The 111,258-nt window shown below is 37.7% G+C and overlaps 3 protein-coding genes across 15 annotated transcripts; 1 reads left to right on the forward strand and 2 right to left on the reverse strand.

The window, feature by feature from the left end:
• Positions 1 to 5,410: 5,410 nt before the first annotated feature.
• LOC18442192 (adenylate-forming reductase 06235) lies at positions 5,411 to 7,670 on the reverse strand. Its single transcript, XM_020672299.2, is given in 3 exon segments — positions 5,411 to 5,994; positions 6,057 to 6,121; positions 6,123 to 7,670. Coding segments are annotated over 3 exon segments (1,593 nt in total). The 5' UTR covers positions 7,449 to 7,670; the 3' UTR covers positions 5,411 to 5,792.
• A 24,287-nt stretch (positions 7,671 to 31,957) lies between these two features.
• Positions 31,958 to 79,080, forward strand: IPT9 (isopentenyltransferase 9). 13 transcript variants are annotated; one of them, XM_088867278.1, is made up of 14 exons: positions 31,958 to 32,290; positions 36,073 to 36,410; positions 37,927 to 37,980; positions 38,429 to 38,600; positions 39,534 to 39,576; positions 53,355 to 53,463; positions 63,154 to 63,393; positions 64,271 to 64,496; positions 67,806 to 67,900; positions 68,169 to 68,263; positions 69,337 to 69,412; positions 78,486 to 78,625; positions 78,692 to 78,754; positions 78,822 to 79,080. In XM_088867278.1, exons 6-14 carry the CDS (start codon positions 53,461 to 53,463, stop codon positions 78,916 to 78,918), a joined length of 1,035 nt encoding a protein of 344 aa, XP_088723404.1. In that variant the 5' UTR covers positions 31,958 to 32,290; positions 36,073 to 36,410; positions 37,927 to 37,980; positions 38,429 to 38,600; positions 39,534 to 39,576; positions 53,355 to 53,460; the 3' UTR covers positions 78,919 to 79,080. The 13 variants fall into 13 exon arrangements, 12 of the variants coding, with proteins under 12 accessions (XP_088723404.1, XP_088723377.1, XP_088723366.1 ...); XM_088867251.1 differs by having other exon boundaries at positions 63,195 to 63,393; XM_088867240.1 differs by lacking the exon at positions 38,429 to 38,600 and having other exon boundaries at positions 63,195 to 63,393.
• A 4,759-nt stretch (positions 79,081 to 83,839) lies between these two features.
• Positions 83,840 to 94,838, reverse strand: LOC18442196 (malate dehydrogenase, mitochondrial). Its single transcript, XM_006852419.4, has 7 exons — positions 94,433 to 94,838; positions 94,083 to 94,256; positions 93,623 to 93,791; positions 93,404 to 93,465; positions 93,098 to 93,222; positions 89,940 to 90,057; positions 83,840 to 84,203 (listed from the first exon to the last, which is right to left on the reverse strand). The coding sequence occupies exons 1-7, from the start codon at positions 94,676 to 94,678 to the stop codon at positions 84,063 to 84,065; spliced, it is 1,035 nt and encodes a 344-aa protein (XP_006852481.1). The 5' UTR covers positions 94,679 to 94,838; the 3' UTR covers positions 83,840 to 84,062.
• Positions 94,839 to 111,258: the final 16,420 nt, after the last annotated feature.

Below are 111,258 nucleotides of genomic sequence, written 5' to 3' on the forward strand. Positions count from 1 at the left end.
TTCCTCCTGAAGTTTCTCTGGATTTATACAATAAAGAAAATGGACAGGGCAACATCTCTCTCTCCTTGAAAAGAAAGGAAAGGTCTGCTTCTCTCTCTTCTGCATAAGAAAGGAAAGGTTGCTTCTCTGTCTCTCTCTCTCTTCTTTGTTAAGAAATAAAGGTCTCTCTCTTGTTTTGGTAAGAGGAAATAGAGGACGAAAATTTCAAAACCCAAATCAGCATTTTTTTTCTTTTTCTTTTGGGAATATTTTGAATGCATGGTAAGATTGGGGAGTCCACCTGAAGAAAGATGGTAAAAAATAAATTAGAGATTAATTCAAAAAACAGAGTTTATTTTGGAGGACGAGAATTCTTTTGAAAAAATAAAGGTGTTAGATTGCAATTTAAAAGTATTCTTTTACCCTCAAATTGCAGATTGACGATTCTTTTAAAAAACATCCAAGAACAAGATTAAAGCAAAAAAGCTTTTTAAAAGTATTATTTTATTCTGAAATTGCAGAACGACGGTCACTATTGATGGGGTCGCTCATCCTTCAAGAAAGAGTATCACGATGAGGGAGAAAAAACCATGAGAGCAAAATAACGAGACTATAGGAACTTTGGTCCCTTCGGTGGGAAAATTTTCATTTAAAATAATAACCAGACTATAGGAACCCTGGCCCCTTCGGTGGGAAAATTTTCATTTAGGAAAATAACTTCTTAAAAAGGGCAGGGGCTACAGGGGCTTTAGGTGGCCCGGTTCCTCGTTGACCTCCTTATGACAAATCCTCACCGTCCAAAATAATAGACGGTGAGAAGGGCTGTAGCATGAATATAAAAAGATAATAAAAATTTTAAAACTATAAATAATAATTCTAATAAAAAAACATTTAGACGGTTAGTTTCAATTGTTTTTAAAAGACACACCTACTTGCATCCATCTTTAAGATGGATGCTTAACCCTTTCTGAACCACATATGTAGAAATGGGGTCCTAACCAAAGACAGCCCAAAGATGACAAATATGTGAGATTGTCGATCCCGACAGGTACCCAGTAATATATCCACCAAAAAACTGCCAGAAAAAACGGCCGCCAAACGGATACATACTGGGGCCCAAATTCAAAGGAAAGCCATTTTTGGTGAGGGAGGATCCTCTACGAATAAAAGCCAAGAGTTTTGGAGTCAATTGTAGTCATCTATCATCAGATGGTCGATAACATGGCATGATCAAAATAGGCAGAAACAAATGCAAATTGGCCCCTAAATTAATCCCACATTAATCTAGGATACCCCCAAAACATTCCCCAAAAACAAGCTCAAAATGACACCGGATGGGTGAGATATAACAAAAATAATTCTTATACTATAGTCCATAGCTTATGGTGCGCAAAAAAGAGAGCAAACTGACAATGGAACCCCCGGATATGAAAATCTGAAGGGTCCAAAGCTTTTAAGAATGGTAGGAAGATGCTAAAAACTCTTAATTTTAAAATTTGGCGTCAATGCGACGTCATGTGGCGTCGGTTTAAAGATCCAAGGGTCTAGTATGGTTTTGAGCTCCTCTGCAACTGTATTTAACTTTAAAGCCAACTATAATTGTTCATGACTGAAAATTCGATGCATGATTAGCCCACATTGAATCTGGGCTTTTAAGCTACCCACAACTTGAAACAAGTTGGTCATCACATCATGTGCACACTTAAAATCTTTTTACCGAAGATGATAAAATCTCAAAAATATTCTTGCGCATAATCAGATAGTACAAATTTTTCATTTTAACACGTTTTTATTTTCTTTTATAAGTCGTAATTTTATTTATGTATTAGTTGGCATAAAAACTAGCCCATTGCTAAAGTGCCTAAGGATAGGCCGCATTTTATGCGATGGCTACTAAATAAGGTCGTGATCATGGTCGTAGCGGTGATAAAGTTACATAAAAGGAAATCAATAATCTAAAAAGGAGAATTGGGGAACTATGACTTGAGAAATTCACTAATAACACCAATAGCCTAATGATGACTCAGACGAAACAACTAAAATCATAGAACAAAATATACCAAATGGAAAAGTATATAATGAGACTATTTGACTTTGGTACAAGATGGTAATAATTAATCTTGACTATTAGATGTGAAATTGAGTGGATGCATTTGTCTTTTTTTTGGTAAATCAGTGAGGGAGAAGGCCCTCAACCCGTTTTTTATTAATAAAAGATAGAAAAAAATGACATTATACTATTGTACAACCCTACAGATAGGGTAGTTGCGCCACATCATAAAGTAAAGGGAGGTTAAGAAATTCTGGAGGCCTAGAGAGCCAAATGGTAGCCTTCGAAAAAATTGTAGCCTTTTTAGCAAGAACAACGACCACCATATAGCGTCACGGTAAATATGGCAAAAGGACCATGAATGATTCTCAAGACTAACTATGCAGTTAACAACTATGGTATGTAGAGCCCATGGAGCTTTAATCTGCGCTGTATGACCTGGACAAGTAAGGAAGAATCACTCTCTATTTGATGGAGGAAGCTTTCCATTTGAATGGCTAAATCAACACCCTTTTGTAAACCTCGGAATTCTGCATAATTATTGGAAGCACTTCCAAGAAGAATAAAAAAAGCAGCAACAAAAGAACCATCATCTTGTCTCAGGATGCCCCCACAACCAACTCGACCTAGATTCTGGATGGAAGATCCATCAACATTTAGCTTAAAATAATGTGAATGTGGAAAAGCCCAAGCTACTGTTATAGGTAACTTGATCCTTTGTTGCCGCCACGTAAGTCGTTTGTTCTCAGTAATTTCTTTTTCTGAGATGTAGTAAGTCAATGCCTTAGCATTTGCCAAATCACGAACATGACAAGTGATCATATGAATCAACTTCTCAAGAATGAGTGTCCTCCTTTGAAACATACGATGATTCCGTTCCTCCCAAATCATCCATAATGTTGTGAAGAAGAGAGAATGCCAAATGTTGATAATACCATCAGACTTGAACCTGAATGCTAACCATTTCCTCAAAGTAGCCACAATAGAACAATCTGTAATAAAGCGTTTACCACATCTCCATGCTATCGACCTCCAAATCTCTTGTGAGAAAACATATTTAGGCAATAGATGACAAATATTGTCATCATTAGAATGACAAGAAGGGCACACCGAAACAAGGGTAATTCCCCTCCGTTGCATGAGAGAAGAGGTGGGAAGACGATGTTGAAAGCTCTTGGATGACACTTAAAAAACCATAGTGCTCTGAAGACCGGTTGAGAAGAACCCTTACAACAGATGAAATTTGATGCCTCTTTAATAGAAAAATATCCATGTGAAGAGTGAATCCATACCAAAAAAATAGGGTGGGGTTTGAGAGGGATTGAAACAACATCCACTTCCTTCCAAATGCTAATCCACTGATTTCAGATTGTAAGCGCAAGGCCTGATGTAGGGGTAAGAAAATACCAAGATTGTGAAGAACCATATAAATAATATGCGACCCTAGGCTTGGCAAGATTTCTCAAGTTCTTTCAAATACTGAAACCATACGATTCCAAAATGGATTTATCCATTAACTAGGGATTTGCCCAAAAGTCAACTATCCTGCCATCCCCAATAATCCATCGAACATTATGATGTAAGAGAGACAACCATGTTTGAATGCCCTTCCATGTATAGGAATAGGCCCTCCTTGGAACTTCCTAGATAGACGAATTCTTGAAGTACATGTGCCTAGAGAAATACACAATAAGAGAAGATGGATTAGCCAGAATCTTCCATGCTAACTTCATCATGATTGTATTATTGAACTCAATAATATCCCAAATTCCAAGTCCCCTCTCTTTTATTGGCATACATACATTCTTCCACTTGACAAGGTGAATCCCCTTTTTATGAGTTATACCAGCTCATATAACATTATGCTAAAGCCTCACTAGCATACTATATGTAATGATATAACCCAGAAGATGGTTGATGAACAACTACCGATCTCAACAATTGTAATCGGTCTGCATAAGAGACTGTGGCAGTTATGATGTTTTAAGTTACCATGAAAAAAAGACAATCTTAAGTATCTCACTGGAAGAGAACCCTCACCAAAGCCCAATTCCTTTAAAATGAAATGGTTTGCATTTATGGAGGCCCCAAAAAAGAAAACCTTACTTATAGTTATACGAGGTAGTTCGAAGGGAGTTGTTTGAGTTTTTTATTACCCTTTTCACATGGTTGAAAATCTTGAAAAAATATCAGCCGGAATGATTCAATTTTGAATTAGGGCAAAATAGGTATAACAAAAGGAAAAACATTTAGAGCAAATTATGTAGAATCTTACTATTTAGGGGTTATTTTTCTAATATTTCGAGCACCCACCTTTTTTTCTGTGGGTTTTTTTTTTTTTTTTTTCTAAATTGTTCTCCTTTCTGACAATAAAAATGCTGGACAGAGTTTTTTTTTCTTAAGTCACTAATGTTGTCTGCAGGTTGTCTGCAGTTTGCATTACTGGATAACGCTTTTTCCCATTTCTCTCTAACACTTTTTCCCATTTCTCTCTAACGAACTCTTTTTTTCCTAAATTCTCTCTTTCTCTCTCTCTCTGAAACATTTACCCACCCATCATAAAAGGAAAGTCGATGGCCGCCTGGCTGTGGTGGACGCCACTAGCGCCACTGTTGTTGTTAGACTTCTGGTGGCGGCGGACAAAGCTGGACATCGGAGAGGTGCTATGGGGAGAGGCCCCTCACCATTTCTTTTTTGAGAGCGGAGAAGAAGCCATGTTTCCTCTGCATTTTTTTCTTTTACCCATTCCCCCTCTCACTACAATGGAGGTGACCACCTAGCTGCCCTAAAGAGAAAAAACCCTGAAAATGGCGTTTTTTTTGGGCTTCCTTCAACCCAACATCTCTCTCTTTCTCTCTCAATGTCTAAATGGTTGCTCCCAGACCTCCACTACAAACTCATTTCTCTAAAACTACTCTCTCTCCTCCAGCCAAATCCACCTCTCTCTCTCTCTCTGAAAGTGCCTATCTCAGACACCAAATACCTTTTCCTCATTCGGTCTTTGAGAAAACAGCCTTTTCTGCAAAACCCACATCTCTCTACTTCACGAGAAAACCGAAACTCTTCTCTCTCTCTTCTCTGTTTCTAATCTACTACTGAGAACCTTACTCGATGCTCAACGCCAAAATATCCTGCACCCTGTAAAGGCGTCCACATTGGGAAAACGATAGAGAGAGAAAAGCGCATGGTTTAGAAAGAAGAATGCTAAAAAAAAAAAAAAATTATATTCCGTGTTTTTGAGAGGGACGCAACTTACACAAAAGAGAAAAGTGGTCCTCGTGGACATATAACCCTCAAAATGGTAATTTAACCCACCAAAATAAGGTTTGTACGTAATTTGCTAAGAAAATTTAAAGACTTCCGCACAAAAATGTTGGACCATTTTTACTTACGAAACTGGGGGAATCTCTATTTCCACACTTATTTTTTTTGTTGAATGCGTAAAAATGAGAGGTCAAGAGGGATCTTGAACCTGTACAATAAGAAGGTATAAATAAAAAAGTAATGTTCCTATAGGACTTTCTTCATATGCGTAGGACCCTAAAAGATCATCATTAAAGTTAGTATGGATTTCTAAAAAAATTATCACATGGATGTGGGAATTGACTTTTCTATAGATCCATATGAAATTTAATGATGATCCTTTGAGGCTTTACATACATGGATGAACGAGGGTCCTATAAGATCATTTCTCAAATAAAAAATAAAGACTAAAAAGAGGTAAGTCTAAATAAAAAATAAAGACTAGAAAGAGATAAGTCTATCAGGAGTCCCATATGGGGCCGAAGGCGGGGAGGCCAGCAGCCTTGCAAGCATTAACCACGTCCCTGCTACCCTCTGGGTTACTGGTGACCACAACTGCCTCCACGCCCCACTTCTTAGCCGCTTTAACACTCAGTTCACCAACATTTGGCCTCCCCATTGTTGCAGTATCATGGAGTATCACCTTCTCTTTTGGGTACCCTCTCACCATTTTCACTATTTCCTCACCAAAATTTTGCTCCACGGCCTTCGCCACCCATACTACATATACCTCGGCCGCACACTGTTGCAACATGTGCGATAGAAACACGCATATCCCGGACCCTGTGGCCACCAGCAGCACCTTCTGGTACATGTTCACCAGGTATGGCAGCCCTGCAAAGTGCAAAGACCGCACCCACAGGTGGCGAGGCGGGTGCGTTACCAGCCCTTTTGTGAAGTCGCCCACTGCCCCTGCTAGCATCATGTGTGTCTTGCCATTATCAGATATGATCCCGAATGCGTGCCACTCAGAAAGCGGTGCCCGGCTTATTCTGCCCAATATTCCTGGCTTTACACCACCATCAAATTTGATCAGGCTGGCGTGCCCTGAGGGTGTTGAAACCTGTACCGGGACCCTCCTCACGGTGAGCCATGGAAGGATTATGAGTATCGTTGTGGCAGCAGTGAACCAGAATTCCTGTTTGTTTACAAGCACTGCGCCGTTCTGTAGGTCGTATGATTTGGATATCGGGTCGAAGGAAGCAGTAAGTAGGACAAAGGCCCAGAGGAGGGCAAGGGCGGCCCATCCAGTAAAGCGATGCGTGCGCTCGAAAACGTTGTGGTGGAGGTGGCGCACCAGGGGGAAGGCTGCAAGTGCAGAGAGGCAGAGGAGAGCCAAGATGGAGGAGGCTACTCCTATGATGGCAGAGGAGGTGTTCTCCCTGTCTTGCAACGTGAGCACAAGCGCGTAAACAAGCCATGCGATAGCCGATACGCCGCAGCCGCTGTGCACCCCACCTAGACACTGGAGGAATGAGGTGGTTGCAGTTTTAAGGTGGAGTGGCACAAAAGGGTGCCCTAGCACCTTCACCGCAAGCCAGAAGACCATGCGAAGGAAGGCCTCGCTGCGGCAGAGCACCGTGACCAAGACATTGCCGATAGCGAAAGCTGTCGCATGGCCTCGGGAATAAGAAAACCTGCCGGTGGCCGCGAGCACAAGTGCCACACAGTTGAGGGTGATGCACAACGCATATAGACGCTTGTACACAGTGAAAAGCCCCTGGTCAAGCAACATTATTGAAATCCTGGAGTAAAACCGCCCCTTATTCTTCTTCTCGCCAGTAGAGACCGGCGTGGCCTCTACAGGAGCAACGGGGGGTGTCTTCTGCAACTGTTTCTCGATGTCCGTCTCTCCATCTTCCTGGTTTTCATCATTGACTTCTTCGTCAACTTCGACATCGCAAAAATGGCTACTAGCACGGCTCACTGAACGCCTGAACGAAGCAGACGCAGAGGGAATTGAGAGCACCTTGGACCTGTTGGCGAGCCATGCCCAGCGGCCTTCGGCCTCAGGCTGGGGTTCTCTAATCGAGAAGGGGCTTGCCCTTGGTGGGCTGATCTCAAAGGCGACACCCCTGCAGCTTGAGAACCTTGGCCTGTTCTCTATGTTTTCCATGTTCCACTCCGAAAACAAAGCAAGCTCTGGCCTGATTGAGCTTCTAAATTTGCAGAAACAAAACACAAGCCTTTTTCTTCAATGTGTGGAATATTTTGTGTTGAAAATGGAAGGTCGATATGATTATTTATAGCTAGCTCTCTCTCTGTACTCACCTTATGTCTTGAGACTTGACCTAGGACAATGGTTGAGAGAATTAAAACATTTCGGCAGCCGGACGAAGTCATGGGACCTCCATGAATGACTTCAATACCAGCCAGAGATGGATAGCTAAATGTTGCAGTAGATATATGTCAGCAAAAATCTCAGTAAAGTTGACCCACAGTAAAGTCAACCCAGTGAAGATCGAAGTAACATGTGGTTTTTTAGGTTGTGAACTTGAGATAAGTCACTCCATAAACTGTTATTAAGCTCAAATAGGGAAAGTATACAAAGATAACATCTACTTGTACCTCACATAATCAAAAGAATTCCAAATCGGATAGTTGAAAAATTTCTCAGGTAGTTGTGGGTGTATATTCAATATTCAAAATTCAAAAAAAAAAAAAATTCTTAAACTTCGTGACACAATTCAAGATATCCAATTTGAAATTGGATAACCATACACACAAATTATGTTCTCCCTAGGCATTCAGGCTGACCATCTATCGCCAAATTTCAAATAAAAATTGAATAATAAAAAAAGCAATTTATGTATGGCCCCTAAAATAAATATTAAAATAAAATTTGTTCCCTTTATACCAGAAAATTATCAATAAGATCGGTCAACCCATGGTATTTTTATTTTTTTTTCCAAATTTTTGCCATTCTCGACCCGCATTTTAATTCCTTTTTCTTGTGTTATTTCTTTAGTAAGGAACTAATGTGAGTTTTAGGGGCAAAGGCCAGGTGGTCCGAGGTTGGAATCCTCAGATCACCCCTTCGACTGAACAAAGGTTATGTTTAAGGTGGTCCAAGGTCTAAAGCCTCGTACCACAACATATTATTTGACAAACTTCGGTTCGAGGTCAGAATCCTCAAACCGCAACTAATTTTTTGAAAAAGTTCGGTCCGAGGTGAAAATCTTCATACCACTATCCTTTTATTCATACCAAATGCGGTCCGAGGTCAGAATCCTCGGACCGCAACTTATTCGTTGAAAAATTTCGGTTCGAGGTCAGAATTGTCAGACCACTATCTTTTTACTCATACCAAATGCGGTCTGAGGTATGTATTCTCATATTGCCTTCTGTTAATTTCAGTAAATATCAACGCGGTCCAAGAATATCATCCTGAGACTACTTTAAGTTTATTTGTGATCTTCAATGCGGTCCGAAAATGCCATCCTAGGACCTACTTAAAGCTCACTAAATAGCACAAAAGGTGGTCTGAGCTTGGGCACTGCCCCTAAAACTTGGGGAAGTGATCTATTAAAGATATAACCAAAAAAAAAAAAAAAAATTAAAATACTATTCGTGGATGGCATCCTCGGACCGAGGTGCAAATTTAGAAAAAAATTACCACGGGTTGACTGACCTTCTTGGTAATTTTTGGGTATAAGGGAAGCAAACCATATTTTAGTATTTATTTTAGGGGCCATATGTAAATCGCTCTAATAAAAAGAAATTTAAGAAAATTTTATAATTTATGCTTGGATGAAATTATATTAACAAAACGTTGAGGAAATCTTCTATCTGTGCTTATATGAGAAACACTTTCCTTCTATTGATCTTCACTTATTGTCTTTACATGCTTATTATAACAATGGATATCTCGATTAAAATTACAAGAGAAAGAGCGCGTATATTATGCTCCTACAAGAGCGAAATATCCATTTATTTCCTTGAGTAAATGACCTACATCGAGGGATCTTTTCTATCATAAGTTTTGGCATCAACTTTAGGACCACCCAGTGAATATTCTAAAAAGTTTCAAAAACAAAAATTAAGATTATGAGTACCTAAAAACCTAGATCGGACCATGCAAAACAGGTGCCATTTGTGTGCAATCTATTAAGATTGAATTTATAATTTGATCCCAATGGTGCATATAATATTCCCAAGAAAGAATATCTTTCCAAATTTGATAATATACACTTCTCTATTGAGAGCGCAATTAATATATGGAAATCTCAAAATGAGGCTTAGGCCTTATGGGGAAAATGTGAAGCCGCACCTCAAACCTAACCAAAATTTGTTGCTCCAGTGTCAAAAAAAGCTTAACTATTATTGATGCGTAGAAATACAACGATTTCAAGCTTTAAAAATAGTATATTCACAGGATCATTATCATTTTTGGACAAATTAATTTTAGAGTTATTTACATATGGTCCTTAAATAAGTTACGAAAATACGAATTGCTCTATTTATACCCGAAAATTATAATCAAGATCAGTCAACACAATCTTTTCTTTTTTTTTACAATATTACTTATCAGCCATCGTCGGACCACTTTTTTATTTTTTTTCAAATCTTAAAATTGCAGTCCAAGAATTTCCTCTCCGGACCACAACTTAAGTTTTGAAAGACAAAAAAATGGTTCGAGAATGCCATCCTCGGACCACAACTTAAGTTTTGACCAAAAAAGGTCTGAGGATGGCATTGTTGGAACACGAGGGTAATTTTGTCAAAAAAAAAAAATCATATTAACCGGCCTCGATTATAATTCTCATATATAAAAAAAACAACTCGTATTTTTCTAACTTATTTAAAGTCTATGCGTAAATAACTCATAATTTTGTAATCAAAGGTAGAAATAGATATTTGAGGCCTTCGTGGTGAGGTTTTGAAGTGAGACTCCACCTCTTTCCCATGAGGCCTACATCTTTATATATTAAGGTATGTTGACGATCAGTTAAAGAGAATTTATCCATATCATCATGTTCATGCTTACACCATCTCCATGTTTTATGCCGTGAGCGTTTTGTTTTATGAAACTCGGCATAAATAAATTTAGCATATTATATGCCTTTATAATAATAATATCGATAGAGGCACGAACACGTTGACCCATGACAAAATTGTAATGCATTTGGAAGACGTTCGTTCTAATCTAGATTGGCATTCGAACCATATAAAAGTTTGACTTCCTGGTCTAATAATTCGATGGTCAGTCCCAAAACACAACGCGTCCAATACCAAGTGGCCATAAAGTCAGAAATTTTTTTTTTTTAATTTCTTCTTTTTTCTAAAACTCGTTGCGTATTGACGCGTTCTTGTGAAGCGCCAAATCTGCACTTTTCAGGAAAGAGTCTAAAAATGTGGGGAAACGTCACTCTTTCTTCCTGCCTTTCAGCAAAGAGTTTAATACATTATAGCGAGGAAAAAGTTTATATAGAGCCAAGGCTTTAAACAATCAAATTGCAACCCGTCACAAAAATTTCATTAAAAGATATTGTTTTGATACCTAAATATCTTCAAATTGATTCCCTCGACATCAAGATGAATGGACATGAGAAAAAAAAATAGATATCAAGTTTTGGAAATAATGTATTTTGTAACGCATTTTTAGACCGTCAAGTTTCAATATTTTAAAGTTTTCACATATATGTGGATCTACACTATTTTTTAATATTTAAAATCTATAAATAAAGATGAAAATATATTTTAAAGCTATCACAAAGATTTTCAATATTGAAACCATATTTCTGGAAACCGTTTGAATGTAGGTTCTAATTTGATTGTTTAGAGCTGGGCCCAATACAAACTGCACGCTAAAACAATAAATAAATAGGTAAAATAAATAAATGCTAAAAAAAAAAAAAATAAATAAATTGATAAAAAAAATAAGAAAGAGATATGCATGGATATATATGCACGGGACAGCGGAGGAGGAGAAGAGAATGATCTTGCGTTACGTCAAAAAAAGGCTTGTGTTTTTTTGCGCCCCGTGCTTATGACTTACGTCAAAAAAGGCTCGTGTCTTTTAGCGCCCCATGCTTCGAACTTATGACAAAAAAAAAGGGCTTGTGTTTTTTTGCGCCCCGTGCTTCGTACTTGTGATAAGATACTTTCCATATTTCTCCTCAGACTTGGTCGATTCGCGCCTGGTGAGCCAAGTTGTTGCCCCAAGTTGCCCTTTACCAGGCTAGATACATTATAAAAGTAGAAAAAAATCCCTAGAAGTAATTTAAAAGGGTGCGGTGTGTATAGAGACGAGGCTCTAAACGATCAAAGTAGAGCGCAACTTCAAATACTGCTGAGAAATGTCTCAATACTGAAAATCTTTGTGATAGCCTTAAAATATATTTTTATCTCTAATTATAAAATTTAAAGCTTCACAAATAGTGTAGATCGAGGAGATTTGTAAAAACTTGAAAATCTTGAAAATCGATGGTCAAAAAATACAGTACAATATGCACTATTATCAAAACTTGAAATACATTTTTTCCTTATGTCCATGCATCTAGATGTCGAGATGATCAAGTTGAAGATATTGAGCATCAAGACAACCTCTTCTAGTGAAAATTTTGAGAAGCACTCTAATTTGATTGTTTAGAACCGATATAAACTTTGTCTTTTAGAAAATGGGGTTACTTTGTGAAATTTTATATGCAATACGGATGTTCTTGGTTGATGAGTTTCTTTTCTTTTGCCACCTGGCATGTTTTTATATATTTTTCCTTTTTTGGATTTTTTTTTTTAATGATTCCAACCATGAATCAATTTTTTAAATCCATATTTTGTATACTTTGTTGAGGTATTTGGAATTTTTTGCTTTTTTTTTTTATTTAAACTTTGCTATTTTATTTCATTTGTTAGTATTTTTATTTTAAAAAATTGTTTCATGCAGCAGGGACCGTATTTCTATATTTGCGGTCCCCGAGGTATAAAGCATCCATCTTAAAGATGGATGCAAATAGGTGGTCCATCTAAAAACAATTGAAACTAACGATCCAAATGTTTTCTTAATAGAATTATTATATTTTTTTAATTTTTTATTTATTTATTTTTTCATATTCATGATCTCCACGTTAGAGATTACATGCCTTTAAAAATTAGGTCAAAAAATCCATCTCAAAAATAGATTTTTAAAAAGTGACTCATTTCTACATGGACTCATAAAAAACTCCTCTTACTACAGGACGCTTACCTAGCCAACATTTAGTTCCGGCTCTACCCAAAATTTTATGGTTCACTCCAGCATTACCCACTTGTCTGATTGTTGATGAGCAGTTTTTGGATATCAAACGAACCTCCCCAGATGGTAATATTAATGTGGCCGATTTAGCCTCTTTTGCAATTAATTTTGCTACAGCACCTGCTACTCTAGCTAATTATCCGCCCTTTCCGAGTATTATTTCTATATTATATATGGTCGTGCCTAAGGGTATATCGATTGAAGTAGATTCACCATGATTTTATAGGGGCTTTTGGGCCCTGCATAGTGCTGAGCAATGGTTTAAAAAGCGGATCGGTGAACCGGATCGGGCACCTTAAAAATCGATTCGGATCGGCGATTCGGATCGAGAATCGGCTGAATTGGTCGGATTAAAGCTTCAAAAAAATCCAAAAAAATTATTAAAATTCATTATAAATGTTGTTTTTTAGGAATCCAATAAGAAATGAGGGTACTAAATTATTAACTTTCATTGTTTTCATCAATTTATGAATATTGAGATATTCTTTCCATATATGAACTTATATTGACCATTAAATTTACATCACACAAAATAAATTATAGAATTATCATGGATTAAGTATATAATCATATATGGACTACAATAAAGAGTCTACTAAATCGATGAAAAATTGGCCACTAAATTCTCGAATAGACGGAAAACCCTAATCCGCTAAAAAAACCCAAATTATTACAACCTAACTAACTATAATATTATATATCAACTATATTTTATAAGTATTTTATTATATAAATAATAACAAATCCAAAATATTTTATAATATCATCTAATTTAAAATGTATTATTGACAATTATAATAAAAATAGTACACTACATGATTTATAATACAAAAATTAATAAATAAAATAAAAGATTTGGCTATCAATGTAAAAATTATTAGAATGCGTACCAATTTTCTTTAATTTTTTAGGTTTTTAGAATAAATTAGAGGAAGAGATTGTTAGTAGAAAGAGAGAGATTTCAAATGGCCTCATTGTATGAATCCTATCTTTAAATTAATATTACGAAATTTATGTTAAAGACCATCATGTTATAAAAATAAAAAATATAATTAGACCATTTATTCCTAGGTTGTATTAAGAAATATCTTCTATTTTTTTGTCAATAAATACTTATTGTGTTGTCTTTTTTTTTTTTTAACAAGAAAAATATGATACTTGTTGATTATCTTTTTCTTTTTTTTGTTGACAAAAGAAGAAGATGTTATACTACATTTTTTTTTGCTTGTTGTATTACTTTTTATTTTTTTTATCCTATGAGCTAGTACTAATTTTTTAATCCTAATTAACTAATTAATTAATTATTACTCATATAATGAAATAATACCATGATATAATGGCTTAATAGAGTTTTTATGTTTTTTTGGTAAGTAAATTTAAATTTTTTTGGTCAAAGATAGGGGTGATGGGCACCTAATTACTTTAATAATTTCTTTCTTTTTTTATCATCAAAGTTCATTGGCACAATCGGACATACAACTTTCTTATTCATGACGGGCGTACACCTTCGTGCGTACACCATCGCGCGTACACCATCTCACTGCAATTTATCCCATGCTAATAATATTTGCAAACGTTTTTTCAACTCACAGATATATCCCACATCGAGGCGATGTGAGAAGACTGAATAATATAAAATGACCCAATGATGTGTTTGTGTTGAAAGTTGTCTTGGTAGCGTACACGTTGAGGCTTTTTAAGCACGAAAAGGGAGGAGTTAAGCTTGCAATCACGTGGGGGGAGTAAGGGGGCTTAAAGGGAGGAGTTAAGCTTGCAATCACGTGGGGGAGTAAGGCCATATAAGGTGGAGTGCCATGATTGACAATCACGTAAAAGGGAGGAGTTAGGCCACGTAAGGTGGAGTACCATGATTGGCATTCACGTGGGGGAAAGGGAGGAGTTAGGCCACGTAAGGTGGAGTACCATGATTGGCAATCACGAAAGGGGGAAAAAGGAGGAGTTCACGTGGGAGAAAAGGGAGGAGTTAGGCCATGTAAGGTGGAGTACCATGATTGACAATCACGAAAGCGGGAAAAGGGAGGAGTTAGGCCACGTAAGGTGGATTACCATGATTAGCAATCACGTGGGGGAAAAGGGAGGAGTTGGAGTTAGGCCATGTAAGGTGGAGTACCATGATTGACAATCACGAAAGGGAGAAAAGGGAGGAGTTAGGCCACGTAAGGTGTATTACCATGATTAGCAATCACGTGGGGGAAAAGGGAGGAGTTAGGCCATGTAAGGTGGAGTACCATGATTGGCAATCACGAAAGGGGGAAAGGGAAGAGTTAGGCCACGTAAGGTAGATTACCATGATTAGCAATCACGAAAGGGGAGAAAAGGGAGGAGTTAGGCCACGTAAGGTGGATTACCATGATTGGCAATCACGAAAGGGGAGAAAAGGGAGGAGTTAGGCCACGTAAGGTGGATTACCATGATTGGCAATCACGTGGGAGAAAAGGGAGGAGTTAGGCCACGTAAAGTGGAGTACCATGATTGACAATTCACGAAAGGGAGGAGTATCATGATTGGCAATCACGAAAGGGAGGAGTTAGGCCACGTAAGGTGGGTGGAGTACCAGAATTGGCAATCACAGTTAGGACCACGTACCAGAATTGGCAATCACGAAAGGGAGGAGTTAGGGCCACGTAAGGTGGTGGAGTTAGACCACGTAAGGTGGAGTACCATGATTGGCAATCACGTGGGGGAAAAGGGAGGAGTTAGACCACGTAAGGTAGGTGGAGTACCATGAGTGGAGTACCATGATTGGCAATCATGTGGGGAAATGGGAGGAGTTAGACCACGTATGGTGGAGTACCATGATTGGCAATCACGTGGGGAAAAGAAGGGGAGTAAGGCCACTTAAAGTGGAATGCCAATTACGTGGAGTACCATGATTAGCAATTACGTGGGGAAAAAAGGGGAGTAAGGCCGCGTAATATGGAGTGCAATCACGTGGGGGAGTATGGCGTGGGAAAAAAGGGAGAAAAGGAGGGAGGAGTACCATGATTGGCAATCACGAAAGGGAGGAGTTAGGCCACGTAAGGTGGGTGGAGTACCAGAATTGGCAATCACGAAAGGGAGGAGTTAGGCCACGTAAGGTGGGTGGAGTACCAGAATTGGCAATCACGAAAGGGAGGAGTTAGGGCCACATAAGGTGGTGGAGTTAGACCACGTAAGGTGGATTACCATGATTGGCAATCACGTGGAGGAAAAGGGAGGAGTTAGACCACGTAAGGTAAGTGGAGTGCCATGATTGGCAATCACGTGGGGAAAGGGGAGGAGTTAGACCACATATGGTGGAGTACCATAATTGGCAATCACGTGGAGAAAAGGGGGGGAGTAAGGCCACTTAAAGTGGAATGCCAATCACGTGGAGTACCATGATTAGCAATCATGTGGGGGAAAAAGGGGAGTAAGGCCACATAAGGTGGAGTGCAATCACGTGGGGGAGTAAGGCGTGGGAAAAAAGGGAGAAAAGGGGGGAGTAAGGCCACGTAAGGTGGAATGCCAATCACGTGGAGTACCATAATTAGCAATCACGTGGGGGAAAAAGGGGAGTAAGGCCACATAAGGTGGAGTGCAATCACGTGGGGGAGTAAGGCGTGGGGAAAAAGGGAGAAAAGGGGGGAGTAAGGCCACGTAAGGTGGAATGCCAATCACGTGGAGTACCATAATTAGCAATCACGTGGGGGAAAAAGGGGAGTAAGGCTACGTAAGGTGGAGTGCAATCACGTGAGGGAGTAAGGCGTGGGGGAAAAAGGGGGAGTTAGGCTACACAAAGTGGAGTATAATGATTGGCAATCACGTGGGGGAAAAGGGAAGAGTTAGGTCACGTAAAGTGGAAGAGTGCCATGATTGGCAATCACGTGGGAGAAAAAGGGGGAGTTAGGCCACATAAAGTGGAGTGCCATGATTGGGAAAAAAGGGGGAGTTAGGCCACGTGGGGGAGTAAGGCGTGGGGAAAAAGGGGGAGTTGGGCCACGTAAAGTAGAGTGTCATGATTGGGAAAAACGGGGGGAGTTAGGCCACGTGGGGGAGTAAGGCGTAGGGAAAAAGGGGGAGTTAGGCCACGTAAAATGGAGTGTCATGATTGGCAATCACGTGGGGAAAAGGGGGAGTTAGGTCACGTAAAGTGGAGTGCCATGATTGGCAATCACGTGGGAGAAAAAAGGGGGAGGTAGGTCACGTAAAGTAGAGTGTCATGATTGACAATCACATGGGGGAAAAGGGGGAGTAAGGCCACGTAATGTGGAGTATCATGATTGGCAATCACGTGGGGGGAAAAGGAAAGAAAACCGGATTGAATAATGAAAAAGTAGGAACCGCCCGGTTTTACCTATACTGCATTTGGATCTGTTATTACCGATACCCGATCTGTTTGCCGTATATGGATCAGACATAGTGGAAGCAAGATAGTAGCCATTTGAAGAATTGAATGAAGGTGCTAGAATAGATGCTTTTACTTGTTGTGTGGCTGGAGATTTTAATCTAAGTTAGTGCACAAGTGAAATACAAGTAATAGGAGACCTTTCTCTATGGAGGTATTTTGAGGCATCCCTCTCGCAAAACATGCACCTTGAATCCTAGTGGTTGAGGTGGAAGCTAAGTGGAGATTTTTGGGTTTTAAGGAATCCAACAGCAGTCCTAGCATCACTCACCTATAGTATACCGATTATACTTTAATCTTTTGTGTTGCAAATGTGAATCAGCTGGGGTACATTAGTATATTTATAAGATATATTGAGATGGCTTTGAGGCTCAAGGTTAATTTTAACAAAACTTTAAGCGTTGGAGTCGCATGTCCTAGAGATTAGGTGCCTTCTTTGGTCGTTGTTCTTGGATGTAAGCTCAATACCTTTCCATAAAGTATCTTGGATTACCTTTATTAGATGTTAGATTATTGAGATCTGCATGAGACCGTGTTCTAAAGAGAATTCAAGTAAAACTAGATCTTTGTAAATCAAAATTCCTATCTTTTGGGGGGGAGGATCACTCTTATCAATCATCATTGGCAAACTTATTTATCAGATGCTTATTCAAGAAATGCTAAGCTCTATTGTGAAGATTGTTGAGTGAATGATGTGTAACGTTTTTTGGGACTTGTTTGATAATGATCATAGATATCACTTGGTTAATTGAAAGAGGGTTTGCACTCCTAAAAAGGATGAGGTCTCCATATAAAAGAAGATTAAGATAGTGAACATATTAATTCTGGCTAAATGGTGGTGGAGGTGTGTTGAAGGAGAAAAACACTTATGGAAACATGTATTGCAGGTCAAGTATGGGATGGAGAGGCATACACACTTCATTGGTCAGGGTAAGGGAGGTTTGTACCAATCACACTTATGGAAAGCCATATGTTCTTGCAAAGTTGTAGTTTAAAGGAATATATGTTGGGTGGTAGGGTGTGGGGACCATATTTCATTCTGATTTCACAAATGGCGCAGTAGGTCATTGAGAGTGTTTTTTTTTACATTATTTGCAAGGGTCACTAATCCTTTGGCTATGGTGTGGTGATAGTGAGTTGGGAGGGATCAAATTGTGTTTAGAATATTGGTTGCTCAAAATGGTTTAAAAAGCGTATCGGTAACTCAGATCGCGCACCTCAAAAACCGATTCGGATCTGTGAATCGGCGATCCGAATCGGGAATCGACAAAGTTGTAGTTCAAAGGAATATATGTTGGGTGGTAGGGTGTGGGGACCATATTTCATTCTGATTTCACAAATGGCGCAGTAGGTCATTGAGAGTGTGTTTTTTTTTACATTATTTGCAAGGGTCACTAATCCTTTGGCTAAGGTGTGGTGATACTGAGTTGGGAGGGATCAAATTGTGTTTAGAACATTGGTTGCTCACAATGGTTTAAAAAGCGGATCGGTAACTCAGATATCGCACCTCAAAAACCGATCCGAATCTATGAATCGGGAATCGACTAAATCGATTGGATTAAAGCTTCAAAAAAATCCGAAAAAATTATTAAAGTTCGTTATAAATGTCGTCTTTTAGGAATCCAATAAGAAACGAAGGTACCACATTATTAACTTTCATTGTTTTCATCAATTTATGAATATTGAGATGTTCTTTCCATATATGAACTTATGTTGACCATTAAATTTACATCACACAAAATAAATCATAGAATTATCATGGATTAAGTATATAATCATATATGGACTACAAGAAAGAGTTGACTAAATCGATGAAAATTGGCCACTAAATTCTCGAATTGGTGGAAAACCCTAATCCGCTAAAAAAACCCAAATTATTACAACCTAACTAACTATAATATTATATACCAACTATATTTTATAATTATTTTATTATATAAATAATAACAAATCCAAAATATTTTATAATATCATCTAATTTAAAATGTATTATTGGCAACTGTAAGAAAAATAGTACACTACATGATTTATAATAAATAAATTAAAAGATTTGGTTATTAATGTAAAAATTATTAGAATGCGTACCAATTTTCTTTAATTTTTTAGGTTTCTAGAATTATTTAGTGGAAGAGATTGTTAGTAGAAAGAGAGAGATTACAAATGGCTTCATTGTATGAGTCCTATCTATAAATTAATATTACTAAATTTATGTTAAAGACCATCGTGTTAGAAAAATAAAAAATATAATTAGACCATTTATTCTTAGGTTGTATTAAGAAATACCTTCTATTTTTTTGACAAGAAATACTTATGGTGTTATCTTTTATTTTTGTTTTAACAAGAAAAATATGATACTTGTTGATTATCTTTTTTTTTTTTTTTAACAAAAGAAGAAGATGTTGTACTACATTTTTTTTTGCTTGTTATATTACTTTTTATTTTATTTTATCCTATGAGCTCGTACTAATTTTTTAATCCTCATTAACTAATTAATTAATTATTACTCATATAATGAAATAATACCATGATATAATAGCTTAATAGAGTTTTTATGTTTTTTTTATAAGTAAATTTAAATTTTTTTGGTGAAAGATAGGGGTGATGGGCACCTAATTATTATTTTTAATAATTTTTTTCTTTTTTTATCATCAAATTTCATTGGCACAATCGGACATACAACTTTCTTATTCATGACGGGCGTACACCGTCGTGCGTACACCATCGCGCGTACACCATCTCACTGCAATTTATCCCAAGCTAATAATATTTGCAAACGTTTTTTCAACTCACAGATATATCCCACATCGAAGCGATGTGAGAATGAAGACTGAATACTATAAAATGACCCAATGATGTGTATGTGTTGAAAGTTGTCTTGACAGCGTATTGCACGTGCAGGCTTTTTAAGCTTGCAATCACATGGGGGGAATAAGGCCACGTAATGTGAAGTGTAATGATTGGCAATCACGTGAGGGAAAAAGGAGTTGCAATCACATGGGGGGAGTTAGGCCACGTAAGGTGGAGTGTCATGATTGGCAATCATGTGAGGAAAAAAGGGGGAGTAAGGCCACATAAGGTGGAGTGTCATGATTGGCAATCACGTGAGGAAAAAAGAGGAGTAAGGCTACATGGGGGAGTAAGGCCACGTAAGGTGGAGTGTCATGATTGGCAATCACGTGGGGGAAAAAGGGGGAGTAAGGCCACATGGGGCGAGTAAGGCCACGTAAAGTGAAGTGTTATGATTGGCAATCACGTGGGGGAAAAAAGGGGAGTAAGGCCACGTAAGGTGGGGGAGTAAGGTCGTGGGGGAAAAAGGGGAGTAAGGCCACATGAGGGGAGTAAAGCCACGTAAGGTGGAGTGTCATGATTGGCAATCACGTGGGGGAAAAAGGGGGAGTAAGGCCACGTAAGGTGGGGGGAGTAAAGCCACGTAAGGTGGGGGGAGTAAAGCCACGTAAGGTGGGGGGAGTAAGGCCACGTAAGGTGGAGGGAGTAAGGCCACGGGGGAGTAAGGCTACGTAAGGTGGGGGAGTAAGGCCACGTAAAGTGAGGGGAGTAAGGCCACGTAAGGTGAGGGGAATATAAGGCCACGTAAGGTGGAGTGTCATGATTGGCAATCACGTGGGGGAAAAAGGGGAGTAAGGCCACGTAAAGTGGGGGGAATAAGGCCAAGTAAGGTGGAGTGTCATAATTGGCAACATGATTGGCAATCACGTGGGGGAAAAAAGGGGAGTAAGGCCACGTAAGGTGGAGTGTCATGATTGGCAATCACGTGGGAAAAAAACGGGAGTAAGGCCACGTAAGGTAGAGTGTCATGATTAGCAATCACATGGGGAAAAAGGGGAGTAAGGCCACGTAACGTAAGGTGGGGGAGTAAGGCCACGTAAGGTGGGGGAGTAAGCCCACGTAAGGTGGAGTGTCATGATTGGCAATCACATGGGGAAAAAAGGGAGTAAGGCCACGTAGGGTGGGGGGAGTAAGGCCACGTAAGGTGGAGTATCATGATTGACAATCACGTGGGGAAAAAGGGGGAGTAAGGTAGAGTAAGGCCACGTAAAGAGTAAAGCTACGTAAGGTGTAATGTCATGATTGGCAATCACGTGGGGAAAAAGGGAGGAGTAAGGCCACGTAAGGAGTAAGGCCACATAAGGAGTAGGGCCACGTAAGGTGGAGTGCCATGATTGGTAATCACGTTGGGGAAAAAGGGATGAGTAAGGCCACGTAAGGAGTAAGGCCACGTAAGGAGTAAGGCCACATAAGGAGTACGGCCATGGGGGAGTAAGGCCACGTAAGGTGGAGTGTCATGATTGGTAATCACGTGGGGGAAAAAAAAGGAGTAAGGCCACGTGTGGGGAAAAAAAGGGGGGAGTAAGGCCACGTAAGGTGGAGTGCGAGTGTCATGATTGGCAATCACGTGGGAGAAAAAGGGGGAAGTAAGGCCACGTAAGGCGGAGTGCCATGATTGGCAATTACGTGGGAAAAAAAAGGGGAAGTACCACATAAGGTGGAGTGCTATGATTGACAATCACGTGGGAAAAAAAATGGGGGAAAAACAGGCCACGTAAGGTGGAGTGCCATGATTGACATTCACGTAGAAAAAAAAAAAGGGGGAGTAAGGCCACGTAAGGTGGAGTGCCATGATTGACAATCACGTGGAAAAAAAAGGGGAGTAAAGCCACGTAATGTGGAGTACCATGATTGGCAATCACGTGGGGGGAAAATAAAAGAAAACCGGATTGAATAATGGAAAAGTAGGAACCGCCCGGTTTTACCCATACTGTATTTGGATCGGTTATCATCGATACCCGATCGGTTTGCAGTATATGGATCAGACACAGTGGAAGCAAGATAGTAACCATTTGAAAAATTGAATGAAGGTGCTAGAATAGATGCTTTTACTTGTTGTGTGGCTGGAGATTTTAATCTAGGTTAGTGCACAAGTGAAATACAAGTAATAGGAGACCTTTCTCTATGGAGGTATTTTGAGGCATCCCTCTCGCAAAACATGCACCTTGAATCTTAGTGGTTGAGGGGGAAGCTGAGTGGAGATTTTTGGGTTTTAAGGAATCCAACAGCAGTCCTAGCATCACTCACCTATAGTATACCGATGATACTTTAATCTTTTGTGATGCAAATGCGAATCAGCTGGGGTACATTAGTATATTTTTAAGATATATTGAGATGGCTTTGAGGCTCAAGGTTAATTTTAACGAAACTTTAAGCGTTGGAGTTGCATGTCCTAGAGATTGGGTGCCTTCTTTGGTAGTTGTTCTTAGATGTAAGCTCAATACCTTTCCATAAAGTATCTTGGATTACTTTTATTAGATGTTAGATTATTGAGATCTGCATGGGACCGTGTTCTAAAGAGAATTCAAGTAAAACTAGATCTTTGTAAATCAAAATTCCTATCTTTTGGGGGGGAGGATCACTCTTATCAATCATCATTGGCAAACTTATTTATCAGATGCTTATTCAAGAAATGCTAAGCTCTATTGTGAAGATTGTTGAGTGAATGATGTGTCACGTTTTTTGGGACTCTTTTGATAATGATCATAAATATCACTTGGTTAATTGGAAGAGGGTTTGCACTCCTAAAAAGGATGAGGTCTCCGTATAAAGACGATTAAGACAGTGAACATTTTACTTCTGGCTAAATGATGGTGGAGGTGTGTTGAAGGAGAAAAACACTTATGGAAACATGTATTGCAGGTCAAGTATGGGATGGAGAGGCATACACACTTCACGTGGGGAAAAAGGGGGAGTAAGGCCATGTAAGGTGGAGTACCATGATTGGCAATCACGTGGGGAAAAAGGGGGGAGTAAGGCCACGTAAGGTGGAGTGCCATGATTGGCAATCACGTGGGGGAAAAGGGGGAGTAAGGCCACGTAAAGAGGGGAATAATGCCACGTAAGGTGGAGTGCCATGATTGGCAATCACGTGGAAGAAAAAAGGGGGAGTAAGGCATGGAAGAAAAAAGGGGGAGTAAGGCATGGAAGAAAAAAGGGGGAGTAAGGTTACGTAAGGTGGAGTGAGAGTAAAGCCACGTAAGGTGGAATGCCATGACTGGCAATCATGTGGGGAAAAAAAAGGAGTAAGGCCACGTAAGGTGGAGTGCCATGATTGGCAATCATGTGAGGGAAAAAAGTTACCAGTTGGCATAAATATGTGCAGTCACGTGGGGGGAGTAAGGACACGTAAGGTGGAGTGCTATAATTGGCAATTACGTGGGGGAAAAGAGTTGTGGGGGAGTAAGGCCACGTAAGGTGAAGTGCCATGATTGGCAATCACATGGGGGAAAAAGGGGGAGTAAGGTTACGTAAGGTAGAGTGCCATGATTGACAATCACGTGGAGGAAAAGGGGGAGTAAGGGCACGTAGAGAGAAGAATAACGCCACGTAAGGTGGAGTGTCATGATTGGCAATCACGTGGAAGAAAAAAGGGGGAATAAGGCATGGAAGAAAAAAGGGGGAGTAAGGTTACGTAAGGTGGAGTGAGAGTAAGGCCACGTAAGGTGGAGTGCCATGATTGGCAATCACGTAGGAAAAAAAAGGGAGTAAGGCCATGTAGGGTGGAGTGCCATGATTGGCAATCATGTGGGGGAAAAAAGTTGTCAGTTGGCATAAATATGTGCAATCACGTGGGGGGAGTAAGGCCACGTAAGGTGGAGTGCTATGATTGGCAATTACGTGGGGGAAAAGAGTTGTGGGGGAGTAAAGCCACGTAAGGTGGAGTGCCATGATTGGCAATTACGTGGGGGAAAACAGTTGCCAGTGCAATCACGTGGGGGAAAAATGGGAGTAAGGCCAAGTAAGGTGAAGTGTCATGATTGACAATCACGTGGGGAAAAAAGGGGGAGTAAGGTCATGTAAGGTGGAGTGTCATGATTGGCAATCACGTGGGGAAAAAGGGGGAGTAAGGCCATGTAAGGTGGAGTGCCATGATTGGCAATCACGTGGGGAAAAAAGGTGGAGTTGCCAATTGGCATAAAAATATACAATCACGTGGGGGAGTAAGGCATGACAATCACGTGGGGGAAAAAAGGTGGAGGGGGAGTAAGGCATGGCAATCACGTGGGGAGAAAAAGGTGGAGTTGCCAGTTGGCATAAAAATACACAATCACGTGGGGGGAGTAAGGCAAGGTCACGTAAGGTGGAGTGCCCTGATTGGCAATCACGTGGGGGAACAGGGGGGAAAAAGGTGGAGTTGCTAGTTAGTATAAAAATATACATTCATCGTGGGGGGAGTAAGGCCACGTAAGTTGGAGTGCCATGATTCGCAATCACGTGGGGGAAAAAGGGGAAAAAAGGGGGAAAAAAGGTGGAGTTGCCAGTTGGCATAAGTGGGAAAAAAAAGGTGGAGTTGCCAATTGGCATAAAAATGTACAATCATGTGGGGGGAGTAAGGCCATGTAAGGTGGATTGCCATGATTGACAATCACGTGGGGGAAAAAGGGGAGAGTAAAGCCACATAAGGTGGAGTGTCATGATTGGCAATCACGTGGGGAAAAAAGGTGAAGTTGTCAGTTGGCATAAAAATGTGTCTTTCACATTTCAAAAAAACTAGGGTGGGTGCGTAAAAAGAAAACCGGATTGAAAAATGAAAAAGTAAGAACCGCTCGGTTTTACCGATACTGCATTTGGATCGGTTATCACCGATACCCGATTCGGATCGCCCGAGTCCTGATCGGATCGACGATTTTGAAACACTGGTTGCTCATATAGAAGGGTACCTCATGTGGTATTTATGCATGTAACTTAGTTGCTTGATTAGTTGGAGACCATTTACTTATCACCTAATACTGAAGATCAGGTAGTGTGGGAAAAGGAGAATGATGGTGTTTTTACTATTAGGTCGGCCTATCGGCCAATGTTTCATGATCACCTTATATGATCTCAACCAGAGCTTAATAAAATTTGGTAGTAGTCAATTCCACACAAGATTCACGCTTTCATTTGGGTGCATATGCAAGGGAAGATTTTAACAGTGGACAACTTGAGAAAGAGGGGGGAAATTACGGTTAATATTTGTTTAGTGAAAAGAGGAGGTGAACCTGTTATAGAGAACTTCATGTTAATAACCTACTCAAGCCCCCCTTCCTTCTCTCTATCTTTACCCTAACCAAGCCCCTCTTCTCTCTTTCGCTATCTCACCTTCCAATCCCGTACTCTTTCTCTCCTTAACATTTACCCCTTTTCTCTCGTTGTTCCCCCTCTCTCCCTGCAACCAGTGTCTTTCATGTTGCTATTGATGTCTTTCTTCAAGCCCTAGCCTACATTTGAAGCCACCAGCTTTTATCCTACCCTTTCAAGCTGCCCTTGAAGATATCTCAGGTGATGTTCATAATCTGGTAATATTTGACAATGGGTAAAAAAATGCACTTTGGATAGCCAGCAAGTGGCAAGAAATGATCAGTGGGAAACCTTTTTATGTTCAGGTTCTCTGATCCATGGAGGGATACTTGTTCCCTGGAAATTTCATTGTTGTGGTTTGCGATGATGTGATTAATGAGAGGGAGAAAAAAATCATTTCTACGGTGATTGTCAGTTTCAAATCAAAGTTTTGAGAGATTGATGCCTTTCAATCTTGGGTCGACAAATCATGGACAAAGTTCACAAGCTTGTGTAGAGCACTTCCGGGTGGAAGAATAGAATGCTTTCTAGGGTCGCAGGATAAGGCAAACAAGGTGATTCGTCAGCTGTTTTGGGGTTTTCAAGTAATGGACTTGGTGGCAGAAAAATGGATCCTAGCTATGGAACATTCTTTAATTAAACTACGTGCTACTTGGTTTTCTAAATTTGATATTTTTCTTAGGGTGTGGTTTCTATAAGGTTGCAACCTTAAATAATCCAATTAAGGCGCACCTCCAAAATTTATCATAATATGTAATTTTGGTAAAAAACAATCTTAGAATTATCTCAAAATCTATTTTCATATCTAATTATAATGTTTTAAACTCAATAAATTGTTAAATTGAGTGGATCTATAAACATATGAAAATCTTGAAAATGGACGGTCTAGATAATGTATTGCAAGATACACTATTTCTAGGACTCAAAATCATTTTCTTTTTTCTATATTCATTCATCTCGATGTCGAAAATGATCAATTAGAGCTTTTTATCAACATTAAAACCACCTTTTCGATGGATTTTTGAGGTGCATCTGTAATTCTACATTTTAATGTTGCAACTTTATATAAACTTTTTCCTTCTTCTTATTATATGGCCTTCAGAGGTTTTTAAGGAAGTTACACATATTTGTGGGACGCTCATTAAAATAGATTGGTCTCGAAGTTCATAGTTCTTTGTCATTTTTTTGTGGAACTTGGATGCCTGGATATTCCTAACTTTAGGATCTTGAAACTTGCAGGTTTTGGCTTTAAAATTATTTTTCAAGAAATATTTGTTGTTGATGGGAGCATGTGTGATGTTCCCAAGGAGAATGTGGAAGTGGGGTGCCAGGATTCAGTACATGTGTCTCAAAAACCACAGATATCAGGGGCAATTCAATCCTAACCGTCCATCTTTTCAGAAGGGAGATCTAAAGGAAAACGGATCATTCAGAAATGGGTGGTACATTATTATGGCAAAAATTCTAAACATTCAAATTCAAATTCTCCCGTCTTGAGATCTGTACCCCCACATCTCCATAATTCCTTTTAGCCCCTTAAAAATTTAACGTTTCTGAACTCTTACACATGTGTGAGTGAGCCATCACATCGCAACACCCTCATGATGGGCAAAGCTGCTACAAGTAACCTTCCCAAGGCCCCCTTTCATGCACGAGGGGTAATCATGCCTTCTTCCACCTTTTCACCGCCTTCATTCACATAGTTGTCTATTGTCCATTGAAAACCTCAAGCAATGACAGAAAGAAGAATTCTCACAAGGAGGGCTGCTAATAGGTCAAAGAATGTCAAGACAAAGGCAGAGCCCAGTGTTTCGCCCCTGAGGGTATATGATCTCGATGAAGAGGAGGAAGCCGTTGATAATAAGTCATTCCTAAGTACTAAGAGTAAATAATTCTGGTTAGAAAACGGCCTAGTTATCCCTTTGGATTAAGACAATAGGGCTAGTGATCACCTTAAAGAACCCGTCGATGTTGTACCACTCGCAATGAGACTTTTAGTGGCTGAGGAGGAGGATGTTTTCAAATAGGGTTTTATATATAATGATAATCCTGGTGATGGAGATGATTTAGCACTAGTTCTCTATCCTATGGAAGTTGGAAACATGTTGGAAGCTATGAACATCAATTATGTTGAGACTTTGGACTCCATTACTAAGACACTGAGGTCGGTCCGTGAGAAAGATATGGTTGAACAGAGTGGAGGTAACAAGGTGAAGAAATCTAAGCGGAAAAGAAGGGTCCAGAGAGAGCTTGATAACATGGTATACAACATTAATTATGATAAGGATGAGGTGCTTTTCTCGTACGCACTCTGAGCTGGTGCCCACTATGTCTGTTGGTTCCTTTGGGATCACTAAGCACAAGAAAAGATATGTTTCAAAATGGAATTTTTTTGTTGGACTGTGTAAAAATGATATTCGGTGTTTTTGTTGTCAAGAAAGTCCAAACATTTTGGTTATTCAAGAGAAAAAAATGGAGGCCCCAAATTTTCAAACAACTTTAGAAGTTTGGGGAAGGGGTATTTGGATTTTGTAGGTTTTGATGTTGTTCGACTTAATGGAGGTACATAGATTTTATGAGAGCTTCCTTTTCTACGGGCTATTGATTTTGTCATCTCTTTAAGATATATGTTTGTTTTGTTTAAAGGACCTTTGGATGATGTTAGATGGTATTTGATTGTCGTTTATGGTCCTAATATATTAGTTGAAAGACCTTTATTTTTCGATGATTTATTTAATGTTTTTCTTAATCTGCCCTTGTATATTGCTGGTGATTTTAACATTATTTGATAGCCCTCTGAACTCTCTTTTATTCCACAAATGTCTTCTTGCATGAGAATATTTAATAATTTCATCCAAAGTTGTGGATATTTCATCGATTGGGGCAAAATTCACTTGATCAAATCACAATTCTGATGAGCATGTTTTAACCATAGATTGGATAGATTTTTGGTTATCCAATATTTTGTAAATCGTTTTCCCAAATTAAGTGTCAAAGCATTACCCAAAATGACTTCTGACCACGTCCCTTTGTTACTCAACATGGATGGTTTTCCACATGAGCATTCGCCTTTTAGATTTGAAATCTCTTGGCTGACTGACAGATCTTTAATTGAATTAGTTGAGAATTTCTAGAAAAATACATAGGTTGATGGGGGAAAGGGTTTTAGTTGTCAAAGAAACTTAACCTTTTGTTTGGAAAAGAGACTCATGGGGTAACCTTCATTCAAAAATAAGTGCAGTCAAAACAGAGAGAGAAGAATTTGATAATATCCAATTTATAAGGGGGGTTCTAACTCATCCGCATACCCTTCAAAGAACTACTTGCATTGCCTCCCTCAAGGATCTCCTTAGACTAGAAGAGATTCATTAGAGACAGAGATCGAGGGTTCAATGGTTAAAGGAGGGAGACAAGAACACTAAGTTCTTTCATGCTATTGCAAATGCAATGATCTATCTAAAATCTTGAAATCCAGGGATTGTGAGAACTCTTTAAAAGTGGAAGTAGTGCTAACTCATCACTTCAAGATGTCCTTTAGCTCTGAAAAAGTCTTGAGTTCATTCGTTGCTAATGTACCTTTTGTTAGACTCCATCTAGAAAATGTTATTTGGTTGGAAATAAAATTTGAATTAGAGGAGATCAACGAGGCAATCTTTGGTGTAGTTAGAGATAAATCCCTAGAACTAGATAGGTTCCCATTAGCCTTTTTCGAAACCTTCTGGAATATTTTCAAAGAGGATTTGTTTAGATTGATGGAGGAGTTCTATTGGAGAGGAAGGATTAATATAGCCACGATCTCTACTTTCGTTACACTGATTCTTAAAAAAAATCAGTTATTCAAACGGTGAAAGATTTTCCGCCAATTAGTTTGTTGGGCATTTTGTATAAAATTATAACTAAGGTTTTGGCTAATAGACTTCATCAGGTCTTACACTTAGTTGTTTAAGGGCCATAATCAGCCTTTTTGAAATAGAGATAAATAATGGATAATATTCTGATGACTCAAGAATTCACTCAAGAATCAAAGATAGAAAGCCGAGCTTAATTTGTACGTTGGATTTTGAAAAAGCATATGATAAAATAGATTGGGAGGTGTTAAATAATATAATGGGTGTTATAGGCTTTAGGTTTCATTGGAGGTTGTGGATTGAAGCCCTGAGTTCCACTCACTTTTCGTTGTAGATAAATGGAAAGGTTTATGGTTTCTTTAAAGTCTCTCAACGGGTCAAACAAGGGGACCCTCAATCGCCATTCCTATACACTTTGATAGCTGAATTTTTCAGTGTCATGTTCAAGGGAGTTACTTCCAAGGGATATATTTTTGGTGTGAAAATTGGAAATATATGTCTTACCGGTGTCCCATTTACAATATGCAGATGATACCCTTATATTTTGTGATCTATGTGAAAGGGAACTTACTAAGCTTTGGTTTTTTCTTAAATGGGTAGAAATAACAACAAGTTTGAAGGTCAATCTAAGCAAGACTAAGCTTATTGGGATATGATGTTAATACAACGGAAGCTTTTGGGTTGTGGTATATAAAAGTTTCCTTATAAGTATTTGGCCATTCCTTTAATAGACGTTAAACCTTCAAAAGCAATTTGGGACTCAATTATAGAAAGATTTCAAAAAAAGTTGGACCTATAGAAAGCTAAGACCCTTTCTTTGGGAGGGAATATACTTTAATCAAGTCTACCTTATCTAATCTTCCAATATACTATATGTCTATATTTTGTATGCCTATGCAAATTGTCAAACATCTTGAGAGGCTAATGAGAAACTTTATATGGGGGGATGTGGACAAAAAAAGAAATTTTATTTGGCAAAATGGGAAATAATTTGCAATCTGGTTAGGGAATGAGGCTTGGGTATCAGAAGATTGAATTTCATGAACTCCAATTTATTGATTAAGTGGTGGTGGAGGATACATTTTCAACTAAATACCTTTTGGGTGGAGGTTTTAAGTGATAAATATGGAGAGGATACCCTCACATGACTCATTAAGAGTCCAAGAAATAAGTCTAACTTTTCCTTCTCATGGAAATGCATGATATTTGAACCATATCAGGAAGGCGGTTGGTGATGGAGATCAAACCCTCTTCTGGTTTGATAAATTGTTGGGTGATGAGCCTTTGAGACTCCAATATCTAGAGGTCTTTACCAAAGTTTTGAACCCCAAGCTACTGTAAAAGTGGCAATTACCAAAGTTTTGAACCCCCTAGCTATTGTAAAGGTGGCAAGTGGGGGTGTTTTTACTAACATTGTTTGGTTGTTACCTTGTAGGTACAAGAGGGTCTTAGATTCTTTCATTGAGGGGTATCAAAACTTGCTAAATAGGCTGAAGGATGTATGTATTTCACCAAATAAAGTAGACGCTACAATTTGGGAATGTACAAAGTCTGGGGATTTCACAGTTAAATCAACCTGTGTTTGTTGTTTGAAAATCATCACAGTGCATTGGATCCTTGGTTGTGAATGATTAGAAAGATTAATGTCCTTACAAAAATTTAGATGTTCTTATGGATCCTTTGTTAGGAATATCTGGCAACAGTTGACAATTTCTGGAGAAGGGGCTTCAACATCATGAATGTCTATATTTTATGCAAAGCTGACAACAAAAGTGTTTCTCATCTTTTCTTAGAATGCCCATTTGCATTAATTTGTGGAGCAGGGCCTGTCAGTTGTTCAACCTTCAAGTGCCCATTCCAAGAAATACTAGATCTATTATTGAACAGTAGATAAAACCAGGGATCTCTAAGATAGGTACTGCTTTATGTAGGTCAGTTTGGGTGAGTGTGCTTTGGAGAATTTGGAAATAGCGACATAGAAGAGTTTTCTAGGGAGTTGTATTAAAAGAATCTATCCTTAAATCAAATATTTTAGCATTGGCCGTAAATTGGCTTTCTATCAATAAAGATTGTGTAGGTATTCCCAAAAGCTTTATAACAATGAATCTATATGAAGTAGCTAATCTCATAGCTATAAGGCAATCTGGAGCGCAATATAAATCTCTCCTCCTTCGAACACCTATAAACTCAACTTTGACGATAGTTCCTTTGAAAATCTAAGAATGACAGGTTTTGGAGGGCTTATTATAGATCATATTGGGCGGATCCTATTATCTTACTGTGTTCCTTGTGGTAATACAACAGTCAATGAAGCAGAAGCTAGACGTTTATTGGAGGGAATTAAATTGCTTTTAAAATTTGACGGAAAAAAGGTTATTGAAGGAGATTAAGCGAATATTATAGCATTGTGCAAAAGAGAAATGAGAGTTCTTTGGAGACTCTCTTCCATTTTTCATAAAATTGGTGATATTTTTCCGTCATTTGAGTTTGAAATACTCTATTGTTACCGTGAAGCAAATACTGAAGTAGATTCTTTAGCCAAAGGAGGTGTTTTTCAATCCTCATTGGTGATTACTAATTTCTTGTGATGTACCTCTATGTATTTCGATCCCCTTAAAACTACTCAGGTTTATAGTTAATTAAGTCATGTCGTTACCGTTCAAAAAAAAAAAAAAAAAGGAGGAGGAGGAAAGTATTTGCTAATTTGGTGACACATTTCGATATGCAAATTTTCCTCTCTTAAAGATTTCCAAATTCCATCATCAAACATGACTTAAAACATCTCTGTCTGTTTTCATCCCTACTAAATTGAATGATAAAATTTCAATCACGACGCTCGCATTCAGGCGAGCGTGAACGGTTTTCAGTCGCATTGAACACAGACTAATAAGTGATCCTCGTCTTAGCGGTCAAATGGACGGCTCAAATTAGACGAACGCGCACCCATCAACTACATCGCAGCCGTACACTAAGATTGCAGCAGAGCCTACCCAATATAATGAAAAATCCGTAATGGAGATAAAAACGCCTGATATCTTTCGACAAAGCTAAGAAGCGAGTTGATGGGACCGGGAACTTGGCGCTGTGGGCTTAGGGTTTTGCAGAGACTGGAGTGTTGCTTTTATGCCCTAGCATGCCCTAGAATCGCTGGCCCTTTGAAGTTTCAGAAGAGGAGGTGGGATTATGGCTATGGAAAAACCATTGGTTTGAAAAGTGTGAGATGTTTCTGTTCGGATGCTAAGAATGGGAAGAAGCGCGTGATTATTATATCTGGGCCTACTGGCGCTGGAAAGACCAGGCTAGCGCTTGAGCTTGCCAAGGAACTTAATGGCCAAATCATCAGTGCGGATTCAGTTCAGGTAAAGCAAGGCCTACTCCATCTTTCATGGTTCTAAATTAGGTTCAATTCCATTGCATTTTTTATTAAAATCCACTCTCTCTCTCCATTTTGTATACGTGAAGAGTCTCATGTTTATCTAAAGAGACTCCATTAATCAATATGAATATACAAGATTTTCTTATATAGACATATACAAATACAGATCACAATAATAGAATTTAATCATAGACAACTATATTATACCCAAACTTATCATAAAAATACAAGATAATGTAGTTACCCTTCCCATATATATATTGATTGCAATATACACCTTCCATATTAACTTGGTAGATAATATATACTTTCCTTTCGCACTTCCCCTCAAACGCAAGATGCTATGAGAGAGAGTAGTTGTAATTTGAACATTAAGTTGCGGAAACAAGCAGTTGAATTTTCATGTGCGTAGCGTGACCAGTTGAGGAGTGGTTGCCATGCTTGGATTGCTTGATCAACAAGCGTAGAGGAATAATAGAATATGTAGGCTCAAGCATCGATAGATCAACAAGCCTTAGAAATAACAGGCTTGAATAGAGTAGACTTGAGCAATAGACAAAAACTTTATATCTTCTCCAAAGACAGAAAACAGTCAAGTTAGTTGAGAAAACAAATGACATTTGGAAGAGCTAACATAACTTTGTGCATATCCATGATCGATTCAGCAGCTCGTCGATAGACAGACATGATCAAGTAACAGCACAACAAACTCGTTCATACAGAAAAGAATAGGATCGGGTAGCAAAATAACAGACTTGTTCTTACAGGAATGGACACAAAGAAGATGAATCTGGTTCTGCTACCATGTGAAGAATTTCAGGTTTTTCTGAAGATACTCTATGTGTCCATTAATCAATATGAATATACAAGCTTGTCTTATATAGATAAATACATATGATAATAATAGAAATAAATCACAGACACCTATATTATACTCAGACTTATGATAAAAATACAAGATATTGTACGTACCCTTCCCATATGTACTGATTACAATATAGAAAAAGGGAGATTTTCTCACATGGAATTAGAGCCAGTAATCATTTTCACCCTATTCTGTTCTTGTATGATTGAGTCTATTAATTTGCTTTTGCTCGAGCTTGTCTGTTATGTTCCTAATGTTTGTTGATCAGCCTTGGATCTTGAGCTCTTGTAAAGATCACTCTTGAAGACCAGGTTCGATTTCATTCGTTCTCTGCCTTTGCTCCCAAGCTCTAATTCTTGTTCCTCTTTATCCTGATTTGTTTTCCCTAAACCTAATTACCGTTTTGATGGTTCTTTCTCTCTTTGTTTCAAGGAAACGTCCTTCAAAGCTCCTTTTGATGCTTCTCTCTCTACGGTTAGTCTCTTGTTAAAGCTTCCTTCTTGTGGGCCATGACTTCATGGATCATAGAGGTTAAAGTTTTATCATTTTTATGCCCATCCTTTAAAGAGAGAAATAAATACCACCTTTAAGATCCATATGTTCGACCTTCAAGACCATCCTTTAGAGAGAGAAATAAATAGCACCTTCAAGATCCATTAGTTCAACCTTCATGACCCTCTCTCTCATCAAAGCCTAGTTTCATGCCATTGGAATTGCAACAAGCTTTGGCTGATGCTCCATCGTCATCCCAACATCCATACCACCATCAAAGTGACCGTCATCTGCTACACTTCTATCCACCTGTTACTTCCAATATAAGAAAATATATATTGTCTACCAGGTTAATATGGAAGGTGTATATTGTAATCAATATTTATGGTAAGTTTGGGTATAATATAGGTGTCTGTGATTTATTTTTATTATTGTCATCTGTATTTGTTTATATAAGACAAGCTTGTATATTCATATTGATTAATAGACACTTAGAGTATCTTCAGAGAAACTTGAGATTATTCACATGGTATCAAAGCGAGATTCATCTTCACTGTGTCCATTCTTGTATGATCGAGTATGTTATTTTGTTACTCAATCTTGTTCTTTTCTGTATGATTGAGTCTGTTTGTTATGTTACTCGATCATGTCTGTCTGTCTGTGAGTTGTTGAATCGATCATGGATTTGCACAGAGTTCTGTTGGCTCTTCCAAGTGTCATTCTGTTTTTTCGGCCGACGCAATTGTTTTTTGTCTCTGAAGAACATCTAAAGTTTTGGTCTATTACTCAAGTCTACTTTATTCAAGCCTTATGTTTCTGAGGCTTGTTGATCTGTTGTTGCTTGAGTCTGCCCTGTTTTGTTGTTCCTTTGTTCTTGTTGATCAAGACAATCTGAGCATGACAACATTGCTTTTATTGGTCACGCTATTCACCTGAAGATTCAACTGCTTGTTTCTGCAACTTAGTGTTCAAACTCCAACTGCTCTGTCTCATAGTATCTTGAATTTGAGGGGAGTATGAAAGGAAAGCATATACTGTTTACCAGGTTAATATGGAAGTTGTATATTGTATTCAGTATATATGAGAAGGGTAGGTACAATATCTTGTATTTTTATGGTAAGTCTGGGTATAATATAGGTGTCTATGATTTATTTCTATTATTGTCATCTGTATTTGTCTATATAAGACAAGCTTGTATATTCATATTTGATTAGTGGACACTTAGAGTCTCTTCAGAGAAACCTGAAACTCTTCACATGGTATTAGAGCAATTAGATATGTTGTTTGTGTAATATGGGACATTAGTTTAGGCTTTACCTTCTATGCGCTATAGATATCTTACACCTCTGCTGCTAGTCAGTGTAAAACTGATAAATAATTGCGGATCGATACGGTCCAAGACTGTGCTACCTCCTTGTGCAAACATGCATAGGCTAAAGAAAATGGTTCTCTCTCTCTCCCCACATTTCATTATTCAATCTCAATATGTACATCAAGCACTTTCCCATGTAGATGGGTAATTAAAATCAAAGTCAAAATGACAGACCTATTCAAATTAGGAAACTAACTCAAATTGGATAACTCCTAAATCTTAATTGAAATATTCAAAATCTATCAAATTTTATTCAAATGGGAAACTAACTAACTATTGCTAATTAATACTACGGGCTCCTAACATTCCAGCCCCCTTCAAATCAACCTTGCCATCAAGGTTAGAAATCTAGCCTATCAGATCATCTTCCCCTAGTTGACATCACCATCCAACATAAATAGTTGTTGGTACTCAAACTTGTGGCCCGATGCAAACCTTTTATCACAATTATGGCAAAGACCCCCCTGTCTCGATGCTCCATCTCGGCCCAAGTCAGTTTCTTAATCGTAGGGGTTGCCGTCTTAGTAGTCTTAGGCAGGGGTGTGATAACCTCCTCGTGGAATTGATCTCTTTCTATGAGGCTAAGGCATTGTAGTTTTTCTTCTTGCATATGCGCGAGGTCGATTGTGGTCGTCAAGGTTGTGGGTTGGAAAATCTGTACTTCGATCCCAATTTCTTCTGCCCCCAATAAAGCAACTGATCAATGTCTTTTCCGTATACCTGTTCACCTGATTTGCTTGCTACTCAAAATTACTTTGATATTCCTGAATTGTTTCCATTTGTCTTAATTTGGAGAGGGCTGCATCGAAATCTTCATATTTTGTGGGATCGAAGCAGACATAGAGAGCTTTGAATTGATTTGCCTATGTCAATGTTGTTTGCATTATTTTCATACCATTGTTACCACTGATCTGCATCTCCTTCCATGTGGAAGGATGGCAAGAGAACCTTTTGTTCCTCTAATGTATTTTGGAATTTGAAGAATTGCAGTTGGATCATCATTGCTAAATTTTGGAAATCTAAACGGGTGTATCAGGCTTGGATCGGGGTTCCACCATCACCGCGCGAGATATTCCCCCATTTGATGCCTCTATCTCGGTCCTCTTGGTCTAATTGATTGATCGATCTGCAGCCACTTTTAGCATTGAAGATGCTAGTTGCTTGAGGGTCTCACATATCTCGAACAACAGCACCGAGTGTTGCTGCAATCTTTTCCTTCAGTCTTTTCCATTTTTTCTGCCATTCCTCGTATGTACTGAGGCTTCTGAAGCATACCAGGACCTCGCTCTGATACCAACTGGTACAGTCCAAGATTGTACATAGTCCAAGACCGTGCTACCTCCTTGTGCAAATATGCACAGGTTCAAGAAAATGGTTCTCTCTCCCTGCATTTCATTATTCAATCTCAATATATGCGTCAAGCACTTTCCCACATAGATGGGAAATTCATATTAGCATCAAAATAACAGACCTATTTTATCAAAAAATAAAATAAAATAACAGACCTATTCAAATTAAGGAACTAACTCAAATTTGATAACTCCTAAATCGTAATTGAAATATTCAAATCTATCAAATCTTAATCAAATGGGAAACTAACTAATCCTACTTAACACTACGGGTTTCCTAACATGGATCTTTTAATAGTGAGTAAACTACAGATGATCAGAAAATTGAAATTACACTATCTTCATTAGCTATTGTGAAATTGCACACAATACAATATCATGTATTTAAATTCAGATATCCCATTTGGAACTTGGAAAGCCTGCATGGTACCCATTCAAGATTCAAATAAATCGAATTAGCATTCTACTTTTATCATACAATAATAAGCTTAACCATATAAATTATGCCCCAACTACATTTCGTGGCTTGAAATCGGTGTGATGCACTGGAGTTTTATTAATGTTTTACATTTTTATTCTGTAATTGGGGCATAGTTTCTATGGTAAAGCTTATTATTGTACTGGGATTGTTCTCGGGGGTCCTACTTATATTGATTGCTAGATTTGGATATCTATATATGTGACAGTCTAAAAATCCCCAATTTTCTCATATGGAGGGACTCTTTAAAAATTCACGATCTCCTTGTAGGCATGGTTTGTAGCATTTAACTTTTTGGCACCTTAAGTAGCATTGTCCAAAAGTCAAGAAGACCACTTCCAAAATGGAATAGCCAAAATGCAGTGAATTTCTCTTTGCATTGGGAAAATTTATTTATTTATTTTTTTCTCGCATGAAATTTTCACCCTAGTTTATTGAAAAACTTGCCAAGTGAGTTTGCTGATTTGGGATCGACTCCATTTTAGATGAGTCCAGGTCGTGGCTCGCCTTGAACTTTGTCAACTTTGTTAGTTTATGTGTTGAATGGACTGGTAGATATAATGAGCATAACATATGAATTGTACAATATTTTTTTGAAACTCCTATGGGTAATCCTACTAAGAAGAACAACATATTGCACCTTTTTGTCTTGAAACCTGCCTTCCCAGTATGCAGCATTTCTATTTCGCATTTTGAATACCTATTCACAGCATGTCACCTCTCAACTTGTAAGTTCGTAACATTCTTTCTAACACAGGGAATGTAATTCACGTTGTCATGCCAAAATATTCACATGCTCGAATAAGGATAGCCAACATGTGACAAAAGTTGGATTAATTGTGCTTTGCATGTTACAGGACTTAATATCATCTCACAAAGGACTTCAGCTTTATGCAGCCCAGAAGTTCATGTACAATGGCTGTGTGCTTAATGCTGCAATAAACTTGCTCTAAGCTTATGATATCAATAAAAAAAAACCTAAACTGAGTTTCTTTCTCCACTGTTTTATGATGCAATTATAATTTTTAGTTGTCATGTACTTGAGCAATGTCACTGTGTGCAGGTCTACCAAGGACTTGACGTGGGATCTGCAAAACCTTCGCCTAGTGACAGAAAGGTACAAATAATGTTGCTTAAACTGGATATTTGGGTGAACTGAGCTTAACTTGCTCATAAATAACATCAACTACCAATTTGTTATCTCTGTCAGCTTCTTTAGTGTTTCCTAGTTGCCTGGTTCACGACAAATCATCATTGTATTCTTAAGTAGTTAAGAGCTAGCTTGTACAAGCAGGATTATCTTGCGGAACTGGTGAATGTGGTGGTTGGATATTTGAAATAAATACTTGATGAAAATGAATTGAGACTGTGGATGCCTTTAAAATCTCTATTGTGAAGCTGGTAAAGAGAGGGAGTTTGATTTAGCTTTTGGATTCTATGCTTCTTCTGAAATATAATATGGTAATCAGGATCCTTGGAAATTCACGTTTTCTATTTTTTGAATGTTGTCCCTATATGACATCTTTAAAATCTTATATCGTTATCTCAAACATTTGGAACATCAGTACAGATATCTATGCATATACCTTGAACTGGAGCTTGGTTGTGAGCTGAAGGTGAGACTAAACATGCCTCCAAAACAATCTATGACCTCAACTTTGTTTGTCCGCACTTCTGCAAGCTGCTGCTACCATGTGGATATATGAAGTTTGCCAGGAGTGGTTGACCAAAAAGATGGTATTGCATTATTCTCCTGACCGTAACCTGTAATAGTCTTAGCTCCACAGTGTTTATGTTCTATCTAGTTCACAGGCTTCTCCCTCTTTCTTCTTCACGAGCCTTCTTTTGGTCCTCCCATGGTTCCTTTTGGTACTTTTTCAATTCTGAGGGCTACAGGCAAGGAAAATCTTTCAAGTGTCCTACAAAAGCCCCTCTGGCTCCTTCATCAGCGATAGTAATACAGGAGCCCATATGACTGGTCTTTCTGCTGTAACTTTCATTTGTACTTGCTAATTGTTCACTTGTCTCTACATCTTGACTCGGCTTTAAGTTTTCTTCAACATACCTGCCTTGACCATCAATATGGTGGTTTTAAGCCTGAAATCCCTTACTTTCATCCTATACTGAATTGGACCTTTATATTTTTTGCAACTCACAATGTCTTTTCATGTCTAACCCAATTAATTTGTTTCCCTTTTACCTCTTCCTAATCTACTTACCAAGGGACATTTCTCATTGGAGTCATGGCTACTTGTCCTAACATCTCATTTATCCTTGAGTGGAGATGACAAATTTGATTTTGGTGGTGGATTTATTCCCTTGTACATAACAACAGTTCCCTCAATGCAGAAAATATCAGAAAATCAAATGCTATTCCCTACGAATCTTAGGCCATGACATTATGTTGCTTATTAGAATATTTGAATCTGAAATTAGAATGATTTAATGTTTTTCTGCATCATTCTATTCGCATATGTGTGTTCGCTGTGGCTGCTGTTGAAGCTTTTGGCAATCCCATTCCCTCAAAATTTTAAAAGTAGCTCTGCTATGACTCAATGTAAATTAGGTTCGGTATATGGTGTGAGTGATAAAGTCATTGATAAATGTATCACAAACTAGTTTTTTAGCATGAAAAAAAATATGACAGTGCTTGTGTATGGCTGTTTGCAGGAAGTACCCCACCACTTACTTGATATCTTAGACCCTTCTGAAGGTATGGTATTTCATTCAATAGGTGCCCATGTTTTATATATATATATATATATATATATACCTTCATTTGTCAACTGATTCGATAGTATTAAGAGAACTACTCTAGATATCATGAAACATTCTATATGTAAAATATTCTTTCCCTGTTTTTTCTTGAAATTATTTGGAGGTCACGAGGGCTATTTGTGAAATGAAAAGGATGTTTGAGTCACTGCCAATTTCACATCTCTCACTGAGATATGAAATTTTCTAGAAGTTCCAGATGTAATTTTAGATAAGTTCCAATTTATATCGAGATTTGGTTTTAAATAACTTCTATAGGCATTTGAAGTCTTTTCAGCAAAAACATATTGAAGAAGGATCTAACCAGGCACACGTATAGCATAATTTTAAAATAAACAAAGTTATAATGTGAGGTACAAATTTAACAAATCTCAATGCTAGTAAAGGACTATTATCAATGAGGTCAGTGTTAACAGTTGTCCACACTGATACAATATGATACAAAAGAGTCAAAGACTATGAGGAATTCATCAACCTAAACACTTAATTATAGGTGTTAAATAATAACTTGCTTTGTGTATTGGGGCATTTATGTCCTTTTAATATACTTTTAGGATACTTATTTTCATTGAGGGTACTTTGTCCTTTGTAACTACACAAACATTATAAATAAAGATATTAGTGGGGTATGGGGTGACTGAATTTCATGTCACTCTCTCCTCTCTTCTCTTTCATCTTTTCTCTATTTTCTCTTTCTTTTCATCATCTTTTCCCTCTCTCTCTAGTTTTGAAACTTTTTTGTTGGTCATGGTACTGATCACACCACTTTTTTCGGTACTGTTCATGGCACTATTCACAACACTGCTCACAATATTGTTCATAAGTACTATTCACATGGTATCAGAATACTAATTTGCTTGTTGTCTTCTTCTCTCATCTTTAAAGAAATAGCTACCTTTTTATAACCCCCCAAAAAGGGAGAGGGAAAACCCTAATTTTGTTAGTGCTGATTTCGTCAAGAAATATTCCTTTCTCTCTGTGCAAGGCCAACATGGTGGCTTCTGTGTGTTGTGTATGTTCGTGCCATTGAAAGGTTCCTATTAGTTCAAGGTAGTAGCGATAGCTGACGCACGGTTGAAAACCTAACAGACAGTCGATAGCTGGAACGCACGGTCGATAGTTTGAGCGCATGACCGATGGCTTGAACGCACGGTCGATATTTTGAATGCACGACCAATGGCTTGAGTGCACGGTCGAAAGTTTGAACGCACAGTCGATAGTTTGAACGCACGACCGATAACTTACACTAGATAAATCTGATTGCCTACTGATAAATGGAACTTACGCTCGATAAGCCTTTCACTTACTCTCAACCTAGGAAAAATTCGGCAGCACCTCCCCTAGACCGTGATAAAGCTTGGATTGTACCAGAACGCTCCTAGTACCAGTCGGACTCCCGTAGGAGTCGGAGCAGGATTCGGAGGGTATATCTAGAAAAACAAAACACTCCTACTACCAGTCGGATTCATGTAGGAATCAGAGTAGGATTTGGAGGTTATATATGGAAAAACGAAACACTCCTAGTACTAGTCAGATTCCCGTAGGAATCGAAGCATGATTCGGAAGTTAAACAAAGTGGCAACAAAGATCGGGATTTGGAGGCACGAGAGGAGCTCGCTTTCTTCGAAGTGTTGATTACGCCCTACCCTGTACAAAACCGAGATGCAATAGGGTATCTGGTGAATACACCCCCAGGATAAAGCCAGATCATAAACAATCAGAGTTTTTGAGTTGCATACTCAAAAAACTCTCTAAAAACATAGCAACTAAATTGATCTTACTTAAAAGAAAATGAGACATCAAGAAGAAATTCTATGAGCTCATTGTTATTAGATAATACCTCAAATCCCACTTCAAAATGTTGCTGGAAATTTCCATTCATTTCACTTGCTTCACTCTCCCAATTCATACATCTCCATATGCTTTCTCTTTCTTGCCCAAGGCTTATATAGTAGAGAAATAATATAATGTAGGGAAGAAGTGGCAACTAAAGAGAGAGAGACACACACATGAGGGCAAGGAGGTGAGGTCCTCATGACCAAGCAACAAATAAAAAAAAACAAATAAGACAATACAAAAAGGTGGGAGGAAGAAGTGGTGGTCCATGCATATCAAAAGAGCATGATGGACCATCACCAAAATGAACATCAAAAGGGATTTTGAAACTCCAAAAACTTTTTAAATAAAAATTAACAGTTCCTCTCTTGGATGTGAAACGCTGAGAGGAACTAGTGTGAAATGCTGCAAGATGTGTTGCAGAAGTTGTGAATGACTTGTTTTGGGGTTACATCTTGTGTTATAGTGGGAAGAGCTTTGTGCATCGGCTTTTAAACAAATAAGTGTTCTCATTATGATTTATTGAGAGGTTATTGTGTGGGCTATTTGCTATTTTGTCTTTGTGGATCGTTGGATTTATAAATTTCAGCAAGTTTTCAAGGTGTTTCTAGTATGTTGCCTGACATATGCTTTCATATGTTGCTTATTTGTGATTGTTTTGCTCTTTTTCTTGAGGAAAGTAAATCAGGAGTTCCTACTGTCAGTGACATAATAGGAATTTCCTACAATCTCTTAAAGAATAAATGGGTCAATTACTTTTATGGGCCCAATCCATAAAGGTATTTCTGGGCGCATGGGGTAAGATGAAATTTCTAACAAAAGATGGCCAAAAGAGTCGGAAAGTGGCTTAGGGAGAACTATCATGTTATGACATAGTGATGGAATAGTATGGAACCCCATGTGAGAGCTGATATTATGTTCTATATTACTACTAAGGGAGTGTGGGAAGCTGTAAAGGAAATACATTTCTTTGAGAAAAATATTTCTCAGACTTATCAACTTTATGTGAGTACATGTCTTTTACAATGAACTGAAATTCAGCTGCCTTGCCGCCTAGGCGGCCTTTTTCCTAAAATGCCTAGTCGGGGACAAGGTGGCATGCTCTAGGCGGGTCCATCTAGGTGCCCGCCTAGGCTCTCAAACCCTCGCCTAGGCATAATAAAAGGCCAGCGCCGCCTCGACCCATGGCGGAAAATGGCACTCGGCCATGGGTAAAAACGTCCTTTTAACCCCTAAAAAGGGGGGGAAAGGGTTTTGGGGGCCATTCTTGCTCCCAAAAACATTTTTAGTGAAGTTTAGAGTGAGAAAAAACTTGAAAAAAACAAGACTTTAAGATTTGTAGAGAGATCGAAATTTTTTTCGTCCTCCTCAAGGGGCTTATAGTGGTTGTAAAAGAGGAGATTTGGGAGCCAAAACATTTTGGTTTGGCTTGATATCGATTCCACTTCAAGAAGGTTGATGTATTTCAATAGTTTTATTAGGTTATGTGTTTGTTTTTCTTTACAATGTCTTATGATGTTATTCTTTGCTATTTGTATTTTTTTTGTTATACTTTATGATATATATATTTTTATGTTATTGACTATTTGGATTTTTATTTTCCCATTTAAATATGTAGTTTGGCTCATTGGGAAGGCAATTAAAAAAAAACATCCATTGCCTCCAAACTGAATGAATATTGTTTTTTTTTTAGTTTTATACATGACTTTACTTGTATGATTCCTAAACCATAACTTTTGTTCCCATAATTTTTTGTTTATAAGTTAGTTTAACTATTGTTTATTAAATAATTGCATGTGTAATATGTTTTTTTGATTTTGTGTTATGTCATTGCAATTTTGATGTGTATGTTTTACCTAGATTTATTTTTTGGCTTAATAAGAACTCAAGATATTAAAGGGCGAATGTAACAATTATTTGTACTTCATTTCCTATTTGTAATTTTTTTGTAATTTCCTATTAAGTCAAGATATTAAAGGGGCAATGACCCTTTTTTAATTTTTTTTTGGATGACTAATTTGAAGTTTGAAATATTTGGACCAGTAGTTGTAAATTAATCTTGCTTTTATGCATTTATTTACAATTTTGACTTCTTGTAAAATGTTGTCAAGTTTGACTTTGTTGTTTTTGTGTAATTTTCTGGCTTAGGTGATAAGTTGATACTTGATAGATAAGGGTTGTAGGTGAAATGTCTTCCTCGGCTTCAAGTAAACAAAGTGATCCGGGTTAGAAATATGGACATCGTCCCAACCCTAGTGACAAGAATAAAGTAGCTTGCAAATTTTGCAAAACAGAGTACAATGATGGAATTAATAGATTGAAAAAGCATTTGAACGACATAAGAGGGGATGTAGCACCATGTACTCAAATCCCTACAGAGATCAGGAAAGAGTTGTTGGATCACTTAAAAGGTCCAAAAGAAGAAAGAATAGGTCAAGAAGGGATACCAAGACATGAGAACCTCTGTAAAGATCATACCTAAAGATGAAGAGGAAGGAGCCTTCATAACCAAGCACCATTGGGCATAAGAGCCCTCGAAGAAGAGGGCCTCTTGATACGTTCTTCTTACTTCCTGATCTCGATGTGGTGGTTCGCAAAAAAGAACCGGCACAAAGTATTCTAGAGAGTCATTTGAAGAGGAAGGATAGAGAAAAGTTGAATCAGTATGTGGCTCGATGGTACTTTCAAGAGGGTCTACCATTTAATACTGCCAGTTTAAAAAGCTTTCATGCTATGATTGAAGCAGTGGGGCAGTTTGGCCTTGGATATAGGCCCCCTACATCTTATGAGCTCAAGGGACATTTGTTAAGGAAAGATGTGAAATTAATAAATGACTACCTGAAGACCCACAAGGATGCTTGGGGCAGATTTGTGATGACTATTATGACATATATGTGGACTGATAGGAGGTCTAGGAGTGTCATGAACTTATTAGTTAATTGCCGCATGGGATCTGTTTTTTGGAAGTCCATTGACGCATCCAATAAGATTCATGATGCCGCTTTCATAAATGGTGTTGTGGATCAGTGCATTACAGAGATGGCAGCAGCACATGTTGTGCAGGTTGTCACAGATATGGCTAGGGCCAATGTGGCAGCTGCTAGATTATTGAAGGTTCATGGCTCACTGTATAGATCTCATGCTTGAAAAAATTGGTAAAAAAGAAACGGTGCATGACATAATAGAAAGAACCAGAGCCATAACAGTTTTCATTTATAGCCACACCCATGTTTTGGTGATGATGAGGAAGTTTGCAGATGGGACTGAGTTGGTGTGGCCGGGGGTCACCAAGTTTGCCACTTCATTCTTGTCTTTGGATTATTTGAATAAGCAAAAGGACAAACTTTGAACCATGTTTGTATCTGAAGCATGGAAGGGGAGCCAGTGGTCTATAGAGGCCAAGGGGAAAAAGGTCTATGACATTATTATGGCAACCATGTTTTGGAGTGGGATTCAATTTTTGCTTGATATTTTTGAGCCACTTGTGAAAGTGGTTCGCCTTGTTGATAGTGAGAGGGAACCAACAATGGGGCATATTTTCAAAGCAATGGAGGTTGCTAGAGAATAAATCAAGCGGAACTTGAAGCAAGATGAAAACATATATGGCCCCATCTTGAAAATTGTAGATGACAAGTGAGATATGCAGCTAGAGAGACCCCTACACTTAGCAGGATATTTTATCAACCTTGTTAATTTCTATTCTTATTCTTAGATGGAGAGAAGGGTTTCTATCATGGTAGCATTTCACAAATGCAATGTAAGGCTCCACCCAACTTAGATGTCCAAGATAAAGTGTCTATGGAACTTGACTTATATCATACTCAATGGAAACACTTGGGACGTACATCGTAGTCAGGCAAAGTACAAAGATATATCCATGTAAGTTAAAGATGTATTTGTCATTTCAATTTAATTTGATTCTACTTTTCTAATTCCAAAAATGTATTATAGCCTCTTGGTGGGCCAACCATGGACAAACTACGCCCAACTTGTAAAGGATGGCACAACAGATTTTGAAGTTGACTTGTACATCATCCGGCTGAGAGCGCAACTTCAACACCTGCGAGATGGTGAATATTCTATTTACCCTCATCTTCTATCAATTTACAACAATAACTTTATCTATACTTTTTTCAAAGTAAAGAATTGTAATAGGGCAATGGTATACTATGAAACAGGTACATACAAAAAAGAGAAATAGACTCGAGAAGAAGAGACTGAACGACCTTATTTTCATTCAGTACAATCAAAGGCTGAACGAGTGCTATCTAGAATGGTTTCAAATTGAAGACCCCATACTTGTGAAAGATTCAGATCCAACAAGCGAATGGTTGGTCGAGCCCGATGTCAGGGGTGAGCTTGTATTCGAGGGAGAGAGCTTGACATGGACCCAAGTGCAAGAGGTGTTGGTTTGGCATCGAGCTCTATGAGAGCTACTAGATCCCAAACACAAAAAGGGGAAGGAAGTGGCCCAAAAAAAGGGGAAGGGGAAGGGAAAGAAGAAGGTGCAAACGAAGAGGTGGACGACAATCTTGGAGGAAGAGGAGGATGCAGACTCAGAGGAGACAGGGGAAGAAGGCTTTTATGTGGAGAAGGAGGATGACTCTGATGATGATGGCTTAGCATCGTTATCAGATTCAGGTGGACAACATGATGGACGTCGACCTCAGGTTGCTAGTAATGATGAAACTCAACCTCATAATTTAGTTCATCATATTTGGGGGTTGAAGAAGACTTTTTGTGGTTTATGGCCTTTGATTGTCGGATGTGACTTTTTTTAATGACTTTTGAGTATCTATTGTGACTTTGTTCCAACAACTGCAAGGATCTGCCCCTTCCCCAATGCAAGCCACCTTTGTGTCTAGGCGACCGCCTAAGCGGCTAGGTGGCTCAGATCCCTTATTGTCTAGAGTACATATATCTATGCAAATTTAGAATTTAGAAAAGTAGAGTCAAGTTAAATAATGACAAATACGTCTTCAACTTACATGAATATATCTTTCCTTTGCTTGACTGCTATGTCTATCCCAAGTGTCCACATTGAGTAGCGACATAAGTCAAGTTCAATAGACACTTTGTCTTGGACATCTGAGTCGGGGTGGAACTTCACATTGCACTTGTTAAATGCTACCATTATAGAATCCCTTCTGTCTATCTCAGGATCACAATAGAAATAAGCAAGGTTGAAAAAATACACTGCTAGGTGTAAGGGTCTCTCTAGTTTCATATCCCACTTGTCATCCACAATTTTCAAGATGGTGTCATATCTGTTTTCATCTTGCTTCAAGTTCTGCTTAATTTATTCTCTAGCAACCTCCATTGCTTTGAAAATATGCCCCATTGCCAGTTTTCTCTCACTGTCAACAAGTCAAAGCACTTTCACAAGTGGCTCAAAAATATCAAGGCAAAATTGAACCCCATTCCAAAACCTGGTTGCCATAATAATGTCATAGACCTTTTTCCCCTTGGCCTCCATAGAGCACTTGTTCCACTTCCATGCTTCAGATACAAACATGGTTCGAAGCTTGTCCCTTTGCTTATTTAAAGAATCCAAAGACAAAATGAAATGGCAAACCTGGTGGCCCCCGGCCTCACCAACTCAGTCCCATCTATAAACTTCATCATCATCGCCAAAACATGGGTGTGGCTATAAATGAAAACTATTGTGGCTGTCTCTTTTTTAATTCTCTCATGCACCGCTTTCTTTTTACCAATTTTTTCAAGCATGAGATCAATACAATAAGCTGCGCAAGGCGTCCATAAAATGTGCGGCCTCGAAACCTTCAATAATGTAGCCACTGTCATATTGGCCCTAGCCATATCTGTGACAACCTGCGCAATATTTGCTGCCCCTACCTCTGCAGTGCACTGATCCACAACACCATATATGAACATGGCATCATGAATTTTATCGAATGACTTCAAAAAAGCATCTCCCATGGAGCAATTAACTAATACGTTCATGACACTCCTAGACCTCCTATCAATCCACATATCTGTCATAATAGCCCCACATCTGCCCCAAGCATCCTTGTGGGTCTTTAGATAGTCATTTGTTAATTCCGCCTCTTTTCTCAACAAAGTCCCCTTGAGTTCATAAGGTGTAGGGGCCTATATACTGGGCCAAATTGCCCCATTGCCTCTAACATAGCATGGAAGCTCTTTAAACTAACAATGTTAAATGGTAGACCCGCTTGAAAGTACCATCGAGCCAGTACTGATTCACCATTTTTCTATCCTTCTTCTTCAAATGACTCTCTAGAGTACTTTGTGCCGGTTCCTTTTTGCGAACCACCACATCAGGATCGGAAAGCAGGAAGAATGTATCAAGAGGCCTTCTTCTTCAAAGTCTCTTGTACCCAATGGTGCTTGGTCTACTTATGAAGGCTCCTTCCTCTTCATCTTCATCATCTTCAGGTATTCGATTAATGTTTCCATTGGTCCTCATGTCTTGATATTCCTTCTCGACCTGTTCGTTCTTCTTTTGGACCCCTTCTAAGTGATCCAACATCTCTTTCCTGACCTCTGCAGGAACTTGAGTACATGGTGCTACATCCCCTCTAATGCGAGCCAAATGCGTTTTCAATCTATTAATGCTAGCATTGTACTCTTTTTTGCAAAACTTGCAAGCTACATTATTCTTGTCACTAGGGTGGGACATTGTTCATATTTCTAACCTGGATCAAATTGTTTACTTGAAGCCGAGGAAGACATTTCACCCACAACCGTTATTTATCAAGTACCAACTTATCACCTAAGCCTGAAAATTACACAAAAACAACAGAGTCAAACTTGAAGACATTTACAAGAAGTGAAAATTGTAAATATATATCCAAAAGCAAGATTAATTTACTACTAGTAGTCTAAATATTTCAAACTTCAAGTTACCATCCAAAAGAAATTGAAAAATGGTCATTGACCCTTTAATATTTTGACCCTTTAATAGGAAATTGCAGAAAAATTACAAATAGGAAATAAGTTAAAAATAATTGTTACATTGACCCTTTAATATCTTGAGTTCTTATTAAGCCCAAAAATAAATCTAGGTAAAACATACACATCAAAATTGCAATAATATAACACAAAATCCTTCTTTAAAAAAAATTGATGTAACACAAAATCGAAAAAACATATTACACATGCAATTATTTAATAAGCAATTGTTAAATTAACTAATAAACAAAAAATTACGGGGATAAAAGTTATGGTTTATGAATCATACAAGTAAAGTCATATACAAAACTAAAAAAAAAAAGCAATATTTATTTGGTTCTGGGGCAATGGACTTTTTTATTGAATTTCTTTTCGAAAGACCCAAATAACATATCAAATATGTATCATAAAGTATCACAAAAAAAAATGTAAATAGCAAAGACTATCATAACCTACTAAATACTATTGAAATATACCAACCTTCTTGAAGTGGAATCAATATCACTTCAAACCGAAATGTTTTGGTTCCCAAAATCTCCTCTTTTACATCCACTATAAGCCTAAAAAAGATTGGGGATGAATATCCTTTAATTTCGTGACCATTTGAGTAGGTCGTAAAAAATTTCGATCTCTCTACAAAACTTCAAATCTTGTTTTTTTCGAGTTTTTTCTCACTCGAAACTTCACTAAAAATGTTTTTGGGGGCAAGAATGGCCCCCAAAACCCTTTTCTCCCTTTTTAGGGGATAAAAAGACATTTTATCCAATGGCTGAGTACCATTTTCCACCAAGGCTCGAGGTGGCGCCGGCCTTTTAGACCACCTAGGTGGGCGCCTTGAGCGCCTAGGCGGGCGCCTAGAGCATGCCGCCTTGTCCACAGCTAGGCATTTTGGAAAAATGCCGCCTAGGGGGCCGAGTTTCTCTCATTGAGTGTTTCCCCTCTTCAATGGCATTGTAGACTTGGTCATCTATCTATCAATAATTTGAAGATATTAGTCCCTTCATTAGAGTCATTATCAACTTTTGAGTGTGAGGCTGTGAGTTACAAAAGTATCATAGAACCTCTATTCCTTCTAGAATTAATAAATGAGAGTCTGTGTCTTTTTCAATTGTTTATTAGACATTTGGGGTCCCTCTAGAGTTCAAAGTCTACATGGTTACAGATATTTTGTTGATGATTTTTCTCGAATGACATGGTTATATTTAATATAAGACAGATCTAGGGCCTTGTCTATTTTTAATGGTTTCTTAAAGAAACTCGAACTCAATTTGAAAGGAATATATATGTTTTGCATTCAAATAATGCTAAAGAATATTTATCTTTAGATTTCTATAATTATTTAGCCACGCATTGCATTTTGCATTACAGATCATGTGTGCATACTCCCCAATAAAATGGGGTAGCAGAGAGAAAAATCCATTATATAATAGAGGTAACTCGTATTTTATTGTTTAATATGCATATGCCCAAAAATTTTTAGGGAGATGTTTTGATAGCTTGTTATTGATAAATCATATGCCTTCCTCTGTTTTGGGTGGAAATTCACCACATTCTTTGCTTTTTCCCAACAGACTATTGTTTACTGTGCCCGGTAGAGTTTTTGGGTGTTTGCTTTGTTCAGGTCTTAGGTTATGAAACAGACAAATTGGATCCCCGAGCTATTAAGTGTGTATTTTAAGATATTCTAGAACCTAAAAAGGCTATCGGTGCTATCATCCTGGTTTGAAAAAGAACTTTGAATTCACAACCCATTACTTCTTCTAGTCTTATTCCTTTTTTATTGATAATTCATTATCTCAAGTGTCTTCTTCTGTAGAACCTGCCTCTCCTCCTACTATTAATGTTCCACAGGAACAACATCTCAAAGTGTATAAGAGAAGGAAATTAAAAGAAGGGCCACTACGACCAACTCAAGCAGTCGACCAATCTTCTTATGTCTATGGATCCTCATCTTGTTCCTAAACCTACTCCTAAAGTTGAAAATGTTGATCTTGTAATAGCACGTCGTAAAGGTCAGCGATCTTCTACAAACCATCCTATTGCTCATTTTGTTACATTTGAAAATCTGTCTCCCTGTTATAAGAATTTTTCTTTAGCACTTTCTTCCATTTTCGTGCCTAAATCCTATCAAGAAGCTCTTTTGCGTGCTGGATGGAAGAAAGCTATGGATGAGGAAATGGCTGCACTTGAGACAAATTGTACTTGAGAGCTCTCTGATTTTCCAATAGAAAAGAGACTGGTTGGAAGTTGTTGGGTATATACCATTAAGTACTAGCCAGATGGATATGTAGAGAGATTAAAGGCTCGACTAGTGGCAAAGGGATACACACAAACATTTAGTATTGATTTTTTGAGACATTTGTTCCTGTGGCCAAACTTAATTCAATTAGGGTACTTTTATCTGTGTCAGCAAATCATCATCAGAGCTTTTCCCAAACTATTTGGGGTTGGCTATTATGGAAAGTTTTGGCAAAGTTTTACATAGGTTGCCTACCCAACAAAAGCTAGTAAATAAGGGGTGGTTATTATGGCAACTTGTTGTTAAGAATGCCTTCCTCCATAGGGATTTATGGGAAGAAGTCTATATGGAGCAACCACTGGTGTTTGTTACTCAAGTGGAGTCAAACAAGGTATGCAGGTTAAAGAAAGCAATTTATGGCTTGAAGAAGTCACCACGCGCATGGTCTGAGAAATTTAGCGAACTTGTTATGGCATATGGGTTTCAGCAGGGCCGTGTGGATCATTCAGTATTTATTTGAAAACAAGTAGCTGAAACCATTATCTTCGCTGTTTATGTTATTATTATTACATGTAGTGATCAAGAAGGAATTCAGATTTTGAAAAATTATCTGCAACACTATATTCAAACAAAATACTTGGGGCAACAAAGGTATTTCTTGGGATTGAAGTCGCTCGGTCGCAATATGGTATTAGTTTATCTCAAAGGAAATATGTAATTGATTTACTAACAAAAATAGGGATGTTAGGGGCTAAACTTGTTGATACACCCATAGATCCAAGTTCCAAACTTTCAATGGGTCAAGGAGACTTACCAGAAGATTCTGGCAGATATAGAAGACTTGTAGGTCGACTTATTTACTTGACAATCACTATACCAGATATAGCCTTTGTTGTGAGTTTAGTAAGTTAGTTTATGCATTCTCCCCGAACACCACATTGGTTCGTAGTACGAAGAATTTTGAGATACCTAAAGGGAGCCCCTAGCCGAGGACTCATCTATAAAAAGAATGACCACTTTGACATTGAGAGTTATTCTTATGCTAATTAGGCAGGATCGCCTTTAGATAGAATATCTACTATGGGCTTCTGCACCTTTGTTGGAGGAAATTTGGTAACTTGGAAAAACAAGAAACAAAATGCAGTGGCCAAATCTAGTGCAGAGGCTGAGTATAGAGCCATGGATGATACTACATGTGAATTAATGTGGCTGAAAACCTTGATGCAGGAAATGAGTTTTTCAATTACTGAACCAATGAAGATGTTCGTTGATAATCAAGTAGCCATTCATATTACGAGCAATCCAGCTTTTCATGAAAGGACAAAACATATTGAAGTGGATTGTCGCTTCATTTGTGAGAAAGTGACCAGCAAGCAAATTACAACCGCATAAGTGAAGTCATCATATCAGTTTTGTTTCGGGTATCCCTAAGACGATTGTTGAATACATTCTTGCTTGAATAAAGGAGGAGAACTATACAGTAGCACCATGGATAGTGCATCGCAGAGCAACACCCAATACTCCAGCAACTCCCATCATATGAAATGGATTCAACGTCCCATTATGAAATCTTTGGAAGAAAAGAATGAATCGAAATATAGCTGCTACACCGAAACTCGGTGCAAAGAACCGAATATATTCACCAAGGTGCTTAGTCGTAACTAGACTCAGCAGATTTGTTCCAATCTGTGCATGAGTGACATTTATACTCCAGCTTGAGGGGAAGTCTTAAAGAATAACTTGTTTTGTGTACTGGGGAATTTCTATCATTTTTATTTACTTTACGATACCTATTTTCATTGACTGTATTTTTGTCCTTTGTAAACCTTAAACAAACATTATAAATAAAAATACTAGTGGGGCATGGGGTGACCGAATCCCATGTCACTCTAGCCTCTCTTCTCCTTCATCTTTTCTCTATTCTCTCTTTATTTTCCTCTTCTTTTTCCTTTCTCTCTCTAGTTGTGACACTTTCTATTGTTCACAGTATTGTTCATAGTACTGTTTATGGCACTGTTCACAATAGGAAATTTTGAAGCAAGACCATCCACAAAAGGTCCTGAATAGAAGCAAGTTATTTTTTTTTTCTTTTAAACTAGAAATATATTAGGCTTAGAGATAAATTTTTAAACATGATAAAAATCCTCTCTGTGTAAAAAGGGTGGGTTTTACCGCCTTATAATCCTATCTTTACTCCCCAAAACAGATTGGATAGGGTGCACTCACCTTATGTTTCATTTTTTCCTGAAGAGGGCCCTTTTGGGTTCTTTAGCCGATACAGCTCCCCTTCGGATGAGGAGGGTAAAGTGTTGTAATTCTCACTATGCAATAGCCTGAAGACTAAAGCCGAAATCCTTGGCCTCCCAAAACAATGTGATCTTGTGTTTTTGTGGAAGGTTTACCATATTAAGAAGCAAACTTTAATACGTGTAAGGGAAGAAAAATTTTGTTCTTTCAAAAATTAATAAATTGTTGTTTAAGAAAGCTATTACTTTTCACTTAAATACTATAATTTAGGCAGCGGCTTCAACCTTCTATGGTCTAGTATTCATATCTGCATTCTTGTTCTGATTATGGGCGGAGTACTAGGTCTAGTATTCATATCTACATTCTTGTTCCAATTATGTTTGGAGTAATGTCTTTTCTTTCAGGTAGGCCAAAAGTAATTCTCAATGTTCATGCTGATGTAGTGTTACCTGTCATTCCAGATTACTCTGTTGGGCAATTCTTTGAGGATGCGAGGAAAGCTACCAAAGAAGTAATTGAAAATGGCTATGTTCCAATAGTTGTTGGTGGTACGGGATTGTACTTGCGATGGTAGGTAGTGGTTTTTCATTTTTCTCAATATCCAAGGGAATTAACATCTATGAAAACATGCTTAAGTTCTTTCAGTTCCGTATTGATTTTGAAGTAAAGTTGTAAATGAATGCTCTTTGTAGTATAGTAAGTCTATATGCAAAACCGTTTGGTTTTATATAGCTGGTTGGCATCATGGAAGTTGAAGTTGTGCCATGAAACACATATTGAGTTCTTGAAGTCCTACTTTAATTGTCCTATTCAATTTGAAACACATTATATATGCCGTAAAAGCATGGTGTGGTTGGATTTTATTTGAATGGTTTTTCATGAGTACTAATGGATGATTAGAAACACAAAAATAGCATCACCATATGACGATTCAAAAGCTAAAGACTAGGAAGAATTATGTAAGGTTTAAACCAACTAGGCCAGCATTGGTACATAATGAATCTAACAAAACATTACATAGATTGTAATGAAGTTAGCTATTTAGTTGGGGAAAACGTTTATATAGAGCCTCTTAACGATCAAATTAGAGCCCACCTCAAAAATCTCACTAGAAGAGGTTGTTTTGAAGTCCAAATATCCTCAAATTGATCATCTTGACATGAGAAAAAAATGGATTTTAAGTTTTGAAAATAGTGCATTTTGTAACGCATTTTTGGACCTTCAATTTTCAAGATTTTCAAGTTTTCATAGATCTGCTCGATCTACACTATTTTTGAAGCTTTAAATTTTATAATTAAAGATAAAAATATATTTTAAGGCTATCACAAAGATTTCCACTAAAGAAACGACATTTCTCGACACTATTTGAAGGTGCGCTTTACTTTGATTGTTTAGAGCGTTGGTTCTATACAAACCACACCCTTTAGTTAGAGTCCAATGTTTGGAATGTGTGGGGTGTTTGTGGTATCGAGTCCCTCCATGTCTTATTGATGATTGGGGTTGACATCCCATGGAATGGTGACTGCCATGTATCTAATGCAACAATGTAGAAACAAGGAATTAATTAAGATTGATGGCCAAGAAGTATCTCAAAGAGATTATTTTCGATATCTTGGATCAATAATCTATGAGAATGGAGAGATAGAGCAAGATATTGCGCATAGAATTAGAGCTAGGTGGATAAAGTTGAGGTGTGCTTTTAGAATCTTACGTGATCATCGCATACCAATGAAACTGATGGGGAAGTTCTATAGGACGATTGTAAGACTAACTGTGCTTTACGGGATGGAATGTTGGCAGTCAAGAAGCAACATATCCATAGAATAAGTATAGTTGAGTTGAGGTTGATGAGATGGATGAGACAAAAGGATAGAATTAAGAATAAATACATCCGAGGGAACTTAGGGGTAAGCTCCAATAGGCAATAAAATAAGGGGAAGTAGAATTACGTAGTTTGGCCCATGTACAACGTCGACCTAGAATAACATTGGTTAGGAGGGTTGATTTGGTTCAAGTGAAGGCTCGAAAAAGTCAAGGGGAGGGTATTGGGCTTTTGTATATTTTAAAGGTCGTGAGAGCACTTCAGTTGGAGTGTGTTTAGTTGATTGCTAAGAGGTTAGGCGGTCTATGGCCCTAGTCATGTCCAAAACCCCTATCCTTGGGCATATGGCATTACTGTTGAGGGTTTCTAGAGGGTCATTCCTTGTTAAGGTCGGAGAGATGCCCAGGGATGGTTTGTAGGCCAGGAGAGCTTCGTGATCTCTTGTATGTAGATGTAGATCTGTGAGAACGAGGGCTCAATCTTCAATAAACTTTCATACAACATGTACACATGACGGCTGCATAATGATAAACAACCCTGCAAAGGGTACATGTACATGTGCATAAAGAGAGCATATAGTGATATGTGGTTGTGTCTTGCTGTTAGAAGAGAACTTGTAACCCATATTTTGAGACTGTGGTTATACTATTTATTGGCCAACTTTGACAAGCCAATCATGAGCCCTTGCATGAAACTATAGATCAGGGGTCTTGTTAGGTTGGTTTAAGAAGATAGTCGAGGATCACTGTTACTGGGTTGGGTGGAGTGCTCTGACAGTCACTTTTCTTTACCCATTGGTGCCAATCTGCTTCTAGGATTTTTTGCTTTCGACTTGAGAAATGTTTCTCTAAATTTTAAATTTTTTTTAGAATTTTGATAATTATTTTCAGCAGAGCATTGTACAAAGGGAATATCTTCAAAGAGACCATTTACCTTTTGCAAAAGGAGGTCACAATTATTCCCACTCATTAGATGTCAAATTGGATGGCTTGGGGTGAGTCATGAAGTCCAAGAAATTTTTTTTGGAACTTTGTGTCTAATCAATGACGTTCTTACAACCACCTATTTTGAAATCTAATATACAAGAATGATTGTGACCTCTTTGTATAAAAGGTAAATGGTCTTTTTGTAGACAATCCCTTCTAAAAATTACAGGGATAGTGGAGGGTGAAGTAGAACACGTGGGGGCCTTTGCATCCAGCCCATAGGTTCACCACAATCACATTTGTAGGGCATGGAGCCCATGGGGCCCACAAATCACACCTATGAGGTGGCACACCCCCTTTCTTGTTGTTTTTTTTAATTTTGTAAAAGGTGTTCTATTAAAGAAGGATATCTAATGTAATCTTTTTTTAAAAGATTATGTGACCTTATTTTGTGCGAGGAATATTTTGTTTTTGAAATGTCCTTTATATCTTAGACAAATCTTTTATCTTTTTTATTTCCTAGAATCTTGTGAGAGATAAGGGAAGTTCTAGAAGTTTATTTTTCATTGATCTTATCCTAGGTTAACTAGAAGTGGATAAGGTTCATAGCATGGTTTAAAAATACGGTTTGGTGACCCAGATTGCCTCTTCAGAAAAGCAGTTCGGATCGGCCGATCAATGGTCCGCATCAGCAATTCGTCTTAGTAAAATAAATTTTTTTTAAAAAAAAGGGAATAAAAAAAATTAAAAATAAAGTGGGACTGATTTTGTCAAAGAACCGGCCAACTCATGGGGGGAACCAGCCGGTTCTCGATATTTAATGGGGTCCGATTGGCCTGATCGATTCCCGATCCAGATCAGCCGGTTCTGATATAGATCATCGATTTTTAAAACCTTGGGTCAAAGATTAAGAGGATAAGGTTCCTAGATTCCTCTCTAATAAATGATAATCGATTCATGGGGTGGATAATTCAGATTTATTGATCTCACCTTAAAAATTACCAAAAATCCTATTGGTCATGATGAGTCATAACTTAGATTGGCAGGCCTAGAGCCCTTGAGGCCTATATAAGGAGGGAACCCCCCTCATTCTCTACACACCATCGAGCCTCTCTCTCTCTCTCCCCCCCCACCTTCTCCATGCTACCCTGCTCCCTCTTTGTTTGTCTCCTCTCTAGACACCAAAGGGTGGCACTCACTACCCTAGGCAGCTAGGGGTGACACGCCACCCAAACATATCTGGGAGGGGCACATCCAAGGAGTGCCATTTATGGCATGCCCTAGAGTGGTTAAAAAGGGGTTTTAGAAACCATAATCTTGTTTATGCCCTAGATCTGAAAGGTATTGCTTAAGGAAGCTTCCCGATTCAAAAAATTCAGCAAGGCCAATAGGACCAGAGTGCACCATTGGTCAGTAATCGGTGTGGGTTGTACGAAGTCATAAGGGGGTGACCCCAAGCAAAGTCAAGTAAGTCTTCCCAGCTCTCTAAGTTTATTTTCAGCCATTATTTTCAGTTTTATCGCAATTTGCAGGAACATTATTTGTATTAGAATTCTTAGTTTAAGTTTGTATTTAGTCCCTAGGTTTTGTCTATTCTATTTGGCAGTAAAAGGAAAAATCCTAGGTTGTATCTAGGGTTTTTTCCCCTGTTTATAACAGTGTTATATGGCACTTGTAAGTGCCCCTTGAATTTCAGATAGCCACTTCTTTTAGAGAACCCAAAAGACATGGATGGAAGTAGTGAGATAGATATGGTGACTCGTAGTCTGACCGAGGGTATAGCCTAATGGCGAACAAGATTTATATAACTGATCCCAAATAGTTGAGATGAGGCTAGGATGATGCTATGATTCTGATTGGATCCATGTGTGACAAACTACAAAAGAGCAAAGCAGTCCAATAAAGTGGTGTCTGCCTAGTGACAAGCCTAGCTTCTATGGCTCAGAATCCAATAGAATTTTAGGGAACAATGTTTTTGAACAATAATTCAACTTTGAACCAAAGCCCTAACTTAAACCCTATTTGTAACTTTCATTTAGACCTCCCAATCCTAGTTCTAATGTAACTAACTCCTAATTAAAATTTGACCCAAACTTGAAACTTTTGCCCCTGACAAAATAAATTAAGACAAACTTGTTTTAAGATAACCTTGAGAAAATACCCCAAGTTCTCGTAGGCATATCTAATGTCGAATGATCCATTTTGAAAACCGTGCTTAAGCACTCTGAGCTGAAATCTTAAGAAATTAGGGCTAAGAAATGCCTTCAAAGTCCTAAACATTGGACCTGGAATTTGCTTCACAAAGTCAGCATGCATCAATCTCCATCGTTAGAGAGAACTCCCGCTCTAGTTTTGTTCATTCATGAACTTCTTCAAAGCTTCTGCATCAATTATTTTAAGGGAAATAATGTATATATTCGTTATATTTACTATTATTACGGGATTACTTCCAAGTTTCCATTAGTACACCTATACCCATTTTTCATCATCCTAACAATTTGACAGAAATGCCCATTTTCGGTTTTTCAAAAACTGAAATGGGATTGAATTCAGTTTTCAAAAACCGAAATGTTCAAAATTTTTACACGAGAGATCAATTAAATCCCAGTGCAGATCAATTAAATCCCAAAATTTAAAGGAATTTAGAATAAAGAACTCAGTGAAGCTTCCAAAAGTCATTAAGAAACACAATTTCTTACATATTTCCCATGAAATTTCATAGTACACAAATTTGGGTAGTAGAGGTAAATCATGTGATATCACAATTCACTTCTTTCACAGTTAGACCAAATCCCTAATTTCACAAGGAGAGTGTGAGTAATGCAGTACTAGGAAGATTTTGAAAAGGAAAGCTTATAAAATTCCTCTGAAACCTAACCTTTTTCATAGATCTCTCTGACCTTTTGCCGTAACAGATCGCCCTAGCCGATCCTTCTCTGCATAAAGACCCTGAATCTTAGTGATATCTCGCTTCAAAGTATATGATAATTCAGAGGAAACAAGGCTGGTCAATGTGGATTCAAGGCATTCAAGCTTTTCAATTCCATCTCTGGTTCTCAAGAGCAATCGCATTGAGCTCTGATATAGATCAAGAGAGAGTAGTCTTGTCCTCCATTTCTAGACCAAAAATAATTGTTCCATGGAATTATTGAAGCTTGAAGATCGAAACCCTTGAAAAATGAGAACCCTAAAATTTCTAGAAGCTTGGTGAAAGAACCGTGAAACCTGCCGAGAAAAGAAGAGGATGGCACAAAGCTTGCAAAATGAAGTAGAAAACCTCATTTAATGGTTTGAATTGCGCTGTCCAACTCCGTCCATCCTTTAGATTGGACGGTGATGGCCATCTCCGACACGTCATTGAACCATGCTCTTAAAAACCAAATTTTGAATGGTAATGGCCATCTCTTTCCTCTGAAAATTTTGAACATTATAGTTTTTTTAAAACCTTTTTCAGTCTCATTTCGGTTTTTGAAAAACCGAAAATGGGCATTTTCGTCTTTTTTAAAAAATTATTAGGATGGTGAAAAAATGGATATAGATGTAATAATGGAAACTTGGAGATAATCCTGTAATAACAGTAAATATAATGGATATATACGTTATTTTCCTTTTTTTTAATTCTACTAAAATCCGCAAATTCTCTTACTCAAACTTGCCATCCCATTGGACCAAATACCTATTGTAGGAATCAAGACGGGTAGTAATGGTGTGAATGTCAAGAACCTCCTGGATCCAATCAGTAACCTGCTTAGGCATCTGCGCTTCCCACTCAACAGCTTCTGCAACAATGGCTCTCCATGATTTTCCTACAAATTAGAGACATTAAATATCCCTCTGGAAGCTCACTTTTGTAGGCATTACTGCCAATCTTCTGAAGCCCACGACATGTCCCAATATTTTTTGTATATGAGCTTGTGTTACGTACCACTAACATTCTTGCCTAAGGTACACCATCACTAAATCACCTTCTTTGAATTCTTTTTTGCTTTGGTGTTTATCAACATCACCTTGTACTTGTCATAACTTTCTTGAAGCTTCTCTAGTGAACCTCCTGGAGATGCTTAGCTATGGGTTCAGTGGCATATCTTACTCACACTTTCCCGGGCAGAAGCACCAAATCCAACACCTTGTTTGGGGATTGTGCGTATATGATATCGAATGGTGACTTCCCTATGAATTGATTGATTGTGCTATTATAGGCAAATTCAACTTGTGGCAAAATGTTATCCACTATGATGGCTTGTCTCTTATGAGGCTCCCCAATAGACATGCCATGCTTCTATTAACAACCTTGGTCTGGCCATCAGTCTGTGGATGGTAGGCATTGCTATATTGAAGTTAAGCTAACATCTTCTATAAAGTTAGCCAAAAATGACATCTATATGTAAAGCAATAGTCTTGGAAACTCCATGAAGATGAACCACCTCCTTGAAGAATAAATCAGTGGCATGTGTAGCATCAAGGATGTTCTTGCAAGGGATAAAATGTGTCATACTCAAGAATGTATCCACGATTACACACAGAATCCTAGCCTCTAGTCATGTGAGGAAGTCCACCATAAACATGTGGATTGATGTTTGTCCATGATACGGTAGGAATAGACAATGGAGAATATAAGCCAGTGTTATGCGATTGGTCGTTGGCTAATTGGTAAAGCTAGGGTTTCTCTCTCTAAGGAAGTCTCTCTCTATGCTCTAGGTTATGTTTCTCTCTATAGAATTCTCTACACCCTAAACCTAACAAATGATCTCCAACCTTCAAATGAATGGGCTTGATGCCTTTTATACCGATAGTTTGGAAATACCACCACATACCCCTAAACTTAGTTCCATCCATACCCATGGCATAGGGCCCATATTTCTTCATTCCAGCCCCCAAATGGGCGATCCATTGTTGTGAAATCGTAGAGCATCTCATCCCAATCGATTTGTGATGAATTTCAGCAAAACTTTCTTAAGATTTGAGGGAGTTTTGGTTCGTTTTGTGAATGGGTTTCCAAAGATCAGCTTTATATGCTTTTTTATACACATTTTTTCTTCATCCCGCCGGTTTCTCACTGGATTCTTTATTCCAATACTATGAAATAGAAGAGCTTGAACCCACAATTGTTTTGCATCAAAAATTGCTCAAAACTCACTTGTATTGAGTGAGTTAAGTTTTTAAAATGGTGAAAACAATGAGTTCAGCCACGTTCCAATAAGTCGGACAGAAATTGTCGTTGTTTTCACCCATCGTCACCCGGTTGATCGTGACAAGGTTATATATAAATATATATAGAAAGATTATCGAGTCATGAACCCGATCCACCAAATTTCATCGGAAAAGGCCTCCCGGATTGGGAAATATCATCGGAAGAGTGGGCATAGATCATGAATTTCAAGAACTTTATGAACAATGAAAGTACCCCAACTTCTATATAGCTTTCACCATCATTAGGCGTCGAGATGTCCTGAAAACACGCATCATCGGAAAGCCCTAGTCCAGTAGAACAACATACTCGATGCCTGACTCAAAACTCCATGGGGTTTGGAAGAAATCAGCACAGAAAAATTGTCTAAATTAGAGATTTTTGCAGATTTTTACCCACGGGTGAATACTAATACGAAGATTAACTATTGATAGTAAATCCCATCAAATGGTGTCAGAATGATGCCAAACTTTGTGTCAAGGGTTTTTGGCCACTTGCTAGCTTTTTGAAAGTTTTAGGCCAATTAGATGCCACTTCAAAGGGCCTCCTTTGTAAATTTCCCTCCTTTTCTATACTCCATCACCATGGACCATACTATTTGAAAATTAACTTGCCATATCTTGGTTCTCCTTCATCATCCTGAGCTGATTTTTGGGGAATATCTTGGGGTTATCTAGATCTATCTCTAGGCCCAATTTGGGGCTAATTTGCATTTGTCTTACCTTCCTTTGATCATGGTCTTTTATTAGGAGCTCCATGATAGATCTAGACCATAATGGATTTCAGAGCTCATGACATTTATTTGTAGGGTCCTCTGCCATCCAAAATGAGGATTTCTTGAATTTGGACCCATCATGCATCCATTTGGGGCCCCTTCTACCATCTTTCATATGTCCAACAGTTTTTTGGCGCATATGTTACTGGATTCCTGTCAGAACAAACAACCGTTCATATTTGTGACCCCTGGGCTGCTCTAGGTTGGCAATCATCCACCCTACCTATTAAGGGTTTGTTGGGTAGGATGAGACCCGAGTGCCTGCCCCTTAAGTTTCAAGCTTGTTGTGTGGTGCAGTTTGCATATAGGATACAATTTTGTAATCCATGTTTGACAAACTCGTGTTGGGGTGCTCTGATGCGAAAATGCCCGCAAACAGTATCATTTGGAAGTTTTATAATATACAAGTCTTTTTCCTCATCAATCAAGAAAAAGAATGTATGCATACCAATGCGCATAGAAGGTCGCTTTTCATGGTACAATTAGTCATACTAACTATTTGGATAAATAAGATTGTTGTTTGGTATATTTTTACTTGTCAATTATATTTCTATTTTATAAGCATCAACTTGCTATTGAGGCTGATAACTTCAAAGAACTACATTATGGGGTAAAACATTGTGATATTTTAAGAGATTGGCTCTCACTATTATATTTAGATTTTACTGTTTTTTCACTTTGTATTTCTATTTTACTCATACCCATAGAATGAGTATAGCTGAGATGAGAATGTTGAGATGGATGAGTGGAAAGACAAGAAGGGATAGAATTCGAAATGAATACATTTGGGAGAACTTAGATGTAGCTCCAATAAGCGATAAGCTGAGAGAAACTAGACTTAGGTGGGCTAGCCATGTGCAGCGCAGACCCAGTACATCATCTGTTAGGAGGTGCAAGTTGGTTCAAGTGGACGGCTCAAAAAGGGTAAAGGGTAGGTCCAAACGGACATAGTTAGAAGTAGTGAAAAAAGATATGGGGACTTATAGCCTCATTGAGGGTATGACCTTGATGGAGTAGAATAGCGGATCGGTCGTCGTGTAGCCGACTCCAAATAGTTGGAAAAAAGCTCTAATGATAATGTTTTCTTAATAGATAAAAAGGTGAGGGCCTTAAACTTCCCCTTAACCCGTCTGAAGCCCGAGTAAAAGAGGGGGATTGCGTTATGTAGTCAGCTAGTGTAAAACTTTGCCACATCTTATCATGAATCCTAAACCTATATGGGGAGAGTGGAGCAACAAGATTCATATAGCCAATTGAAAATCATTAAGATAAGGCTTGGATGATGATGATGATGATGATATCTTAATAGATAAAACTGGTGACTCTCAAATTGGTATTGTGTTTGATTGATCTTGAAATCATAGTCTCCAATTTTCACAGTTCTTTCTGTGACCATGGAGACTAAACCATGAACACTCATTTTACTATGTGTATTGGACCTGTATTGTTTGGTAAATGTGGTCTATGATATTTTGTAAATTGGTTGTCTAATTCTCTCTACAAAATTGAAACAAGCGCTTTCTTAGTCTTGTACACCTATCTCTGTCAGGTTCATAATGATATATTTTTCTGCTATTGGAACATGAGAAGGTATATATATGGCAAGCCAAAAGTGCCAAAGGCATCTCCAGAGATTGCTTCTGAAGTTGACTCAGAACTCATGCTTCTACAGAGGAATGGGGAATGGGATGCTGCTGTGCAACTGCTAATTAAGGCAGGGGATTCAAGAGCTTGTTATTTGCCTTCTAATGATTGGTATCGCCTCCGACGTAGTCTTGAAATTATCAAGGTACTCCATTTTCAGCTCGTCCTTGATTTTTATTTACATTTTTTACTGGACAAGCACAATGTTTTACAATTCGGCCCACCCTCAATGCCTAGTCAGCACCTTGAGTAGGGCTAAGGCCCTAGGCCCCATGTCGAGGGGAAGGCAGGAACCTAGGGCAGGTGGGCCTCTAGGTACCCACCTCGGTGGCCAGGCACCACCTAGGGAGGCACCTTGGCCTCAACATGTGTTTTTGTTATTGTTGTCATTGTTTGTGTGTGTGTGTGTGTGTGTGTGTGTATGTGTGTGTGTGTGTGAGAGAGAGAGAGAGAGAGAGACCGGACATCTGGAAGGCATCTCTATTAGGTATTGTACTCTTGAAAGCCTCAATATTAAATGGATAAAAGAAATGGAATTTGAGTTCAAACTTTCATCAAGCATTGGTGGGTATCTCTCTCTCCAATGCAAAGTTCAAATTGCCCCATGTACCCTCTAATTACACACTAGATTTTATTGGAACTCTTGGAGGGCATTTCTCTCTCATACACATGCAAATTCATGTTGCCGCATCTCTCTCTCTCTCTCTCTCTCTCTCTCTCTCTCTCTCTCTCTCTCTCTCTCTCTCTCTCTCTCTCTCTCTCTCTCTCTCTCTCTCTCCTTTGGAGCCCCTCAATCATGAAGTGCCTGCCTAGGTGGTGCCTTCGACCTTCTAAAACACTGGACAAACATTCTTTTTATTCATGGTTGTGAAAATAACATTATGTAATAATCAGATACAAACAACCAACATTTATACTATGTGCTCAGATACTAGTTGTAAGGTCCACAAAAATTAAATTTCGTTCAAACATCAGATGTTATGGCCTTGTTGTTAACACTAACAAACTTCATTTCATCTCAGGCCACAGGATCTCCGCCTTCTGCTTTTCATAATCCATATGATTATTTTAGAAAACAATTGGAATCAAAAGCATCAGATCCCTTTTGTGATAGTATTTCTTCTGCTGACGCAAGTGGAGAAAACCTTTTCGAGAACTTGGATTATGAGTTCTTGTGCTTTTTCCTTTCATGTCCAAGGATGGATCTTTATAGACTAATTGACTTGCGCTGTGAGGAGATGCTTAAAGGTAGTCTCTATTTCAGTTTAATTTAGAGTGAACTAGTGACTAGTTCCCTGCTCACTAAAATCCATTTATTTTTCAGATACTGTGTTTGTTTGATATGTCATATTTACATCCTTGAAGTGGTTCCACGAATAGAATTATTCACATCATAGTTAATATACATAAAATCAGTTGAGAATAGCCTTTGTTATGGTTCTTGTGTTTCGTCCATTGGTTTAAGAATGCAGACCTATGTAATAATACTTCATTTGATAATCATGAGTTTCTATACTGCATATTGTTGTGGGCATCATGTTAAGTGCAAAGGTCGTTGTGATCCATTGAACTTAGCTGAACCAATTGCCCATGCATATGTAATGACAAGTGAATCAAGTCTGGCTTTGATGCAATTCTAATTTCTTCAGTATTTTGAGTGGCAGTTTGGCATTATTGATCTCAAGGATACGTTACCAACACTCAGGCCTGAATACAGATTTACCTTGCATATCAGTGGGTTTTATCTATTTGGAGCCTTGTTAGGATCCACGATAATGTGCCCATAGTTCTTTAGATGCTGCACACTTTTTAGAATACCTTCGCCAACATTTTGGTTAGTAGACCTAGAAACAGTGGGCCTCTGGCCCCACTATTTGTCCCCTTTATTGAGAAATGACCATTTCTGCGGCCAAGCTAATAAAGGAGAAATAGCTGACTTCATATGAAAGTAGTTTAGAAAACCTCTGTGAAATACCCAAGAAAGGCTATAGTGAAGATAATGATTGTCCATCTATTTTCGGGATTGGGGTCGGGGCATCAGTGGTTATGGGAGCAAGTGCCTCAACCTAACATCCTAGGATCAATTCCCACCACTAAAACTTGAGAGAGAGAGAGAGAGAGAGAGAGAGAGAGAGAGAGAGAGAGAGAGAGAGATTGTCTATCTATTTCCTTGGCTTTCTTGCAAGTCACACATATGTGAGGGTCTGAAAGCATCCATGCTTCAAGCATCATCTGTTATCACCATCATCATCAACATCATTGTCATCATCATCTTCATCATAACATAGTAAGTAGAAGCTCTGGCTGGATGCTGTTTTCCTTGATCCTTGCTGTACATTGATTTAGCAGAAAAAAAATTTCTGATGGTTCACCTTCCCAATCCCCAACATCAGTAACATCATCTTGCTTGGTTCACATCATGATCTGGAAGAACATGGAGCAACTCCATTTGGTAACGTATGTCATCCTATGCCATCCAATTAATACTATTGATGATCCTAGTAATGGTCTTCCACCTGATTATCAAGAGGTGCTTTCCATCACCAAGAAATAATTGAAGGAACTAGCCAGAATCGCGTTATGCTTCTCCCTTCAAAAGCTGGAATAGTTCCATCAGCCACGAAGCTTGATCTATAAGGGTTAGGCTTCCCTAAAGCTGCATTCCAATTGCACAAACTTCTATCCCTACTTTATCATTTACCTCCTCAAATATCATTTCCTTTTTTATCATATGGCAGTCATGGAATCATCTTTCCAATTTATTACCACTCATGTATCAAAGTATTTAAGAAGCAGATCACTATTAATGACTAAAACATCTGAATCCCATTTGCTTGTGTTTTTAGTCATACAAATGTTTTTCACAATACCTGATGAATATTCTCTAAATTTTCCGTGCACTACCTCTTAAAGAGGAATGATAACAGAGACTATTGCTTGAATCAATTGGATTTTCTTTCGGGCAACGATTTCTATTGGAGCAATCTCTCCACTTCTACTCCCATTCTCACTCTCACAATACGTACACACAAAAAAAAAGGTCCTTTTATGTTCTTGAAAAGTGCTAGAATCAGCAGCTATTCTCTTTGAACCTTTCAATTGTTAAATTTTAACGTAAAACCATTATGCCTATGCCCTTAAATTCTATTCTTGAGACTTTTACTTTACTAGTATAGTTCTATTCGGAACGACATTCTTCATAACTATCGATTGTTCGCCACTCCTTCAGGTCAAAAAATTTCATAAGAACAACTCCCCAGCCTTACAATGAAAAATGACTTACAACATGGCTACAACCAGATTGAATGGGTTCCCCATGAAATTATGGTTTCTTATTGATGTTAAACAACTCTTTCATTATGTAAACAGGAGGTTCTTTGAAAAAGGGAAGTTATATGACCAGAAAATTTACTGAATGCCTCCAAGTCCAAATGAATGCTGTAATGGACCATTAGATACAAAAAATGCCATAATTGTCGTTGTTACGACCGAAACATTCCTCAGAAATAGATGATATTATCTGAAATATTGAATAGTGTAGGCTGCCTTTCTAGGAGCTTGTATTCTTTTCTGCTAGCTGATGGCACAAGATGCCCTCAGCTAGACCAAATTGTTATATTCTTTGATATCAACAAAATTATTTACTTTGAACCTCTGGGGAATAGACATTCAACATTTCTGCTCTCCAGTGGCCTTGGTAAGGATGGAGAAAAAGTCCTATTGATCTCTGATGACTAATTCATGTTCACGAAATGCAGTAGCATCATTCTTATTTTTGATGATCTCAAATCCAAACTTTGAAAGTATGAGCGTCCATTTCGCATTTCAACTCCTGACATACAATACCTGTTGGCAGTGGAAATACCATTGGAACCATTATCAACCCAGTTTACCATATTGGATTCAGATGACGATCTTGTGGCCAAGCGACATACTGTGCAAGGCACAGAATAAAGAAATGATGGACAATTAGCCTTACCCCACTATGTTCCGCATTGATTATGTTTTAAATGCCACAATATATCTATTGTTAATTCATTTTGATACATTCTGATATATGATTATATGTTAAACAAATTTCAGAATGTAATTTTTCAGATGAATACATTTATCGAAAGAAAAAAAGCCATGCATATCTATGTGTATGTCATGCATGGATGCAAGTGTGTGCATCTCTGCCCTTTCATGCATTCTTGTAAATGTGAATGTTCATGACTGCATATTGGACTCCCTCCACAAGTGCAGCTGATCATGACTTCAATGATCCACACGTGCTTGTGTTGTGAACATTAGTGAACCCATTCTCCCTAAGCATGGCTTTTCATTTTCAGTGTATTCTGTCTCTTGGGTCACTTAGTATCATTTTCATTGTGTTTCAATGTTCATTATTGTTTCGAGTTCATTTGGGTTTCTGCTAGTGCCCTTTCCTTTTCAATTTTCATTGTTATAACATGCATGTAACTTGTAGTACCATAAAGAAATAAATAACCATTATGAGGAGAACACTTGTATTACAATCAGATTTTGATATGTAATTCAATGTCACATTAATCACAGAAAGTCAGGGAATTTTGTTTGAGGCCTCATGGCTTCTTGATATGGGTCTTCTTCCTAACACCAATTCAGCAACTCGGGCAATTGGCTATCGTCAAGTATGCAACTTTCTTCTATTAGCTAATACTTTTTTTTTTGTTTTTCTTGTTTTGGTTTGGGGGGGTTGTCGGGTCTGTGAATTATCATCTCTGGAGCTGCTAAAAGTTATATCAATCTATAAGATGTGGACTATACCTATTTACTATTTGGCTAATTTCGTATATCTTTTAAATCTCTCTTTGTTGTATTTTTAGGATTGTTGATTGCTAACTCTTTATGTCAGACCATTGATGCTACTTTTTGACTTTCCATATCAATTTTGTGCAGTCCATGGAATACTTGTTAAACTGTAGACAAGACGGGGGTAGGAGCTCTGCTGGTGAATTCATGGCTTTTTTATCTGATTTCCAGAAGGCATCCAGGTTGGGCCATTGACCTATTTGAATATTGATGTATTCCTTATTTGTAATTAATAATTAATGTGATAATGAGGTATTTTTTTGTTTCTGACTGTATTCTCTATATATTAAATTACTGTCATATAATAAAGAGTGATTTTATGGAAGTTAAATTATGCTGAACGCTTAATATCTTAGTTTAGTTACTGGGAGTGACCAACATGGTGGCAATCCTGCTTTCACGGAGCAGGATCACAGTCCTATTTCAGTCCTATGTTGGGGGGAGCGCAATCCCAAGTATTTGGATCGAGCCATCTAATATTTATTACATTTTTTAATAGGTTGAAAGAAAAGACTGGATTAAATTAAATCCAATCCAAATTTACGTTGATGAAAGGAGTCTTTTGTTGGCTATAACGTCGTTAGTGAATAAGATTTGAACTTCCTGGGGAGTCATTTATCCATATTGCTGTTTTTGCCCATCTGGTTCCTTTTTTTGGGAAAGGGAATTGGGGAAGTTCTTTTTTTGGGTGAAGGGAATTTTGAAGCTTTTTTAAATGTGCAACAAGTATTGCTGTTTCTTAATGATGTTGGGTTGATATGTGGTATGTATTCCTTGACAGATATGATGTTTAGTCTAAATGAGTTCTTGTAGGCTGTGAAACACTGATATAACCTGCCACAATTTTAATCATTTCAATGAGTCTGGAGTCTGTTTTTATATGGTAAACCTAGAAACTTAGAACAAGGCACCATAAGACACTTAAAGTCTCCAACAAAGGTCTTTCCACAGTTTCAATTTTATCCATTTATCTGGAACAATCTATCAATTGTGGATTTGAGGTGACCATGTATTGTAATAGTTCATGTGGAGAGCATCGGGAATCTCAGTTGATCCAGATTGAACCGTTGAAAGCTTATAATAGGCTTTTTAAATAAAAAAATTTATTGCGTTTGGGACGTTTCCCTGTGTTGCATGACAAACAGAATAGTTATTTTCCTTTATTTACTTGTTTCACAATGTTCCCGTAAGTTTTCCTACATTAGAAACTTGAGGATGACCTACTGAGTCAACTCTTTTCTTATACTAATTTCAGAAATTTTGCAAAAAGGCAAATGACATGGTTCCGCAATGAGCATATCTATCAGTGGCTTGATGCTTCGAAACCAATGGTGAGAACTTCCGATCATATTCGGGTTTTCTATTCATTACTAGACTTCAAATTACAGGAGTAGATGATATTCATATGGCATATTTCCTATGAAATTCAGGTTTCTATATGTTCATGCCTAGATAATATTTTCATGGATTTATACGGGACCGCCACAATGAGTCGACAGGAATATACCTTGTTATGGTATTGGAGAGTTTTGACATTAGGGAAGTATAATAAAAGAGATAAATGCTACTTTGTGACTATATTATTGAAGTGAGTACGACACAAATCAAAACTTTCAAGCCACCGATCTGTTTGACGCCTCTGTTAAGTTAAATGCTGTCTTGTGTGTACTTAAACAAGTTCCCTTACTTCATGGAGTCGAGGGTTCAAACCCAATTTGCTAAGAACAGGGAATTTTTTGAGACTTTCGTAATGCTGCATATTTAAGAGCAAAATTTGGAGGTGGGACTGATGACATGTTTTCTCTTCATAAGTCAATGTTTGATGCTATGTTATCCATGGAAAAGGGTACAACCAAGTGCTGTAAGGATGTTAATGGATGTAACTAAATGGGGTTTATGATAGTTGCGGGAACCTTGGAGGTAAGGCCACAGTCCCACCTTATGAACTTGATCCCGCGGTTCCTTTAAGGGATCGTACAGGGAGCTGGTTTAGAGAAATTGGGATTTTTTTATTTTTATTTTTTGAAAATTATTAGAGAAATTGGGATCTTGCGGTTATAAAATGGGGTCTTGGGCTACATGCTTGTAGGATCCATCCAAGGAGAGGAGATATACTATTAATTGAACTATTGCTGCTCTCCTCAGTATTATAGGTTTATTTCTTTTTTAGAATATGTTAAATTGTGGTGCAATATTCAAAAAAGAGGATGCAGGTGCCTAGTCGGCCAGGGCTGCTGGCTGCCTACGCAGCAAGGCGGGCCCCTAGTTCACAAGCGACCTTCTTGGAAACATAGGGGTCTAGTCCCCAGGGAAGCTATTAAGAGGGGTATGGTAGCCCCTAAATTATCTCAGAAATTGTAGTTTTTTAGAAATATTAGTAAAACACACAATCTAAGTTGCTGATACACCATATTTCACAAAAACATGCATACAATCCTAAATTTGAACTTCTTGAACTTATTTACAATTAAAAACAAAAAACAAAGAAGGGGCAAAAAACCACTAAAGCAAATATACATAAATATCATATAAACCATAAACCAAAAAATCGACATATACGAACCTTTTTTGATATGCACAAGATCTTGGCTCGAATTGATGCCCCACAAGAGCCAAAAGTCTTCTAGTACAACCAAATCGACCCACAAAATGTGTGGGATTGATTGCTTTTTGATTTCTTGTGAAATCGAAAACTTTGAAAAAAAATTGGATTTTAAAAAAATCACAAAAAAAAAAAATTGCTTTTTGGGGTGTTTCTCTCTCTAACTCAACCAAAACCCTTTCCCCTCTCTTTAGAGGGCGGAAATTAGGTTTTTTACCCTCTACTGAGGGTTTTTTCCGCCAACATCGCACGAGGAAAAAAGGTGACGGCTAGGCACCCGCCAGGAGGAAGCCACCTAGTCGGGGCCTTGGGTGCCTAGTCGGGCGACTAGTCCCCACTGCCTTGGAACCACGTCTTCTTCCCTATGCGTGCAGAGATTCCCTGTGTCCAACGAGTCGGACTGCCTAAGCGGCAAGGCGGGCGCCTTTTTTAACATTGGTGCATATCAAATTGTGGTATACTAGAATTGCGATGTTAAAAAGCTACAGTTTAATATCAGAATAAGCTAATTTATGATATTGTTAAATTATATTATTGTAATAGATTGGAGTACTATAACTGTGGCATTGGTAAAAAGCTAAGGTGTATGGTAACAGATTGAGCGGGCATTGGCTCGATCCTAATTTGATCATCTACTATCGATTGATTCCGTTTAATGTATAGTTGACATTAGATCCCTCCAAGTCAAAACTTCGATCCCAGTGACATGGGATCTCGCTCCCAGGTATCCTAGGATCTAGCACCTTGACTTTATCAATGTATGGATGTCGATCCCAACCCCAGGGACCTTCCACCCCATGGTGGTTCGGCATTCCCCGAACTGATCCCACTCCTGGACCTGTTGTCACCTCCAACAACTATACGGTTTATTGATCAAGGGGCTAGTGGAAGATTTGTTCAAGATTATTCACGTTTGAGGGTATGTAGTTGCCTTTCTCCCTATTTATTCATGTTGATTTTGGGAGCTGCTGTTAAAAGTACCGCCGTAAGAGGATATAAATGAATTAATTAAGTCTACTGGGATATTTGTGGCTATAAACTCACACGAGGCATTTTCTGTAAATTTGCTCATTAGTAATAATATAAAACCTATGAATGATTCCAAGTACAGGATCGCGTCATTCTTCTCACACAACTCTCCGCTCTCTCTCTCTTTCTCTCTCTCTCTCTCTATTTTGTTTCTCTTTCTGTTAGTTGCTGTTTAGTGTAGATTTAAGTCAATTATTTTAACTTGGTACCAGAGCAAGATGTAGATTCAAAGAGATTCAAAGAAGTGAAAGTTGGCTGGTGAAATACTGGCCATGTAACTGTTGGTTTCAACAATATGACCAGGCAAAGGAAGAAAGTTCAGCAAAGAAGAAACCATAAAAAGGCTATTTTTGGAAGTTCATGGTGAGTTTATATACAGTTTTTTGAAGCATTATTTTTTGGGGTTTGTTCTCGGATCTGATTTTTCTGTGGAAGGTATCAATGTTTTAGGCTTTGTCCCCAAAAAAAATTATGGTTTTTCCTGATCCATTGATTATGGATTCAACGATCAACCAGGTTAAGGTTGAATAAGGTTTTTTCATGATACGTTGATTAGGGTTTTTCTTCCTTATTAGATTTTAGTTTTTGGGGATAACTTAATAATTGTTTGATGTGGATCAAATAGCCTTATAGCCATGGTACATCTGAAATTTATGGCCACGATTGTATAATCGATTGGCCAGTGCATTATGTGGTATTTTTGGTGTTTATGAAGAATGGTTAGAGAGAAATTTGTGGGTGTATCCATATGTCTGCAGCACTGTGATTGGTTTTCTTGTGCCTTAAAAAGGAACAATGTCACAACAACCATCAAGTACGGAGTACACTAGACTCCAAATCACTACAGTTAAATTTGATGGGCCAAACTATCTGGAATGGACCAGGTCTGTTAGGTTATTTCATTGAGTCAAGAAAATGCTGGGTTATATTGATGGTCGTATCGTGAAACCAGATGTAAAGGAGTCTTCTTATGTAATTGGAAAGTTGATGAGATGATTATAATGAACTGGGTTTTAAACTCTATGTAACCAAATTTGAGTCGCACATTTATGAATTATAATTCTTCAACGGAGCTATGGGATGCGGTGGCTGAGGCCTATTCACAAAAGAAGAATGTGGCAAAAATCTATCAGTTGGAGCAACAAATCAACAATTTCAAACAAAAAGATTTATTAGTTGGAGACTATTAAGTGGCTTTATGGGGTTTCGGGATGAGCTGAATTATTACCAACCCATAAACAATGCCTAGTGTGCAAAAGAGCATAGAGAATGGATGGAACAACATAAGATATTTGGTCTTTTAGGGGACCTTAATCCTGAATATGAAAATACAGATCCAATATTTTGGGTGGCAAAACTTTACCATACCTCAGAACAGTTTTTTTCCATCTCTAACATGAAGGAAATCTCGGGAAAATTACAGTTGTATCCATTGGTGAACCTGAAAGGTCAGCTCTAACTTCCAACTCATGGTGGTGGCCATAGTGGTGGTCGAGGTGAAGGTCATAGTGGTGGCAGTAGGGGTTTCTCAGCTGGTGAAAAAGATAAAATGTACTTGTTATTAAGAAATCTCGACACATTAAGGAAACATGTTGGGATCTCATTGGATGCTCTAAATGGAATACATCTAGGGCTTATGCTGATGTGACTAATGCGGACACTATGTGCCTCGACAACAAGATGCTACTATTTATCCACATCGTGACTATGTTCCTTCTTTACTTGAAGATGACTTTGTGAGCATTTCCAAGCGAGAGCTTTTAAGCTTAAACAACGTTCCTCGACACATGATCTTGACCCCTTTTCGGATTCCTCCAATTCTCATCTTGCCCAATCAGGCACATGTGCATGCACATCATGTTTTCCATGACTCCTCAAGCTCCTTAGTTTATTGATTCAGGAGTCGATGAACATGTAACTAGTATGTCCTATCTCTTTTCTACTAATTCTACCTGTTCAAACCATCAGTCTGAAAGATCGCGGATGGATCCCTCATACCCATTAATGGGTAAGGGGTTGTTCCAGTAACTATTACCATAGATTTGTTGTCCAGCTGGAAGACATTGGTGTGGATAGAAGGGTTGCACCTTCTAGAGACATTAAAACAGGCTCATATAGGAACTCGATCCACTGCCTTGTGAGGCATTGTTAATAAAGAATTGGTATATCTGTGGCACGCCCCCTTTGGTCATGCTCCTCTATCTATTTTGCATTCTTTGTTTCCTAAAAGTCAATAAAGTCAAGTTCAATTACAATGTGGGGTTTTTCAGTTAGCGAAATATTGTAGGACGTTTCCTATCAGTAATAAAAGGAGTGATTCTCCCTTCTCTGTTGTGCATTCTGATGTGTGGAGGCTTTCCCCAGTTGTTTCCCTTTTTGGTCTTCACATTTATTTATTTATTTTAACTTTTATGGATGACTTAACCAAACTAACCACACTTTATTTAATAAAACATATGATGAAGTTGCAAGAAGTATCTAAAAGACATTATTTTCAATATCTTGGGTTGATTGTCCATGAGAATGGAAAGATTGAGGAAGATTTTGCTCATAGAAGTAGAGCTGGGTGACGAAGTGGGGATGTGCTTTTGGGGTCTTATGCAATTATCGCATACCAATGGAACTAAAGGGGAAGTTTCATAGGGCAGCTGTAAGGCTAACTTCATGGGATAGAATGTTCGGCAGGTAAGAAACAATATTTCTATAGAATGAGTGTAGCTGAGATGGGGATGGATGAGTGGCAAGACATGGATTTGAATTCAGAATGAATATATTTGATTGAACATAGACGTTAGCTCCAATAGGCGATCAAATGAGGGAAAGTAGACTTAGATGGTCTGGTTATGTGCAGCGCCGACCTAGAACAACACCACTTAGGAGGAGTGACTTGGTTCAAGTGGAAGGCTCTAAAAGGGCAAGGGTAAAGCCCCAAAGGACATGGATTAAAGTAGGGAGACGAGATATGGTAATTTATCGTTTGATTGAGGGTATGGCCCTTGATGGAGCAGAATAGTGAAACAGGATTTGTTTACTATCACATAATGGTTAGAACATAATATAGTTGAAGTATTAAATTTCTTCATGCTATGAGTATGTCTCGAAGGACCTCAAAGATTACTTGAGGGAACAGGCTAAGAGAAAAATTGACACTTGTTGGAAGTCACTTGATTTCTCTTGTTTAGAATGAATATCCCAAAAACCTTATGGGTTGACGCGGTTCTTACTGCATCGTTCTTGATAAATCGTATGCCATCATGAGTTCTTCAAGGCAAGTCCCTTATCCAAATACTTCTTCATGATACTCCTCTGTTTCCCGTACTTCCCAAAGTCTTTAATAGTGTGTGTTTCATGTTTCGGGTTCTAAAAGAGAGAAACTGGACTTGAAAGCCATTAAATGTGTCTTCTTAGGTTATCCAGAAAATCTAAGAGGGTTCAAATATTCTGATCGTGTTAATAAGGTCCCCTATGTCTCCATTGATATTACCTTCTTTGAATGTATTCCATATTTTTCTCCTACTAGACAACAATGCTCCCGTAAGGGGGAGCACAATAGACAAGAAGAAAGCAGTCTTGTGCCACTACCTTTATCTACTTCAACTCCAACTCCCTTCATTTCTAAAGTTTCTGAGATGCTTCAAAATGAAGACGGAAATGTTCCAGTTGCAACCAAGGAGGAGTTGAAGACATATGTTTGAAGGGAGAAGTTGGTAAAATGACTATGACTAAAGTGTTAACCTAGAAGCAGGTACTAACCCTTCTTATCCTACCATCTCTTCATAGCAACCACTGTTGGAAAAACTGGGCGATCTAACCGCTAACTGCCTAGTTAGATCGGAACCGGCTACTGGTCGATTCCGGTTTTGGGAATCGACCGGTATTTTAAAACAAAAATTCAAAAAAATGTATATAAATTCTCAAAAATAAGGAATTTGGTTTGTAATGCATTTTTTAACATTCTTTACATTAAAGATTAAAAATTGTTTCGGTTATTAATACTCGCTTTTATATTTTCCCATCTTTTTTAGAAAACTTTTAAAATCGATTCGTTAAAATCCATTTTTTTCATTAATTTTCAACTTCATTTGAATGTGTTTCGTTTTAATCGTTCTTTATATGCTTTTCATATTTTAGTAGATTTTTTTTTGTATCTTTTTTATTTTTTTCAACACTTTTTTGAACGCTCGGGACTTGCTCGGTTAGAGTGGTTGAATCAGCTGGTTTATCAATTAGGCCGGTTAAACCGCTTCTGGGCCCTTAACCATTCCGGTTCAATTTTGCGAACACTGATCACAACCTACACATCCTACTATTTCTTCGCCTCTCAATCCAATCGAAGTGTGACTTACCAATTGCATTATGCAATGTTAGGCGATTAGGTACACATTATCTTATAGGCACCTTCCTCTTTTTTTCTAAACGTTAACTTTTGTATTACTATAAAGAGTTGGAGTACAGTTTTGCGTTAATCCGAGAGTACCCTCTAGACGGGACTCTCGGTAAAAAAATAGGGCAACAAACCCTGTACAACAAATGGGCTTATAAGGTTGCCCCCATGCAATAGGTTTACAGTGAGTTTACAAAAACTGGGCTTATAAGATTGCCCGTATACAATGAGATATTCTTCTAAGTGTATCCTCTATGGTCCAGAGCAAAAAAGGAGATATACCGGGTTTGATTTTCTTCATGGGCCCTAGCCCCGTCCTTCGTCAAGAGATCGGCGAACTCGTTTGATGTCCTCGAGGTATGCATCCATAAGACGGCCATATCCCCGCAGATGTATGCAATCTCATCAAAAATTGAAGCAAGATACCATGGAAGTGTAGATCTCCCGGTTGCCCATGTTATGATGTTACACGCATCACCCTCCACTATTAGGATTTGCCCCCAAGATTGAACGAAACTTTTTAGGCCCCTCAGAAGGGCCATTGATTTGGCATACTGAGATATTCGGAGTAGGTAAAAGGATATTGCATTGGTGATCTCTAAAGACACACTAGCTCCTGCATGGCTGGGGTTCCCCAAAGAACACCCATCGAAGTTAAGTTTAATGGCTCCATCAGGGGGTGGCTTCCAGTTGCTTGATCTTTTCGCCTTCCATGGTCGGTGGAATAGTATATTATCCCATTGACTTAGGAAAGAATTCGCTGAGATACCCTTGAAGAGGTGTTGGTTAGAAGCCCAGAAGGTTACTAAGGATGTAACCTTATGAAAGAGTGTTGGGACCTGGCTAACCTGTCCATGGAAAATTTTGGCATTTCTTTGTGTCCATATCACCCAAATGGTTGCTGCCACTGCAGCCTTCCATAGGGTCTTCCAGCCTTCGGCCACTGAAATGCATAATCCGAAGCTATTAAGTCCTTGACCGTCATTGGTGTTACCCAGTGGACACCGAACAGTTGTAGCAATAGACTCCAGAAATCATGGGCAAGATTACGATGGATGAATAGGTGGAGATTGGATTCCTCCTCACCTTCCTATTATTCTTTCCTATCATCTATTTTTACTAGGAGGATGGAATCCTATGTAACAGAGGCTCTATCACAACCTCGATGGAAGGCTGTGTGGGAGGAAATACAAGCTCTTGAAAGGAACAACTCTTGGGAGCTTACTAAATGCCCTATTGTGGTATTCTATTGATGAGTATAGGGAAATGGGTGTTGGATATGCATCCAGACGTTCAAGTTCTCTATTTTCCCCTGAAGCCATGAGGCCTCGCGATTTTGATCGGAACACCGCAGACAATGTGTCATATGCTTTTTCTGCAGCAAGCTGACAAATGATCGTTAGGGAATTTTGGCAATGCCTTCCGTCAATTCACTCACAAGCTATGAGGGCTCCATCAAGTATTTGCCTTTTGTTAACTAAGGCACCTTGGAGAGGTGATCTTACTCAGTAGAGCACTGATGCAGGAGGCGACAGTCTCTGCAATTGTCTTGTACGAAAATCTTCAATTTCATTTGCACGTTTGAATTTTGGGATGAGGGAAATGACATTGCATTTAATATGTTGTGGATAATGCCCCTCTAATAGAGTTCAGTGAACATAGGGATTATTAGGTATACTTTAGAAAAAAACATAAGCATTATTGGTTAAAATGGTGTCGTGGAAAAGGTGGTATACGGCAATGAGGAAGCCATCTGGTTCTGGTGCCTTTTCTTTTTCCCAGTTCATCTTGTTGAAACTTGGCCAAGTTGAACTGGTACACTCAAGCTCGAGACCTGCCCAGTTCTGTCCCATTTTTCGTGTTTTTAATCACTACTCAGCACGGCACACATTGACTAGTGAAAAAAACCTTTATCTGCACGGATATTTGTTCACTTCATTTTGATTCAATCTATTTGATGGTAGTGGAATTTTCCACGTGGCAACTTTACATAAGTTCAGGGGTTTGGAGCACCAATGAAGCATTATATCCAGATTAAGAGGGCCACATTCAGGATTCTAGTAAAGCTTTTTTGTGAATTGTCGCTTCCATGTAACATCCTGAGTTGGCGAGTAGCAATGGCTACAAAGGACAAAGCCATTTGTAGCATAACATTCAGTAGTGGGTCTCTTTATCTCTAAGTCCTTAAGGATTGTAACAGCTATTTGAAAAATTAGTCATTGTTCGTGTGTAGAATTGTGGAAAATATATGATAACGGTTCATTGTCCATATGTCTGTTTTTTAGTGTTTAATTTTTTCTTACCAGTATTCAAATATACTTGTATGCCATATGGACCATGGTGGTTAAGCATGAATTGCAGTATATAAATAAGTCGCTTTTTGTTGCAGGAAACAGTCCTAGACTTCATCGTCAAATCATATGTTGACCAAACGATAAGTTTGGATGTGCCTAAGCAGCTGAGAATCAATAAAGATCTTTCCACTCAAAGGGAAGTCCTTGACATGAAGTCCTATCAGACTAGAAATAGGTATGTACTCTCTCTCTCTCTCTCTGTCTTACACACAAAATATGATAACAAAGTCCCTATTTGCAGGCATTTTGTCCAGCGCGATGACTGTGCACGCATATTAGAATGGATTAAGAAGACCCAAACACAGTAAGTCACTATCCCATTTGTCTGTTAGCATGGTTAAGTTGCTTTTTCTTGATCCGACTTTTTGCAGAGTTGAGCATGTGGGAGACGACTTGGGGAAGCATTTGGATTACAAAGAAATAGGTAGCTCAAGCAATAGAATATCCATGGAAATCAAGGGTTTGTGATTGATTGAACACTGTGTTAATGATAGTTACTACTAATTCAAAAAGCTACCAAAGGGGCATCAGTTACAATGCAGTTCCTTCATGCCAACGATTATGATATTATGGTTCTTTGGCCTATGCATGTGAAATTGAAGAAAAAGGATGATGCATCATATTGACAAATTTTGGTTACTAAGATTGTGGTTTGCCTTTACCTTGTTTTTGGCTCTCAAAAAGTAAAAGATTTGGCCAGAAGTACCATGTACCTTTGGATGCATCCCAAAACCCTGTATGAATCCCAGTTTACAATATTTCCACGTGTCAGTGATCATTCCGTTCATTTAAACAGTTCTGCTTTTTTTGGGGAGAGGGCTGGCAATGGGCGGTTCAGTCCGGCCCTAAAAAAGTAGGGCCTGAGCCACAAACTATGGCTTGAGGACTGAGTTAGGGCCGGTTAGGCCCGGTCTGGCCCTTTTTTTTTTTTCCTGTTTTTTTTTTTTATTGGTTTTTAGCCCAGCCCAGCCCGGCTTGATCTACATGCGAGGGCCAGGCCGGGCCCAAGGTGGGGCCGGCCCATTACCACCCTCATGGGGAGTGCATTTGGCAAGTTATAATGGCCTGTCTGCCTTGACAAAGAAATGCCCAAATTTTCATGGGCTGCACGATTATCTTGAAATTGCACTTACTGCTTTCTATCCCTTCTTAACATCATCCACAGCAAGCTATCTAGACATCCCAACCAATTTTGCAGTTAAATGGGCCCTATGGGCTTCGGTGACTGCATATGTTTCATGCCTGTTTGAGTAATAGCAATGAGATTCTCCAATATCATGCTAAGAATAGCTAGGATTTCAAGAAGAAGATGTCATTCGTTTGATGAAAAATAAAAAGGAATATCAAAAATTTGAGTGGCTAAAGCTGAAGCAGCTACTTTCGAAGTAACAAAAAAAAAAAAGCAACAACTGAAGTGGGAGAGTTAGAGTTGAAAAGAAGATTCTTGATTTTTTTCTCATTGAAAACCATGCATGAGACTTCATCTCGCACGGCTCCTAAGTGATAAATTAGATGGATAAACAATTTCTTTCTAAGGGAAATTATTGTCAAAAGAAAAAGATTATTTGGTTATCTATTGATGAAAAAAATTTGAAGCGAGACTTATCGAAAAGCGACAAGTTGGCTCTCTCCTTTAGTTCTAGTTCAGATTCATCAAAAGAATCTGAACTTTTTCTTCCCAAATTTCAAACCCTAATCTCTCTGGTTTGCTGTTTAAATCCAATAACTCATTGGCTTTCTCCTTTCGTTCTAGTTCAGATTTATGAAAAGAATCTGAACTTTTTCTTCTCAAATATCAAACCCAAATCACTGTGGTTTGCTGTTTAAATCCAATAACTCGTTGGGTTTCATTTCTAGCAATCTTTGAGTAATTCTACAGTAGGCATTCATCATTATTCCTTTGATTTGCAGATATCTTCTTTTTTTCTTGCTCACTTTTTATTTTGACAAGAAATATTTTTTTAAATAATATATATTTTGATGGATAGACGTTATTTTAGCCAATGTTATTATATGGTATTCAGAAGGTAGATGTGCTTTTTTTTACTTCATTTTGCAAATTTATTTTTATTTTTATCATGGCTATTTCGTAATGACAGTTTTTGTTATAGTTGTTGGTTTCATATTAATTTACAATGTATCCAATTTTTTTCTACCATTTCACTATACAACTTTTCATGGTGTTACATGGTTTTATTGGCACAAACCCCCTCGCAAAGACGATCGCATTTGGTTGGAAAATATTTTTCTTAAAAAATTTGGTTTTATCAATTTTACGCATATTATCTTCAGAGCAATAAGTGTTTATTTTATCAATAATTTGGGAAAACCATTGAAATGCTCTCTGGGCTTTTCTTTTTTAATTCTGTGTGTAGGTTCAGCTTTCTATTACACCGTGTCACAATATCGAGAAGGCCCGAAGAATTGGGCTTGGGTTAAGATGGTAGCAGTTGGATTTTCACAAGGTCCATTCTTATGTAACCTTGTCAAAAAAATATAGAGAAGGCCCACCATGGCGTTAGAGTAGCAAAAAAAAATGTCATGTATACAAGAAGGTGAATGTCGGTATCAACCGCTTTAAACATTGCATGGAGAGGGTGAGAAGTGAGGTTTTGACATGTTCAAATGTGACACAAGCTGTGAGAAACAGATGTCCGCCATTATCAAAGCCAATAAGGATAAAAAGAGCACCAAACAAAAGATGGTTGAGGAGATAGTTCTAAGAAGTCAGTGAGGGATGGGGGGAAGTGAGGATGAGTTTGAGGCCCCATCGAGCTTTATGAGGAGAACAAGTTCGGATAACGTATATTGTCAGCAGAGAGGTATAGATATAGACGAGCAACAGTAGTACACAGGGGGTGTGGTGGGTCCTTACCTCAGGGCACATTGCCAACGATATGAAGGGATGTGCTCCTAGTTTGTTTAGGAGAACATGTTTTATGTTAAGTGGTGGGAGCGAGGATCATAGGGTAGACTCCCTCAGCCCCACGCAACCTACTACCTTTCACCGCTTTTCCCCGGTCGAACTGGCCCTTACCTTTCTTAGCCTTCGCATGAGCAGATGAACATCATAATAAGCTTTGCCTGAACAATAAGGAAGGATATGTTTATGGACATAACGGAGCGGTTTTACAATGCTAAACTCCCCTTCAACATAATTAACGACGACTATTATGTGCTGATGATCTCTTCTACTCCAAAATGCATGACTTAAAAAGTCAAATCCCATACTGCAAATAAACTCAGTGGCCCTACTTAGAAGAGAGACCTGAGGTAATCCAGCTCATTGATTAATTTAAGCCAATATCATAGAGAACAGAGATCACAATCATGTCTAAAGGCTAGGTACATGTGGGAGAGGATTTTTCTCAAATTGTTGGTATATCAGCAGTGTAGATGCCACCAGACTAGTGAAAGATGACAAGCTATTAGCCAGTTTGTTGGATAGTCAAGTGTGGCAACTAGGTGAGTATATAGTTCAAGTTTAGAATCGATAATGCAGGGAACTACACCACTTTCAGGAAAGACCTAATGAAGCTGAAACATTTATCACACGTTTGTTTCGTATGAAAATATTTTCAGGTGAAAAAATTCTTTCATGTGGTTAAGTATGAGAATATCTTCGTATCAATAGGTCCCCGCATCTTTTTCACACCAATTGGTACCTAATTGGTGTGCTAGCTTCGATGAAACAATACATTAACAAGCGGGAGATGATTAGAATTGGTATCATGCACTCTGCAACCTTAGTCTTGTCCATGGAATCTATTTTGGGCTCACAATTAGAGCTCAAGAAAATAGTTGCCTTTGACAAATGGATCGATGCCCCTATCTCAAGGATCCAAACTGCAAAGGAAGTTAAAGGCACAATTAGTACCAAGTGATTCTAGGGTAGGTGCAAGTAACAGCTCCTTTAATGATGATGTTGAGATGCTAGATGATGATAAACCATAGGATGGAGCTCCCCTCGAAGTAATTGATTGAGCAAAGCGCGAGCCACCAAAACCCCATGTTCATTTTCTAGTACAATGGTAGGGATAGCCAATGGCTGATGAAATTACCTTATTGGGCAGCCAATTCACTTACCAGGTAAAAGATATATAGATATTTAGAGTTTTAAAGTTAGAATTGATCGTTATGGTGTTTGAAATGAACTGTGAGATATTAATCTTTGTGTTGCTTAGGTTTCTTTTTCAACCTAGGATCCTACTGACTAGGGCAATCACATAACCTCAAGGTCATGAGGGGACAAAAGTACGTAAGGCCATTGGACAGAAGTGGAAGTAAAAAAAACTGAAGCTCTAAATGATGTGAAACAATTTTTTGTGAAGAACTTTCCTAAGTGCATTTGTAAGTAATGTAAACTACAGTTCTAAAGTCTAAACCACTAAACCTTGTTTTTTTTTCATTAAATTTTAATTTATATAAATACGTGAGGGAAAATGGCAACTAACTTTGATATGAAATCTCCCAATCAAATAGATCTAGATGAGCTCTCAGATCCTTTCTTATGAATTATTTCTTATTATTTTAGCCTCAGTATCATTTGGACCTTTTTAAGGGGTAGGAAATACAGGGGATTGGCACCATCATAATAGCAAACAAGGTGCTCAATTTCCCTATGGGGTGCGAGCAAAATTGGATTACATTCCTGCAAGCGCACACCCCTAGGAAGAACAAGTTAACTGCCATTAGAGTTCCGAAGCTTGTCTACTCCCACAAATTGAACCTCCAAAGTGAAAGGTGTGGTCTACTCCCAAATGATAGGAAGATATTATAAGAGATGGGAAGAGGAAGAACGTGAAAACTTGAGCAGAAAGGTGAACAAATGGAGGAAAGACCACCATTTAAGCTGAAAGAGGTGAAAAAATAAGGAGAGACCAAAATGTGAGAAACTGATAGGAGATTTTTATGGGACTATATAGTAAGATATGCATGCAAGATAACATGTACCACTCATATAGACGATGGCAGATCCATCATGGGCAACACAGGAGGCACCCAAGTTTTCCAAATAAACAGACTCATTGCTCAATCAAAACTTCTATACTCAAAATCATGGTGTTCAATATCCATTGCTTAGGATGACTTGAGGATTCCTTTTGCTCATAACACTCTTAAGATTGTACTGTTTTGACTTATTTATTTACACAAATATTTCACTGCTTCAGTTTTCATATCTAATCGCTCCCATTAAAACTCAATCTAAAGTACCCATTTCACAAAGGACCCGGGTCGACACCCAATTCCTGATTTTGAAACAGTGCCCCAAACGCCTAAGCGTGAAAAGTAATTTTCACAAGAATGGAGCTAAATAGCTTATTAAAGAAAAGTGCAACCAAAACACTTGGCAACTGCAGGGCCAAGGAAAAGATGACGCCAACAGAACTTTGTATTCAAAAGATTGATGATTATTATTGAGAATTCTCCTACAAAACAGTCAAAACCTTATTTTAAAGGGAATCTCCTGCCAAACCACAGGCAATATCCGTAACCAACAGAACCGAAGCTCTTAAAACTAATGGTTGCGCAAAGTCATGGTAGTGTCGCATATTATGGCTGTGATGCAAAATTGTGATTTTAAGTTTAAATATTTCCTCAAACCAGAACACTCAATTTTCCCTGGCGAACTTGACACCCTTCTCAATGGAAGACTTGAGTTCACCTTTAAGACTTTCTAGTCCTTGTTGCTCATAATCAGACAGGGAACCCAACCCAAGTACCTCCTCGACACCATTTTTCCCGAGCTTTACCTGCACCAACAACAAAATAAGGTGTATATGACTAAGCCTTTCATAGGTCATACAATATGTTTCACTTTTATGCTTATATCTGAATAAGTATGTAAGTTTCTAAACCTCGACAGTTCATCCTAACCCAGTTGGGGCAAATGCCGAAGACATGGATCATTGAAACATGAGTGGTATCCAAGCCAGACAACTTGAGACTGCAAAGTCACTAGAGAGACATGTGGGAGATGAAGATTCACCAGACTGGATCAGCTAAATGACTTGGGAAAGTATGTAACCTATTTCCTTGTAGCAACATATGAAACACAGAGATTCAATGTGGCTGATGTCATGAGGGTTAAGAAAATTTAGGCCAACAGGGGAAGTAGAGACAAGAATGGGGAGGATAATATAACTAAGTCACAAGAGCACATTGATATAGAAGTCGTGGAGGCATAAACCCAGGTTCTCTTTCTACCTACTAGGGACCTAGAAAAAACTATATTGACAAACAACCTAAGTACTTTTGCAATATGAGAATAAATACAAATGAAAAAAATCTAAAACCAGAAAATTAAGATATGTCAAAATATTCAAAAAAAAACTTCAGGTTAACTAATTAAGGCATTATATTTTATTGCAAGAAATACAGCAATTAGCACTAGTAACAACACAAATCAAATGAAAAATATTCATACATTGAGAAGTAACTCAATTTTTTTAACTGTTTTGTCTATTAATGCAAAATATTTTTTTGGGTCAGATACGACTATCATTTGCCAAAGGCAAGCTCAAAAAAGATGCCCAAAGCATGGGTATGCGGCTCCCAGACTTATGTTTATATTAATCCTCTTTTGATATTTTGTTAGACCAAAACAATGTGGATACTTGAATACGATTCGTGAATCTATGCCCTGTTTCTTTACAGTTGCCATGCTATTTGCAGAAGATACACAAAATGGGTGACCAAGACGGTGCAGCTTGCATCCAAAATATTGCCAGCAGCAAACAAACTGCATGCCATGGAAAGTTTGCAAGCACCCCCAATACACAACCACAACGATAAATCAGAATACAATTGACATGAGAGACATCTGTTTGACAAGACAATTATACGGCTTATTCTGTATTGAAATTGAGCATACTAGAAGTAATCTGGAATCTGGATCCTCAACTGGATCGAGATCATATTGAGAACAACCTAAAAAGTAGGTCTTGTAGGGGCCTGGTAGTTCCGTCCCCAGGGCACTTGACAGAACCAACAAGATCTCTAACAAATTTTCCATTGACAGAGAGCCCCAACAGCACACTCCACCACCCATGAGTAAGCCGACCTCAAAGATCAAATGAGTTATTAATTCTGTTTTAGTTTGTCACTTGAAGGTGAAATTGATTTTCAATGGAATAATTATAGTTTCAAGCTTAGATTCAAAAATATTTTTCCAACTTTCAATATTTTTATATCATTTTTTTCTTAGTTTGCATTCTTTTTAGCTATTTTTTTCTATATTCTTCAAAAGAAGCCAAGAGGATTACTGAACCAGATAAGGTGCCATCATGATCGATGGCACTGAGTCAAACATTAAAGTAGAAGACCAACACTACCATTCCTGAAAAATATTCTGGTGTTTCGATGTCATTCATAGCACGTCAACAATTTTATGTGAATATGCATGTAACCAAGCAAGTTAAAGAAAAAAATAAATTTAATACATTCTCTGACAACCTTCTGCTCAACATGTCGCAAAGATACACTACATATTTAATGAGTAATGATCCTATAGGACCCTGCCACATCCCAATAGCATAGGACCCCAATGGATCACCACTAGATCAGATTCCCAATGTCAAGATTGGGATGACAGCAGACCGGCAACCAGTATTTTAAAAAGCGGAGTGCCCAGCGCCTGGGCGGCTGCCAGGTGGTCCAAAAGGCCTACGCGATGAGCCCAGGCCCAAGCGGCCAAATTACGTGGATATCCCTGAGCGCTCGCCTAGGCGCCCACCCGGGCGGCAGCCCAGGGCCAACGCCCCGTCTAAGGGTGGAAATGCAACTCCTTGAGGGTATTTTTGGGTCTTTTTTTAATACTAAAGGGGTGGATTTTAGGTTCATTTGAAACCTAAAACCCATTAAAGGCTATTTTAGAGAGAGAAAACCAAAAAAAAAACATCTACTGGGCCGCCCAGGTTCTGGGGGCCCACCTAGGCGCTGAGCAGCCTGGACCCCCCCCCCCCCCCCGGGCGACCGCCTAGCACTTTTTGAAACACTACCGGCAATTTTTATGGGAAAAAAGAAATGTCAACTAACACCCCTATGTACTGCCCATTCCCCTCTCTCTCTCTCTCTCTCTCTCTCTCTCTCTCTCTCTCTCTCTCTAACATCCAAACTAGAGAAACCCATGGACCATCTTTCCTGCTCTTTTATAGGTGGGTAATGGCTTTAGATCAAGGCTGCACGGATGAGAGTTACCCATTAAGCTATGGAGAAAACCAGTGTCATCAAAGGTTCTAGGAACTTTTCCAGAGAGATTGTTGTAAGAGACAATGAAGAACCTCAATGGAAGATTACCCAGGTCCTCCGGTATAGAACCAGTAAATGAATTTAGTGAGAGGTTGAGATAGTTCAGCAATGGAAGATAACCTAATTTCTAGAGGAATCAAACCACGAAAGCTGTTATTGGACAAATCGAGTATCACCATTGACACCCAAGATCCCACACTGGCTGGGATCTCACCTGAGAACTGATCTCCAGTGAGATTCAGCCTCTGTAGATTTGTTGCCTTCGATTATTAGGGTTTCAAGCTTATTCCAACGACAAAGATAAGGAGGGAGGTTCCCCTTCAAGTAAGTTTCTAGCAACATCAGGTGTTACCAGGTCGGAATTCCGGCCAAGAGTGGCTGGAAGCTGGCTTCAAGTTTCCAAGACTTGCAGGCAAAAACCCTAATAGTTGGTTATCATAGAGCTCGATGTATGTAACTCTTTTGAGGCCACCTATACTCATAATCGAACCAGTGAGCATGTTACCTGACAAATCCAAGTTCAAGCAAGAGAGGCAAAGAGGGGTGGAGGTTGTTCCAAGTTCGAGATAGAGAGAGAGGGGTGGAGGTGAGCAAGAGAGAGAGAGAGAGAGAGAGAGAGAGAGAGAGAGAGAGAGAAGGAATGGGGGGGACAGAGGAGTAGAGGGGTGGAGGCTGTTACTTGACAACCCAAGTTCGAGAGAGAGAGGGGTGGAGGCTGTTACTTGACAATCCAAGTTCGAGAGAGAGAGGGGGGTGAAGGCGAGAGAGAGAGAGAGAAGGAATGGGGGAGAGAGAGAGGGGTAGAGGGGTGGAGGCTGTTACCTGACAAATCCAAGTTCAAGAGAGAGAGAGAGAGAGGGGTAGTGGGGTGGAGCCGAGAGAGGGGAATGGGGCGAGAGAGAGAAAGAGGATCACAGTTGGGAAGTACATAGGGGTGTCAGTTGGTAATTTTTTTTATATAAGTTGGCCGGTCAACCATCATCCCAATCTTGAGATTGGGAATCAGATATAACAGTGATCCATAGGGGTCCTATGCCATTGGGATGTGGGATGTGGCAAGGTCCTATAGGATCATTACTCATGTTTAATACATGCCACAAAATATTATACGAACTTACTAACTACAAAAACTCGTAGCAACAATGAATATATTAGAAGTATATCAATAAATTAGACATGAACAAGCATATATTTCTCAACAAATACACGCTGTAAGGAAAAACTGCTGGCTAAAGGGCAACAAACATATATTTCTCAACAAATACAACGCTGTAAGGAAAAACTGCTGGCTAAAGGGCATTACTATGGTAATATTACAGGGTGTATCCACTGTCAAACATAAACCACAGCAATGATTTTACAATTGAGAGGGACCCTGTACAATCAGTCCATATGGAGGGGGGCTACCTCTCTGGTACAATCCCCACCACCCAAAATGTGTTGGACATTGAATGCCCCTCGTGGGGCTTAGATGCTTTGTCAATTGGAGGTATTGTATCTTGTCCTATTCTACATTATTAGTTATTCTAATATCATGATGAGATATGCATTCACATGCATGATGTATGTCAGAAGAGTAAAATATTTCTATTTGTACACTTTCTTAACGTAATATTTTCTATTTTACACTCCAGACTACAGTTCCATATTGTTCAATTAACCTGTTCGGGTAGACATGCATGTCTGCTTAAAATACAGGCAACTAGATGCCCAAATACAAATATGCACGAGGAGCAAGGACACAACTTGGCATGTTACATCATCCAAAAGCATCCTAACTAAAAAGTTAGAAAGAATATATGTTGCACAGCATAGCATACAAAGTCTGGCTGCATAGCATAGCATCATGTCCATATTATATTGTAGGCATATTATTCATCTCACGTGCATTTTGATGTTTGTTTCAATATATTCATATCGGAAAATTAGATGTTGTCATACATAAAATTCAAAGCATGCAGAAATCTAAACAATTTATCCTAATTTGGCTGCAAGATGCATTTTGGTCAATGGGTGTTTTCGAGTTCCAATTAAATGTGGCATTTTGCAAGTAATGAAAACTGTTAATTTTGAGTTTTCAGTACCAGTTTTCATCTTGCTCACAAAACATCATTGTTTTTTGTATGTGCCCATACCTAAATGGGGTTCCAAAGGGGGAACCACAGAAGCCCCACTCGACCACAAACTCACCCGTCACCTAAAATGCCACCCCGGCAGTACCAATCACATTTTGGGGAGGCATTCAGAGAAGCTATTGAAAAAATGCTCAATGAATACAAAATATCAAATAATAGCATATCAACATCTTTCCCAACCTAACCTATTTAATGGTAAAGAAGAAAGTGGGAAGTTGGCATAATTTCCATCCCACTTCGCTCTATCCACACACTTAACTTCAAGATGGCATCCAGCGAAATAGGAACCTAACATTATCTCATTTGTGAAAAGAAACAACCAATGTGGCACAGACCCCATACAGCGCCTGTTAAAAGGTACAAATTAGTTCAAGTGGATGGCTCAAAAAAGGGCAAGGGGGTAAACCCAAAAGGACATGGTTGGAAGTAGTGCGAAAAGATATGTGGATTAATGGCCTCGCCAAGGGTACGGCCCTTAATAGAGCAGAATGGAGGACCAAAATTCATGTAGTCGACCCCAATTAGTTGGAAAAGAGCTTTGACGATAATGATGATGAAAAGAAATACCATTGTTTTAAAATGCGGCCACATCACTGCATAATGCGCTATGCGCCCCGAGGCACATCGTATAGGGGCGCATATGCGCTTTGGTGGGATGCGCCCACATACACAGTGCATCCCACCGCATATGTGGGCTCACGAGCATAGGCAGTTTGGGCGGAAATGTTTTTTGCACAAAATCTTCGGATTGTTTTCGTTGTTGGTTGGGTTGACGATTGGTATTAGGCTTTGAGCATATGATGTCTTCTTATGTCTTCTATTAAGATACTTTCAAGTTTCTAGTTTCTACTTTCTAAAATCTTCCATCAGTGGATTCAAATTTCAAAGTCTCCGAACAGCTGATAATATTGGAGTTAAAGAATAAATTAAATATCTACTATCACGTAAATCATCTCCATATTTTTTTCCATGCATTAAACTATTTTTTGACATTTTTTTTATTTTTATATTCATTGACCGCATCAGGGTGATACACCGACATCGGGGCTGCATTCCGCATTTTAAAACGCTGGAAACAACACATCAAAAAAATATATATATTACCTTAGAGGCAAAGAAAGGCAACTCAGTGATACTAGACTGCACATAGGAACATTCAACAATGTCGGGGACACCATTAAGTCCTTTCAGGCAAGCATCAGCGAAGACAGCTCCGGCATAACTGCATGAAAATAGAAACAGTCAATTAAGGACAATCATAGAGAAAAACTTGTATATCTAAAAGCACATTGCATGGTCATACATGAGAAGAGATCCTAAGACACATAACAAGGAGGTCAAGATAAAGGGATCAGAGTTTCCCTGACAACCGCAGAATCATTCATTAAGTAGCTTATTTTCATGCTATTGTTACTTCACGAGAAACTCAGAAATTATACGATAGGGAAATAATATAGAATGAATTAGCAATTTGAAATCACAAATATCCATGAGAATCGAGAATCCAGACACCAAAAAATGCCCAACATATTATAAAGGACACGGTTAGCATGCAGCCAGCCCGCATATTGTAGAAACGCAAGCTTGGCAATAAATATATTTTGTATTTGATCCTAATTTTTAGAGTATATATAATCTTTAACATGGATATCATGAATATGAAAAAAGAATAAAAAATTGAAAACTACAAATAATAATCATATTAAGAAAACATGTGGACCGTTAGTTACAATTGTTTTTAGATGGACCACCTATTTGCATCCATCTTTAAAATGGATGCTTTATACCTCTGGACCGCATATTGTAGAAATGCAGTCCAGCCTGCATGAAACAATTGTTCTATAATAAAAGCATATCCTATGTACAAAAAGATGCAAGAGAAGAAGCTAAAATGTGACAGGTAAGGAGAGTAGGTACTGTAGAGTTAGATTGTCCACTTCTCAATCAAGAAGTTTATGTGAAAAGATTTAGCATAAACGACATAAATTCACAAAAACCTTTGCACAGGAGATGACTTAAGGTTACAATTTATGAAAACAAATGTAGGACTAGATACACTAAAAACTTATTAATGCAATTTTCAAAAAAAAAATGACCACTGACATTTTGAAGATATTTACAAGATTGTGAGGTGATAAAACTATGCCGATGTCATATGCATCAATAGTATGCACAGTTGCGCACATGCACAGATGAACCCCACCAATCAGCCCTACTCTTCAAACTTTGCACTGTATGAAGAGGTCATTGTTCTCTCACATGATCTCATAATCAGAAAGCTGCCCGAGTTATTAAATTCATGCTTATATTATATTAAAAGATAGTTTATCTCCAGTAAACTCTTTTGATAAATCAATCGTGCACTGATAATGAGATAATATCATGATCGTCATCTCCACTCAACTTTAGTCATCTCGCCCAAACTTTAAACATAACAAATATGATAATATCATGTCTCGATACCCATCACCTCAAAAAATCTATGTATTACATCTGACAGCATATATGTCACAGCACATGCTTATATATATGCGGAAATAATTTACTTGAACGGGTTATGGACATAATGAAAAGGCAAACATGATGGCTTTCTAGTTAAAGCACAACAAATTAGAATTCCAAATCTCAAATTTCAAGATTGAACCAAAACCCCGATGAAGTCAAGCTTGAAAGTAACTTATCAAACAAACAGAAAGCCAGAAAAAATAGGTGTGGTTAGAGCAAGCCATGCTCTTCCTGGAAAAATAGTACTTCGGGCCAATTTTGCAAAGACAATTCCTGTTTTGAGTATTATTGCTTTCAACATAGTGAATGAAGGTGTATGATATAAATATTATTTTGTGTATGATATTAATTTCATTTTTTGTCTTCTTTTGCATTCATAAGTTTCAGAAAAAGAATGCACAATAAAAAACAAAAGGGAAACTCATGGAAAATTCCCATTTTATTTTTGGAATTAAAAATAGTTTCATTTATTTCGTATTTTATGCTCAAATCCCACATTTTGATTGTGGATAGTGTATTTCAATTTTAATTTTTCTCTACATTGGATTAAGCTCACCATCACACACCCCCAAAAAATACAAAAATAATAATTTTAAAGAAATAAATAACCAAAACACACCAAAATCTTTTACAGGAATTTAGATCATTTTTATTATTGAGTTATTTTTTATAATTTTATAGCTGCATGATGGCGAGAAGTTTGCATGCCCCAAATTTGAGATTAATCTGATGTGTGGCAAAATTTTAAATTAAAACACAGCACACGTTCTCAAAATGCAGATTTTTGAGGTAAAATGTGAAATATGTGGGACTATTTTTAAATTCCAAAAATAAAATGAAATTATTTTCTGAAAATTACTCTGTGATAAATTGCCTACATATAACGATATGTAATTGATCAAAACACACCCAATATGACACAACAAAAAATCTATTGACTACTCGCCTTTTGCAACTAACAACCAAATTTTCCCATTTTTCTTCAACAAACTACATCTAATAAAAAAATAAACAAAAGAAGCCCAAAGTTCCTACCCTTTCTTTTTGATCATTAACAGTCAAACTGGGAAATTGAAGTATGCAAAAGAGTCCGAATAGGTGAATCATACAGACAATCTAGACATATGGAGAGAAAATAGCTCACTTGAAATACCCTTCCAAATTAAGAGGAGTTATATAATTAACAAAAAGTAGGAAGCAAAATGGAAAAGTATTAATAAAACCGAGATCAAATGATTTAGGTAGATACCAAGGCAAAAAAAAAGAAAATTATTGAGAAAAATCAGAACCCTAAATTTGAAGAAAATGAAGACCCTTCCAATTCAAAACAGAACACAGATCATATTCTGCAGACATTCCTCAGCTTAAAAAAAAATTAAAAAGCATGTGAACTAAAATACACATATTAGTTCTGCAGGCATTCCTTAGCTTAAATTACCACTAAAAAAATTGTAGGAAGCATGTGAACTAAAGAGCCAACTAATATGTGAAAAAAAACTTGTTGTTTCTCATATATTGAAGTCATAAATTTGGAATTCCAACAAATACAAAGTAAAGAATCATCAATGCATCTAAAAAGTAACTAGTCATCTGGCAGTTCATGAGCCATCTTTATCTTGCTATTTCTTTGTGGAAAGCCAAAAATAAAAAGCACAAGAAACCAAACATCGCTCACAAGAACACAGATCATCTGCTAAAGCAAGGGATTTCACAATAACTGACATCAAAATCTGAGAAGAACAGATCTCCAAACTTACGCCATAGATAATGTCGCAGATCCTTTGCCTGCTTTTGCCTCCACGACCTCCGTTCCTCCATCCTGTGTTCTCTTTGTAAGAGCTTGGATTTCTTCATCTGACAAGGCATTGGACTTGGGGTTTGCCTGAAAGGAAGAACAAGATTGATCATAAATCAGAGATGTACACGTCCCTGGTTTTCAGAACTGATTGGAGGTAAAGGTCGCTGTTCTAAAAACAAGAAAATAAAAAATATAGCTTCAAAAAATACATAATTTTTGCCCATGCATGCCTCTTAAATCTACAGAGCAAGGAATGAATGATTACTTGTGAGAAAAGTGGAAGAATGGTGATACCCGCATGGCCACCAACAACAGGAACATTGACCTCTGAAAAAATCAAAAGCAAATTCTTAAGAAAAAGAGAATAAGGAAACATTGAGATAGACCAAATTGTATCTAGAATAAAAATTTCAGTTTTGAAAAAAGCCCAAAAGAATTGACCCAAAGAAAATGCATAGCCATTCCATTTGTAAACTGCACTTACGCTCTACAGGGACCTTAGCCTTCCCTGCATAGAAAGTCTTTGCCCGCACAACATCAAGTGTAGTCACACCAAACAGCTTCTTCTCATCATATGTGCCCGCCTTCTTAAAAACCTCAGCTGCAATAGGGACAGTAGAATTGACTGGGTTGCTTATCATGTTAATAAGTGCCTGGAAAAAAGATAGAAAGCAAATATCGTCTTCAAATCAAAGTATGGTGTTTATACAGTCTATATCAGCACTAAAGTCCACATCAACACCTACAGAAGAAATCAATCAGACTAAAAACATAAGACAGCCCAGATACTATTCTCTGCTCAAAAGATCTGAGCTGAAACTCCAAAACAATCAGAACTCCCTCGAAATGAGACATAAAACAAGACCACAGTCAGCATTCGGAGCGTCGGTTAAGATCTCTAAATTAGAATGCGAAAACAAAATTATAAAACCAAATAAACTCACATGAGGGCAGTACTTAGCAATAGCAGTGCAAAGAGACTTCACAATCCCTGCATTAATGTTAAAGAGGTCATCTCGGGTCATTCCAGGCTTGCGAGGAACACCAGCCGGAATGATAACAAGATCACAGCCCTCCAGTGCTTGCCCTAGCTGATCCTCACCCGTAAACCCAGCAACCTACAACAGAAAAAGCCCCAAAAATCATTCACCTCAAAACCAAACTAAAAATGGGGGATAAGAGGTCATTTTAGAGAAGATACAACTATAAAAATACACAAACCAAAAAAGATAAATATACAATGAAAAACCAAAGTTTTTAAAGAAGAAAATGATGGTGACGAGAGAGAGTGAACCTGAGATCTGGTGTTGATATGGCTGACATCGGCAGCGACACCAGGAGTACCGGCTATATCATAGAGAGAGAGAGAGGAGACAAGGGGATTGAGCTTCATGAGAAGAGCAAGAGGCTGCCCTATCCCACCCGCTGCACCCAGAACAGCAACCTTCCGCTCGGGTTTGGTTTCGCTTGAGAAAGATCTACGCATGGAAGAGCCCCTCCTTAGGGCTTTCTCCATGGATCTGATAATGGAAGCCCTCATCTTTAGCTGCAGTGGGAGAAAAACCCTAGTTTTTTCTTGTGTTGCAGGAGGAGGGAGATCAGAAGGGGTTCTTTTCAGAGTGAGGTAAATGGTGGGATTTAAATACACGGGACGGATGCTTCGATGGCCTTTAATGCACTGGAAGTATCTAACGAACTTTGTTCTTTTTACCCGGGTGGGGGACCGTCGGAGGACTTGTTTCCCTGGTTTTAGGGCACCAGAAATCCACTTTCTAAACGGAACTCGGGAACCATGAGCACATGTGCTGTGAGTCACGAAAAAACGTCCCTAATACGCCTGGATAACCTGGGAAAGGCTTTCCCATGTTTGTTTAGGGTAAGATTAAAATTTGTTCTTTTATTTATTTATTTATATATATATATATATATAATTTTGGCACGAAAGTAATGCATTTCTTATAAAATACACTGTTAAGATTAAAATTTGTTCTTTTATTTATTTATATATATATAACTATTATAGACATTAATGGAGTGGTCAATTACCAAATGGCATTTGCTTGAAAATTATGAGCACCTCCCCCTACACCCCCCACAATTTTTTTTCCTTAGTTATTGTCCTGTCCGACAATAGAAACGAAGAGACCGGAGGCCTTTTCTAAATGAGCTGTTTGGAGTTTGAATTTCTAGATAACTCCCTCCCCTAATGGCTTCTTGTTGTATTTGTTGTTGTTTCGTGAAAATGAGTGTTGCCATAGTTGTAGTAGGGACGAGAGACAAAGAAGTTTGTCGGATCTTTATGCCTCGTTCTAAAAACCCCACCTCTCTATAATACTCCCCCATCTTAATCGATCCTCTTGGAAATCACCTCCTCTACCCTTGAAACCCCATCTCTCTCTCTTTTTCTCCCTCTCTCCATTTCATAAGAAGACTGCTTCTCATCTCCTCTTTCATCGGTGCATTTTTAGATCAGGATCACGTTTACTTCATCCCCTCCTCTCCCCGGTTTGAGACTCTCTCTCTCTCTCTAGAATTTGTCAATACAAGGTTGGATCTTTCTTCTCTCTAGGGTTGGACCCTGCGAAAAATTTGGGGACTTGGGGTATTTCTTTGCCTGGCTTCAGCACTTGAGTTTTCTCTACCATCGTTGTTTCTTCAATAGAAATGCTCCATTTCTCACTTTCCTAGCATCTAGAAAGAGAGAAGAGGGAGAGAGGTTGGGTTAATGGGGATCAAGTTCATGAAGCTCCATATGGTTCCATGGTGCTTCCAGGTGATGGGGAGCTACATTTCATGCGTCCAGTTCCCTACAAAACCTCCTCTTGTGACTGTTAAGCTGATTCAATCTGATGGTGTTGTGAAGATCTAGGGTTTTACAAGAGGGGCAGAAGATTTGGGCTTAGGAAGAGGAGAGAGAGAGAGAGCATACGATCATGGATCAAAGAGAGAGAAGAGGTAGATTTGGAGTTTTATATGTTAAAATTATTAAAGTGTATTGGTGGTGGTTAGTAGATGTTGTTGCAAGTGGATAGTTTTTGTAGTAAATATGGTTGGAAAAAACTTTTATTTAAATAGAGGTATGTGTTTGAGAAAATTGAGTCACATTTATTAAATTTCATCTTAGGTGTCAAGATTGTAATGCCTTTGTGTAGCTCATTTCTCATCTTCAATGGAGTTTTTCTTCTACCTCGTTTGGGTTGTTCTTCTCTTTTTTTTAGTTGTGAGTCTTGAGCTAGATTGATATTATAACACTACTTGAGAAGCGGATTGTTTCAGTATTGTCACATTTGTCTTTCTCTATATTATACGAGGGGTGGAAGATCGGGGTTTGTAGTTCCGATATTGTGGCATCTGTCTTCCTCTACATTATACAAAGGGTGAGGGGTGGAAGAATGGGGTTGGGGTGCCTACGATGGTTTGAACAGAGGTGAGCTAGAGAGGGAGCACAGAGAGAGAGGGAGGAGATAGAGACAAGTTAAATAAAGGTGACCTAGAGATAGGGAGAGAAGAGAAAAAGATCTACCGGGGAAAGGGAGAAGAGGGAGAGATAAAGGGCTCGCAAGTTTTTTGAAAGTCAAATAGTTGTCTAGTATATCAAACATGGGACAATAAATTTACCCAAGTTTAATCGGATGCCCCATGTCCAATGTTTGTATTGTCAAACAGGGGCAACTTACAAAAAAAATTGCCATAAGAGGAAGGGATGGTGTTCGTAATTTCAAGCAAATGAGTGCCCATTTGGTAGTTACCCCCTCCCCCCCCCTCAATATTGTTCGTATGTAATTTGCTCTAATTTTTAAAATATTGCATTTCAAAAGATTTTCTTATATTTTCTAATGCATTCATGTTTTTCATTAATTTTCCAAATCAAGTAGTTGCAAGTCAATATCACAAGGGAAGTTTCAATAAATTAAAGTTTCAAACACAACTTTGACAATAAAATGGTCTCATATGAAAAAATTTATCTAAGATATTCTACAAAGGCATAATTTTCATTTCCTCTGCATCTTAAATCACATATAAACAAATCCTCACTATTCTATCAAAAATGTATACAGAAAGTGAGAGAACAACTTTTACATGTTTAAAAGGAAAAAAAACAACTAATTACATGGCCAAGAAACGAAAACCCAGATTAACGCAAAAGCACGTCTTTGACAGCCTACAACATAATCAAGAAGAATCCATATCAAGAGCAATACCATGTCATTTAAGGCATGAAAACCCAAATTATACTTCATAACTTATATAAATAAATTACTCTCTCTCTCTCTCTCTCTCTCTCTAGAAGCCCTTAAAAAAGATAGTATAAACTACTCTCTTCCTAAAAGTTGCCCGAAAGAGAAAAATAGTTTTTTTTTTTTAAAAAAGAAAAAGTTTATATAAGGATGCAAACTTATAATGTAGAACTACGAATGCACCTCAAAAATCCATCGGAAAAGGTAGTTTTAATGTTGAATAACCTTTGATTGATCATCTCGACATCGAGATGTATGACCATGAAAAATAAAAAGATTTTAAGTCTCATAAATAGTGCATTTTATAACATATTATCTACCCCGTCCATTTTCAAGATTTTCATATATTTATAGATCTACTTGATTTTAACCATTTTTGAAATTTAAAATTTTATAATTAGATATAAAAATAGATTTTGAGATAATCCTAAGAACATTTTACATCAAAATTATATGCCATGATAAAATTTGAAGGTGCACCTTACGTCTACAGCTACGGATGCATCTATATGCCAACTGCACCCTTCTAAAAATGCTTACTGAGTCATGAAATGACAAAACCAAGAGAACAATTACTAACATAAAGAATTACGGAACAATCAAACAATCCCACATTATGCTTCACCAAAAACCCACAAAAAAGAAAGAGTACATAAATAAAGGAGAAAAACTACAAGAAAGGGGGAGAAAACTTAGCATTTAGAATGTGAGAGAAAATGAAAATGCCGGTGTTTATATAACAATTGATAAGAAAACTTTGTGTATGAATGATTTAAGATGCCCTATCAGAAATTCAATTAAATTCATCTACTTTTGTATTATTTTACAAGGAACTCATAATTGTATCCGCACTTTTCTAAGAACAGCAGCTTCCAAATCTATCAACATTTCAAATAGAAATAGAAACCATTATGCTGAAATGGTTATCTAAACTCATACTAGATGATTATGGAGAAAAACCAATAAGTCTCATAATCGAAGCCTGAACGTGATCACAGTAAACTCCAAAGGGCTTGTTAATGGCAATGCAGGTCTCAGCCCCGCACACACCTTATGCTCTGATGTCAATTGTAGGGTTCTTAGGAACCCCTCACTTGCAAAACCAAAAATATTAAATATCTGGATCCCACCTGAGATCGTGTAAATGATTGGCTAAATGCAAAATAGATGAATACAACTATAATAGAGTGCAAGAAATAAAACAATAAACATAATCATACTACAATAACACAAGATTTATGTGGTTCACCTCGCAGGGCTACATCCACAACCTCAACAAGTAGAAATCCATTATCTCAATGAATATTACAGGTATAGGTTACAAGAGATATACTTATCTCTAAACATTGGTAACTCCCTTTTAAACTCGCTATCTCGATCGAGCAATATCGTCCATCAATATCTTCTTTCCTCCTCAATACTGCTACAGGAAAGGTGACATTGAGAACAACCAAGAAACTTTCTCTCTCTAAAAGTAAAAGTTTAACCAACTTAAAACTCATGAGAATACTGTTTTTCTCTTGAATGCCATCTCTCTCTCTCTCTCTCTCTCTCTCTCTCTCTCTCTCTCTCTTTTGGAGACCCATCTCCATATTCGAGATCCCTTCCCATAATCGTCAAATGGGTGACCCTCGAAAGGATGAATATTATGTATTATTTAGGCCTTTTATATAGAGATCACTTTCTTGCTTCCCAGTAAAGTTCATTTTTTTTTACCATAATATCGTTAACATTTAAAAGAACATATGAGTATAGTGATTTGACTATCACCTATGAAAAGGAAGTTAGTTATTTATTTGTTATAACCATGGATGAAGAAGACTTCCTCCATTGATATTATAAACTTATGCAACATGAGAATTGGACATTGTAATCTCCCAAGCTAAAAGATATATCAAGGAAGAAGTTAGTTACTGGGATACCTACAACACAATTTAATAGAAATCACATTTGGGAAGATGTGTATTTGTAAAGGCTACAAAGCACTTATTCATCCACCATAGCATGATATCCAGTGGAGATCATCCACAATGTTGTGCTAAGTCCATATCGAGTTGAATCTCTCAAATGCATGATGTACTATGTCACTTTTAGTAATTGATTATTCGAGGTACATATAGATTTATTTTATGTGAAAAAAATCTGAAGTATCTGGGTACTCTAAATAATTCCAAATGCTTGTTGAGAATGAGCTCAATACAAGAATGAAGAAATTTAAGACAAGTATTGGTGGAGAGCTTGTGCTAAAGTAATTTGGGGATTCCTGAAAAAGAATGAGATTAGGAGGTATTTGAGATGTGTTGAGACACTTCAACAAAATGAGATTGTTGAAAGGAAAAATCAACATGTTGTGGAAGGTGCTCATGCAATGATGAGTGGAAAGAATCTTGAAAGAATATGCTTTTTGGGGTGAAGAAAGACACATTGTTATGTACTTGATCAGTCACATGCTTCTAAGAGATGGAATGAAGGTGTCATATCGGCTACTTTGCAAAAAAAATCACACATCTGCGTATTTTAGGTCTATAGACTTTGTTAAATGTGGTGATGAGGATCATGATGAACTTGATGGCAAAGCTATAAAGTATATCTTCATTGGTTATTCATCAAAAATAAAAGCATGCATAGATTCAGTAACCTACCATAACCACAAAAGCAGAGATGTGAAGTTTGATGAACATGCACAATGGTATCAAGTGGTACAAGAAGTTGAAGAAGGAGATGAGTCTTTACCACCCAATGAAGATCCAAAATCCCCTTAAAGCCATCAACTCCCACACTAGTAAAAAGGAAAGAAATCGCCCCCTCAAGTTCTCAGACTCAAGAACGGATCAAGCATATCTTGAAAGGCACATGTTTCAAGTTAAAAAGTCTCGATGTTATCATGACTATAATATGCAATATGCATACATGATGCATGCCATATATGACTATGAACCAGAAAGTTTTAAAGGAGTAATAGACATTTCAAAGTGGGAACATGCTATGAAAGAAGAGAAGATAATAAAATTCAACCGAGCCATGAGCATGAACGATACCAAGACAACTCAGCTATGAAGGGGGTATTAAAACTAAAAGCATTGCTAAGTTAAGTTTCTATTTGTTATTATGAATTCTATTAGATAAGAGAAGAGAATGAGGGTTCACATAAATGAAGTTCTTTTGTTATTGGGATAAACATGAGGGTATACCTAGATTTCTAATAGGATTAGGATCAGTTAAAGCGTAATAAATAAGAGATATGGGTTTTGGGAGAAAAGTTGAAAAGGTATTCGGTTCGAGAGTGGCGTGAGGATTTAAAGAAAGGGTGTAGTTGGCATAGGGATGCATCCCTAGCTGTAGAGGCAAGGTGCACCTTCAAATTTTATCATGGTATATAATTTTGATGTAAAATGTTCTTAAGATTATTTCAAAATTTATTTTTATATCTAATTATAAAATTATAAATTTAAAAATGGTTAAAATCAAGTAGATAAACATATGAAAATCTTGAAAATGGACGGTATAGATAATATATTGTAAAATGCACTATTTCTAGGTCTTAAAATCTTTTTATTTTTCATGGTCATGTATCTTGATGTCGAGATGATCAATCAAAACGGTTTTTCAACATTAAAACTATATTTCCAATGGATTTTTGGGGTGCATTTGTAGTCCTACATTATAAAGTTGCATCCTTATATAAACTTTTTCCTTAAAGAAAAGTTCTCCAATTTTGACCGTGTATGTATCACATCAGCTCATCAACAAACAAACTTTTTATGCGTACTTTCAATAAGAGACTCACTAAATACTATTAAATGGTGCAATGGTGACTAGAGAATTGTGGAATATAGCACCAATGCCTGGTGGATTCATAATTTATGTCGAGGGAGAATGGTGACCTTCAGTAACACATATAAGGAGAATAATGGTTGACACTTTCCCAACTTAGGTACACAAGGGTAGCATGACACTATAATGAAGGATCAATTTTTATCTTAATTTCGTGGGTTTGTCGATAGTCTTGACTTTCTTTTCAAAATTTTGTGGATGATTATCTATGACTTTATGGGATTAACTTTGATTTTTTTTTTGTCACCACATTCCATAGGGATGAGCCCCAAAATTAAATTTTACCTTTTCTAACATGACAATGTGGATGATTTTATATATTCATATTGTTGATGACTACATATGAGAATAAGTTGGTTTGACTGATAGCGGATGACAACATTCCAAATCAATATTTGTCAAAGTTATTTGAGTTGAGAATATTAGTTCTGAAAAGGAAAAGAAAAAACCATCAAAAGAAAACCACCAAAGAGACTAATAGGGAAGACACACATAAATAGAGAGAGAAAAACAATTTATTAATTTGAACAATAATTTAAGATACGAGATGTTTATTATGTAAACAATGTCATAAATGGGTATAACAAAAAAATATCATTTAGAAGATAAGTTTAAGTTGCTAAATGATGAATTGTGTAATAGCAAATTACATTCAGACCGTATTTGGGGGGGGCATTGGTCAATTACCAAATGGGCACTCATTGCTCAAAATTACAAGCACAACACCTCCTCCCGTGGCAATTTTTTTCCTAAGTTGCCCCTGTGTCCGATAATGCAAACACTGGACAGGGGGCATCCATTTAAATTTTGGTAAATATGTTGTCTAGTGCTTGAAATACCGGACAGCTTTTGGCTTTCAACGTGCAAGCCCCCTCCCTCTTCTCTTTCTTCCCGATAGATATCTCTCTCTCTTCTCTCCCTATCACTCTTGAGGGTGCACAAAACCCCAATTCGACTCAATCGCAAGGCCTCCATCAACCAAAACCCGGAACTTACTCCAGATTCGCCTTCACGTCTTATGACCACCAACTCATTCCTATTTTGAGAACCTGCAACCAAACCAGCACTCCTTTAAAGCTTGACCAAAACTAGGGTTCTTTCCCCTCAAATATGAGCCCCCCTGCGATAAAAAGATTTCATTTTGCGTTTTTAAAAGCTGGATGTAGCCTACCAAGAAATGGATGGCTTGCGCCCACTGAATTCAACAAAACCACTTCAACTGGGCTCCTTTTAGAACTTTTTTTTTTTCAATGGGCTTTTCAACAAGTTTCAAGAGAGTGTGTTGAATTATGAGGCTAAAATAATTCTTATAACATCTCCAAAAAAGGGGGGGGGGGGGGGGGGGGCATGCTCTGCGGTCTTCTCTTGGGCAAATGAAATGTTTTCCCTTTGTGAGTGTGGGTGTGGATGAGAGACAAGAAGTGAGAGAGAGATTGATTGAAAATGTTATTGATTACTGATAGTGAAATTCTCATAATCTTTTTCCCCTACAACATACTTGAGATCTTATTTCAAAATGCTTATGTCCACTCTTTGTTTTCTTCTCTGTTTGTAAGGTTTCCTTTTTGGTCTTATGCAATGCTGATAGCCATATGCTGGTTGGTCTTACTATATTTCAATGGAGCTACTTAAACCATATGATATTGTGAGAGCCTGCAACCAAACTAACACTGGCCTCCATTGCTTCAAAGCATGACCAAAACTAGGGATTTTTTCCCCTTAGATCTGAGCCCTTTTGCGATAAAAACCCAAAAATAATGGATCTAATCCTTCACATTTGAGGCCAAAACAGGGCTTTTTCTTTGCAACTCAAGCCTGGAACCCCCCATTTGGGCACCTTTGGGGAAGTTCTATAGAAATAACCTAAAGCCCATTCTTATTCCTTGCTTCTTACCTATAAAAGTGTTGGTATGTGTGAGTAGCCATGGTGCTTTACATATCCCATATTTTTTTCTCTTATTATTTATCTTAATATTTTAATATTTATCACTTAAAAGGCTTCTTAGAGATAACTATCCATCTCTCAGGATTAGAGAGCAACGTTTCTGAGAGATTCTAGGAGGAAGCCGAACATTGAAGAATGACCTCTTCTATCTCTCTATAACTAGGGTTTTTATGGTCATAGAGAGATGTACACAGAGAGTTATTTTTGAGTTCTCAGTTGTTCTGGTAAAGCCTAATCTTTGTGATCCCTAATCTCACGATACTGCCATTAATCTTGGAAGTTTGGTGTTTTTTTTTATCTCTTCCCATTAAAAGTCCAACATTGGTAATAAAGCGGGTTGTATCTTTCATTGGTGTTTATATCTTATTTTTTTTGAGTTTAATTTACAGTAACCTTAATATTGTGCTTTGTCATTCCCGTATATCTTGTTGTAAATTTTTTCAAACATTAATTTTAACAATCTGAAATTTTTAGCTCCATTCTCCTTTTTCTCTTTCATGGTCCGTTGACACCAGCACTCTTATGTACACACGCATCTACCCTATCTATTGAAATATTTCCAAGTAAAGATAACAATTGCTGTGAGAGAGAGAGAGAGAGAGCTGCTATTGTAATTTTAGAGCTAGAGATAAAAGCATTGTTGAAATTTTAGAGAGAGAGACAAAGAGACATACAATTGTAGCCAATAATTTATTTTTTGCTACTACATTTTTTTTATATGCTTCGACTATGATTTATGGTTTTTTCTACATATTCTATTTGCATAATAATTGGCATTGCTTAGCATGATTATCATATGCTTTGGTCTCTCTAAGCGAGAAAATTTCATGATCTTGATTAGTGAACTCAATTTTTGTGATTATATTATGCCATATTTTTTGTTGAGAATATCAAATACTATTGTAGACTCTCTCTCTCTAGAATTAAAACATATTCATATATTTATGAAAATTAGTCTTGTGCAAGAATTAACATAAAGTAGTTTGTTGCCTTACCTTTTGATGTTCTTGCATCACAACAATGTGAACATGAACCTTTTGAGAGAATTCTTCATTGAAGTCACTGCCATACAAAGTCAGCAATGTATTGATTTGACTAGCAGATAACTTTTGTCTTAAACACAATTAAAAAAAAATTTAGCTTTTAGGCATTTTTCAAAAAATTAAAATGGCATCTAGGCTAGCCAAATTTTCTATGTGGAAAAGAAAATTAGATATATTCTATTCCAAGATAAAATAGATTATATTCTAGATACAAAACTACCAATTTTAGAGCGTAATGCCAATGGTTAAGCTAGAATACAACTTGACAAATAATTAGAAGATGACAAAGTAGCTACGACTACTATGTTGAGTTTTATGGAAGATGATTTAATTAAAGTCTTTGAGGAACTCACCACAGGGTGCCCTATCTGAAAAGTATGAGACCACTTATGAGACCCATGTGCAATTGTTATTAAAAAAATATAATTATTGCAAAATGAAAGAATTGGACTCAATGACCGAGCATGTTAATAAAATGACAATGCTCGTAAAGGACCTTGCTGCAGCTGGAATTCAGTATGTGATTACATGCAAGTGTCCATTATCATTAACAGACTCCCTCCTTCTTGGGAGCATGTTGTAATTTCTTCGAACTGATAGGGGAGGTGAATATTGCTACACATTATTTACTGAATTTTGTAAGGAGCATGATATAATTTACCAAACAACTATGTCATATACACCACAACAAAATGGTGTAACCGAAAGAAGAAATATAGCTCTAATGGGCATGATTAGCTCTATAATGAGTCATTCAGACGTACCACTTATTTTTTGGGGTGAGGCTCTCAACACTGCAATGTATATTATTAATCGTGTTCCAACTAAATCTATAGACTTGATCCCATATGAATTATGGACAGGTAAAACTATAAAATGCTATTTTATAAGTTATTCAGAAAACTCTAAGGGCTATAGATTCTATAACCAGGATACTAGATCATTAATAGAAAGTCGTGATGCTCAGTTCTTAGACAATATAGATGATGAAAATATTTTAAGTAAGCATATTGACTTATACGAAATTGATAAAGATAAGGGTCTTCAAGACCCTATTTCTCAGTCTCCCTCTACAATTGGTGAGAATGATTCAATTGAATCAAATATACCAGATATGCCTAAAAGAACTAGAGCTCCACCTACGACTTTAGAATAATTTTATGTTATAAATGAAGATAATTATTCTTCAATGAGTGAGGATTCAATAGATGAACCTTGAACCTACATTGAAGCTATTAGCTCACATGGCTTAGCTGAGTGAACTCAAGTCATCGATGAAGAACTTGACTCTATTAAAAGAAATTAAGTTTGGGAGTTGGTTGACCTCCCTAAATACAGAAAAGCCATTGGTTACAAATGGGTCTTAAAAAAAAAACTTAATGCAAATGGATCTATTGATAAATATAAAACTAGTATGGTAGCAAAAGGATTCACCCAAGGGAGGGCATAGATCATATAGAGAGACTTATTCTCCAGTAGCAAAATTTTCATCTATTAGGATCATCCTAACATTAGTTGCATATTATGATCTAGAATTATTTCAAACGGATGTCAAAACAACTTTCTTAAATGAATAATTAAAAGAAGATACATACATGAAACAACCAGAAGAATATGTAATTAAAAGTCAAGAAGACAAAGTATATAAACTTAAAAAATCTTTATATGGTCTAAAGCAATCATCTAGTCAGTGGTACAAATAATGCAATCACTGAAATTGGTTATGTAGCCCATAGGTTAGACCATTGTATATATGTCTTGAATAATGTGAGCAATTTTGTTATAATGTCACTATATGTAGATGACATTTTGATAGATGGTGATGATATTGATATAATTAACTATACCAAATCATGGCTAAGTTCCCATTTTGGGATGAAAGATATGGGAGAAGCCTCATATGTATTGGACAATAAGATAACAAGAGATAGAAGTTCAAGACTTATATGTTTATCTCAATAAAATTATTTAGAAAATATTTTACTGAGATTTAAGATGAAAAATTGTTAGCTCATATATACACCAATTTGTAAAGGCTTAAAATTGTCAAAGAAAATGTATCCATTAAATAATAGTGACAAAGCTAAAATAGAAAGAATTTCATATGCTCAAGCTGTAGGATGCATAAATTATGTCATGTTGTGTACAATACTTGATTTGAGTCATGCATATGGTATTGTGAGTAGATTTCAAAGTAATCTTGGGATGACTCATAGGCAAGCGGTAAAAGAATACTCATATTAATTCAAAAAACTAAAATTACAAGTTGTGTTTCCAAGCTGATAATTTAGAAGTTACTTAGTACTCTTATGTGGACTTTGCAGGAGATCCAAATGATAGAAAATCAACATCAGGACTTGTATTCATCTTTGGAGGTGGATGTGTTTTTTTGGTCTAGCAAGAAACAAAGTTGTGTAGCTCGGTATATTATGGAAGCCGAGTATATTGTTTGTAGCATTGCTACAACTTATGCCGTCTAGATTAAACACCTCATAAATGATTTGAAGCTGGATATAGTCAATGAATTGTTAAATTTTTTTTGTGATAATCAGGCTGCTATCTCATCAATTAGAAATGGAGCTTATAGTTTCAAGGGTAAGCACATTGAAATTGAATATCATTATATTTATGATATTATTGGAAAGAATGAAATAACTGTAAGCTATTTGCCATCTTCAGATATGATTGCAAACCTTTAAAAAATGGATTAAGTTCAGAAATATTATCAAAGCATGTAGCTTTGAAGGGACTTAGAAAGATCTAAGTCAAGAACTCCCAAATGGGATATATTTTTTTTCTTTGATATCTTGGTCATGAGAAGAAAGACCGTATTAGCGTGAAAAAACCATGACATGACTTTAGATTTTTTTTATGTTTTGAGATGCATAACCGCATTAACATAAAAAACCTCATGACAAGGATATGCTCATAAATGTTAAACCCACTAAGTGATATGAACAATATTTTAATGTATCAGGCCCTCATAGCCAAGTAGGAGATGTTGGTACGTATAAGTGGTCATGTGCTCAAACAATTAATACATGTGGTTTCAACTGTTCAGGTTTCCAAACAAGAAAAACTACCTACATCAGGCAACCTAGATGAAATAATAAAAAGGAGTTCCCGATTTCCATATCACCAATTTTCATTTGCTCAAAGTTTCCAAGCCTCCCAATTTTGAGGGCTACAAAGGGAGAATGTAATTCTGCCAAACACCTCAAAAGTATGAAGACCTTGGAGCCCTAAAAAGAATTGATCCAAATCTTAAAAATGAATCTCATGGGAGATACAAATACAAATATCAAAAGACAATTAAATTTTTATAACATATGCATTGAAACCTGTTTTATATTGCCATCACTTGGCTCATCTATTTGTAAAACCTAGATTTGTCAATTTCATTCTTTTTCAAGTGAAAAAAAATATGATTTTTTAATTGTATTATTTATTTATGTTTATTTATATTCTTGTAAATCTCGCCACAGTCATCAGGGTAATTCTCTTTAATCGGGTCCTTTCTCTAACTCCTCTCTCTCTCTCTCTCTCTCTCTCTCTCTCTCTCTCTAACATTGCCCTTTCTCTTTTAACTCATTCTCTCTACCTAGCTAAGCCCTCGAGTTCCTTTCTCTATGTAGTTATGCCCTTTCTCTATAACTCCTCTTTCTATTTATGCTCTTTCACTCGCTAACTCTCTCTTTCTCTTACTCTTGAACTTCTCTCTCACTCCCTCCTCGCTCTCTAACAATGCACTTTCTATCTAACACATTTCTCTCTTTAATTCCTCCATCTAATATTTCCCTTTTATAGACACCCCCTGAATTTTTGTTAAGAAATTCTCAAAAACCCGTAGCCTGAACCATTAGGGACCGCACTAGTTTAATGAAGCTTGGTATACCATAGTACGTAGTCTATAATCTCTATAAAGTCCTTAGAAGTCCTAAAGCAATCAGATTTAACATAATTTATCCAAACATATTCTAAAGGGAAAGGTTTTTTTACTTCCCCTATAGCATAGGAGATCTGTGCTTTCCCTACCATCCAACCGTCCAATTTTGATCAAGAGAGCCCCTCACCGTTTGATCTTAGATCCGACGTTTCAAAGTATTTTATTTTTATTTTATTGTATACAAATTGTATGAATGCAAAATTTGGTACATGCCATCTTCTCATTGGGGGGACTCCTATAAAAAAAATATTAAAAATAATTTTTTGATAAAATATAATGACCAAAATAGCCCTTGAAATTTTTAGGGGTATTTTGGTCATTTTATTTTATTAAAAATATTTTTTAAATATTTTTCTCTAGTGCAAGTTTATAGTGGATTGAACGTCCAAAATTTGGTGTCAAAAGAGTTTATATAAAAAAAATTAAAAATAAAATAGTGTAGAAACCTGACATTGTGATTGGGGCAATCTTAACCCTCCATTTAGAATGGATGGTTGGATAGGAGAAGTATATAAGTTTTATGCTGTAAGAGAAGCATAGAAAGCTTGCCCTATTCTAAAACCCTTAAATCTAGCCCACACTTTCTATAAAATCCTTAGAAGTCTTAAAAGAATCAAATTTATCCTAATTTATTCAAGGGAAAATTTCAAAACCCCTCTAAAATGGCCTTTTTATGCACTTTACCCCCACATAACATTTCCTAGCAAATACCCCCCACAAAAGTTCATTTTGTTTTGGAAAAAAATACCCTTCCCTCACATAACAAATTATTTTTGTTGGAGAGGGCGGTCCAACATTTTGAATAGGCGGTCTGACGATTATTTTTGCTAGAATGGCCGGTCCGGCGTTTCATGGTGGTGGTCCGGTGTTTCATTGTGGTGGTCAGGCATTTCATGATGACGGTCTGGCGATTATTTTTTACTAGAATGGGCGGTCCGGCATTTTGAAGTTGCAGTCTGGCATTTTGAAGGGGCAGTCTGGCGTTTTGATATGGCGGTCTAGCATTTTGAAGGGGCAGTCCAGTGTTTTGAAGTGGCGGTCCCGTGTTTTGAAAGTAAGCAGTCCAGTGTTGTACAAGTGCGATTTGACGTTTCTTTTTATTGGGATTAGAAAATGATTTGTTACATGAGGGAAAGGTATTTTCGTCAAAAAAATAACTTTTTGTATAGGGGGTATTTGCTAGAAAATATGATTTTTTTTTTTTTTTGTAAAAAATTGTTAGGAAAAGTTAGGTATGGGTAAAGTGTATAAAAAATCCAGTTTTGAGGGGTTTTTATAATTTTCCGTATATTCAAACCTATCCTAAAACCATTAGATTGCCAAACTTATTCTAATCTATCCAGATCTAAGCCTCAATCACTCCAAATCTCTCCACATCTATTTAAACTTGTCTTAATCTATTCCGACTTATCAAAAATAAAAAGATAAGTTTCTAGAAAGGCAAAAAAACCTTGAATCACAACTCGTTTAGAGTGTTAAAATCAAATAAAACCACCAGTGTGTCAGACTCAGCAAGATGTTATACATCATCTAGAGCTATCTATGGTAGGGCTTAGCAATGCAAAATTCATCGCGTGCCACTACGAACACTCACATCGTTGCATTCTTTTGGCTTTAGATATTTTTGGAGAGCCAATCCTTACGCCAGTACGATTTTGGGCTATATAAATAGAGAAAGTATATAATGAAATCATTTATCTTTAGTACAAAGTGGTCACAATTAATCTTGACTATTGGATATGAAATTGGGTGGTTGCATTTATTTCATTGACCATGTTCAAAATTCAAAAGAAATTTTCTTAAACTTTGTGATACACCCAAGCTATCAAAATCGAATAGTTGCAAGTAATTGTGACCTTCCTATACAAAAGGTAAATGGTCTTATTGTATACAATCCCATATAAATACACCCTTCAAGTTTGTTTTCAAGGCATATTCACATAGACTTTGAGACCCTGGAGACCTATAGAAACCCTAGAATTATGATCCTCAACTTTCTTTAGCCTTCAAATTCTAGAAACCCTATGAAGAGCATGCCCAATGTCAAAATTACCTTCAAAGCCCAAGAAAGCTTCTTTACTTCAAGCAAATCTCTTCCGAGGATGAAGACGCTTCAATTGCTAATCTAATCTAAGCTATCAATTCTAGGTGTCTGGATTGAAGGCACCAAGTTTCAAGTCTTTTTCTATAAGAAATTAGTTTAGTTTCATTCTTTTTGTGCTTTTCAGTTTGTCCTAATTTCTTTATGGTTTTTACGAGATCTGAAATCAAACCTGCCGAGTGTGTGCGAGAAAAATTCTATTTTTGGAAAGTCATATTCTCATATACAATAAAATTTGACAGGCACTACTCGTTTCTACGGAGTTTTAATTAACATAGTTTAAACTTTAAAGTATAAATTAGAGGAAACTTCATCTAATATATTCCGGATTGGACTGCAAACGCCCTTCTTTCTCCCCCTTAAATTTTTTTTTTTTTTTTTTGCGCCCCATCTCTCAACTCCCTCAGTTTTTTTTGGCTGTGCCCTCTCTCTCAACTCCCACTTTAGTCGTGTTTACTCTCTTCAAGTGCTCTTTCTCTAGCATGCACTTTCTCTGTCTCTCTAACCTTGCTGAAAATGGTATTTTTCTAGGGCTGAATAGTATGTATTCCAATCATATGCAACTCCATGGACAAGCCAATTTCTCTTGTTTGCATTGCAAGTTCACAAAAAAATAAAGATTTACAAACACCAAGAATAAGCTTCCTCTGCAGCTTACCCCACTTTTTTTCCACTTTTTACCTCAAAATATTTTTTGGAGCCAATACTACCCCAAATAAAAAAAAAGCATATTTTTTAGATGAAAATATCCTTTTCTCTACATAAAAAATTATTTTTGGCCAAAAGGCGCATGGACTGCCAGACAGTCACCCGTTAAACTAAAAACAGTGTTGGACTCCTCTTTAATATTATCGTACCACAATTTGGACCTATTGTTGGACCGTATTGATCGGACCACATAGGCCTATTACCGGACTGCTTGGGCCTATTGTTAAACCGTTCTTTGTCAATGTCAAACCGCACGGGCCTATTGTCAGACCGTTCTTGTCCATGCCAAACCGCTTTGGGATATT

Source organism: Amborella trichopoda, chromosome 1, assembly GCF_054954075.1.
Source record: "Amborella trichopoda isolate Santa Cruz 75 chromosome 1, AtrichopodaSantaCruz75HAP2 v2.0, whole genome shotgun sequence".
NCBI lineage: Eukaryota > Viridiplantae > Streptophyta > Magnoliopsida > Amborellales > Amborellaceae > Amborella > Amborella trichopoda.

Excerpts from the sequence above, each read along its gene's own strand:
- IPT9 (XM_006852417.4), top strand. The coding sequence starts at position 31,994 with ATGGGACCGGGAACTTGGCGCTGTGGGCTTAGGGTTTTGCAGAGACTG. Across the intron at positions 39,577-53,354 it reads TATCTTAGACCCTTCTGAAG|ATTACTCTGTTGGGCAATTC; the intron begins GTATGGTATTTC and ends CTGTCATTCCAG. Across the intron at positions 64,497-67,805 it reads CTGTGAGGAGATGCTTAAAG|AAAGTCAGGGAATTTTGTTT; the intron begins GTAGTCTCTATT and ends CATTAATCACAG.
- LOC18442196 (XM_006852419.4), bottom strand. The coding sequence starts at position 94,678 with ATGAGGGCTTCCATTATCAGATCCATGGAGAAAGCCCTAAGGAGGGGC. Across the intron at positions 93,792-94,082 it reads TTGCTAAGTACTGCCCTCAT|GCACTTATTAACATGATAAG; the intron begins GTGAGTTTATTT and ends TCTTTTTTCCAG. Across the intron at positions 93,223-93,403 it reads TTCTTCCACTTTTCTCACAA|GCAAACCCCAAGTCCAATGC; the intron begins GTAATCATTCAT and ends TCTTCCTTTCAG.